The sequence below is a fragment of the Anticarsia gemmatalis genome, chromosome 15, assembly GCF_050436995.1.
Source record: "Anticarsia gemmatalis isolate Benzon Research Colony breed Stoneville strain chromosome 15, ilAntGemm2 primary, whole genome shotgun sequence".
Classification (NCBI taxonomy): Eukaryota; Metazoa; Arthropoda; class Insecta; order Lepidoptera; family Erebidae; genus Anticarsia; species Anticarsia gemmatalis.
In genome coordinates, this window is record NC_134759.1 from 6,450,030 (window position 1) to 6,594,208 (window position 144,179).

The 144,179-nt window shown below is 34.1% G+C and overlaps 4 protein-coding genes across 4 annotated transcripts in view; 1 reads left to right on the forward strand and 3 right to left on the reverse strand.

Annotated features, from left to right (window-relative positions):
- Nucleotides 1-26,768: 26,768 nt before the first annotated feature.
- Nucleotides 26,769-108,866, reverse strand: LOC142978791 (lachesin-like). Its single transcript, XM_076123362.1, has 11 exons — nt 108,676-108,866; nt 83,858-84,196; nt 61,133-61,305; nt 48,485-48,692; nt 39,406-39,576; nt 36,035-36,163; nt 34,614-34,752; nt 31,483-31,634; nt 31,051-31,146; nt 30,609-30,671; nt 26,769-30,509 (listed from the first exon to the last, which is right to left on the reverse strand). The coding sequence occupies exons 2-11, from the start codon at nt 83,964-83,966 to the stop codon at nt 30,298-30,300; spliced, it is 1,452 nt and encodes a 483-aa protein (XP_075979477.1). The 5' UTR covers nt 83,967-84,196; nt 108,676-108,866; the 3' UTR covers nt 26,769-30,297.
- Nucleotides 108,867-135,786: 26,920 nt separating this feature from the next.
- Nucleotides 135,787-137,117, reverse strand: LOC142979057 (peritrophin-1-like). The gene is made up of 2 exons (XM_076123817.1): nt 137,111-137,117; nt 135,787-136,427 (listed from the first exon to the last, which is right to left on the reverse strand). Exons 1-2 carry the CDS (start codon nt 137,115-137,117, stop codon nt 135,787-135,789), a joined length of 648 nt encoding a protein of 215 aa, XP_075979932.1.
- Nucleotides 137,118-137,519: 402 nt separating this feature from the next.
- The window catches only part of LOC142979058 (uncharacterized), a 17,979-nt gene continuing 11,319 nt past the window's right edge, over nt 137,520-144,179 (forward strand). The window contains exons 1-2 of the mRNA XM_076123818.1: nt 137,520-137,564; nt 138,228-138,866. Of these exons, the coding sequence (XP_075979933.1) occupies nt 137,558-137,564; nt 138,228-138,866 (646 nt within the window). The 5' untranslated portion in view covers nt 137,520-137,557. The remainder of the gene's footprint in view (nt 137,565-138,227; nt 138,867-144,179) is intronic.
- On the reverse strand, nt 140,619-141,896 carry LOC142978702 (peritrophin-1-like). Its single transcript, XM_076123233.1, has 2 exons — nt 141,841-141,896; nt 140,619-141,372 (listed from the first exon to the last, which is right to left on the reverse strand). The coding sequence occupies exons 1-2, from the start codon at nt 141,845-141,847 to the stop codon at nt 140,732-140,734; spliced, it is 648 nt and encodes a 215-aa protein (XP_075979348.1). The 5' UTR covers nt 141,848-141,896; the 3' UTR covers nt 140,619-140,731.

Consider the following 144,179-nt stretch of genomic DNA (forward strand, 5'->3'; position numbering starts at 1 on the left):
TGAATGATGGACAATTACGATTTAATTAAACTTCCAAAATAGCAACAAATAAATTTGAACTCGGTTCATTATGCCTAATATTTGTTTATGCTTTTAGGTCACTAGATGACATCAATACATTTATGGAAGGAGATGAACAGGTAGGTTCAATCAGATATTTGGTAGGGTGTTTCCTGAATATAAGCACTGTGGCATTTTTACAGTCGTTCTGAAAAAATATACCTGCTATACTTACCTGGATCTTCCATTTTACTTAAGACGACAACTCAAAATACAGAAGAAGGCTACTAAGCAAAGGCTAAAATGCAAGTGTTTTCACGGCAGAATAAACTGTAAAGGCCACGAAATAATAATTTCCCAATACACTAAGCGGCGTTGTTTGTAATAGATTGTTTTGTCTGTAGCAAGCCAGTTAGCATGGATGTAGTGCGCCGGCTCGGTGCCGCAAAAGCTAATGAATAATTTCTTGTACCAAAGAGTTTCTGCTTTGACTGTGAAGCGTACAAAGAACGCCGTAGGCATTTAAACTTTGTGGTCTTCAGACACCGCTATGACTACGGAACGTAATAATTAAAAAGATATTCTAAAGAGCGCTACAAGTTATTTGATTGAAATGGACGAGTTGCAACATTTTGTAATATTTCTTTAAAGTTCTGCTTATAATTCGTCACCATAAGATTACAGTACAAATTGCTGATATTAAAATTGCTGCTTTGTTAATCATAGTGATTTGTATGCTGACATAAATCTTCGTTTATGACGATAAATCAAACTCAAATCAAATTTTGATTTTTTATCTGTAGCGACTGTGATATTCTGTACAAAAATATTTCGCTTGTTGTATTTAACGCTCATTTCCAAATACCAGTTAAATCATTTCGTCAATTTGATCTTTGTCGCAGCAATAAAATTTGAGAAGATCGGCGTTCATTTCTTCCTTCCTTCCTCAGACATAATAAACAGCATCGAGGGAGACGCTAATTTTAAACGGGAAAATTAATCGCAATTTCGAAAGTGCCTTAATAATTTTGGAAACACGACGCTATTTTCGCTTTCAAATTAAAAGACAATAACATAATATTTATTCTTGTTGCTCTATACAAAGTAAACATAATTATAACTGTAAATTGGTAGCAAGTTTCCCATGAGTGGCGAGTTTTAATTACAAACGCGAAACTTATCTGCGTCCAAAACTACAAACTAAAGTTGTTAGCACCGTTGCCGAACGGCCGCCTATTAATTAGAATTTTCTTTTGTTAGCAAACAATTATTGCGAGTGAAACAATTGTATGCAGACGTTAATGTTCCGTGGAGTACCCGAGACAAAAGTACGGAACACACCAGTGTTTTACAAGTCTCAACAAAGAAGTTTTGTCTTGAAATTCGATTAGAGCACCGCAAGCCTTCTACCAGTAGTTTCGAGGAAAAGTGCATCACACACACCTGCTATACACTTTGGCGTCTGATTGTTTACTGTTAACACATCTATTTCATCCAGCTAAACTATGTACCGTCTGGAAAGTGGATATTACGTAGTCTACCTCTTAAAATGCATCCGCCAAATAAAACGCAAGGAACTTTTATCCCTACTTTAGTTAATCTAGTTATGCATGCTCTACCGTGCTTATAACGTTGCTGAAAATTGCTTGTATTAATCTAATTTGCCTGTTACGAGGTCCTATTCAAAGTTGCGGTAGTAGCGCGGCGTACGAATACATAATCGTACATCAGTACACTTATATTACATTAGTGTTGGGAACAATATTAAGATGATTAGAAGTGCAACTGTAGCCGGTGGCCCGTGGTCGGGCGCATCGCCAAAACCCACTACTTTATTATTTGCGTTCACAAATTCGCACCGTTCTAGTGCTTGGGACAATTTCCGAACAGCCTTCTCACATTATGTACACTGCCGGGAACATTTAGTGATACACATTCCAGATCCTGTTTTCTGGAACGGTATAGTAAGTATTCTCTTCTGTTTTAGTGTACGTAGCTTTAGTTAAAAGGAGGATGCTTTCGAACAAAATAATTTCTCAATAGTTGTTTTATGATGGTATTTTTTATCACTCAATTAACGGTATGATATCATGCAGTGAATACGGGGTTTTCAGTTACAAACAGAATCATCCGATCTTAATACACTAGAAAACTTGTATTCAATGAATTCCTGATTACAATTATATATATTTTTTAAATTTTCCAAGGATATGTGGATACATAATTTGCTCGAAAGTGTAGCTTTAGCTTTTCAAGCGGCGCTTTACTGAATTCTATTGTGCGGGAAATTCAAGACCCATTCTTTTGTACACTTAAGTTTATGAAGTCTACATTCGCGAAATAGAGAGTGGAAGATGATCTACCGACTGTAACTTTAGTGTAGCGACTCGTGTATAGCTTTATTATGAAGTTTGATATCGTTGAGTAGTTGCGGTAGTTGGGCGTCAATTTTCGGAAGATGATTCGCCTTGAACAATTGATGTAGTTTTTAATTTAAGAACTAACGAATGATGAATAAGTACATAATAAAGTTTCAGAATCAAGTAGGGTTACGATGATTACCACTATTAAAAAACTTTTAAATACGTTCATTGTCTAAGGTTTAAGTTTAAAGCACTCTTGGTTGACTAAATTGTGTAAAACCGCTAAAATACTTCTTTCCGCAAACGTAAAAAACATTAAATTTCATGATCACCAAAGTGATTTTAATAAATAAGGGACATTTTTTTACCTTGAATGTATAATTGATGCAGAGCGAGTTAAATCCGGATTAAGGTAAAATCCCTTTCAAAAATGGGAACATTTGGCAATGGAGCAATTAAAGTGGTGCCGTGAGCCGCCAGGATGTTATGGGAGGCCGGAAAAAAGGTCAAACCCGTATTTTCTATGGTAAATTACAAGGGACTCCTATAGACGACCCTAAGCCGTTTAAAATAAAAAAGTATTTTTTTGTTTCAGTGACATCTTATGTTAAGTATGATGAGTTTAGGTAGGTTGTAGGAGTGTAGGTATACATCAGCAATCGTTTAAAGCTTTTTCATTAATCGCGTGATCATTTCATTTTACTTTAAAATCATTAGGCATTTAGTATGTATAGTATTATTATGCAGTAACTACAGTGTCACGACCAAGAGAATCCTGTTTGGTACGAGGTTTATGTTTAATCATAGCATTGAGAGCAAAACCTGTTTTATTTCGTTATATTACCAGCGTTAAAAGATTTATCTTCGAAATCAATATTCTGTAAAGCAAACGTGTTGTTTCAACAGCGAACAAAGAACTAAAGGACTAGAACACACTATACCTACACACAACTGTTATTTAGGATTTATCGCTTTACAGAAAGCGGTTCAACTGTGAACTCCGTACATTCGGATACTCGGCTCAAATAATTTAGTATGATGGATCCAGCTCTGTCATTCGGAGCCGCATCAAAGCTATCGTGAAAGCACACGTTTGATAGTGTGATTTGTACTTTAGTATATTACCTACTAGACTAGTGTTATTTAATGCCATATTTTAAATCTAATTTACTAGTAACAGATTAAATTTCTTCATTCATCGTATGGTTAGTCGTGAACCTAGTGTTAAAACTGTTCAAGCCTCCCGAACGCCTTTGACATGGCTTAACGACTGTTGTCTTTATTAACAACAACCGGGATCGACTTTTAGCGCGCCTTCCTGGGACGGTCAACTCAAATACCACGATGCGGTGATACTTCCGTACACTCTAGCCGTCTCTGCCTTGAAAGTCTGACAACCAGTCTCACCGAAGAGTATCGTGTTGTGACCCAGGTAACTGGGTTGGAGCGGTCCGATAGTAGTCGCTCCTTGTAATAATACTGATATCCAGCTGCATTCGGTGAGACTGGAAGCCGACTTCAACGTAGTAGAAAGAAAGGCTATTCAAATGATGACTCTAATTGTCTCTGTTGTACGAAAAACCTGTTCAATTATCAACTAGATTTTATATTTTAACAAACATTAAAAATCTTACGTTGCATGTTTCTATTATTACATGCTAATTGAACGACACGTGCTCTAACGACTAAGTGGAATTAGAATTCTCACCTGCATATATTAATTATCAGAAATGCAAATAACTACCCGTACAAGAGGAGAGACCACGGCCTTATTCGCTCTCATTCCGAGAAAAGGCTTGTTCTCGATAGTTAAGTAGTCGATTTGACGATGCGCATGACGCAGTGGTTCAGATAGTTACTGCATTTATTTAATTTATACACGGAACGATTCGCAAAATCTATGATGAGTAAATTCGTCTCTGAATATGTTTTGTTTTTGTAGTATATTCAGACACACGAAATTTAATGTGTCATTGTATTTTAAGGTCTATCGGTAGTAGTCTAAAATTTTACTTGAATACGAATGATAATAATCAATGTCTGGGCCGCAAAACCTTTAATTTTAAGGCGCCAATCATAAAAACTACTCGATCAAGCGAGTAAAACCAAGGACTTGATTTACTCAAACTGTGCGAGTATGAAATCCTGTAAAGTCTTATTCTACCTAGATTCTTCTTTTGTTTGTTCTCAATATCCATAGTACACAGAAGTACTGTTGATAATGTTCCCATATTATATCTAAGTAAGTAATTAGTTGGCGCTGACGACTCCTCCGGGAAGTAATGGCTAGTTTGTTCGCAGTAGAGATATTGCACGAGCATTGTTCTATGCATTCCAGTTATATACTTAAAGAGAGAAAATATTATCTCCTTCACTACCACTTACTTTAAAGATTCCTATTTATTTGATCGAGTGTGTTATTTGTACAAAGTAATTCTGAAACATTCTGTAGAAGAAAATGGCTGGATACATTTTCTAATTTATTTATCATTTCTTAGTATCAATCAATCTGCTTATTGCACAATCCATTATTCACACTATTATTTCGATGAAGCACAATACATTTATCTACTCGAATACTTACCTTTACCTCTCACCGAATCGCTCATCTAAACAAACACACACATACCCAATAGGTAACAAATCAAAACAAAATATAATGTCATGTAGCATAAATAACAAGGAGGACACCGGTTGAAGTGCTCTCTCGGTAGAATTTCACTAGCCCGTAAAAATCCGGTTTGTGAAAAATCGAGGGCACTTGAAGCATTGCAGAAGGGTGTCCTAATGGGAAGTGCGCTGGAGTACCGACCCGCTGAAGACTGTCTGTCCACTTCTAACGTCTTAATCGGCTCGAGGGCTTAAAATGATTCCTGTTTAGAAACAACGGATAGATTATATCGGTGCGGTTAAATATTGATTATAAGTTTCTTACCTTCCTTTTCCTTTTTAACATCTACCTGGCAGGAGATTAGAAAAGAAACGAATGGAAAAGTTTATAGAACACTTTTGCTTACCATTGGGACCACAAATTGTGGTGCAGTTTTTAAATTTCTAGATTAATACTGTTTTATGCATGATCGTTTATGTAGCTAAATAACACGTGTCATGTTTAACATCACGTATCACCATGAGTATGATTTCTGTTTCGTAAACGTCAGAGGACTTTGTAGCAAAATTATATATCTTAAGAGGAAATTGACCCTAGTATCCATAGTTATTTATACTTTAGTTATTAGATAAATTAGTTATTAGTTATATAATATTTATTTATTATTATTAATAATAATATTTATTTATTCAAGTGACCAGAGACTCATTTTTGTTAGTATAGATTACTCTAAATAAAAGTTACACATGCCTCGTTTTTTTGTACATTAAAAGTTTTAAGTAAACCGATGAGAAATATTTTAGATACCCAAACAATATACCAAAATTAACAATAAACTTCTTAAATATTACCACAAAACCCTTATGAAATTGAAATAGCTGAAATAATTTATTAAACTTTATAACTAACCCTTCCTCGCGTATGTGAATTCTTCTTGTTTCAAACAATTATGAGCTTAATGGGGAAATCTCGGTGAACTTTTGATTAAGCAGCATTCAACAAATCATTGCACAAAATAATTATTATATTTAAAATTATTTTCCATCCCTGATTTTAAATAGTTACAGTTATGCATCAGTAATTAAACTTTACGCTTAATACCGATCGACCACAAGTTTTATGTTTTTAATTTGTTAATAGCCTGTTATCCCTCCCCCCCTACATACCTACATGACGTCATACAGTAAACTTGACCTGGATAAATTGTAGGTAACGCATTCAGAGCAACTGAACACAATACACGTAGCTGTATGTTCGTGTATGTGTAGTATTGTTCACAACAATGACTCCGGCATAATCACGCCGGAACTTTTGATTAAAGAGGTAAAACACTCCAAAATGGACGACGAAAAACAACAGAGGCTGAAAAAAGGAACGCACAAACGCTTTGGGAAAAACAGAAATGATTTATTTGACGAAGTGTTTCAGTATTTGCGTAGGCACAGGATTAGGGTCCGGAAAGATTTTTCCACGTTATTTAATATGCATATTTTTTTGGATATGAATAATTATAATCAAAGCGAGCCCGCCTGGGTATACCGATTACGACCATCAATTATATGGATTACTGTAAGCGCTTAATCGCTCACGGACGGAAAAGAATGGGATTAAAATAGATTTTAATTTGTTTGAATTCGCTTTTATAGATTTATTTTTGTTTTTTATCGGTTGGATTGTTGTTGATTAATAGTTTATTGTGTGGTTGTATTTATTTTCGTTTATAGGAATAGCTCGATGTATAATAAACAAACAAAATTGCGTGTGATAGTAAATTTAAACGAAAAAAATGGCAAAGGACAGGATTTACAGATTTAAACAAAAATCGATAAGTATTTTTTAAATTCACAGGTGAATGATGAATTGTAATAAAATTTTTTTGTTTGTATCAATAAAATGACTAAAAACTTTGGATTATGTACTTAACACTACCTATAAATCTGTTTTGCATAACATGACGATGTGTTTTCGTAGTTGAAAATTGTTGTTCATCTCTGGTACTTTTTCTGTAGCCGTAGTTGTTAAGAGTTCACTTTCCTCCTTCTGTATGAGCGAACAGTACCTTCGTATGTGTTCGAAACGAGCGTTGTGAACAGTTACTAACAAATTACGTCTAACAAGGGTGGGTCAAAAAGTTCCCTCAACGATGAGGGAGTGGGATATCTTCACAAAAATACTTTGAAGGCTGACCACCTCATTACCGCCACTAGTACTAAGTTTTTGTCTAATTATGATATGTAGGTGTCTTATTTTATTCTGCGTATACAATGAATGTAGATTTTGTTAATTGTGAAGGGTTGTAGATGGTGTTTTTGTTAGGGTTTAAGTTAACCGTTCTCTTTTTAACAAAAAAAAACAGTTAATTTATTAGAATTTACATTTGTATTGAATTGAAAAATAAAACGTAAATTGTGTTGTAATGTAGTGTGTGGTCGGGTTTATGTAAAAACGTGTATAGAAAAAAAGGAAGCACAGGTGACCACAATTTCGAATAAAATAGTTTAGAACTATTTTCTACAACTGTTAGTAGAGAAAAATATTCAATACACATGAAAAAACTCTCATTTGCGATAAAATGGTTGGTACACTTAAGTCCATAGCAACTGGGTCCAAACAAGAAGTATTTACTTTTGAGTTTCGGATGTTTCCCTATAAAAGAACGTTAAAAGAAATGTTAATGAAATAAAGAGATAGAACTTCTCAAAGGGAGGTATAAATCTTTTTTGCATAACACAACATTACTTCCATTCATTATAAAGAAAATAACTGGAAAGAAATGCGAAAGAATCAGAGTTTTGTTCGAGTAAAGGTATTTTTTGTTTTTATTTACTTAAAGCTACTTAATGATAAACAAAAGCAGATCTTCCCTTGAGGCTTTCTTGGAAGCGTATTGAATGTTCCTAAATGCAAATATTTGTTATATTGTCGACACGTGTAGATCAGGTTTTATGTGATTAAGTACCATTTTTTCTCACTGAACTTGGTATGGCTATACAGGGCACGATACATAATTATATACAGCTATAGTATTTGTCTAATTGTGGGTGGTTGTTTCTGTTATCAAAATCAAATTTGTACTTTTTATTAATGAGTTTTAAATTTGTCTGTTTAAGAACTATTTATGTACTTATATCTGCTAACAGTTTATCCTTGAAAAGGTCAACGACATCTGCACTGTTAAGACATTGTTCACATAATCAAAGAGCTCACACAGTAAAAACAAAAGGATCTAACATCGCATTCTACTCGAATCGCGACGGACGTGCAAACGTTTCACTTCACCACTAAGTAGCAATGCTGCACATTTGAGCTTAGATAAAGCACCCGGCTACCTGTTTTTGTTTATACAAACCCCATGGAAGGTACAATGAAACATTCTTGCATAAGTAAACGTTTCTGTCGTTACCTCTTTGACGTTTGAAGAGCTTCAACGCGACCCTAATGGGACAAACTGCGGTGTGCGGGGCAAAAAACTTTCTGTTGTTTTTGCTCCCTCTAATATTGGAGTGTGAATGAGTTTCGTGTACTTGCGGATTAAATCCCTCAGGCTGTTGTCGCGTTTATGGGATTCTAACACTTATGTTTAAGGGTAACGGCGTATTGTGCTCAGAAAATGCTAACAGTATGAATATTGTAATATTTGTTATCAAAAGCGACCTTTGAAACATAGAAGTTAAATATTTACGTGTCGGAAACGGAAAATCTTTTCTTGAAGTATTATACCAAATTGAAACATAAGTAAATCAATTAGGAGCTTAATTTCTTACTGCATATTTTGTTTTCAAGAAAAAAATATTAAAAACTATGGCGTAGTTGCAAGAAAATCGCACCGCTAGGCGCCTCTAGGTAATACAAAGATCATTAGAGTGAAGCTATAAATACCAGCTTGCGCTAACCGCCAAGTAAACCGCTTAAGGCTAACGTGAAATTAACCCGAAACTGCTGCTGCAACACTGATACCTTGGAGGAAAGTTCCAAGAAATAAATAACCCATTTGTGAATCATTATGTAGAAATGTTCCGAACACCGTATTAGATAGACTTGGAACGAGGTGGTTTGATGCATAAATAAATGTATCTGAATGGTATATTTGATGATGGTTGAATTTATGTACATAATAAATAAGTTCGTTATGTTACTACTTCATAGACGATAGAGCTGCTTGGCTCGTGTTTATGTCAATACTCCCACGGGCAGGACAGGATGCGATCACACAATTTGTTGAATGCTACTGCAGTATTTAAGTGGCTAGACGGTGTCTGCAATTTCGTACAATCTCTTTATTTTATTGGTTCACTGACAATTATTGATATCATGCATGATTGATGTGGTTAATTAATATATTGATGAGTGAGCTCGTAAATAAGGATAAATTACAAAAAAATCATTTGTTAAAACATTTATAAAAATATTATACTACTAATTTTCTTGATAATAGGTAGTTAATAATTGATAATAGGTAACGAGGCGCCCGTAGCCAGTTGTGCTCACCGGTCGGTAAACGATCTGTGGGTTAAGCAAACCTTGGCGCGGTTATTCCATAGATGGGTGACCGCATAGTGGTATTTGAACTGGACGTCTCCGTGCTTCGGAGGGCACGTAAAAAGTCGGTCCCGGTTGTTGTCAATAAAGATAACAATCGTTAAGCCACGTCAAAGGCCTTTCGGGCGGCTTGAACAACTTTGGCACTAGGTTGACCACTAACCATACGATTAGTAGTAGTAGTTAAATAACTATATAAAATATTATGTGTGTGTAAAGTACATACTCAGTAAGTACCTAGAAGTCTTATAATGAGTTCGCGTCGAAGCACTTAAGTAAACTTTTCCCTGAGTCGACTTCTACAATTCGCTCTTGATTATAGTAAGCAGACGGTATTGTTTTGTCTTTCACTCTGGGAAATACTTGTTCTCTACGTAATGAGCACTACTTTAGCTAATTATCTGCGTCGTCGATGGACTAAGTATTCCCTTAGTAATATAAGAACTTAGTAAACAAACTACGCTTTTGTTACGGCTAGACAACGGAACGACAAAATACAAATCCAATAAAATTTTAAACACGATACTTACGAAACGTAATAAATATTTTCATTAACAATTTTGTATTTAGAGTCGTCTTTATTCATTTCCTTATATTAAATTCTGGTGAAAAATCATCATGTCTTAAGCACGTTGTAGACATCATTCCGCCAACATATTAAATCGCGGGCCAAATTAAAATGTAAAACTCAACCGAGTCACGCCCTTGTGTAAAGTGAATAAGATAAATGAACGCGGCCCACTGAAATGTTCGTTTCACGTATCACACAAATAAATTAACCACACGAAGCTCGCGTTTCATTTAAAACGGAATCGATAAAAGTACACGTTCTATGGATTCGACTAGAAATTAGATGAGTCTTGTATAGGTTAATTAACTACGTTGATAGCGATGTGTGTGAAAACTGTAGTAGAAATTAGGGATACGTCGTTATAATACGATATTTTAGTAAAATAAATTTGCTGGAATATTACAAATAGTACTGTTAAATTAAGACCCGATTGGTCACATCTATCAATCTAGCATTTTTTTTGTTAGCCTGTACTATTCCACTAGCAATTGCGGAATGAAAAATAAAAATAAAAATGAAAAGTCGCAAAGCAGCAGTCGAGTCGTAAAGTCGTATTGATGAAACCTGACCATAACGCTTGAGCGTGCGACAAATTTCGTGTTGCTGCGAAAAACGCTGTGATTTGTTACAATTTCCATACTAACTCATGACCCCTGGGCCGCTACCTGACCGGAGAGTTGCGGTGGAAACCAATGTCGTAACCGTAAAACATCTATATAAATTCAAATTCGTCGTTTCAGTTATATTTTGGCAAACTTTCTACCGCGCATTTATAAAATGAGGGCACTCTATTTACAGGTTCTAGCAACAAATAATTTTAAAGGACAGTAGATCATAATAATGTTCTCGAAAAGTTCATTTCAGTGTAATATTTCTAGCAAATTGTCACTGCTATCTCGTAGTGATAGGTACATAAAGTAAGACTAAACAGAAATGCTTCATGTAATAATGTTGGTCATTTGTTATACCATCGCACTTACTGTTAGATAAAACTTTTGCAGAGAAGATATTTTCCTAGGCTACATTTTGAAAGGATGTTTTGTTTTTGCGCAACAATATTCTTAGATTTTCTTTTCACCCATTTAAATATTTAATTACATAGAAAGGATGCACAAATAGCTGGTTCTCATGTGCTTATATTATAATTGAAGTTTCTATGCAGAATACATGAAAATATAATATAACATTTTCCCGTTTTCAAGAGAATTCCTTGCTTGTAACCTACAGTATACTTTTGTCTGAAGAAACTAATCTCATTCATACACAAAGAATCCTGGAGATTCTGCAAAAAAACTCTCAGAGACTAGAGGGAACTGTCGTGAGTGTGGGAAAAATTGCAATATCATTTAGTCACCACAATGTAGGGAAGTTTTTTCCCCGTCACAGATGCATGTGATAAACGAGCGAGCGACCTCTTAAGATTCGCCCCGAGATGTCACTTCAATACGCTCACTTCTATTACGTAACTGTGACTTTACTTATAAAAGTCTATTGTGGTTATAATAGATTTTCCCGAATTTTCCTTGACGGCTTCTGGAAAAAATTGTCTTTTATTGTTGGATTATCTAAGCAATTTTTATATTAACGCCTGCTTGTGTGGTAACAATGTTTTTATATGTCTTTAATGTAAAATTTTGTTCTAAACTAACCATAATTCTTAAACAGAAGTAAACATAAAACATCCTTTTTGCCGTCATCCCCATTATAATTATATTAATATAGAAAAAATTACTACTAATTCAACCCATATGACGTGTTTAAAAATGTCGTTGTACTACTTTATAAAATCAATCTTTCCTAACAAACTTTACGACTATGCAATCTTCGTTTTCTTACACGGAAGCTAGGCGCCTTCGAGCAGTTTTCCAACGTACGCCAGCGAAACCTTTGTTGTCCTGAAAATGACGTACAACAGAACTGTGATGTATGAGTCAGCACGGTCCATATTGTGCCGAACCCAACGGTCCACAGACAATGGTGCCTGGACAAATGTGAGGACATGACGTATTCAAACTGCCAGATAACGTTCACGATACCAAATAAAGTAAATTGAAAGAAAGGTGTTTCGGTGAATATTTGAAACATTGCAGCTGGTAATATTTATGAAACTTTGTTAGTTTCTGTATGGCCAGTTTTTGTGTTTGTTATCAACGATTTAATGTTAATTAATACTCAAAGTAGGGCCTAAGGTATAAATAATCACCAGCTTTGATATTTATTTTCGATACTTGTAACTTACCTCTTTTTCATCATTTTCGTGTTTCGTGTGCCCGAAATCATACAATTATGTGAGTAGTAAAAATATTATAAATGTAAAAATATTCGGCATTTCTAATTCTTATAATAAGGCGTCACTAAATACGACTAATTTTCACTCCAGTCGTCTTCATTTCTAATTTAATCTTGATGAAAACATTTCTCAGGATTCTATTTCTACTTACTACGTTCTGGAGCATCTAATAAGTTTACCTTTTGTCGCGTCGAAATCATACCATAAGCTCTCAAGAAATATGATAGCAGACTTAATGAAAAAAAATATTAAGATTCACGTTCCCAAACAATATTAATACCCATAAGTATTTTCTTTGTTTTTCGCGAAAAATCGTTTAATTAAAATGTACTCGCATCTTGTTTTACCCTGTCAAACAGTGGCATAATATTACAATGGAATTAGAGTTAACATACGACGAAATTTAGAACTGAATATTATTTGACGTATTTTGAATTAACCGTAGTGAGTAGATAATAAAATATGATTATAATTAAATTCTTGTGTCAAATACACGTAATACACTAATCTTTCAATCTTTGGACACTTAACCTGACAGCATTTCTATTAGAAAAGTAGAAAATGTAGTATTGTGAGTAATAAGAAAGCATGGTGAGACAATTAATAACAATTTTAATTCTTACCAAGATGCTTAACTTGTCACGTCATAATAAAGTTGCAATTTTAATACTTTAGTACAAAAATAACTAAAAAAAATATTTTCATATTTCAATTATGATAAGACTAGAATAAATATTTTGAACTAAACATTTATTTAGTACGTACTTACTCTATTTATCTAACTTAGTTTATAAACTAAGTACACAAACTTCTGTTCTCTTAAGATCTTTCTAAGAAATACTACAATTAAGTATGTATTGATTGTAATAGAGTGGGAATTGTCTCAAGCGTTTATTAACAAGTTATTAAAGTAATGGACTGTTTTCATATTATTACTCAGAACTTTACTACTATTTGAGTTGTGCTTGAAATAGTTTATTAGTACTTATCTGTCTGAGTATCGCGATTTTGGTGCACATATAAACGTTTATTTCGTTTGCTGGTATTCATAGTTCTACATACATACATAATGTATATTATGATTATTCGATTAGGTGTTAAGGTTTTAACTTTTTAGTCCCATGTCATCGAGAGCAAGCCCATTGCCATTTACCTTTTACATTGACATACATTACTTTACTTTACATTGACTACTGTTGAGAATAATTAATTTATAATGAATAATCTTATAATGTCTATATCAGAAAAATACCAATAGCACTTTGTCCGACACGTGTTTAGCAGTCGGATACACTAACGTCCGCGCCACAGTGGCTATCACAGAGTTAAGTGAGCATACAATTTTGGTTTCTAAATAAATATTAATACCTAATTATCTTGTTTTATAATTTCTCCTTGAACCGTTTCACTCACAGGTCACAGTTCTATCGTCAATATGACAGGCTGATAGAAAAGATGAAATAGAAAAACAAAAATAGGAAAATATTTCTCAAGATTCTAAACCTTTCTAAGGTCCGAAAATACACTTTAATTTATACAAAAAGGGCTTTACAAAAAATAAACATCCTTAAGTCCGTTTAAAAGATATTTAAAGCGTCAAAGGGTACACTTATAAAAGCTACGTTAACGAAAATCTTCTCAGTTCTTATAAAACAATATAGGGTAACAAAGGTCGTAGCTACTCCGATATTAAAAGGCACCTTTAAAATCAGATTGTATTTAATACCTGTAGCACAATAATATAAGACTGAAACGTGATAATGAGAAAATTACGTCCAAAATTATTTGTCGTAATTCAGTCAATGTTCAAAATAACTAAGACTGTTTATTTCTTGAATTTAATGAAAGACTACGCCAGGGTAGATACCTACTGACTGCGGTAGTCTTAAGGCTTCGTGTTACTTAACAAGTTACGCTAAAGAGAAAATGTTTCTATTAATTTGCTTGCTCGTAATTTATTATCATTAAGAATAATTACCCGCAAATATTAATGTGCATCCATAATTTATTATTAAACATTTTTCCTTGACATTGTAATTATTATTTCAATATTAAGTTTAAAAAGAACACAAAAGTCCGAGAATTCCTTCACTTATTCGTACAAAGTTCAAATTTCCATTTGAACAATTTTGTTCTGAATCGGCATTTAGAATTACGCTGTCGAGAACAGAAATGTTATTCTTATTTTAAGACAAACTTGAAACTGAGTGGTGGAGTGGTTAATAAAAAGTGGTAAGTAGTGAGTTTAAAAGGAATGTCTTTTCTAATAAAGCTGAAGGTAAATCTCTTAAAGCTTGGCTAGCGCTGGGCCGGGTTTACTTATGCACCGCGTTTAGAACAATCTAGGACGTCTAGACACTTGTAAATTGCGATGTTCGTAGTCAACTTGCTTTATGTGAAACGCTATCTCGTTCTCCTGCGCTTAATATTTAATACCTTGAAATATCTTCGAAAGTGTCGCAAAATCCTTTTACAATATGTACTAAGCTTTATTTAGTTCAGTTTTGTTTCTTTAGTGTTCATAATGAATATGATTTTACGGTTGTCGGTCAAGGACCAAATTATACAGTACTATTGACGCTGGTGAGTTTATGAATAAAGTTGCTACGGGAACTGAATAATTTAGCATTTTTCTCGTCGTTGCTTCGAGAAGGTTCTAGTTATTGATACAAGTGGCGAATACTAAAACTTAATTTATAAACAGAAACTATGTTTTTCAATAATAGTGACGATTAAACTGTATAAATTGAGAAAAATGGACGAAGGAACATGTTCAAATGTTGTATTCACCTAAAATTCCAAACTACAATATGAATGAATCGTTGATACTCAGATCAAAATCTGTGCTATTATAGATATCTTGAAATCACGAGTGACCTTTACCAGATGTTAAAAAACCATTACGAGATAGACAATCACAGAAAAGGGCCGCTGAGTGTTTGCAGAACAATTACACGTACATATCCTGCTCCACAATCTTTGTGTCATATAGCCTCCGCACGCAACTTTCGCATCCTCATTAGTGGTATTTTGCTTTCCCTCGGTTTTTCCTCATTCTCAGTTTTGCACGTGAACAGTAACTGTCTGCGTGTACCAAACTATTGTAATGTTGTTGTATTTGTTTTCCTTTTCTTATCTTGTACAAAACCTATGCGTAATCTTGTCAGGAGAAAATGGGGGAAAGTTTTCTTGCGTGTTATTTTTATATGTATATTTTTATGAGGATAGTCCCTAGGGGTTTGTAGGACTTGAAATAGTTTGAACAAACGAAAACTAGGTAATGGATAAATGGATTTCGTGCCTAGCTAGTAGTACTACATATTGAATAGAATATTGTCCGAAACATGAATTATATACTTAAATTTTTTGCTCAATAAGTTAGTATAAGTATCAATTCACTGTGTGTTGTAAAGGCTAAATAAAATTTCGTAAACAATTTTCCGATGCGTGTCGTTGACACTCAATCCTTTTATAAAAAAGCAATTAGTAAATTTCCCAAAAATGCAAACGACAGTTTAATAGATTTCTATATTTATACCCCTAATACAATTACGCGGGCGTTCAGTTGCATTAGGCGGTGACGGGTCGCCGTCACATTTTGCCTTTTAAATAAATAACCATTAAGGGTCACCACCGACCCTCTTCAACTCGAAACAAATAGAATAATTAACAATCTTTTGCGGTGGACGCGTATTATTATTGAGCAGGGAAGGTGACTGTTTGTGCCCCGTGTGCCGGTGTCATTGTAATGGACTAAATATTTAGAACACAAGTTTAATTTGACTTGAAAGGGTTGAGCTTTTGATCCGACTACAACAAACAGAAACTGGAGGATCTAAAAATACTAACATATTTATTTAGGACTAATTTTTTTGGCTTAACTTTAAAACTCTTGTTACATTTTCTATTTTTTCAAATTTTGTTGGATACTGAAATCATTTTTTGTCTTATTTTGAAAATAACACACATGGTACTGAATTTGTACCAAGTATTTTTTGTGATAAAATATTAACACCAAGTGTGGTCGTGTTGATGATATATGATGATAATTATAATCTATGAACCTACTTAGACTCTCAGCCTCTAATTATTAGAACCATTTCCAGCTGGTCCACCGTACTCGTAGTGCAGCCAGCAATAATCTCGCGCTTAAAGCCTCGCTGTCCATCAAGGCTGTCATTCAGACCGACGCGCCGCCTAAATCCAATGAATAACCTACGTATATCCCTCACATAAACTCACAAAAAACGTACAAAAGTTAATACCTCGCACTGTACAGATATATTTTGAAGCTATTGTTTCGCTAATTATACGTTCTGTTAAAGAAAGTTAAAGGTTACAGGTGTTTTTTGAAAGTTCCGTTAAAACAAAGACAAGGAAAGGTCAAAGAGAACTCAGAAATTGTTTTGAAAATTATTTCAATGAAGTTCGTGGTTAATACAATCTATTGAATTGAGTCCATTATGCTCAAGAGAAAATAACAGATTTAATTTTAAGTTTTGTCGAAAACCACAGCACTCTTGGTTACAGCCCTATTCTACAAAACATTTTTTGCGGCCTTGTGCTGAATACTGAACGTTCAAATGGCTTACAAAATGTTGAATATTGTTAAATATTTACCAGGAAAGTAAAGCGCTACTTAATAAAATAGTCATTATTAAATTAAACACAATGACGTAGCTGGTAGGCAATTTTATGTTCATCCGAGTAGAAATCTTCTCGAGGGCCCCTTGTTATTACTAGCTACAAATTCCTTATAACACTAATTCAATATTCCTAGTGCAAAAAATGGTCTGGTTTCAGTAATTTATGACAGAATTGAAAGGTAAAATTTCTAAAAGCTTTACGAATTATAATTGAGGCCGGTGAAAAAAACGGGTTGATTCAAAGCCACAAGATTAATTCTTTGCGTGACTTTTCAAAACTTTGTAGAACAAAAGTTGTTTGGTTTTGGTAAGTTTTCATTGAATATTGTTGAGATTTAGAAAATTGGCCCGCTTCGGTAAGTCGGATTAGGAGCCTAGAGCTATGTACATCTGGCTTTACCCGAGTGATATTAATATTATTCGTGAAACAAGCCCCAGTTCAAAACGTTATTCTTAATATTTTAAAATATAAGTGGGTCGGAATTTAGAATTACTTAGTGAGGATTACCTGAATGTTTCTTGGAGTGCCTCCGTGAAATTTGAATTTTGGCTGTAATAAGGAAAGTTATCAAAATTTTATGCAGTGTAAACAATCTGCTTTAAGTAATTATGTCAGTAGCATATTTATATACTACTTGTGCAGCTAATACAACGGAATTCAAGCTTTATAATGTAAATCAAGTAAATCTAGTAGCGTCTCTTCACATCGAAGATTCCTGACGAATACCGAGAGGTGTGTGCGATAAGATCCCGACTTTGTTCTTGTCGCGACTATGCGTTATTCGGCCCGAGATAAATGTACACGGCTCGTGATTTGAATATATACCTTTACGTATTACTTCATTTGTCTACACTATTAAGGTAAATAGATATGACGGCTCATTTTAGCTTTTGGATTGCGCTCGAAATGTTTGTGTCTAAAGACGAGGATGACTTTTTTATGTGATTATAATATCGTAGTGTTAGTAAATTAAATTTAATAAAAGTCATTTTGTGTTTTCTGTGATATTTATCTGGTATTTTATAACATTATTACGTAGGTATTTACTGAATTTAATGTTTCTGGCAAACAACAAGCTGTTTTGAAAAATATTAATAAAATGTTTGGTAAATAAATAACATTTATAATCATTTATATGAAAATGTATCATACAGTTGCGTGCCAAATATAAAAATAAAAATTATTTTCAAAAACCATTTTGTCCAAACTTATCACAAAACAAATGTCCAGTAAGCCTCTGTAAGAGATACTTAAGCAAGAAGTTTAGTATTCTTTCTCTCAACATAAAAGTTTGAGATATAAACAGACAACAAATAGGCTATATCTTTCATATCATTTCTTTTGTTCAATTTGTTAGAAGTTTTATATAAGTCCTTATAACAAAGGCCGAACTCACAAACACTTGGCCATATGGCACGCACACTTTTCACAACAAATATTATTTTTGGGAAATTATTTTGAGATTTGAACCAACCTTTTTTGATATAATTTATAATGTTTTTTTTTTCGTGGGTAGACTATTATTTAACAACATAAAATATCTATAGGATGCCATGTATTAGGAACCACCTCTACTTTTTTCCTATTCTATAATTTTAATAATATAATTTTGCCCTAGCGTCTAGCGATGAAGAATCTAGAAAGCACCGGCTTACTAATTTTTACTACAAAAAATAACAATATGCTCTAAAGAAAAATTACAAAAGGTGGCCATAATGACTTAGCAATGAAATTGCCTTTCTTACTTGAAACATAATTAGCAAATTGTGGGAGTAATAAAACATTTCCTTATAATAATTTAAGAAAAACAAACAATTGTTTACCTGTGAGTCCTCCTTCATATCCTAACCACTCATGCAAATAAGCTTTAATCTATCATTATACCTCTGTAAGCGATGTCAATAAGTAGAGTTGTGGTAGATAATATAAAAAAGAAGTACACTATGTGCCCAAAATATTCGACAAGAAACTAAAGCTACTTCACTTTAGGGATAAAATGCTCAACACCGTAAAGAACTATATTCTTTAAACATGCCCCGCGTGCATCAGCTATGCTATGCAAATGAGATGGTTACGATGGATTCTTGGGTCATCTAGTGCGGCTACGGTTTTCTAAAACTGTTCTATTTTTAGCAGCCAGTATTTGATATAGTAGGTATAGGGAAGATAAATATGAAAGGCATTTTATTTAATTTAATAACATTAAGACATTTTTTGTTATATTTTTTATTGTGCGTGGGTACCAAACTGTGTTATAATACAGACACCTACGCGTTTTTATTTCATAATTGTTGCTATACTTTTTCAATATTTTCTTCTCTTTCATCATGATGAGAGACAAAGACAGAAAATACTGCAACAAAATGAAAAAATATTTTTCTTCATTCAACAAAACGAGCAGAAAATATTTCACGTTGTTGCGGTCTCCTACATTTTAATATCGCTACATGTTTAGATAAAAAGACGTCTACTTAATTTTCTGTAGGTAAATAAATTAACATTTAAATTGTTTTGTCCTATCATTTGCATTATAAAGCGTCTTGGTGAACGACGGGGCCGGCTACGCGATAAATAAGGACGGGTCAACTAAAACTTGGAATTTACTACATATTCTCATTTAATTTTGCTTAATTTAAGTAGTACTATATGAGTTTAGTAGTTTAATGTTTGAATCGTGCATAGTTTCTAAGGGGTAATTCCTACTACTATCAACATTATAGGCAAATTTTGTACGAAGATCTGACCAGTGCCTCTAATGGTCGCCGTAGGAAAAAAAAGTAGTACATTTCAAATGTCAACTCTCTTTAAAACAAAGCAACTCACAACTTGTCATCGTCTTTGTCAAATAAATGGTTCAAACAGAAACGGGTCCTTTGGTTATTTTCGGGTTTCTCGGAAAGGACAGCAGAACTGTATTAAATCTTGTCCTTCCAGGGAAAACCGAGACAATGTTACTTAATAATAATTAACAGTTTCTATTGTGTACTTCTTGCAGCCAGTTAATCTTGAATCTGAGGTAAATCTGATTGTCAATGGCTCTTAGCCATTAGGCTTACAGCTGATTCGGTGAATTGATTCTATTCTTATCTTACAGGTTACCTTTTATCATGAAATTTTAAAATAGCAGAATATAACGATGAAAGTTACCTAAAAGTAAACACAAAATTAACTCAGTTCCCAATGGTATAGTTTTCAAAGGGATATTGCTTGTAGCAGGTGTGCTACGAAATGCTACGGCGTAGACCTTTGCATATTTTCACTATCTTTAGTCTGTAGGGCACATTGTAATAAAATAGTAGTTATTACATGGTAATATTGGAAATTGTACGGCTTGTGTGGGATTAATATTGGTGTGATCATTTTATCGGGATTATACTCATAAAAAAGGTGATGCTTTTGCCCGAGCTGCTTACTTGGAGTTATTTTTTTTATTTGTGTGTCTTGAAAGTTCTTATATCTTAAAGATATATGATTTTCATAGTTTTTACTGATCATTATTTCCCAATCATTTTGATGGTTGACTCTCAACTTAAATTAGTTACTAATAAAATTAATACCCAATATAAAGCATGAAAGTTTATATTTTTATTTAATGCAAAACTAAAATTATTTGCCGCAGAGAACACGTTGTTAATATATTACTTTTCTGCTGTTTGTTTACTCATGTTTTATTAGCTTGTAACTAACAACTAAAGCGTCAATACAAACTCAAATTACCGTACGTATGACGTAACACTCGGCGTGTGGGTGTTCATTTAGCCTTTGCCTTGTTCGGTCAAATATAGTCTCGTAATGAATAGTTCAATCACACTGAAATACCTGTGATTAGTTAGATTACATCTACCGACTGCCCACGTTTATCTCTTATTTAAGTTAATAGATTAGATACTTTTTGCAAGAACATCTAGTTTATTAAAAGTTCAGTTTAACTATCATTTTCTTACAGTCGACGTTTTTTACTCTTTAGTCCGAGTAGGTGGTTAGTGGATTTTTAAAGTTTCCTTATAAAATAAAGTACATAATTTAGACCACCAAAATATTTTTTTTCGTATTATAAAACCTATTTTACAAACCTTTATTCTGGTCATGTAAGTATATTCAAGCTCGGCCTATGCACGGCTCCAAATTGAGTATAAAATAAGCTATAACCTCCTTATTATATCGTTCAAGTGCTAACAGCGCACTTATTCTTTTATAAACATATACAAAAAAAAACACCGGTAAATCTTATAACCTAAATAAATATTCAGGTAGAACTAGTTTTGAAACACTAGGTATTACAGGCATTGTCGTATCTCACCACGCTCATGTTTAGTCTGCTTCTCATTAGCCCGGGTTGGTAACCGGGTCGAGCACGAACACCTTAATACCTTAATGTGTCTTGTAATCAATATGAAATAGAAACATTCTTATAACATTTTATATTTATTAATATTTCTATTCTCTTTTATTCTAATTTTATTATTATTTTATTCTAATTTTTCAATACATATACGAAAAACACCGGTAAATCTTATACCCTAAATAAATATTCAGGTAGAACTAGTCTCCAAACACTAGGTATTACGGGCATTGTCATATCTCACCACTCTCATGTTAAGTCTGCTTCTCATTAGCCCGGGTTGGTAACCAGGTCGGGCACGAACACCTTAATACCTTAATGTGTCTTATAATCAATATGGCACCCAGGAAATGTACTCCATCGTGTAAGGTATTACTGATAGTTTATATTCTACTGTCTTTGGAGTATAGTGCAGTTGTATTAGGTATTAACTTGATACTATTTATGTGGACACTTAATTTGAATATCTGTTCGAGATCCGAAATGTAGAGGCAATTATGGCTCGCTAACAAATAGTAAGTACTAAATTTTAATGAGTGGGTAATTGGGTATATCTTCGTTCTTCTATCTTCTTCGTAAAATTATGTATATATTGTCACATTTTCCAAAGCAATTTCATCAATTAAAATAATATATGTAAAAGAAAAAAAAATCTGCTTACTAACTTCAGAGTAACTGGAGCAGTGATAGCCGAGTGGTTTAAGGTGGCTCCTCCCACGCCAGTGGTCGCAGGTTCGAATCCGAGGCAACACACCAATGACTTTTCGAAGTTATGTGTGTATTATAAATAATTATCACTTGCTCTAACGGTGAAGGAAAACATCGTGAGGAAACCTTGCATGCCTAAAATTTGTTTAATACATTTATTGAGGGCATGCAAAGTCCCCAACCCGCACTTGGCCAGACTCATATGGGTTATTAAAAAAAAAAAAAAAAAAACTTCAGAGTAATTTTACAATACTGTGTATTTTTTGTCAACGAATAGCAATAATTAAATCGACACTTTCATACAAAAAACTACGATTGTATTGTTACTGTTTCTTAACAAATCATTGCCTTTCTTTTCTAATGAGGCTCTATATACCAATCTGAACTGATATATTTAATGATAGTAATAACTATCACAATATGCGTTGGACCTAAGCAAGTTTATTAGATTTATACTTACGATTTTTATTCTGTTAATCTTTTCTGCATAAAAGATGCAACCTTTAAGATATTTGAATCAAAAAGGTTAAGCTGGATAAAAGTATAGTTTCGTCAATAAAAGAGAGCATTTAGTACTAACAATCAAGATAATTTAGTAAACGAGTTGTTAGACTATATAAACTAAATAATTTAATTATTAATCTATTTGTAATTTAATATTAAGAGCTCTGGCGTCTGCACGTTTGCCATTAATGAATCATCATAGTTAAGCTCACTTCAAAACGAAATTGGGCTACGAGTGCAGTGCCTCTAAGAGGTGCTTCAGGTATAAATTGTGTTATGTTTACATCAATTTATATTAATTTAGAAACTGTTCGTCACTTTGTGAATAGAAACATTGTTTGAGTAGTTTTACTCATGCGATAAGCTCAAATCTAGCATTATATATCTCTTTAAGCGATGTCGGTAAGTGGAGTTGCAGTAGATAATATAAAAAAGAAGTACACTATGTGCCCAAAATATTCGACAAGAAACTAAAGCTACCTACTTCACTTTGGGGATAAAATGTTCAACACCGTAAAGAACTATATTCTTTAAACATGCCGCGCGTGCATCAGCTATGCATGCAAATAAGATGGTTACGATGGATTCTTGGGTCATCTAGTGCGGCTACGGTTCTATAAAACTGTTCTATTTTTAGCAGCAAGTATTTGATATAGTGTAGGGAAGATAAATGTGAAAGACGTTTTATTTAATTTAATAAAATTAAGACATTTTTTGTGATAATTTTACTTTGCGTAGGTACCAAACTGTGTTCAAATATAGACACCTACGCGTTTTTTATTTCATAAATGTTGCTATACTTTTTCAATATTTTCTTCTCTTTCATCATAATGAGAGACAAAGACAGAAAATTCTGCAACAAAATGAAAAAAATATTTTTCTTCATTCAACAAAACGGGCAGAAAATATTTCACGTTGTTGCGGTCTCCTACATTTTAATATCGCTACATGTTTAGATAAAAAGACGTCTACTTAATTTTCTGTAGGTAAATAAATTAACATTTAAATTGTTTTGTCCTATCATTTGCATTATAAAGCGTCTTGGTGAACGACGGGGCCGGCTACGCGATAAATAAGGACGGGTCAACTAAAACTCGGAATTTACTACATATTCTCATTTAATTTTGCTTAATTTAAGTGATATATGAGTTTAGTAGTTTAATGTTTGTACATACATGCATAGTTTCTGAGAGGTAATTTTTTACTACTATCAACTGCCAGCTAGCTATCGTCAATTTTTGTATAAAAATCTGATCAGCGCCTCTATTGGTTGCCGTAAGAAATATTTTTTTAGTACAACAGTAGTTGAAATGTCAACTCTCTTTAAAACAAAGCAACTCACAACTTGTCATCGTCTTTGTCAAATAAATGGTTCAAACAGAAACGGGTTCTTTGGTTATTTTCGGGTTTCTCGGAAAGGACAGCAGGACTGAATTAAATCTTGTCCTTCCAGGGAAAACCGAGACAATGTTACTTAATAATAATTAACAGTTTCTATTGTGTACTTCTTGCAGCCAGTTAATCTTGAATATAAGGTAAGTCTGATTGTCAATGGCTCTTAGCCATTAGGCTTACAGCTGATTCGGTGAATTGATTCTATTCTTATCTTACAGGTTACCTTATACCATGAAATTTTAAAATAGCAGAATATAACGATGAAACTAACCTAAAAGTAAATACAAAATTAACTTAGTTCCCAATGGTATAGTTTTCAAAGGGATATTGCTTGTAGCAGGTGTGCTACGAAATGCTACGGCGTAGACCTTTGCATATTTTCACTATCTTTAGTCTGTAGGGCACATTGTAATAAAATAGTAGTTATTACATGGTAATATTGGAAATTGTACGGCTTGTGTGGGATTAATATTGGTGTGATCATTTTATCGGGATTATACTCATAAAAAAGATGAAACTTTTGCCCAAGCTGCTATCTTAGAGTTATTTTTTTATTTGTTTGTTTTGAAGGTTCTTATATCTTCATGAAGATATATGATTTTCATAGATTTTACTGATCATTATTTCGCAATCATTTTGATGGTTGACTCTCAACTTAAATTAGTTACTAATAAAATTAATACCCAATATAAAGCATGAAAGTTTATATTTTTATTTGATGCGAAATTAAAATTATTTGCCGCAGAGAACACGTTGTTAATATATTACTTTTCTGCTGTTTGTTTACTCATGTTTTATTAGCTTGTAACTAACAACTAAAGCGTCAATACAAAATCAAATAACCGTATGACGTAACACTCGGCGTGTGGGTGTTCATTTAGCCTTTGCCTTGTTCGGTCAAATATAGACTCGTAATGAATAGTTCAATCACACTGAAATACCTGCGATTAGTTAGATTACATCTACCGACTGCCCACGTTTATCTCTTATTTAAGTTAATAGATTAGATACTTTTTGCAAGAACATCTAGTTTATTAAAAGTTCAGTTTAACTATCATTTTCTTACAGTCGACGTTTTTTACTCTTTAGTTAGTGAAGGTGGTTAGTGGATTTTTAAAGTTTCCTTATAAAATAAAGTACCTGTCATAGGTTTTTCAAATAGACACATATATATAATTTAATTTGTATAATAAAACCTATTTTACAAACCTTTATTCTGGTCATGTAAGTATATTCAAGCTCAGCCTATGCACGGCTCAAAATTCAGTATAAAATAGCCTTACCTTCTTATTATATCTTTCAAAATCTAACAGCGCACTCATCTTTTTGAAACATATGCGAAAAAACACCGGTAGATCTTATAACCTAAATACATATTCAGGTAGAACTAGTCTCCAAACACTAGGTATTACTGGCATTGTCATATCTCACCACATTCATGTTAAGTCTGCTTCTCATTAGCCCTGGTTGGTAACCGGGTCGGGCACGAACACCTTAATACCTTAATGTGTCTTGTAATCAATATGGCACCCAGGAAATGTACTCCATCGTGTAAGGCTTTAGTGATAGTTTATATTCTACTGTCTTTGGAGTATAGTCCAGTTGTATTAGCTATTAATTTGATACTATTTATGTGGACACTTAATTTGAACATCTGTTCGAGATTCGAAATGTAGAGGCAATTATGGTTCGCTAACAAATAGTAGCAAATTTTTATGAGTAGGTATAACTTCCTCAAATATATCCTCGTGTATATATTGTCTCATTTTCCAAAGCAATTTCATCAATTAAAATTAGTAAAAAAAATATTTCTGCTTACTATCTTCAAAGTAATTTTACAATACTGTGTATTTTTTGTCAATGAATAGCAATAGTTAAATCGACACTTTCATACATAAAACCACAATTGTATTATGACTGTTTCTAAACAAATCATTGCCTTTCTTTTCTAATAAGGCTCTAAATACCAAACTGATCATATATATTTAATGATTGTAATAACTATCACAATATGCGTTGGACCTGAGCAAGTTTATTAGATTTTTACTTACGATTTTTATTCTGTTAATCTTTTCTGCATAAAAGATAAAACCTTTAAGATATTTGAATCAAAAAGGTTAAGCTGGATAAAACTATAGATTCATTAATAAAAGAAAGCATTTAGTACTAACAATCAAGATAATTTAGTAAACGAGTTGTTAGACTATATAAACTAAATAATTTAATTATTAATCTATTTGTAATTCAATATTAAGAGCTCTGGAGTCTGCACGTTTGCCATTAATGAATCATCATAGTTAAGCTCACTTCAAAACGAAATTGGGCTACGAGTGCAGTGCTTCTAAGAGGTGCTTCAGGTATAAATTGTGTTATGTTTACTTCAATTTATATTAATTTAGAAACTGTTCGTCAGTTTGTGAATAGAAACATTGTTTTAGTGTTTAAAGTTTGTTAGTATTACAGTGTTGACTTGAGCATTTATGAAATTCTAATTTGCAAATCGAAATCATTTAAGTTGTTGTTGACGATTGCATTTGAAACTTTGAAATAAGATAAGTGATTTGGGTTTTATCTGTAGACGTTAAAATATTTATTCTAACGTTCAACAAAGGGACAGACAAAATATTTCACTAATAAGTAGTGTTTTGAAATTTTGAGCAAGAGGTATAGTAACGCGTGTAAGCATTATATAACATAAAATATGTTATACGAAATTGTTGTGTTTTATAATGTCAACACATAGTCAGTCGTGGGTAATAATAATAGGATTTTCGTAAATGAAACTGCACATATCGTATTATTTATAAATTGTTCGTTTAATGATATCCCTTAGTATTTACATCATAGCGATTACAATTATATTACCAGCAATATGTACATAACATTCTCTCTAAAACTAAATAACGCTTACATAATTTAGCAGTTACTAATTATATTTCAATTAATAACTTAAAACCTTTTTACAAACCAATACAAAAATAATAAATACAAAAATGGCTTGCTTTGGTTATAAATGAACGGATTTTTAGGGTTGACAACTATTGAGTAATGAGAAAAAGACAACTGTTTATTCTATTCGTAGTTTTCTTAGTCTTGTTTGTGGATAGATAATATACTCAATTATTTATATTATGTCATCAAAATAATCTTCTATTGCAAGGTTTTATCAAAGTAATATGTGAACGCATCTTACGAATACATTTTGCAAAACAACAGCACATAAATCTTTCTTAGTTTGACATATTCAAGATATGAAACATACGTAGTTATTACAAGTTCTGCAACAGTTGGCAACCCTATATTTTTTACAGTAAAGTAACATCAAAAATACATTAATGTGATATCGTGCGTAGTATTTACTTTTGAAAACAAATAAAATGTATTTTACACAAAGCCTTTTATTTTGCTTTTTCCGGAAAATAAACATAAACCCAGGTCTATAGCTAGATCTCTGTTGAAAATATTGTCATTAAATCAACATTTCAGAGTCGCAGATTACTATAAAAGAGATAGACTGAGTTTCACAACCTATGGATAAGTATAAAACAGCTTATTTGATAGATAAAGTGGTAAAAACCTTATAAATATAATGTGGTGGGTCTTAAACGTGATTGCAAATTGTTTTAATCGCGTTTAAGTTTGATTATATTAAGGGTATATATAACGCAATTCTCTATTGTCGGTACTGTCGAGTATCGCATTTGAACTGTACTGCTAAAGTAGTTAGGTACTACGGAGCCCGCTAGAGGAGCTAATCAGATTTTTGTGCAAAATATCTCGATAGCTAGCCGGTTGTCGGTAGTCGATAGTGGTAGAGAATCGAACTACTAATTGCAATAGTTTAAAATCGTTAACGTTAGAAAACGTCGGCTATCAAAATTTCACACTGCTAAGCTAATCAATTCTTATTTATAAGTTGTGAAACTGGCTGTTAGTATTTGCATTATCCAATGTTGAATCTCGATACGATGTCTGTTTGTTGTCTGTAGTAATTACTGTAATCTATTAACACTGGTTAATTTACATGATTAGCGCTACACACTGAGATCTATGACGTGTAAACAATCATCATATTAATATTATTGTTTGCGATGTTGCATGCTTCATTTCGTGGCTTTGTGCTGTGACAGCTGTTTATATAGAATTACGACCTTTGATCTGTGTTCAGGTAGTATTTAAGAGTCGGCTTATTCCATTGACTAAGTTTATTTACTGCTGAATCTAGGCTTGTATATAAAATCTCATAAAAAAAACTGTAATTAGAATATGTATTGTATCGTTTATGTAGTTCGTTATCCGGTATGTGTTTAGAGTATGATAACAACGTTTCTGGCTTTTCTTGTAATATTCTTGTTGCTTTGGTTAGGCTTCAGGAAGTTTTACTTAATACCGCGTTTATTGCTAGTGCAGTATTATTTTGTGGCAATCTTTCTTCGCAAACGTCCACCACATTGAATTCCTTATAAAAATTCACAGAAAACGCCTACGTTCAGCAGTAAACATAGCACAAAATAAGTTGAAACTTTGTCAGTATTTTACTTTTACCAGCAACGAAACTATTTAATAAACGGCTCAAAGCGAAGATAACAGCTTCTCTCGGAACTTAAATGATTTAAAAACAATTTCGGAGACAGCTGCCGTGCAAACTGGCAAACTTTTAGTGAAACTTCGTTTGCTTACTAGTTATTGTTATATCTAATAATATTTACAATTATTTTACATCTTTGATATGCTTTCGTATGATTATTACATTGTTATAATGAGAGATGGCGGCAAACCATTACCTTAGGCCCGTAAATATAATGTTGGGAACTGAGTGAGTCTAGCGTAAAATGAACACGTTGTACAAATAATAAACGTTATTTCTACATGAGATCTGTTCCTTTCTCTGGTTCCTTGTTACTAAGACGTAAGGAAATTGAAAATTAATATAGCATATATGTCACATTGTACGGTAAAAAATTACAAAATGAATAAAGTAGTTGCATGAGAAATTGTTAATGTGATTTATCTCTAAAGAAGTACTCCATATGTTAATTAATTAAGTTGAGCAAAATGAACTCAGTTTTGGTACTTAATTATGATGACGAGTTCATTTTACGCTAGACTCAAACATTCTCTTAGTAATAAAAATACTCACTAAATTTATCAGTCTGCTATCCTTAAGAATTGATTATTGAGTTTTTCTTAAGGTACCATTCGATCCAACTTTTTTACTTTTACCCTCCGCAAATATACGAGTCACTGTTTTTATAAAACCCAGTGCCTTGTATACTTGTAACCTTAAATTACCTATTCGAATACAAGCTGCTTTTGTGACAACCTCTAACAAACAAACCAACAAATCATTTTTTATTATAAGTAAGTATCATTGTAGTCCGACCTAAAATACTTCGTTATAAATAATTCATGTGATACAAAAAATATACCGCAACAAAAGTTTTATAAAAACTAAATGAGAATTTCGACGAAAGGTAACTTGTTCTGCGATGTGAAAAATGTTCGCAAACTTCGACCATCAGTTGTTCGATACAAAACACTGTTTTGTTCCAACTAATTTATTGTATTCGTATATTTCGGACTAACCACGTCGAAAATATACTTACGTGAGCACCCAGTACCAATAATTCTTAGTTTAGCAACTGAAAGTTATTGATAACTTTTCGAAATATCCACAAAGTTTAGATTGCCGGCGGGCTATGGGTTACTAGTTCTATTGAAAACATTCTGTTAGAATATTTCGAACCATGTCAAAGTTTGGATGTGAGATATTCGCAAAAACTTTGAATGAAGTAAAACATTTACAAACATGCTTCCACACACTATAACATTATTTGTGAGTTTGGAAAATTAATTTTCCGTCGACTTTACACATAATTACACTATACCTTACTTACAAATCCATCACAATAATTCCGAAACACTAATAAACCCCGTAACTATTTACAATCAACGTTTTTACATCGCCTTACACATAAATTTACCTATGGAGTATTTTCATAGTTTCAGCTAGATAAGTATAAGGATAAAGTAATAAATAAATGTTCATGTAAGTATTTCGAGAATTCAGTTAAAATCCATTTACAAAGCTCCAACACAAACATTCGAGAAACCAATATCGATATAAAAATTATCTCCCTCTGGCCTATGTTGGATTCCTTTGGGACCCTGTAAATGGATCTCAAATTGCCTGCAATAGTACCACTATTCAATTCACTTTGATCGTATAGAAAATTCCAAGCAAACTAATGTCTAACTGCTGAATGTAGCAAGCAAAACTCTATACATTAAATTGACACTGATTCTCCGTTCACGCAAAATAACTTATCATCTTGCACCATGTTCTAAAATTTCAAAATTGCTAGTTGTAAAAACGAGTGAATTAAAACTATTGATTAAAATGTTTTTTAGATATGGCAACACTAGGATTACTGCGAGTGACGTCAGCGATAGTGCTTGATGCATGGACCCCGCGGAGTCGACAGTCGGCATCCAGTTGTTGTCGAGAACTGACTGTTCGATCACGTTCTGCATTGTATCTATAACAATTAATTTCGTGTTAATGTTTGTTTTAATTGAACATTTCACAGGTTTCCAAAACATAGATTACTCTATATCTATAAATGTAAGATTCTTACCATATGTTGTAACATCTGGTGTGTAAAATTTCTGCTCAGCAGGTTGTAATGGAACGATAAATCCTAAAAACAAAATGCCATCGTTAAGTAAAGTCTTATGCATGAAAAATATAGACCATTTCCTTCAGGAGCAGTGTCAGTGCCGCGATATTATATTCGAAAGAATGCATAACATGAGTCGAGGCGATATCATACAATTTTAAAGAAAATAAGCAAGAATATTTAAAATTATTTGCTTGGCTTTAACAGACGTCTGATAACAATTATTGGGAATATGAAGTATTCGACACACTACAAAAAAGTACTATTTTAAATATTGAAGATAGATTATTAACACTGATGGGAGAAAAAATCATAATTTATTTTTATCCAGGTTTATGTGAGGATTTATTAACATCCTGACTACATTTCTTTATGATTTATCGTGAATATGTGCACTCACGTTCCGTTGTGGTTGGCGCTGGTGTGGTTGTGGTGGTCGTTGTTGTTGTTGTGGTCGTCGTAGTCGTCGTTGTTGTTGTTGTTGTGATTTTTATTTCTGTTTAAAAAACAATCATAAGAATTATTGCGAAGCCATTTAAAATATTGGCTTTGAAAAGAACCGAGTAATTCTGAACGATTTCATTGTATGCGTAATATGACTAAAAGTGGGTGTGTTTATATTCTCATTGCACGGCAAAACAGCTGCATCGATTTGGATTCATTTTGAAGGGCTATAGATTACATTAATAAGGATGATAGGCTGCTTTAGTACCAAATTATGATATACATATAATGCTTAATGATTAGGTCATTTTATTTTTAAAGTAAAAAAGATAGGTGTTTAAACTCTTAGTAATATCATTGCGAGTAAATTAAAATTCATATACTTTACCATATAACCGCAGAGTGCCTTCTGCTTTCCCTAGAGTGTTTGTGGCCACACAGGTATACGTGCCCACATCCTCGGCTTCGAACTGCGATATCACTAGAATGGTTCGCAGTTGATATACTGAAATTCTTTCTTCTGATATTTCATGTTTACCCCTAAAACAAAAGAGAAAATTTTCATTTGAATCCAATAATTACACTTCTCAATTCATCTTTCTATTAACATCTTAAGCCATAACAGAATCTGTGCCTATATTGATCTACTATTAGGGATTTCCCTAATAGTAGGGCAATATAGGCACAGATTACTATATAAAGTACTACGGATTTCCATAGTACTTTATATTATAACATTATTTATCGTCTGCTTTCTATAGTAACACATTTCTTCACAAACGTAAAATGTAATTTTAAAAGTATCAATTAGCCACAAAGACCGACTTATTTGCAGTATATTTAGTAACCAATATTGAAAAGCAAATATATTTTAAACCAAAAAAGCCATATATATTTAATTTAGTTCTTAGTTCCCTAGTTCCAATAGCTTAAAGTTTATCTGTAACCCGCCATGGCTTAAACGAATTACGGTAATGGAAGTAAACTCGGAAGTTAACCTTAATAAAAAAATCCAATTTATCTTTTACATGTTATCTTGCTGCAATGTCTTAGTGAATAGTACATAAATAAATAACAATAAGAAAACACTTCAACAGTAATAAAGTTAATGGAGTGATCGTCTTTGCAGCGGCGGCTTTCACAATTTAATGCGTCGTAAACTTTCAATGACCCACTGATTATGACGTAAAATAATTAACTCATTATTTTAATTACTTCTTAAGGTATATTTTTAGGTACATTGTTCGTCTACAGATCAAATAAACGAAAAATTATTATGGACTCATTAATGTGATCTCCGTTTCGATGTTCGCTGTTTCGATTTCATATATCAGAAATTCGATTAATTTTCTATACTTGATTACAAACTCAATTAACAAAACCAAGTTCAAAATCAACTTACGGGAATAATTTATTTCGTAAGGCCGACGTAAACCGACGCAATATCCTGATATTGCTTTCACACTAAGCTCTAGACTTGAATATATCCCCAAAAGCCTTCCCCGTAAATATGTATGACGAGACAGCTATGTCTAACTTAGTCTGAAGACTCCATATTTCCCGACTCAGTTCGATTAACTACCGTCTACATAATCCTACTTTAAGTAGTTGCATAAGAAAGTAAATAATAAGCTTTAAGCTGTTATAATGACCAATAAAAGGTCGAAGATGAGGCACTTTACTGCGTTACGGAGCAAAAACAGACAGATGGATAAGGGGAAAGTAGTGGCCGTAAGATGTTTTCGGTAGTTGGCATTCGTTAATACTTTTAACGACACTTTTATGGACTTGAATGGCCGAAGCTACTTCGACAACGCTTTAACGGGAGAGAGCATCTTGATTTACGTGTATAATAATATGGTTGTATTCACAGATACTTTGGCACAAGTACATTTTATTACATTTATTATGGCAAATAAATGCTATTACGGTTCCTAACCCAAACGCGATTTGCTACTCTCGGAACTACATTATTGGTTTCGTATCGTATAATTGATATTTTATTTCAAAAACCAAGTAAAATGTTTTGAGTCTCTGATCTGAAGAGTCGAAACTTCTTCCATACAATCTTGGGCTGAACATGTAATAAGATGACTGCGGTGGCAATAGATAGCTAACATTCTGCTTGTATTTAATAAGTTTTAAATATAGCTTGGCAATAATAGAAAATAGTCTCTCAATTCAAGATCATAAATAAATAAATCATAACACAATACGTTAAACACGAGAATAGAAACAAAATATCAGTGAAAGACAGCAGTAATGTTTGGATATCGTTTACGTAGAACGAACCAACACCGCGGTTGAGAGCTGACACCCAATACGGGAGTGTCAATACAACGTGCATTTGACAATCGTTTTGTATTAGTTCTTGCAATCGTTTCGGTTTACCTATCGACGGCAAAAACCTCAGCGCTAAACGTTATTTAGAATTGTTTGTGCCTCAAACTGTTATTGGATTTCGGCTTCGAGTTTTGTGATGTTGAATGTTGTAGAAGTCTCTTTTGATGTCGTAATTGAGTTTTCTAATTAAGTGAGTGTATGCTACAGTGTTAGGTTAGGCTTTAAGGGGTTCGTTTCTTGTATATCTTCAATATGAGAATCGTATTTAAAAAACATCAATTTATTAAAATGAACTAAGTAGTTACTTTTATCAATTGCTGCTTGATATCACAAAAACTACGTTAATACTATGTTAGTAGAATTAATCACATAAGTACTTGTATCAAAACTCTTAAATTCTGCAGTATATAAAAGAAACTTCACAAAATTCGCTGTCTACTGCAATATCGAAACCCAACATTTTTTGTTGATTTTGGAATTGAATTCGTCCACTGACTTTCGTAACAGCCTGTACATTTACAACACGCGGTAACCCAAGCTGACACCACGCAATGAAAATCTATAGTGTACCAACATAGTCCATAGCGGAACCATGTTACAGTGCCAAGTCCGTGCTAGTTACGTAGCTTTATGACGAGAATCCATACTAATATTATAAATGTGAAAGTAACTCTGTCTGTCTGTCTGTCTGTATGTCTGTTACTCAATCACGCCTAAACTACTGAACCATTTTGCATGGGTATGAAGATATTTTGATACCCAAGAAAGGACATTGGCTTCTTTTTACCCCAAGAAAATGACGCATAATGGGAAAATTAAGGTGGCGGACGAAGTCGTGGGAAAGGCTTATAAATACATATAATAAAATTAATTAATATTGTGGGACAACTCACACACGGTCATCTGATTCCAAACTAAACAGAGCTTGTACTATGGAAATCAGACAACTGATAAACATACTTATATACCTACTAGCTGACCCGGCAAACGTTACTTTGCCATATAAAGAAAAAAAATGTGTTACTTAGGTGTATGAAAAATAGATGTTGGCCGATTCTCAGACCTAGTCAATATGCTCATAAAATTTCATGAGCATCAGTCAAGCCGTTTCGGAGGAGTAGGCAACAAAAACTGTGTCGCGAGAATTTTATATATTAGATAGAATAAAATGCTTACCCTGAAAGTATCATCTCCTCTCCACTTTTGAGCCAATAGTGTATGGCCTGAGGGTACGCTTCCACGAAGCATTCCATCCTCGCTTGCGAGCCTGTGGGCACGCCGATCACTTTTGTCGCCACCAGTGTTGATGGGGGAACTGTGAAATAACACTTTATTTTAGATTTCTTTAACAGCCAACAAAGCATTGTGAAGAAATCATTTTCTATTGAGATGTGACATAAACGAACACGTATTGTTTGATTAATATAATAAGCTGTGACATAAACGGACACACATAGGTCTTAGTAACCAAAATCCTTAATCTATGTATATTGGTGTTAAAAACAGCCCAAATAATTTAATACCTAAAAAGGTAGTAAAGCGGAACCATCGCTTAGTTAGTCCAAAAATAAGGCGTTGGACGTTGTAAATTTAATTACGGAAATCAATGAATCCTTCAAGCTACAGCAAAATTTAATGCTTGTTTAGTCGTAATTCAAAAAACGACCGAAATGACCTAGTTGTAGTAATTTCCCGAATATTTGGCGCAAAGCTGTGCTCCCAGTTGAAAGTTTTCCCATCGCTCTTAATGACATGCATTGCATAGCATCAGACTTTACCCAAGCATACCAATTAAAAGCACGTTCGATTCATTAAGAATTAAAGGGGATATTCAATTACTGCGCGGCTCGGAGGGTTAATAAATAAAACTACTCCGTTCGTGTAGTATTTGTAAAACGGATATTAAGCCGATGGGATCACAGGATTTAAAAAAATCTTTGAACGTAGTGCTTTGCTCTAGTGAATATCCTTTTTCTTTCTGCTTTTAGCTGATACTTGCCAGTATTTTTAAAAGATACCATTTTTGAATATTCGGACTGGCCTGTAGTTTTGAATTTCAAATATTTCAACCAAGGTAACTCTCACAAAAGGCTAGTCTTGCTCGAAATCGAGATTAGTTGTACCGTGTACGTATAATTGAAATGGACGGTTTTAGTGGTTTTGTGGCTCAGACAGGTACCGATACTAATCAGAAACTTTGCCTGTAAGGCTTCATTTTAGTAGTTTAATAACGTTATCGTTGGAGTACTTCAGTCAAAATTCGATACCAGTATAAGTTACATGGACCTGCCTTCAATTTATCTTTGTGTAAATGTCTATTTTTTAATAATATAGGTATGTTCTGTATTTTAGGGATATTATTGTTCTTAAACTGTCTATCAGGATCGCCAGGAAGCTAAACAGAAAACTGACTATCAAAAGGTAGTAACGACTATGTCAGCATCTAGACATGCATTACAAGTGTTTGGTTTTATGATCCTTCTCGTTCATGTAGGCTTGATATCAATAAATGAGGTATTATTGATATTTTACAGAAAATTTATTATTTCTACTACTTATTAACGTTAAGAAATGGTGTATATTTGAGGTTAACTTACAAGTGACGCTGAGCAGGATTCTCTTGCTGACGGACGGCGGCACATCGTTGGACGCGATGCAGAGGTACGCACCCATCTGCCGTCGTTCCACCTTCGACAGGTTCAGGCTTGGACCCATGAACATGTCCACTGTTGACAAAAAGGTTTGTTTAAAATAATATACCGCTAAGGAATGGTTATTTGTTGACAATGTCCATAAAGTGTGACTGGCCGGTTTTGAGTTAAATTTTCTTAACACAATGCCTGTAAATATGAGCATAATAAAAGTAAATATATGTTTTTATATGAAAAAAATATATTTAAAACGGTTATTTCATATGTACATATATGTTTGAAGCCTTTATTCTTAGTAAATATTAATGTGTAATAAATACAAAATAAATGTTTCAACACAATTTACTTCTCGTTATAAACACAAAGAAATATCAAAACATAGCAGAAAGATTGCAAAATTCTCGAGAACAAAATACAGACTCGTTGCATTGAAAACAAATACATTTTAGCGAGTATGACAGAGAATAATAGAGAATGAACAAAAAACACACACGAGAGGAAATGAAAGGCGACCACGGATTGACAAAGAGAAATTAAAGTAATAGCTGGCAACAAAGACTGCAGTTCCCTTGTAACCGCAAATCGAAATGACGACTCAATGATTTCTGTTTGTTTCCGCACAATAATGGATACTTAAATCGTGTTAGTGTTATATTCTCCGTTAAACGATATTTTAATAGCGCTCTGGGAATTTCTTTTGTATACTGTAGAGTTTGTCTAATCGAGATGTAAAGTACAGTTCCTTCGTTTTTAATTTTGACATGACCTATTTATTTTTGCTATTACAATGATATTTACAAGATGATTAGCTACAACAAAAAAAAGGACAAATAATGTAAGAATATGATCTGCGAAAGCATTTTTTTTAGATGCAGATCATGATAATAAAAATCTGAGTATTTTATTAATAGTACCGTCAGTTCCAAAGAACGCTAGCAGAATCAAAAATTACAACATATCTGTGCGCAGTCGCGATTAAGAAACAAAATAGCTTTTACACCAGAAATGAACACCGCTTTACCGACATTCGGAACTGACGGTACGTCAGATTTTCATCTACTTCTCTCATCACACGTCTGTCTCATCTCACAATTAATAATACAGTGCTCAGTACGCAGGTGTGACTCCCTGTACATTTTGATGGTAGTCATTTCCATTTAATCACCACGCTCTACCGGCCAATCTAAGACAGGCGTCGTAAATTTGCGCCATCAGGACCTTGGGCCCTGATTTATATTGTTAGTGATATATAGAGAGTGGTTTCGTGTCCTGAATATTTAAAATACGAATTTCGTTCTGTTTTAGTTATTTTTTCCGTTTTAAATGTATTTGGGATTAGTGCCTTCATATTCCAACACGCTGATAGAGATATGAAGTCATGTTTACATGCTAGTGATTATTTCTATTGTAGAGGTTAAATAGTTAAGGACCGTTTTCCGGAACATGTCATCGTCCAAGACAGGTTACGGGAATGGAGGGGAAAGGTTGAACGTGCTTTAGATGGAGTTTAACATAAAGGCTTTTGAAAAGTATCATCGTCTACTAATCGAACGTTCGGAAATGTCTGGCATATACAGTAGACACTTAATTATTATGTAGGTACCTACGTTTTATACTTCGTAAATGCTTCTCGTCAATCCCTTTAGTGTTCAAATTTGATAAAAGCAGATATCACTTAACGTAACACACGTTACATTAAGCTGTTATTTCCTGACAAGAATAGCTCAATACATTATTCAGTTTCGCCATTATAAATAGAATAATGTGTGGGAGGTACCAAGAGATTACATTTGCGAAGTAATCCAGGAATAAAGGTTAAAGTGTAACATCTATTGTGTTAAATTAGGATACAAAAGAACATACAATTGTTAGTTGTAATCAGACATCGTATGGTATAGACTTATTTTATTTATATGGTCGAAAACATATTTTATATTTAAAATGCCCAAGCTAGGAGGCTTTCCACTGTTATGCAAATATTGTATATGCGAAAGTCGGTTACGCTTTCGCGGCTTGGCTGTTGAACCGATTTAGATGAAAATATATTGCCTTTGTTCTATCTAAATTCCACCATAGAAAAAATGGTTCGTGTTTGGATGTCGTGCTTTGGTCAATTAATTAGGTATAATCTTGCTTGGTAAAAAAATCTGTGATAACCGCGTAGTAACAGTAGCACGATTCTTTACTACAAAACTACTACTACTAAAATATAATCAGCGCCTCCAGCGGGTGCCGTAAAAAGTTCTTTGCAGCACATTTTCCATGTCAAACTTTCGATACTCGACAGTACTGACTGCAGATAATAATACCTGCAGCTTCAGACAATTAATCAGATGTTGTAATATTGCTGGTATAAACTCACTAAACGTTAAGGATATCAGCGGCAGACTATACTAAAATTGTCGCATAGTAACTAAATTGTAGCAGGAATATGTCGAAACATAGCAATTCTTTTATGAAAAATGAGAGATAAATTCTTACTGCAATCAATCATCTTAATCCACTCCCGCAGTTTATCCGAACACAAAGGCCGATCCTTTCGCTACACTCGGAATTAAAAACTAGGGCAGCAATTTCAATTTTAACTTTCAAAAAGATTTTAAGGCATAAAGAGAGAGATGTAGCAGAACGTATTTACAAATTAATAATTGAAATGGTAATGATGACATAAATAGGCAAAAAATTTCTCTGAAAATTAAGTAGTTTTTCACGACTTTTTTTTCGTCTATACCGAGTCATAATAGAATCCAGGTTAGGCAAAATACTGGATTATAATGAGGTTTTGATCCAACGAGCACATCAGCTGAACTCGTTAAAAAATATCGTACAAAAAAATGGGTCGCACATTACTGACTGTTATTTATGATTTTGCTACAAAATAAATATCCATTTCGGGATTAACTCACAAATATATTCGAAAATATCAATTTATATTCAATACTTTACAGTAATGGTAGCAGAGAAAAGTAAAATATTCATCACAATATGGTTACTTCTTTGTCCTTTCATGTCAAACGACTGAACTGATTTTAATAAAATCTTACTAATGTTATAAATACAAATGTTTGACTGGATGTTTTTTATTCAATTACGCCTATCCGCTGAATGGATTTTGATGAAATGTTGACTACAGATAGTTTAAAACTTGGTTTAACCTAGGATACTTTTTAACCAGAGAAAATGTTTACACGGGCGAGCACAGAAATATATTAAAAGGAAGGACTTTTACTTGTAATAATAAACCTACGCGGTCGCGCCGCTATTAAAACTACAACATTATTACAATTGTCTATTAACTTTTATATTCTTAATCATACCTTTTCGAAGCTCCCCGGCTTCGTTCCTTAGTTGTATGTTAGTACCATCTTCCCTCCTCCATAGTATCCTAGGAAGGGGCCTGCCTTCAGCCCTGCAGGACAAGCTGACGTCTTGGCCCTCTCGCGACACCAAGTCGCCACTTGTTCCCTCGTCTACTATGTTAGGAGGCACTGTAGAAGAAAAGGCAAATTAATTTCGGTATTAATAAGTTCAGTAACAAGGAATTATTATCCCATTGCCGTGTAAGGGTATATTATAATAGCAGGGGTTTTGTGCTTGAATGTATGTAAAATCAGACTTGAAGATTTGAAAATCTAGGCTAATTTAACACATAATGCCATAATCAGGAGTAATATTATTATACTCCTGAGTAAAAGGAAAATAGTATTAACATTTTTATTTTATAAAAATAACATTAGAATTAACAAACTGATCTCTATTTAACATTAAAATAATAAACGAAAAGTATGAAGAGTACTTTGTGTTCTGTGCATAAATGTCTCCAAAACAGCTTTGCGGTTAAATTAAAAACGCAATGTAGGTTGAAGTTAGCTCTTGCGAGAATCCTAGGCATCTCGTTTGTCTAAATTGCGTCATTAGTTTATATGCAAAGCGGAAACGTTGATGACTGCAGAACAACATGGCGGAAATTATAATATAACTTTGTTTTATACAAGTTGTGTTACTAATTACCCGTTTTTTTATTTATAACACCACACCTACAATACCCGGAGGTGTAGTCAGAGATGTATGAAAATAAAGATATATAGTGCCATGTGATATGAGGAGAGCTTATTGCCACAAACACCTGCAATCGGGGCCACAATTACCATTATTCCAATGTCAATAAGAAAATACCGATAGCATTTGCTCGACCGGGGATATAAACCATGAACTTAAAATCAACAGTCGTTTACACAATCACCCAAATTGACAGAGAACTATTATGATTTTATGAAATTGTCTTTTTATAGGTATAGGAAACCTGCGTAAAGCCTAACCGATCCACAGGTTGCTTATCTCACCGATTGTTACCTTTGGGCTTTGAGCATTCTCTGATAATAATAATGATATTGATGTAAGTGAAATCTTTCATAATTTTCCAGATAATGAGCTAGTAACGAAAAACGTTGGATCGCAGTCAATGACTTACATACATACAAATAATAATCCATTTTTCCATTATGCCAAGACCTTAAAACGTACATACAAAATATCCCGCCTTTTTCTCAACGTCGTAGGAGACCAAAGAACTTGTTACGTTACAAACTTTGAAAATAAAATAAAAATCAAATATTTTTAAAACCACAAATTCTACATACTATTAAAAATAATATCAGCATTAAAAATACGTAACATGTTCTACAAATCGTGTAGTTTAAAGTCCTAATAAAACATAACCAGGTGAATTTATAGTGATATGAAAAGGAACCTCTGAAATTGCAGTGCCTTCGAAGTCGACACATAAAGCAACTGAACTGGAAGAAGATAAGGAAGGAGTCCCATCATTACTTGCAAGAAGAAAGAGAGGTGTAACCAAATGTATGAATGGGAAGGCTTTGAGGAAATTTAAGCAATCTTGCCGTGACATACGCTTTTGGGTTATGCTTTGTGTCACGGTTCTTCTGCCACGTTTGGTTTTCAATATTAAAGGTAGGTATGTCATGCTAAACAAAACGTTTTATGTTTAATTTTAATAGACAACTCCCGTACTAAGTATTGCTTTTATGTCGCGGAGACTATTACCAACATATAAACAACGGATACAATGTACAACCAGACGGAACAATTATTAGTGGATCGCTCAAATAATTGTTCCGTGTGGAAATCGAACTGACGACTTCCCGACGCAATGGTAGCGGCGCGGTGTGGCGACTTAAACCAATGCGCCACGGAAGCAGTCAGTCATATTTAGATACTGCATTCTTTATCAGTACAGTAGCTTTCTCCTTTTATAGTTGTGAACTAATTGCTGCCATTTTTCACAACAACTGCCAAACTCATCATGACCTGTCGTATTTTCTATACAAAAATAGATAAAAACAATAGCAAATATCATACAAAAATATATCATACGTTAACATTTTGTTTATACTTAGGTACTTTCTTTGTAGTAAGATTGTTAATTTTCATAACAAGCCTTAAAATGGATGTAAGAGTAGTAAGAGAGTTATTTTCATTACAATTACTTATCTAAAAGAGCGTAGGACGTAAAATCTTCTTACGAAATGGTTTTATTCCAAAATAAAAGCAATTGTTTATCGCTTTCACAAAATACGGTTATTAAGTTTATTGATTATGTTTTGTGAACCGTAAAATATTACGTGATAGAATTAAGTTGCGTAAATAATTTTTGAGTATATAGAGCTTACGTTGCTTATACGAATTCATAAAACAACTAGCTTCTGCCCGCGACTTCGTCCGCGTGAAAAAAATTCCCGGCGTAGAAAGTACCTATCCCATATGTTAATCAAAGTTATATTATATCAGTGTACATAATTTCATTAAAATCTGTCCAGTACTTTTTGGTGAAAAGGTAATAAACATACAATTCATCCATACTGAAAAAAAATCGTATATGCATATAATATTAATAGGATTAATAATGCTATATATTTCAGCGACTGTGAAATTATTTCTTAAATTTAATTTTCATAGTCTGTTAAAGCGAAGAATAAATGAATCCAAAAGCCGTCAAATTTAGCCGCCATTACGCATTATTTATTGCAGCTTCAGACAAATACCGCAATTACAAATAAAGTATTTGCGAAAAGATATTAATTAATTAATTTCATTGTGCACGAATACTCGTAAAGAGCTTTCAGCTGCCATTCGAAACATTCGCGTGCCTTTTTGTATTAAAATCGCTATGATTAAAATGTAAAACATTATTGGCAATAATTTCATATTCAGTGTTACATCCATGATTAAAGCAATAATTAGGGTTTATTATTGTTGGTAATTGCCAATAACAAGAGACAATTTCATATATGTATACTTTGAAAGAGGAGCTCGTGGCTTATTTAACGACAGCCGCGCGGATCGATCTCTGAGGTTAAGCCACGCTTGCCGAGGTTGTTCTGTGGATGGGTGACCAGCTTATACATATAGAGTTCCTCCATGTTTCGGAAGGCACGTAAAATTGTGGGTCCCGGCTGACATTTTCGAAGATCTCTGACAGTCGTTAACAGTAGTCAGAAGCTTGAAAGTCGGACAACCGGTCTTACCGGAGGGTACTGTGTTATATCCCAGGTAACTGGGTTGCGGAAGTCAGGCAGGGTTAGGCAGTCGCTCCGTGTAAAACACTGGTATTTAGCTGCATCCGCTGAGACTGGAAGCCTAAGCTAAAAGGCTAAGCTGATATAAATAACACACTATGAAAGTGATTTGATGATTTTCGATAGTCACCTACGAGCTTAATACTTTTGTTTCGTTTACTTGAGATATCCCATGTCAACTCCTTAGCTTACGCATATGTCGTACTCAAGGCTGTATTCGATTAATCCCTAGGTATCACGAAACATAGATTCTATTACACACACAATCTTGGAGACTAATAACACAACAATCAACTTCGGATGTATTGTCTGACTATAGAGTATTAAATTTAACACCGAAGCAAGACCAAGTAACGAGACTCCAGATGTTTACACAATATACTAAAGCCACGGCACAGAACTTTCGCAAAACTAGTTTTAGTCATAACAAATGCTTCCTTACCAAGTTATTAACTAAACAAACGTACGGTAATACTTTCCGATTCGGCGTTCCAAGACTTACTGTTTGGCGGGTTGGCTAAGTACACAGCTATACTTAACTTTACGAAGTCACGTTCCCCACTATCGTCTTTATGAACACAACATTCATATTATAGCTCTTACATAGCCACTATGCGACTCTGATAGAGGATTATTGAGCATAATTTTGCGTGGTAAGTCGGCAACAAGCGGGAAACTTCGCGGTATTAAAGAGCGCAGTAAACAACTTCTGATAATAGAATGCCGTTCGTTCTGTAGCGAAAGAAAATACGGTGCGGTTGTCTGAATGTTTGATAAGCACATAAATATATTTTAAGAGCGGTCGTAGCCGTAGTAAACTAGGTAGAATTGCAAAGAAAATGAACAAGAGGTGAATTGGCACTTAAAAGCCACATAAGTAGTTAAAATTTTATGGCAGCGGTTAAGCCGGGACCACTACGTCAGTGCCGGGCGTTTAATGGGAGGCGACTAGGGAGTTATACCTGGTGAATAGGTACAACATCCGCTATGTTGGTACTAATTAAAATCTTACCGCAACCGCCAATTAGACGGCTTGACAATATCCGGAGATGGATAGTAGTTTGTAAGATAATCTGGTGTAAGCTCTGAAAGGGACTGTTTTGATTTGATCGATTTTGTGTAACGTAATTGGAAGTATGCTTGGTGTACCTGTCAACTTTACCATGATTCATGGGGTTACATTAATCTCTTTAGATAGCTATTTATAGTAATTAAAGTATTTTAAAAGAATTTAATATAAAAAGTAGGAAAAGACTAAGGAAAAAATCCCACGGTTCGATAGTGTTTCTGCCTTAGCTTGAAATATTATACCAGTCGAAACGATTTCATTAATGTTCGATATCGTAAATAAGATTTTACTAAAGAATTTCATTAAAACTCTTCTGATCTCTATTTTAGTACCTTGAATCACTATTCAAGTATTTTAATCTTAAAAGGAAACAGCATTGAAGAATTTTCATAATATTTATTCTTCATCGCCAAAATGAAAAAAGATCTGTAATAAAGTGTGCCGTATTACGGACTTCGATACGATTATTAAATAAAGCCATGGAATTTAACTTTTAACTGACTTTCAGAAACATAAAAAAAAACAGTACAACCAGACCCGAAATAACTGTGGATCATACGAATTATTGTACCGTGTGGGAAATGTAACCCACGACACAACGCACTGGTAGAGTGGCATAGCTATCCTAACCACAAAAAAAAATACCTACTTAAAAATATAGAATATCAGCAATTTTTTTGAAGAATATTTCTTTATAGTGTTCAGAAGAACGATCAATAATGAACAAATCGCAAAATTCTATAAAACTCAACAAGCTGTTACTCCACAAAAGTGGTCAAAACAGAATTATTCAAAGTTCAAATAACAATCGCAGATAACAGGAGACCGGGACACGTAGCAACAATTCTGGTCGAAATTTGGGGCAAACAACGAAACCGTCGATCAACCTGTAGAAACTGGCCGGCTCACGGACAAAATGTGCGGACGGTAAATCACTAGATTCAGGAACAGAGTGCAGTACAGACGTGAGAGCACGCCACTATTAAACTACGTGCTGGTATAACTTTAGATTTGACGACACGGTAGCGATACGATATTGTTTATAGATATTTAAGATACAAGATGTATGGATGCGAATGAAGCGAGGGAAGTTTGTAAGATCGTACCGAATGGCGTTCGTTAGTGTCTGCCTACCCTTATGGGAAAAATTTGTGATTATAATATGTACATATGTACATATATATCAAATAAATACGCTAGATTTGATTGACTATATTAACCCAGATTTGTTTCTCAAAACTAAAAACCTAGACCAATAATTTAGTAGAACCATATTGTAAAATAAGAGAAAACTGCATAAAACAAATTAATCATTCTTTGAGGACAAACAAAATAATAACAAATGAGTGTCGTCCATAGATACTTAATTCAAGATAGGTACTTAATTCAAGTCATTATATATTTGACCTCGTCTAGATAATTTCTATCAAAGTACTACATACACATAAGAATGAAACATCTGTAATATTTTGAGTCATCGTCATGTCGATATCGTCCCGTTAGATTTAAAAACCCCTTCAGCGACATTGACAATTCTCAGGAGGCTCTCAAGCGTCTCGTTTCCACTATCCGTTTTTACAAACTACTTATTCGTTTGATTTTCTCAGAAAATGTACGTATTCTCTAATTCTACTTAAAGTTTTAAACTCAAATGTAATTACTTTTCTTTCAGAAGTTCGGTAGTTTGTTTTTGTTGAAAGTTAATGTGGAAAAATGTATTCAGAATAAGAATGTGAGTAATTAAAATTTAAATCAAATATTGCTTTGTTTCATTTACATTATAATTAAAGTTACTTCGCAGAAGTTGTATTATGGAAAAAGTAAAGCAGGCTTTTGTTCGCTTTTGTTTACCTTTGTGCCTTTATACTATTAACAACAACATTTTATAGATTCTTATTGGAAGTGCAGTTTTTTATTTTGAAGTTACTGAAATGAATGTATTTATACAACATCCTTGCGAATTTTGTATTTTCAATAAATACTGTCGGTAATTTTACCTAGTCCGTATTATACTCGTAGTAATAAACCACAAAGTCCATAATATTCGAAAGATGAGCACTCTCTCTCGTTACTTTGAGCGCAGCTTTTGCCTTTGAATACAATAGATTTTACTACATAGAGACAAGCTAACCCCTACACAGTCAGTACTTCATGCTTCTACTTTACATATAAAAATCATAAACAAAGTTGCTCGAAAGAATACTTCTATTATTTTTCATTCAGATGGTGTTGATCATAAATAAAAAATCTTGGTATAAAAAGTACCGAATACGAAAATATGTGGCCAACAGCAGGAGACCTCGAAAACAAACCGATCCATCACCGAAACTTGAGGACATACGACAGTTACGATAATTATTATTGCTTATAGAGAAAACCTTATCATGAAGCCTTTTTGTCTCGACGCTTTTTATGTTAGGGCCACGAAATACACGAAAAACAGGCGTACAACAAACGATGACAAGCGGAAAGCAACGCAATAGAAAACAAAAACAATTTAAGAACGCGACGACGCAGCATAATTCGTTCTTACCGCACTTTGTGGGAGATAGCACTAAGTTTAATTTTAAAATAGCTTCCAAGGTACAATTTTGCCGTTGTGTCCTCATGAAAAGTGAGCTTCTCTACGCTTTATATTCTGTAGACTAATGAGTTTTACTTGTTGTGTTATGGTGATTATATTCTGTACCAGTACTAACTTGCGGAGAAGTTTTGATTATGATGTCTGTGGTAAGTTTACAATGACACGGTACAGTACTCACTACTCGGGGAATTAAGTTTCAATCTGATACGTATAATCAAAAATAAAGTCGTTTAAGAAAAATGTGTGTATATCACGGAAGGTCTAAGTTACTTTGTTAAGTTGATTACGAAATGCTTGCACGAGTTCGTCCGAAACACAAGCGTGTCCCAAGATACCGTCAGTTTACAGCTCTATAATAAGTTCCATCTGAGGCTCCATAATTTGCAACATTGTAACTTCTTGTCATACACGCTATCTGCGAGCGTCTGTTCCGAAGTTTCGGTTTACTGTTATCGCTTGTCTCGTGGCCTTTCGGTTCAAGCGTTTCTGCAAACCGTATTGATGTTATGTTATAACGGACGGCAAGTAACGACTGACCAAACGCCATTCCGTGATCCCATTCCGTCCATGTTGTTTTCCTTCAGGAAAAAGATCCCAAATTCTGAGCGTTACGAAAACAGATAAAAAGCACAAGTGGTCGGAAAAACAGATATGTCATATCATATTTTGCGGAATAAGTTTGGCGTAGAGTTTTACTACAGGTTAAGGAATTGGGTCGTATCGGTACTTATAACAAGTTCTTGTTACTATTATAGGATAAAGTGCTATATGAAACTGAATCACAGCTACGTGGTAGATTGTTAAAGTTTGAAATATAAATAAAATATTTAAAATTATAATAAATTTTCATATTTACAAACGTTATTTTCATTTATTGCACCGTGGGATAAACATTTATTTTTCACTAGGGAACACACACCGAACATCATATTTTATGTTTCCACAGCGTTTTATATTGAAGTCTAGTTTATTACGGTACTAATATTATTATTTATGGCCTGATATGAAATAAAGAAGACAGGTTTTCTAGCATAACATTAGTATATAAAACTAAATAAAGAGAAAAGTTTAAGAAGTATACAAACTTCATTATTTACATAATATATATAGTTCATACCAATATCTATGCTTATATTATGAAGCTGAAAAGTCTGTTTGTTTGTTTAAACGCGCTAATCTCAGAAACTACAGGATCGAATTGAAAAAATATTTTTGCGTTGAATAATCCATTTATCGAGGAAGGCTTTACGCTTTATAACACCACGCTACGGCCATTAGGAGCGGAGTAACAACGAAAAATGTTTAAAAAACGGGGAAAATTATGACTCATTCTCTCTTATGACGCAAGCGAAGTTGCGTGGGTCAGCAAGTTGAATATAAAATATCAAGAAATATGTTTATTACACTTCATTTAAATTTATAGATTTTAATACATTACTTTATATGCACGACTTGTTGCTGAGGTGAATTTAATTTTCTAACTAATATGTTATCACAGGAAATTGCGACATCAATCCTCTATAATGGCAATTCGAATGGTCATTGTGAAGATCATACTGAGCTCAAAGCCTATCAGACTAAATTCGAAAATTCCTAAAATCATTTGTACTGATTTATGTCATAGTCATACTAATACTGTAGAGTATCGACTAATCAAATAATAATAATCACAATTTTAGACGGATTTACAAATTATTAGATAATTCTATCTTCGTAATTATAATTTACGTTTAAGGCATATATTAATTTGTTTTCACATAGATTAGGATTAAGCACGAATTTCGGGGCAAATTTCTATAACTATTAACTATTAAAAGTCGAGTAACTAGAAATAAATTTTATATTGATCTAAGCCCTTCGCGTGTTACACAAAACAATATATTACAGAAAACAGTCGCTTATCGATAGTAATAACTGCAAGGTGCAAATGGTGCTGCTACTTCGTAGATCCTATACTATGTTATATGATTTGTAGCACAAATTATTAAATCTACTAAAAAATAGTTGCCGCGACGCCCGCTAGGGGTGCTAATTAGGTTTTTAACTAAATTTGTCGATATCTGGTCAGTCTCCGACAGTCTATAGTTGAAAAAATCACCCCTTTATTGTGCCACCGTTATTTGATTTATAATACTACTGTCACTTACCTAATACATCAACACATCCTATCTGCTTCTTCATAGTGCTGGTGTTGATCTGGCACATATAGCACCCTCGGTCTTCGACCTTCAGTGGTCTGATGTGCAGTTGCCAGGATCGAGGGGAATCATTGGTGACGGCATACCGCGAAGAGTGAGTTACGAGGCGAGTGTGAAGAGTTAGGATAGTTTGATCGTCGGCTCTGATCCACGCCACCTGGTAGGCAAGAAACAAAACATGTAGATATGGCATAAATACGATGCAATGTAAAAGTCCATTTTAACTTTTTACTTTATATGTTCCAGTTTATTTAGATGATGATTTCTTGAAAATTCGGATAAAGATTTAATCCAAATAGTACGAATAAAGATAGGTACGTAAGTTAGCTATAGAGGATAACTCCGGGTATGACAGGCGTGAAAGTATGTATGGAATATTAGGTCGGGGAAAAAGTCTTTTCGCATTATAATATGTATGAACTTGTAATAAAATCTTTTCTCTACACAAAAAAGCTCGATATTTGGGTACCTTACGAGCTCACTGAAAGAAACCTAATGAACTGTGTACTCATTTGTCATTCTTGAAGCCAAAGAGATTTTATTACAAGTTCATACATACTATAATGCGAAAAGACTTTTTCCCGACCTAATATGTAAGTTAGTCATGTGAGTCATATGTTATTCTGTATGTTAGATGCTATTATCTAATATCAATCAATGAGAGCAGATCAGTACACTCAAACAGTGACACCGACCTGTCTCAAACAGCAAAATAAATCAATCCCCAAGTCCATTTACAACCCACAAAATGGTACCGAACATAAAATTATAAGCCCACAACACAAGGAACTGTATAATTTACGGAACAATGATCCAAAATGGCGCATGTTCTCGGGCCTCTAAAGATAATGGACATTACTTTTACTCCGCCGCACTAGTCAGGATAATCCTTTTGTATCATACATAATTTATAGATTTCTGTATTTCATTTCGGGATTATAATGGATGAAACGTCGTGGGATTTATAAATGAAGTGAACTCCCATATCTAATAAGGATAAATGCTACTTTAGCTTTTATATAGATTGCTGTTTACTTTTTGCCGGAAATATGACGGCTGTTTCTATATACTTTTTCTTAGAAATGTTTTATCAAAAATGTGATGTTTTTTCGCTAGAAAAAGAGCAGAAATAAGAACTCTTTTGGTTATAATCACTAAATATTTACTTAATAAGTACTTAATTACAAAAAAATGGTTACTTAAAACTGTAACTTTTTCATCAAATTTATGAAACAATCAAATCAATTACAAAACTCTCTCCTATCGCTTAACAAACAATTACATTTTGTTATGATCAAAAGAAGTAGCGTATTCAAAACATTACCAGAGTGTTGTACCAAGTGAGTTTCTTAAAGTAGGTTAGAAATCAAGTAAAATTACATTACGTTAAACACAAATGTTCTGTAACAGACAAGAACGGTAACAAAAGGGAAATCATTTTACTGAAGCACTTTCAACTTGTTCGGCACATTTTAATCCTATATTACCAACAGGGTTACCGGATTTGGATATGCATTTAAATTATTTAATACTAGTTTCTGTCTGCGACTTCGTTTGCGTGGAAAAGTTTTCATGTTGAAATTGAAGTGTTAATTCTAAGTCTTAAGCTATCTGCCTACCAATTTTTATTAAAATTATATAGATAGTTTTGGATAAAATTCATCTAAATATCCCGTCGAAATTTTCGCATTTATAATATTAGTAAGAAGTCAAATGTTCATCACTCAACATTAACTAAAGTTGCAATAATAAATGTTTACTTTTTTTATATGTAATAGAAAATGGGTATACTGTTATTAATTAGCTCTTTAGCGATTCGACTGAGCTATCTGCGACATGACTTCAAGGAATGTATGAATGTAAGGGAACATTAATGCTTAGCCCATCTTATTTTGTGTTGCATTTTTAATTAATTTCAAAGCATTAACCACACGCATATACAGACTGTAGGAAAAACGTTCTGACTATAATATCTTCTTTTGTTCTGTGTATAAATAAATCTGATACTAATTTCCTATTTATATTTAAATGCGAATATAAATTTTGCCAGCCCTACTCATAGGCCGATGTTCGTTTTAATGAATGAGGACGCTTTAGATAACTAATCTTTATAGATCTAAATCCTCTTCGAGTTCTCAAAGTCATCAATGAAGTTTCTATGACAAAGATTAGTATGATTAAAGTTTACAAGTTCGCAGTTAATAAAATTATAAGTTGGGAGTTGGGAGTTTTAACGACTCTAGATACTCTGTTAAGATGTGAACTAGTTTAATGCCTGTCTCTTCCTGAAATGATTGATAACGAAATCCTTTGTTATATTTTTGACCGTCTTTAAAAGAAGAATTAGATTTTCTAATCTTGAGTAAAAAGGACTTTACATTTTTTGAGGTGTCAGTTCAGTCTATTAAGTTTGTTAATATTTTTTTACCTTTTCAGGCCGAAATGGTCGGTTCAAAAAACAATGTCCGAAATGTATCTTTTCTAAATAGAAAAATATTCAGTCACATAGCCTAGTTTCATTAAAATACGATCGACTTCTTAGGTTTTTTACTTTGAAAGTTAGTGCTCAAGACAAGTGCGCGTCCTATGACGTCACGAAAAAGTTTTTGGTCTGACTCGCGATCTAAAACTGAGCACTCAGCGCGACAGTCGCATGCAATGTTATTGCATCGCAGCCGTAGTTTCTACAGACCTATAGTTCAAATATTTAAAACATTTTCTTGGAATTATTCATCACATATTTCAATATTTATTAACATATTATTCATACAAAAATATACACAACATGCATTTTTTAAACTATACAAAATTATACAAATAAAATAAAGGATGAGGAAGTGCGCTGTGTCGTAGTGCTTTTTGACATCGCTGTCAGCCGATAAAGTTCAAGTTAAAATACGAATCGATGGTGACAAAATAATATGTCTATCAGACTTTTATTTTATGCTGAATATAAAGCAACACTTAACAATATGACTTGTAGAGAAAAATGCCGTTGTTTTTTTCGGTTTATCTCGAATACACTGGAGATATGGTTCGACGAACGTGCACTGTTTTTTCACGATTCCGTCATGATTGTGAAAGTGCCTGCGGCGGAATATTCAATTTGTAAATTCGCAGAAGGTATTCGTTGCATTTTAAGAGCTAACCCGATTATTTTTTTTGTTTGATTGCGTTCATTTGAAAGTTTAAGAACTTCGAAGTAAAATAAGAGTAATTACTTTAATTGAAGATTAGGGTTACGTGGCATCTAACTGAACGATAATTTATCATACTATTCTTACTCCTGGTTAATTTTTTATAAATATTGTTTCAAAATGTACATAATTCCGAAGTATTTATTGTAATATAATTACGTTACTTATTTAATAAAAGTTATTTAGACACAATGTTATTAATTTAGCGCCTCATCCTCCAAAGTTTCGTCACCGAAAAGCTAAAATATTTAAAAAACATCGGCATAAGTTCACTAACTTTATTTACTTGTATTTACGAAGCGTATTTCCTCAAAGTATCTGAATTGAAAGCATATATAGAAGGTTACGATTCTAGCAACTTTTTACGAAGCAAAAGGAATTCTGTACAAATAAAAAATGTCTACGCAAGATGGTGATATGATTTATTTGTTTACCTATTGATTTCACGCTTGCTTGAAGTAATAAATAACAGGTACGAGAGGATGTGTTGACACTTGCTGTGAAAAGTATGAACGTTCGCATAATGTCACATTTCCTTAGAATTTTGATTTCGGCTGAGGTAAAGTATTTTCTTACGGATTCGTAATAAATGACGAACAGTTTTACCTTTTCTTCATAGTTAATAATTAATTATTTAAACGAATAGTAGAATCTTCTACACCAAAACATATTCTTGCACTACACTCAAACCCGTAAAAGGAATATTCATATATTTGGTTTGTTTTGTAGTGTTGAAAATCTTCATAAACATTCATTATACATACCCATTACCACGCTTGTTGTAGTGTAGAAAAAGTAATGTTAAGTTTCACCATTAATAATGTAAGTACTATGTTTTAGGGGGCGAGCCTATTGCCATATACCAATCACGGTACCAATTGCACTTTGTCTAACCTGGAAATCAAATTTGGAACCTAGTGGTCAGCAGTCGGATACACTACCGCGTTACAGCGGCATTTATTATTGTTTTATAAATATAATGCAATAAACAAGTTATTCAAATTCAAAATGATAATTCAAAGTGTATAACGATAAATATGTACAATTGTACACAATACAGGCAGTTGTCAATGATCAATCATCAACACAATTCCATCACAAACTGAATTCCACGTATCTATCCTTTGTTTCACTGTGATCGATGATTAGCAAATACGCATTGTACCGAATATATAATATTAATTAGATATTAATCTAGAAAGCATTATTAACTCTAATAAATAGATAACAAATAGCCATTGTAATGAAATAGTGGTGAAAATGTTAGCGATGTTTGTCACTAATTCAAATAATAGAATTATCAACACACCAATAAATATTATTGGAGTGCGTCTGCGGTCTAAGCGATAATATGCATGACTGCTGGTCACGTGGTCCCCAGTTCGGGCTCAAAATTGGGCTGGTTTTTTTTATTTATCTTTGAATATTTCTCAATCAATAAGTAGAAGCCCGGAGATTTGTAACGTGCCCGGTATACGTATGGCAATTGGCTTGCCCTCTATTACACGAAACTAACATTCTTGCTGACAAAAAGTAATGTTTTCAGACATAAACTTATGCCTACATTTTCGGGTATAATTGATTAAATAGATATAAATACTTCTATGTGGTTCTACAATTAGATGTTATAATTATAGTCATGGTGTATGTCAATATAAATACAGTCTATTATGTGGTTTTTGCAATTTGATATAATGTCTACCTTTAAAATTGTTTAGATAAGCACTATACGTGGAAAACTTTAACAATTTTCTGCTAGCTCCCAACGGATAGAGAGAGCAACGTTTTGGTTAAGCTCAATGCTTGCCTTTATGTCTACAGAATTTGTTCTAGTCTAGCGATCACAAAACACTTGCAACACGTGTATCGTATCGCCATCAACAGTTTTTTTTTTGTTAGAAAATCATTCATATGTACTCTCGTTGTGTTTTTACCAACATAAAATAATAATATATTTTTTGTACTTTCCATATGATTATTAGTAGCCACTCGAAAAAATTAGGATATGATAATATCAATTTGTTTTTTTTCTGTTGGCAACCAAATCGTGTTGCCATACGTGAAAATTATATTTTCCAATATTTTATAAGCCTGTAATCTTCGAAGTTTAGTAGATTATTGAAAATAATCTTCATATTATTTATAACATAATAATATAAGCTTTTTTTCCTCGTTTTCTTCAATAGCTTAGAGGCCAGATTGTGTTAAAGTGTATAATGCTTCTGGGAATAAAGTTGGGTAAGAACAGGAAACTAATAAGAAAAAGTATATAAACGACTCAAAGCTCCAAAGGGTACTTTGAAGTGTTAGAAAGAGATGCAATATAATATATCGCTCGATTATTGGAAATCACATCGTAATAAATATTATAGAGACTTTGAATAGTTCATTGTTATGGAACAAGGTTTAAGTCTCAGCTGGACAAAATATTTTTTGTAAGAAAAGGTTCACAGACAAGTTTCTAGAATTTGTCGCTTTCAGGAACTGCTGTTTTATGTATAACTAGCTGACCCGCGCAACTTCGTTTGCGTCCCATATGAGAGAATGGGTCAAAATTTTATTTTATTGCTACTCTGCTCCTATTGGTTGTAGCGTGATGATGTATCTCTTCGATAAATGGACTATCTAACACTGAAAGAATTTTTCAAATCTGACCAGTAGTTCCTGAGAGTAACGCGTTCAAATAAACAAACAAACAAACTGTTCAGCTTTATAATACTAGTATAGATATGAAATGTAACTACTAGTTTATATGTACGTTCATTGTCCACTATTCTATTTTGACTATTCCATGAAAGTTCTTTAAAAGAGCAAAGCAAGCTGCTTCAATTCTAGGAAGACTCGTGTATCTATTGTGCTGTTAGAGCAACCATTGAAATTTTAACAAAATAGAACGTCGGCAGCACAATTCTTGCTTAGTTCCTAGAGATAAAATTACGTAGTAAATAAAAATCTATCCATAAAATATCTAAATGATTGGTCTTCTACTGATTTAGACAATGAAAATAATAATTATTTTACACAAAAAGACTTCACGGACCTATAATTTTGTCAAAATGACTAAAAACAATAATTCCACAAGATCACAAGCTAACCCAAACTCGCAAGTATTTCCAGCCAAGTTCATCGCAAGTAACTTGTAAGTTATAGACGTTTAATGTCGTAGGTAGAGGCTGAATGTAGACACGGATTTAAATCATGATGAGTCGGCTTTTAGCTAGCTCATGGGAGAAATTGCAGACGTAGCCGATCTCTTTGTAAGGCAAAATGGCTGATCCCGCTACCTCAGTATGCGGATTTATTGATTCCTTTAGGTTTTATGAAATTTGACTTCTTTATTACGAGAAAGCTATTTAAGTGGGATTTAGTAGACTCTTAAATTTTTAGGCGATGTACTTTGATATTTTTTTTATGGTTGTATTATGTATGTTTATGCTACAAACATTTTGAAATCATTTTATTCATTTTAAAGCGTAAGTAATATTCATGTTCTAATTAAATTGTACTATGAAGTGGGAATTGACGAAGTAGTACCATTGAGTGATGATGATACGAGTTTCTTCGAAACTAAATATATAGGTATACCGCTATAGTAAATGAATGATAAATGGTAATGATAGAACACACGCAAAATCCTATTAAACACAGTGGCAATTGATTAAAACACATTGCCTTTCCACGTAAAGCGACTCATATGTGTATGAGTCTGTATGACCATCCACGTGAGGTGTATTGAGACTAAAATGGTATAATAACAGCATCAAAATGGTCGCATTACCGCGATCAGTGTCTATTTGACTCGGGACTACAGTGGATACACAGTTAAATATCGTGAGTCAAATTCCAATTACATTTGAATAAATCAACAGGGATGACAGAGTGAGCTATGAGCTTCCACTGGTCGAAATGAATGGGAAAATTATGTGGCTATCGCCGTAATCAACACATTCATCAAACTGATTAGCGACCACAGAGCAATAACTGGGTATTGCGTAACTCTTCATAATTATACAAATGCGATATAACTTTTCGAGTATGTATTTATAATTAAGTGTGCTTCATATTTAATGATATTTAAAAATATAAATATAGTAAGTATTTACAAAATTTTGTTTTATGCTCTAAACAAATTCATTAACTAAAATATATTTTTCACCAGCTACTTTTTTCTTCATAATACAATAAATAACAATATAATAATGACTAACTCCGTGGCGCAGTGGTTAAGGTTACCATGCCGCCAGTTCGATTCCCACACGGAACAATTATATGTGCTATCCACAAAATATAATTGTTTCAGGTCTGGTTTTGCTTTGTGTTCGTTGTTTGTATGTTGGTAAAAGTCCCCGCGACACAAGAGCAGTTTTTAGTGCATGCGTTATCTTAAAAAAAGTGATGTCTATTGAAGAAATGAAAATTTGAAAGCACTATGGCACTATGATTGAGCCAGCCAATTTAATAAAGTGATACCTTCCAATATCACAAGTCAAGTATCGCTGTATAAGAGTCGTTCAAAAGCCACGGCCGCATTGTATTCTTAATCAAACGACAGAAATAGCCACAATAGAATCCATTGACGCACCGATACGACCTCTCTTGTGGGCGACTCGAATGAACAGAGCAACCGAACAGGATATTGCTAGTAGTAATCCGTCCGTCAAAGGTGGAGATTAGTGCTTTTGAGTGAGAGGCTAATGACGTCTGCCATAAATTAATTAGCAAACAGATGGACGCTTAATGCCTCTGTCATGATCAGTTGATCACATTATGTAATTAGCTTTAGTTCTGGTCAATAACTATAATATGATTATAGTGGTTTATTTTGAGGCTGTAGGAGACATACTTTGATCAACATTTTCTCAAAAAGTTCTTCCCAAATTAACATTACTAATTAAAAAAAATTATTTTCTTTAGTTGTCGCTACATTGAGTATAAATTGCTTATAAGAAGAAGTAGAATATGCGTTATACATGTAATGGGTAAGTCCCAGATGTGAAAGTCTAAGACAATTCGTTCATGTAACTGGCGGTTGAGATAAGTACGATATGTCGAGAGGTTTCGAGAGCCGCGAGACCCACGAGGATTTACACGAGATCAAAAAGCTTTGCGCATTTCCTACTCTTACTTCTATCTAAAGCATTAAATTGAACATTTTATTTTCAAACAACCAACTTTATTATTTAACGAATGAATTTACCAAAGATTTTGGTTTACATGAATTATGAAATAATCTGTGAATAACATCACAAAGAGCCTTTCTTGTTAATAAAGCTTTGAAAACACCGACAAGTCCCGAAGCTAACAATGGCTACAAGAATTTCTTAAGTAAGTATAACAACCGTCAAGTCACATCAATTTCTCAAATGCACTGTGTTGTGAACGACTTATGAATTATTACTCAGTTGTGAAGGAAGAGAAATCAGCAAATCGTAATGAGATAACGCCTCGGTGAAATGCAAATGAATTTGACGGTTGGATGGGCACGATCGCAGGCCCGGGACTTTGGGACCGGGATTGGGAACAAATTGGGGCAGACGCCAGAATTTGCACGCTCATTTACGAAAATACATCCCCGCCTGATTTACAATTACCGTTTTACTTACAGTTATTACTTCGCCTCACTAAAGCTGGAAAGTTCCTTGTAGCGCTGGACCCTCGGAAATTAAATACGCCTTATATTCTATTAGATTTGTAAAACTGTCACGGAAACACGACGCAGAGAAAGGTAGGGGAGGGATTTTTATTGCAGTACTGGATACCTGGAAATACATAGATTTTGCGCCAACGAAGTTAAAAGGCTACTGGCGTGTTTACAACGCGATCAAAGCTTTTTTCAGTTTGTTAGCTCACTTTTACATGACAGAATATTTTTTGGTCTCATGTTTGTCACCTACACTTTGAAAAATAATGTTCATTTCTAATTAAGTTACAGGAATCGAAACAGAAAATAATTCGTTTCAGATACAACACGTATCTGAAACGAATTATTTTCTGTTTAACATTTACAGTTTACAATTTGGATCACAATAAAGTAGTAAGGATCGGATACTGATTTCCCTCAGGATTTAATAGAATCTGTTTATCATTTTCCATATAGTCACTAGTCACTACTTATGGTTTAGGCTTTAGATAATCCCATATTAAGTTTTATACTTTGATGAAAACAGGAAACCAGTAACGAATTTAAAGATGCAATAAATGGCCGACTTGACTTGACTTTTCTTCAAAACAATGTCCTTACAAATAAATACAGCAAGTAAGAGTACAAAAATAGCCGTCGACAGGGGACAATATATTTCTCTACCTCATATTATTATCGTGAAATACTTGACTTCTAATATACTTTCCTGAAGGTGTTTCATTCTGAACCAGTGATCTGGATGAAAGGTTTCGAACTAACGCGAATGGCATCGAAGAGAATATGACAAAACTTAGATAATACATCACTCTGTGAGATTAAAAAACCGGTCAGACGAAACTAGAGCGGCAATGGTTACGGTTAGTGGCCAGAATTCTTTTGTTCCCGTGAAATATGACGCAGTAAATTTCAAATACACCTATTTATTACCTTTAATTGCAAATTTTGAGAGCATTTCACTATTTTTGCCCACTTCTAAATAAACGTTCCGGTTTAAGGCTGCAGTGGGTATTGATTAATCAGATAATTGGGTTTTATAATTAGTTTAGCTGTATGTAGACTATGTATACTAGGTACTGGTTAAACATTTAGTAAATCTAACCGAAGTCAATTTTAGAACGTAATGCCAAGTAATATATCGCCTGAACTATTTTGATAGGAATCACAAATTACGTTTCTAAAAATATAAACTCTGCCTATAATTACAACTGCCTATACATACAAAATAAGGGAGTGACTATTTATATCTAAGCCTGAAGAAGTGTTTTGACACATTTGTAATAACCAAAGATAGAAACATAAACGAAGTGGGTAAACAATATCGAAGAGCTATCTCAAGGAGACATCAGTTGAAGTTTATCCGGAAATTCTCAAGGATCATACATTCGACAATGTTTAAATGTCGTTACAGATGATCGATAGTCGCTAAAAGGAAAGAAGCTCGTTTGTCATGAGCGAGGACACTAAATGGATCCTCGATAAACGAGGGTTATTTACGGACCACTCCACTTCGCCGACAAAAAACACATGAATGGTGAATTCAAACAGATAAATGTTTCAAAGTGTTTCGGATTGAAAGATCATTAATTTCCCTTTTGTACAAACCGAGATTGGCCATTTATTTCCCAGATTTATCTATACGTCATAACTCCGACTCAACTATGCACCAAAATGTTTATTACTTACATTTTTGGAGATGGAAAACTTTGGAAGTAACTGAAACAACGACGCCCTGTACCGAAGAATTTAATTTCATAAGTTACGAAACTACCACCTTCGTCGTTTAAATTTCAAGTGAGCATATTTCATTAAAGTTTTAAGAGAGCAAGTTCAGTATAAACCTCTTAAAGTATAATCAGAGTGACCTTAAAGTTGACTGTTCGCAGAGTAAGCTCTGGTTGCCAAGTAGCGCCTGATAACGTTTCAGAATCACGCTCTTAAGGAAGACAAACTTTGCTAAGCTTCTCAAAGGTATCTTATTATTTTGGACAGGGAATATAAAACACACAAGCTGAAATTCTTTTGTGCGCTTATGCTAAGGTTTGTTCAACCTAATTTTGCAGCAAAGACTTGGCTTATAATACAATCTGGATGTTAAATTCACTGCATTAGCAGAAATAAAAATTAAGCTCAGAGTAAAAAAAGGAATGAAAGTACAATGTTCTAACAGAAAATTATACCTGTTTTCTTGAATAAAGAAAGTTATTCAAGCCTTTGATAAAACGTTCACTCATAAAACACCTTTTATTTTAATATAGAAAAGTATATTTTTTAGACCACATAGTTTTATTTCACCTCGAGGAATAGTATTCGTTATAATAAAAGAGAGTGTTTCATTTTTAAGAATATTTATGCAACTATATGAATGGAAAAATGTGAGTTTTCCAATGATATTATATATTATTGTATAACAATTAACATAGTTAAACTTCACTTTAATTCCAGTGCTATGATAAATTGACTGCATAGTTTGATAATGTACAGAGTAAAGGCTTTTCTTAGAGTCTCATAACTGGAGAGATTAATGAAATTATACCTTTGTCTATCTCAAGGGACCGAAATGCCCACTGAAGTAGTACAAAGTACCTATTACCTGAATATCTTAGTGCAAAGAAGAGCATATCGGTGTTTTCTAAAAGGTCGTCTGAGAGCCGATATTAATACTTATTAATGGAAGCTTTTACTGCTACTATTGCGTGAAATGTTCTACTAACAAAGAGTTACGTTACAGTTGAATTAAAGTATAGACCTTTTTCGAAATGAAGGCGAAAATGTAGATTAAATAATTGCGAGATTGTATATAAGTTTTGTATATGTTGTAAGTTGTTAGCTTATGATCTTATAATAATCTTGTAATGTATTCAACGGAATATTCGAGGCGCCCATAGCCAGTTGCGCTCACCGGTCGGTAAACGATCTGTGGGTTAAGCAACCATTGGCGCGGTCATTCCATAGATGGGTGACCGCATAGTGGTATTTGAACTGGGCGTCTCCGTGCTTCGGAGGGCACGTTAAAAGTCGGTCCCGGTTGTTGTCTACTAAGATAACAGTCGTTAAGCCACGTCAAAGGCCTCTCGGGCGGCTTGAACAACTTTGACACTAGGTTGACCACTAACCATACGACAAACAAACAAACGGAATATTTGTGTATAACAAAACAAATATTATCATGTTTAATAAATGAGTTGTTGTTGTTGATGTATTAATAACAACTAATTAATTTATTAAACAAAATAATATTTGTTTTGTTATATACAAGTATTCCGTTGATTATATTATAAGATTACTATAAAATCATACAACATCTAAATACATAACTTACATATAGTCTCGCAAATTATTTAATCTACATTTTCGTCTTCTATTTCGAGTAATAATATAAGTAATAGTAGTAATATTGTTATTACTCATTGTCTAATAACACGAGTTCGTTATTAACACAAGTACTACTAAACATATAACCTAATTAAAAATTTTAATTATAGTGTGGAAGGGTAGTTTGTAAGACCCACTAATATTATAAATGCGAAAGTTTGTGTTTATGTTTGTTACTCTTTTACGAAATTACTACGGGACAGATATGGATGAAATTATGTACACAGTTTATAACCTGAATGAACACACAAGACTTTGTACTATAACCTTTTTACGGGGATAAAGTCGCGTGTAAAATCTAGTTTTTGACTCACGGAATCAATTGTGATGTCACAAAATCATTATACTTCCTCTACAATTTTATCTATATTGCTATGTATATTTTACCTTATAGTCTCCAAGATCTGATACAGAGCAAGTAAGCACGGCCTCTCTGCCGAGTGCCACGGTCACGTTCTCGATGGGCCCCACGAAGTCCGGCTCGGCGTCGCGCAAGGACACCGTGGGCCCCACTCTGCTGAGCGGTGATGTCGTCTGGTGACGTAGACTGCTCTTCACCACTACACACAAAAAATAAAAGTGAGATATTTGGAATCAAGTCTAATGTAAAGAAATAGCTTTTTTGTATATCAAGTCGGGGAAAAAGTCTTTTCGCATTAAACTGTGTATGAACTTGCAATAAAATCTTTTCTCTCTGTCACAAAAAAGCTCAATATTTGGGTACCTCACGAGCTCACTAAAAGAAACCTAATGATCCATGTACCTACACATTTGTGATTCTTGTAGCCAAAGAGATTTTATTACAAGTTCATACATACTATAATGCGAAAAGACTTTTTCCCCGACCTAATACATCGTCAAAGAGTTGTGAGATAAAACAAAAATATTCTTTAATCTGAAGTATTCCTATGAAAACTATGTTTGATGTGATAATTTTTTTTTTCGTTGTTGCTGACAAACCATTAGGCAAATGAATATGATTGTTCTATTTTATCGTCTACTTTGGCATATTTTTCTACGTTTCTAATATTAAATTATAATCTGAAAATTATGTAGAAAGGAAGGAATACAATTATGTAATAATATAACTGTACGTCAAGCTATACATATAACATATACAGCTGCCGTTTTGTGAAGTCCCTGCTTAAACTCACATTTTGAAAGCTTTATTTGCCCGTGGACCGTAGATACTGTGGCCGGACACATAAAATAGTAATTTACGTGACATTGTCGACCCGCAATCAAGTGTGAGAGGCCTGACCCTCTGAGCCTATTCAAATTAGACCAGCTATGTATGCTTCCACTCAAATTCGCTCCCAAGCGCTATTTCATAACTTCAAATGTGATTTCGGACGCACGATTAACCAAAATAATATGAAAGAAATCTATAAGGCCCCGGTCCGAGCTTGTAATCCTCAAAGATGTGGGTGCCTACGAACCTATGTATACGATAGCCCTCTCGTCGCCACTTGCTTTCGTGATAGGGTAACGCCTTATCACTATTTACTGAGAGTTGTATAAATTTAATGGACCAGGGCTATATGTAAATTTTTGAATATCTCGTTATCAATAGTAGAGAAGAGATTCGAGTGGGTAATATAAGAGTAACTACTATAGTTTAAAAACATTTTCACTACTATAGCTTAACTAGGTACGATTAATTGTGGTAAGTATCTACCCCAAGGTAGACTGGCATAAAATGCTTTTGGCATTAAGTCCTACTTTATACAATTTTCTATAAGAAGATTAAATAAATAAATAAATAATCTTTTTAGTAGACCTGACGAGGCAGTTGATAAACCGTCACATCACAAAAACCTCAGCAACATATACAAAAACAAAACAAAACTCGTAAGATAAAGCGGCGGTTCCGTCAATGCTACATTTGATATCTCTGAAGCGACTTAAGTTACCAGAAGTCTTGCTCGTTTTTTTCTTTCAAACATTATACTGGCCATTTGCCAAAACCACACTGTTTTACGAAGTATTTTGTACTAAAAAAGAATACACTGGCACAGTATTTTTCTTAGCAAGCTAAAAATTTTAAGATTCTGCATTTGTTTTTAATGGGCTCTTGTTTAAGCCGCGATCTTTGTGTCGACTTTCATTATTTTATGCTTGCAGTTGCTTGTACTGTTTCACTTGAGTAGAACTGGTTTATTTATTTTAAGTATAATATACTCCGTAAACTCCGGCGTATAAGCTCTCATTAGTTATACAATGTTTTGTCACTTAGTTTACATTCAATTTTGAAATTGTTTAAGACTTATAAAGACGAAATACTGTATCAGTGATGGCTTATACGGCGGTTATAAGTAAGACAGTGAGCATATAACCTTCAGCTTACGTTACCTGCTACATCATTAGTTAATCAACTTCTCGGAACAGTTTTTATATTCATTCTTATAAAAAAAAAACAGTTTTTTCTGGTTAGGAACGCGAAGTGACATTTTCATCCGGTGTTCTTTAAACGACTAAGCACTTTTAACGAAGCTCCTTATTTTTAAATACGACGCTTAAGAAAATTTAAAGACGAGCAAATATTTTGATTGCTATTCGGACGTTAACCTGAATTATCTTAGCTTAAGAGGACTCTAATTATCTTGATAGATTAAAAACTTGGCTCAGAACAGATAGATACTTGTGCTCAACACACAAATATTTGTCCCGGATGGGGTTCGAACCTACCACACGTGGCAGTACAGCTATTGCGGCGAGGTGACCACGTCAACCACTGCACCAAACGTGAAATTAAATAACTCGGTAACGGACGAGGAAGAAGTCGCAGGCAGAAGCTGGTTATAATATAATTAATACAGTACGTCATAGTTATTATATAACTTGCTACTATTTTCACAGCTGGACAAGCGTCTACGGGTAAAGGAACTCAGTATTGTCTACGAGCAAGTTCGGCTTGGCATAGTTGGCACCCCTTCAAAAACTGTTTAAAGTACATTTAGGCAGATTCCTACACTATGTTTTCCCTCATTACTAAAGAAAGTTACTATCTTTTTTAATTTACTTGCAGCAGTTATAAAAACATTCACTTCAATCATTTACTTCGGGTCGCAGTTCATTTTGCATCATTTTTGATCCCGGGCTTAACGTCGGATTTGCTTCTAAATATCCTGTTGATAATATACCAGCCCTCATTAGTATACTACATGTATGTTACTTAGTAATTATTTAGTAAACAGTTTCCGGTCGATGTGAACGGCCCCGAACTCTGTTAATCCAAGAAATCCTTTAGAAAAGCGAGGGCTTGCCCTTTCCTAAGCTCGACACTGGCCGAGTAATAACGTGTTTTCGTGACAAATGTGTATTTACTACGTCATTAATTACGGATGAACAATGTTGTAAGTATGTCGTATAAGTTTCTACGCTAGTGTGAGTCGAGGACAAAGTCTTAAGATGTATTTACTGGCTCACCGAAGAAGTGGAATTCATTTGTACCCAGACTTTTCTAGATAACTTTGTTACCTTATACAAAAATAGTTTATCCGCCTTTGTTCGCGAGGGAAGATTTACTGAGATCCTCTGATTACTTGCTGTGATAAAAATGTTTTTCAGGTTTTATGTTAATCAGGAAATTATTTATAAAATCTTTTTAGTAGATTTGGATATTATTTCTTTTGCTTTTTTTACAGATTTGAAATCTCTGCGGGAACAAATATTGGGCTATATTGGCACGAACTCCAATAATCCGAGAAACATGTTTTCCTTATACATTAGTATGATAAGTGCGTATGTGTTTTGACTCTCTTTTGAGAGAATAAGAATACAAGCGGAGAGGTGGTGATATGGCTTTTAGCCACGTACGGGAATAGTGTGCGAGGCTCTAAGGTAATAATAGCTTGTTCCCCCGTGACTGCGAACGTTGAAAAGTGCTGGTTCCTCGCGAAATATAAAGAATTTTCTGAAGCGGATTATGTATTACAAAATAAGAGTTCGTGACGTAATTAAGTTGTTTAAATCACGTTGTTGGAAAACTGTTTTTTTATTGTTTTAAAATGTAATAAAAATATTTACTAGCTTTCGATTAATTGCCCAGGTAAATTTTTGGTTGCGTGACTACTATTTGTATTTGGTTGTGTTTTATTTCATACAATACATACGAATGTTTTTTTTGCCTGAATATTCGTAATACTAGTATACTATAAAACAGCGCTAGGCGACAATGAGATTCCTACCTACCTAATAGGGCGGATCGTACAAACAAAATTAGGTTATTATTCAACCTGACCCTTCAGGGAAATACAGCCACGATGTTACGTTAAATAATTTAATATATTCAGGCTTTAAGCAATTTTATTCAGCCAACTATTTTCTAAGCTTAACCAAGTTTGTACCCGTAGTTGGAATAAAATTGAGTCGGGCTTAAAAACTAGATAATAAGTTAATTGCTCCCTGTCACTTTTATTGACGCTCGCAAAAATAAATGTTGGAATACTGAGTTATTGTGGCCGCTAAAATATGGTAATTAGTAAGCTCAGCAAAACTCTGAGGCCATCGTAAAAATAGAGATATGGAAACAAATTAATTAAGCTGACCGCTTCATTTGAGGTTTTAAGCGAAATTTTAAAGTGTTCAAGTATGTTGGCCAAAAATTACCAAATAGAAAATATTATTTTGTAGGAAGTTTATAATATATTAAGTTGTACGTATTTGATGGCTAACTAACAAAAGGCAATACAGACAGGTTAAAGTTTGAATCCTTTATTAATATGGCCATGTTATATATTTCACTTTTATGTCTAACGACAGCAAGCGACATTTTGATTATATTTCAGGTTCATTAAAAATATTCAAACATTCACTTCAAAATATCTAACCGTATTTCGTACGAAATAGTTTTTACACGAGGATTCTACACCGTCCCCGATGCGACATCGTTTAGAAACAGCCGCACGAACTTGCAATAATTGGCTCAATCGCTTTTCTGCACGACGATAGACTCCAATTGATAGACGGAACTTTTGCTGACACATGTGACACTACATGTCTACTAAGTATCAATGTGTCAAAATAATGATTAATGGCTGTTTCCCGTCAGAATTTTGGTAAAAAACGTTTGGAATACGCGTTGATAAACTGATTTTTTGGCAGAAAAGGACTGGTTTGTTAGTCAAATGTAGGCAAAAATAAAATAAGTGCTGCATTACTTATTAAGATCGGAACTTTGTATCCAAGATCGGAAAGTTTCTACAAATAAATTTATTTAGCACGAATTGATTCTTATTTAGCAAAATCGAAGCCAGAGGCGTCCGTTAATCTCTTATTAGCTTAGCAACAAAACGTTATTTTATACATGTATGATACGTACTTAGTTGTTAATGTTACTGAGAAATTAAACATAGTTTTATGAAACCGCAAAAGCAGTGTTAGCCGAGTGGTATAAGTTGACACCTCCCACTCAAGTGATCGCAGGTTCGAACCCGAGGCAACACACCAATGACTTTTCGAAGTTATGTGTGTATTAGAAATAATTATCACATGCTCCAACGGTGAAGGGAAACATCGTGAGGAAACCTTGCATGTCTAAAATTTGTTTAAAACATTTATTGAGGGCATGCAAAGTCCCCAACCCGCACTTGGCCAGCGTGGTGGACTCAAGGCTTAAACCCTGCCTCATTACGGGAGGAGACCCTTGCCCAGCAGTGGGACAGTAATGGGTTAAATTTATTTATTTATGAAACCATTCAAAAGTTCATAATAATTAAGGAGAAAATACAACATGAAACAGAATGTGTTTGGTTCCCACACCGATTGGGGGCGGTCTATTTCATTAATTTTCTTCTTGGTAAAGCATAGTATATAATATACTAAAGACAAACGAAAAGTTCCTAAAATCTGGTAACTTTGTACATTCTCATGTAGGCGGCATTTTAAAAGGAAATACAATGTATTTCTTTTATATTTTTAAGAGATTGCTCGAAACGCCCACTCAGTATTCATGAAGTCGTAGACCTCCGTACGTTTTACGTATAGATTAGACTGTTCATAAACTTTTTTTTTATTGTTGGCATAAAACGGTTCTGTATTCGTCAGTATTTTTAAATAGTGAATAAGCAATTGGCAATCTATCGTTCTCTAAAAATTGAAAAGAAGTTTCTCAAAGAAAATTTTAGGGCGCTTTTTAATAGACTAGCTGACCCGCGCAACTTCGCTTGCGTCACATAAGAGAATCATAACTTTCCCCGTTTTTGTAAAATTTTTCACTGGTTTTCTGCTCCTATTGGTCATAGCGTGATGATATATAGCCTTCCTCGATAAATGGGCTACCTAACACTGAAATGTTTTTTCAAATCGGACCAGTAGTTCCCGAGATTAGCGCGTTCAAACAAACAAACAAATATACAATCAAACTCTTCAGCTTTATAATATTAGTATAGATTTGTTAGTACATCATATACCTACAATGTAATCCATATGATTGAACATAATGCCTAAGTCATTTTATACTCGGCAGCCCTTGTTGGGGAATAGGCGCTTGAGATAAAATAGTAGGATATAATAAAAAGTAATAACGTTTTATAAGGTTAGGTCAACGGGATGTCTGTGGGTTTTAGATAACCAATCAAAACTACTTTTCCCGACAGACATTTTCCGATTTCCTAACACGTCCTAATATTTTATTTTCTCACCAAGCCTCTGTAAATAAATAATACCGCCAAACACGGACAGCAAGAGACAAAGTAATTCGGCAAACTCCGAAATTCAGTCAGGAGGGTAATTTCCAAGTTGTTGCGCGTATATGAACACTTATCAATTGAGAATTTATCTTTAATAGCTTACGTCGGGCCTCTTATAAACTTGTTTTTCGTTCAATTTGCTCAAAATGATTTCTAACTTTGTTTGCGCGATAAGGCTCGTTGGCTAGTTACATGAAACATTAAGTACCGTCGTAAATTGTTGAATAAGTCACTATGATGTATGTAATGATTTATAGATTCAGGGCAGACTGGACATTCAATGTGTTTGTATAGAAGCTTAGTAGGTTTTTAATGAATAGAATTTACAAGAAACAAAAATCAAAGAGAAATTCGATCAAAATAAATTTAGCTCCTCTTTTTACCTAAAATATCTGCATAGACAAAATCAAGCCTAAAAATTAAGATAAATAAAGAAAGATTTTAAGAACAGTAAACAATATTTGCTGAAAAGCGCTGGCACCTATTTCGAAACAACATCACCCCATTAAACTCATTCCAGCCGTAATCATTCCGTAATAAGTTTCACAAAGACGGACGACTTGGATACGACAAACTCAAAATATTTATCCAATCAGAAATACACTAAGAAGTTTACACCGAAAATGGTATTAACCAAAGGCGCATGGCGGAAATAATTCGTATAGACATCAACACAATAAGCTTTAAATTTCTGCCGATCGGTTCAACGAGACAGGTAGATACGATTATCAAAATGTACCTGAAAGTACCAAGTTTTGAAACTTTATACCAATATTACTATAAAAACTACTACCTACTTAATACTTAAGTTCGTATGTTTTTCTACTATCGAAAATATGGTTTACGTCATTTTCGAATCACAATGTGTACTTTAGTATCTTTATAAATAAAAATAAATCATTGTTTATGTACAACATGCGCGTAAATTTTGAAAAACTATACTTACCAAATTGAAAATAATATTTTTTTAATATATTTGTAACTATCAGGACGAGGTGTGTGTGGGATTGCCGGGATCGAAATTTCCACTATGATAAAATCGTACTTTACCCGGACAAAGTGGGGTCAGTTCGCTAGTTTGTAAGAAAATGGAGACTAAAACACCAAGCACGGTCAGTCACGTCAAGTTACGGCTGTATTAAAAATCACAGTCAAAACTCTTCATAAAAGTGTCAAAATGTTTGCTAATTAGGGACATTTTAAGTACCTAGATAACAGATAGTGTCATCTGACTATACTAGTCTATCCTCATTAAAACCTTTCTCTTGAATCAAAACTCAGAATCTCACATTAACTACGCCTTCCATTACGCCCTTAATAAGACATTCATGTTAAACACCAGGCCTTATTTAACATCTAATTTTAGATTCCTGGGATTAGAAGTATATTTTAAGCTTTCACTTTCGTATCATATACGTGGGCTCGAGTAATGTTAATATTTTTAAGGCTTAAAATGTTAAGCTCGAGTTTTGTTGAGATTACTTCGTTGTATGCATGCTGTATTAATGAAAAGTCACAAATTTTAGTTTTAGCCGACATCTCCTAATGGTGTATGGAACAACTTACTGCCAGATTTTTTGCTGTAATTGTACCATTCTTACGGTTTGTTTGGTTACTGTATCGTTGGGTGCACCAGTATTTTGAATATAGCGTGTAAAATAAAAGTCTGAAATATTGAGAATGGGTATAATGGAAACGATATAATATATTATTATTTCATTTTTTGCAATAAAAAACGAGCGTTGTTATAGACGTAACACTAACGAGCATCGTCGTAAAATAAAAATAGTCCTGACTTATTTCACAAAAAATCATTCGAGCAAATTTTGGAAAATCATTGGGTACGGATTTTGCATTTCAATTCTTGCTTTTCATCGTTAACTGTGCTTTGATTTCGCTTTGGCGCGGTGAATACACCCGCGTCGATGTTTCTGAAACGAGATCTAATCAGAAGTCTGATTGCTGACCGTTTCTCACTATTTTTACGACTCCGTGCCCCTATTCTAGTGTGTTAAATTGTAGACTCTCGTTAAACCTTACCTATTATTCGGCAACCTACTTGAATTAAAGGGTTTTATTAAATTTATAAGGGTTCGGCTACCTGAGATTCTGAATGTATCGCCGTTAAGGGAAATTGTTTAATTTGGTTTATCGCCGGATTGTATAATTATATACCTACCTACTTGGTAGCCCACATGTTCATAATATTAGATTTGAGATATATTATTTAGCATTATCGAAATAAAAATACATAATTTAAGGTATTTTCAGCTGTTAAAAGCTATTAAGTAAAAATTTAGTCTTTTTTAAGAAATGTACAAGATATTTACGAAATATTTTGTTTGTTTGCAATTAGTAGGCTAGTCTTATCACTGCAATTGTATCTCTAATTGTCTGTTTTGAAAAAAAAATTGCATTCGCACAATATTTATTCTGCAAAAATAGATTTCGATGTTTAAATCCTACTTAATACATAAATAATACATTCCAGTAGCTCGATTCTCTGCTACTATCGACTACCGACAACCGAACTGTCATCGAGAAATGTATGAAAATCAGATCAGCGCCTCTGACGGGTGTCGTAAGAAACATTTTGGCAGTACATTCTAACTGTCAAATGTCGATAGCTAGCCGGTTGTCGGTAGTCGATAGTGGTAGAGAATCGAGGTACAGAACAGCTTATTTTCGTCGCTCCATTTTCGACATCAACGTACACGTTAACATACCCAACTACATATCCATGAATAAACAGAAACCAACAAAACTATCATTCATTTTAAATTCAAAACACAAAGTAACTTTTGATACCGATATAAATTACTCAACATTCGACCAGTCGCTCGTGACCACTGAAGCACTAGCCAAATGGATACCAATATTGATATCTAAATAAAATTGTTGTGACAGTTGCGTGCAGAATCTGTTAGCACATCATTTATTACGAGAGACACTTCCGAAAACATCGGCGAAATATTTAATGGTACGGCCACGAATGAATGGTTGGTCGTACCGATACCTCTCGACAAACACGGTCATCAATCAGAAAACTCACTTTTCACTTCTATTCACGCTCCCCTCCTGTTAGTAATAAAAGTGTAGATTAATCATACGTGTTTAAAAAGTGGCCAGATATCCTCTTATAAGTAAAGTTTTATTCCAGCCATCAATGGCTGTTGTTCTTCGTTTATTGCTCGAGTTTTCGTGGCATATTTGTCACAGTTTGTTATTGTTGATGCACGGTTCATGTGACGTACTGTTTTTTCGTCACTCCCTAAAGAAAAACTGTATGATTTCTAATTTAAAGATTTTTTTTGCAAGAAATCCGATGAATCCGTTTAAAATGCTGCCAATTTCATCTTTATTGCAAGATCAAACAGCAAGATATACTATTTTTTATGGTACTAGCAGTTTCTGAGAGTTTATGAAAAATCAATATTATGGAAGGTAAGTATAAGTCTAAGAAACCTTTCCTGTAAACCGCAAAATTGTAAACAAACAATAAACGTTATCGTAAAAATACATTTCTTGAAATAATGTCAAAGAAAACGTAGTGTATTTGACAAGTTTGTTTGACTACAAAATAAAAATGCTATATCGGTAGTTTACTTAGGGAACTCTGAAAAAATCGTGTTCATTTTTCAACCCCTGCCAAATATTTGGTGTAGGTAAATCCACAGGTGATTAAGCTTTGATATCGATGGAGTTGACCTCTATAGAAATAACTAGTATGTGTTATTGATTATAGTGTTTCCAAGAGTTTTTCTTAATCAATAATATCTTATTATAGAATAGCTTCGACCCTTGATTCTAAGTAAAGATAATTTCTAGCATGAGCAGTATTCTATGTGTAAATAAAGATAAAAAATATTTATGAAACATCAAATACTTTTAATTTGTAGTTTTGGCAATGAGAAATGAACAACCAAGTTCCCACATGTATAATATTAGTAGGAAAATGATAGTATATGGAGTATTTTTCAAGATATCATTAAGGAAACAGTGAAAGTGAACACATAGTAATTATATAAATCGTGTACCGTAATCCTCTATTAAATGTTAACCAATCTCTATTAAAGCTGAATTTCAAAAGGGAGTGTTAATAGCATCTACAATTTACTAAACCGCAGCAACCACAAACACGAGGTGAGCTTGTGGTAAGATATACATATTTTACAAGACTATCAACATAAATTAAGACTTTTAACAGTGTTCAAAGAGAGAGCATTGCACTTTTAATTTTAATATTATAATGCAACGGGTGTGAAGCGCGATTGAAAATTAAAGGTTACGATTCCTTATTTGTTTAACAAACGCGATGTCATGAACGAGTTGCACCAATCATGGTCCGGGATGTCTGTGATTAAAATTGGTAACCTGCCTCTTTCTATAGGTAAAAAAAATGACCCTCTGTAGGTAAAAAAAATGTCGTTGTGCGCCTGGTCTATTTTAAGGGTGGTATAAAGATTAATACATAGTGCATTTTGTTTAAGGAGTCCATATACGCACATTTACTCCATCCTTTAATGATCAAAACAATATCAGTTACAGCAACCCTCGATCTGTCGATTCGTCCCGTAATTAGGTATAGTGGACTACCAAAGGTAAATGGTTTCCAAAGTAGCTTGAATGGACCATTATTCGCGTTGAACAGGTCATCTATCACGTAGCGGGAGCTTTCAGCGGCCATAATGAACGGGTACCTCCAACCGACGCGGCGTAAATATCTGCTAAAATGTTCCCTAAAAAAGAACTTTCGATTTATACACTACCTTTTCTGTTGTACCCGCAACGAGTGCATACTGCATTATTCGGATTATACACTCAATTTACATTTTAAAACCTCTTTTGTACTACATACTTTATTAGTATTCGCAATTGTTGAATAAAATACTCTGGTTGTTCTACATAATGGTAAGTACCCAGTGAACGGTCAATGGAATACATTGGAGTTTAATTACAAAAGCGTTCGGCCTCGAGAAGTGGGGTGCCGAGGTCAGATTGTTTCAAAGGTAAGGACCCAGTTATAATAGCAACTAGTATAACATCATAAACGTCCGATTGCTTCAAATTCGGTCTCTGGTATTTCCAATAACATTTAAACTCAGGAACAAATATTAACGAAATTATATTAGGTACATTATCTCAGAAAGGAATCGCTTAAGCGCCTAGCAATATAATTATTCCAAATGGGACTTAAATAATTAGTGGCTATCACAATTACGAGCCAAGATCCTAATTGTGATAGTCAATTTAAAACTGTGCTCAGGAAATGCGATTAGATTGGCGCGCGGTTGTAAAACTTATTTTGTATGTGGCCGCGATCAATAGTGCCGACCTAACGTTTATCCTTTGTGTTTTCAATGAGATTCTCTATTTCGATATCGTTTACTTGGTATAAATTTATTCAAATCGTTTGCCCTAACCCAGATTTTAATCAAAAGATAAATTTAGATAGTATGCATAAAAAAACATAAACAAACAAAATATGGTTTGCGGTAAATTGTGATGAAAATATTTTATCTTTGGGGAAAAATCCCGAAAACACACTTCCGGGTTGCTATTAACTTTGTATCAAACGACTTGGAGATTGTAACAAATGTTGTAGCGAAATCCGTTATCGCTTGTCACCGGGTCCATTTATCACCCAACACAACTTGTGTTTTAAAAATATTATCTGTCATTGTGCGAAGTTTTTCGCAAAACAAAAGGCGATTCCCAAAAGACTTCCACCCTTCTAGAAAATCAATACCGTACATCAGGCCGCGAGGCAAAAGAAAATCGCATTCAATCCCCTGCAACGTTCAAATAGCTCGATGATCCAACCCTAGGACAGAGGGGACGAAAGATGAGGAATTGGAATAATTGCTTCGGTTTATTTATTGCAACAAAATGACGCTTTAACTTTTTATGATGCCAGTAAGAGAGAAACATTAACATTTATTGAAAGGCTTAATCTCCAGTGAGTTATTGATTAAATAACGTTGAATGTCGGTCTTCATTAATTCTTTGTTCGCGTCAGCGGTGCGCATTGCGCTAATGCCGCCAGCTGCACCTGTATTTACGGGAACGTCCTGATTTACAAAGCCCCAACGTTTCGCAAACGCTGACAAATAACTTCTTCAAGATAAAGATCTTAAGAACTTATTCGTTAAGAGGTTTTGTTCGTTTGCTATTTCGGTATCTTGAATAATAGGTTCTGAAATATGCCTATAGATACTATTCCAATTTTGTTTACTCGTTTTAAGCGCTGTACACTTACGTAAGCGCAACATCATTAAATACAACAATATAATTCTTCAATTCTCTTAGAAAATTTAATTAATCTTTTATTAGAATTTGAAAGAAAAATATTTACCTTATTGTAATAAAAGAAGAAAAAGCTTTCAAAGTAATTATTGAAAATTTCAAAACAAACAATCTTAAGGTGGGTTGATTCACGGGATAAAATATGAATAAAAATCCGTTTTTGAGCAATGTTTTGCTTGCTTGTCATAAAATGACAAAACTAAACGTGAATATTTTTTTACCCTTGAAACCTATTCAAGAGCACTTCTTAAAGAAAGTTTTCATCGTTACGAGCTCTCTAGGACCAACATGACAAAGAAAAAACTGCCGAGCCGACATTTAATAGACATGTCACAGTAAAGAAACGCCAATTCAGGCCGAAATCCCGCCTGCCATATTAAAGCTGGCATCCCTAGCCCGGATGTATGAGGTCAGTAAAGCGGACCGTTAGCCAGAATGGACTGTTGTTAGTTCGCGACAATGAGAGCTATATATCAGCTTGTGGGCTCCATACTCGTTGTAATGAACGCACGATCGTCGCTGAACCGAGACAGATGAAATGTCTACCATCACACGTTAATTTCCTCATCAGCAGTAATGGGTATTTTGCTAAGTGAAAAGCACACTTGAGTGTTTTCGTGACTACCTGCATTATCTGCCGCAATTCTCTACTGTCCGTACTGTCGAGTATCGAGAGTTTGACATTTAAAATGTACTGTCAAAATAGTTCCTACGACACCCGTTAGAGGCGCTGATCAGTGGTGCGATACATTACAATTGGAACCATAGAATATAGAGAGTTTGACAATTAAAATGTATTGCCAAAATAGTTTCTCATACGTCCGCTAGAGGCGCTGAACCAAGTGTCATACAACATTTTTCGATAGCTAGCCGGTTGTCGATAGTGGTAGAGTATTGAGCTGATGTTTACTTTGTGCTACCACTACCATTTTATTTTGTAGTTATTTAAAGGTACACTTAAAAGTGCAAATTGTTTTGTATTTGGACTCTGACCAGCTGTTCGGCAATAACAAAGAAACGGGCAAACAAAAATGATGAGGCGTTTTATTTCTTGCAAAACAAACAAGTAATGTCTTGGGCCATTAGGGTGGTTGATGTTTAGGAAACCAATGGCAGGTCTGACCACGGCTTTTATTTCTTTTGCAGGTATTTAGCCGTATTTGAAGTTTGATCTTTTCTAGTTTATTTTATAGTATTTCTCAACGGTATTCCGGAGTTCGGTAACGTGGCAAAATTGAATAGAGAAACGTGGGTGTATTTCACACGCCTACACTTTTGGCTATAACAGGTGTGATACTATGTACATATCGTTTGACATTCTAAACCGTAAGGTCACAGAACCATCAAAATCGACCTTTTAATTTACGTTTGTACATTTAATTTGGATTTGCAATCTCGCGTAAAAAGCTAATCAATATTTATTTTAATACGAAAACGTTTTTGTTGGAACTAATTATTTACAATTCAGTTATGCTAATTGTAACAGAGTAAATGAATTTACCAATTATAATTACTTTTGAATTAAATATGATCTGATATTTAGATATCAAATAATATCATTGATATTTTAATTAATATTTAAAAGCAAAAAGTAAATGGTTTTGTAGTCATCAATAATTATTTCTGTAATGTTATATCAATGTCTATTATAGCACATATATAATGAATATTATAGCACAAACAAAACGAGACTGCGGTGGTCTAGACCGTAGTATAATAATATACAATTGCTGATCACTAGGTACCGGGTTCGGTCTACAGGTTGAAAATAGTGCTAAAGTATTTTCCAATTGACAATAGAATATTCTCAATATTAGCTCGGAGGTAACGTGTCCCGTACAAGGCAACGGGCAACAATGGACTTATAGTGTTAGGTAATGTCGAAAGATGGGTGTATTTTACACACCACTGTCTAACCCATCTAACCTTCGAGTGAAACTGACATAATATTATGTATGTAATTACAGACACTCAATTGCACACATATGACTTGCAGTACTGAAACGTACAGGACTTATGATACAGCAGTAAAAAGCTTGTCACGTCCAAGGGGCGACCATATTCCATTTGTTACCATGTCATCAAAGTTGCTGTAGGCAATTTTATATGTAACTGTTCAATTCATCTCAATTCAACGCTTTTAAAAATACACAATTCCAACGGTAGTCAAAACATTATAGTATCAAAAGTTCGTCGTGGTTTATTTGTTTTATTTTTTATACGGCTATTGCCATTTCGAATAACAATAGCTTTGTGGGAATCTTTTGAAATAACTTTATTTTTAACCCTTTAGCATTTTACAGTTACGCAGGTGACGTGATAGTATAAATAGCGAAATCCTGAATCACTATCAACTATGGACAACTGACTAGCAATCGACAAATTTGGTTTGAAATCATGTAACTAACTATTCATTCATAACTATTTTTGCAGAACATTTTAAATGTCAAACTCTCAATACTCAATAGTACATACTGTATATAATTGCGCTATTTATTGATTTATATAGAATTACTGTGAAAAATTAACTTAATAACGTAAGTTGTAGTACTGAGCACAACTCCAAATTAATTCTCTGCGTAGACCGTGGTAAAGTTTTCACTAAACAAGGAAAAGAGAAAATTCTTACATTGAATTTTAAGTAAAGGCCTTTGAGATTAAGTTTTTCTTAAAGCAACGAGCTTACAATTGTAATATCCTAGTTGGAATTAAAAGCTGGAGGTGTAAGCCTTTAATGTTGCTTTTTAACTTTCGGTCCTTTGTAAACCCGGTGGGAGGGCAATGGGGGGGATCTCGTTATTGTTGGAAAGTTAGTGTTGAAATAGTTGTTTCATTAATTTTGGTCTTTTTATAATTCAGTATGCATGTAATGTAGTGCATTCAAGATTTGATTTAAGAGGTTTAATAGAAATTAGTGTCCGATTTATTAACCAAGTATACTCAGTTCTTGTGAATGTTTTATTTCAGAATGTGATGATATGATATGTATGATATTTCAGAATGTGTGTGTTTTTCTGACGAAGAATGACTGAATTGGTTTGTTCGTCAAATGGAAATAATATGAATGAACGAAAATTTTGTATTAATAAATTGAAAAAAGTTAAACCAAAATGTTCATGAAATACATTAAGTAAATAAAAGCCAAGCATTGAATTTCTTTAAATTAATAACGTCTATAAACAAAGAGAATTCCATCAATACTCCACAACAATCCTTCCCAACTTTAAAATTAAATATTATAATCCAATTTCTTTCTGCATCTTTGAACAAACGGCTTAGAAGTTCCGGCCGAGTATTATGAAATGTTAACAAACTCGTAAACAGCTTCACAAACTCTCTGTACTGTTATTCATTACGACAGCTGAGAGAGCAAGCCGACTGTTCGCTAAACGTATTGCACCGTTGAGACTGCCTTCTTGTTGTACATTATACTGTACAAAATAATAAGGAACATTGCAATTTTTTGCTTAAACGTGCTGAAATAAATTAAGTAGATATGTGAATGGGAATAAAAGTTATCGTGCATTTATTCACTATGTTTGTTTATTCTACTCTTGGGAGAATTAGTCAAAATAATTTAAATTAAGTTGCTTCATTTTTGATTGAACAATTAAGTAGCGAATAAGTGTTGTCTTATGGTTACCGCAATAAATATGAAATTATATTAAGACTTTGTATTTTGAAAAATTCTCAGTAAGCCTGCATGCGAATCAACTGAGTAAAGTCAATTAAGATACACATCTCAGTTGAGAGCTAGTGTCAATTTGATAACCAATATGCAGTACATTGCAGCATTATCGAGATATTGCTCACCATATAATCTACAGAATAGTTGCTATCAAACGGTTATCAATTAGGATACACAATATCCCCCCTCCCTCCTATTGTGGCTATTATATAAGAAGTTTCACAACTGGGGAGACACCCTACATCATGAAAAAAGAAACAGAGATCAATCAGAAGAACACATGGCCTACAATAAACTGATGACGTCATTGTCATAAGAAAAGAGTTTGATTATTCAACATATTCATCTGCCATTAGCATACACAACAATAGCAACTAATTATTTTTAACAAAGCTCTCACCCTCAACGATTTCATAAATAATATTGTGACGTATTTCATTAACAGTATCGATGACATTACAACAATGGCGCCCTGAGAATGACGTAATCAAATTGTCTTGCCCCTGCACATTCGCGAACCGAACAAGGGGTAGAACGCACGAATACCCCTGATAATAGGTTCGATACAGTGTTCCCCGGTGATTTATTACACGTTAAACGGATTGCCTGTTGAGTTGAAGATTCCCTATATCGGTGCTCTAATTGCGAAGCTCTTTATACGGGTCTGTTTTGGATCATTCATGGTGGCAAATACGACAAATATATTTTTATTTCACTGAAAATTCCATACATTCTTCGAAACGTTATTTTATTTGTAACGTTTTTATTTTTTGAAATATCTATTAAAAATGCTGGGAGCGAAAAATTAATTAAATCGCAATATAATTCAATCTGCCACTACAGCGTGACATTATTTAAAAATCTCATTCGTTGTTTCAATAAAATTCAATTTTAGTAAAAAAAAGAAACTTGAAAAATATAAAATTTCTGAATAAATTCGGTTATCGATAAATTTTCATCTAGACACTCGACAAAGCTTGATCTAAATCAATTGAATCAATTTGAAGTTTATTTTATTTTAGAAGTTTTAATTTGTTCAAATAAAAATATCTGGGATCCGTCAAACAGAATAGAAAATTAGTAAATCAACGTGATATTTAATGGATAGGTTGAACATTACATGAAATATTCTAAATTTTATTAAAGCAATTGTTTATTTCACTTGTGGTTTTTATGTACCTATTTGTATACGCACTTCGATACATTTTGTCGTTAAAATATTGTAGGTTTTAGAATAAAGCCTGTTTATAATTAATCAAAGCACTCTTTTTACCGAGACTACAAACAACTACAAATAAAATACAATCTCTGCCAATTTTCGTGACACATCTTTTGTGTTTTATGGTGTCCATTACTTTAGCGCCATCAAGAATTCCACGCGGGCGTCAGCCAGAGTAATCTAAGGCAATTTTCTATGGGACTCTCGTGGCGGGGTTGTAAAAAATGGCCCATACCCACTTGGGGCAACGATGGTGATTTAGGGACACAATAGAGACATATAGGGGAGCTTATAGATCGACAATGTGCAGCTAACGATAGGATGGAGAGTAAATTTGATCATTTATTTTGGTGTTTGAATAGCGTGTATTGGGAAATTACTCCTTACTTCTGAGTAATACTATTAAGATATCCTCTTTGATGTGTAAAGAGCAATGATTTTATTTTAATTAGGTTTAATGATATTAGCTGATGATGATAGCTTAATTGATACACAAAACATAGTGTGCCAAATATGTATTGTGTATCAATTAAAGTTTTTATAAATTTTTCACTTTAAAAATCCGTTTGTAATTACGATGCTAGTTCTATATTTCCAACATAGTCTACTTCCAAAGTTCTGATAAAGCGACATTGAAAGCGAGCAGCGTAAGCCAAAGAGACGACAGCTTTAAAACATTATCTCCTCCATTTTGAGTTACTTAATACTAATAACGAGCGTGTTAACAAGACCTAAAAGAATTCACTTTAAAACAGATTTTAATTTAATAACTTTGCAAATGATAGTAAGCTTAAAGTTTGAAAACTCGTGTGAATTTTTAACGTTGAAAAAGGTAAAAAAGTGAAAGAGGTGTTTTTGTGAACACAAATTACGGGATACATTATAAAATGAACGTTAAAACTACGACTTAAAATAACGATAATATCGCGTTTTCTACGTAGAAGGTAGAAAAGAATTACTGTGCTCACATTTAGCTAACATGTAATAGGCGGCAAGCCTATTGCCATTTATCGGGCCCATTAAGTAGCTCGGAGCAGTTACGGAGAGTGTTCTAACAGAAAAAAGTTTATAGCACTACCATCTGCCTAAAGATCAGGCACGAAACTGATGTCTATGCTTACAATCTTGAGACCATGTTGAGCAGTAGTCCTTACTATAGCTTGGACTACATTTATAACTTCAAATAATTCAATATTTCGGCAAGACTTTGTGATGGTAATCTGTGTCAAACACAGTCGATATTTTTTTGTTTCTCCCCTCACTATAGCACCATTGGCAGTCGCGCGCGGGCCGCAGGGAGAGGCGAAATGTGCAAACAATTAGAACGAGTTCTTTTTGCGCCCTAGTGGGGTGGCACAATAGCACTTTATGTCAACGACAGCTCGCCTCTATTTAAATGCGGCTGAACTTATCTTGCACTAGACATCTGCTACTTTCACACCGACTATAAATTACGTTGTAATAACCGTCGAATAGAAGAATATAATCGGATTAAAATTTTGTTATGGATTTTTCTTTATCCTATAATGGCAGGAACAAAAAAGTTTTATTATTTGCATTGTTAATTTGTTAATGTGGTTTAGTATAATTTGTAGTTAAGATTATCATAAGAGATATGAAACACTGATTTTATATTATCGTATTATTGCTATGCAGAATTAAAATAGTCAAAATGGGTTTTTCAATGAGTAATTCTGTTTGACTGATTGCAATTTTATCAACATTTGCTTCCGAATTAAATGTTCAATACTGTAAAGTATTTACTGCAGGAAATATCACAGCAGGTAAGACTAATTTATTCTTCGGAACTTGGACAAAGTTGCCCCGTAGGTAAGTATCGTAAGCGACAATAAGAGTTGTTTAACTAATAAAACTTTGCCTAAAAACATAAAGTAGGTAACATCAAAGATAAAAGTTTGGCACCGTTCAAGAATTAATGACATCTATCGATTCTAACAATATTGTTGAAGTGTGCACAAAGGAAGGGTGACACATTCGCCCAGCGTATGTAAATCTATTCAAAAGATTCTTTTGATAACGGTCTTTTGTAAAAGCTGAAGTACGACCTAAAGTCCCATTTTTCTCCTAAATACATAAGCACTGGCAATCGGAAAACTCGACGCGGGATCCACTCTGCGTGAACCTATTCGATCTCATGCATTTAAATTCAGAATTAGTGGAAAGCCTTGCCACAGACCGACTTTTTACCGAAGGTGAGCAAGCTATTCCTCGGATTTCTTTCTAATACCGCTTTCATTGAAAACGTGATTGATTTAATGGCCTTTTATATACAATAAAAAAAGTTTGAACGCTCGGTTCGTTTTAATGAATATCAAACAATTTGAGTCGGGTGTTGGAGATTTGTTTGTTGCCCTGGGAATAATGATCACACCTTTCGAGTTCAGAAGGGTCGTGGTGTGACATCATAAATAATCTATCCGAAGACAAGCTCGTGTCTGGTTGGCAGAAAAATGTATCTGGGACATAAAAGGATGGTGGGAGGTCGGTTCGTTACGTTTTGTCGGTCCCTGGGGCGTGCCTCGCGCGGTGGGCTACTAGCTTGTGTTGCTACATGAATGTTTTATGCTTGCGTCACAATTCAGATTTGTATCTACTAGTCGAGTCAGTTTATGACCGGCTGTTGTCCCACGTCGGGCAATAAAGGGGCGTGTTTATTGTTTTTCGTATTGCGAGTTCAAGGTTTCCGACACTTCGGACCTATTTTACGATCGCTGAATTACGCTATAAAGTAATGTTATGATTAAGTATTGTTACTGGTTTCAACTATAGTGATTGAAGAAAATCACGAGCGTCCATTTTGATATATTATAGATTATGGCCTCGTTTATGGTCTCTATTTGTCATTCGCCAAGACAAACTATATTATACAAGACACTCGTCACGAATCTGCGACATACAAGCAATAGAAAAAACAGAGAAAAGACAGTCGCGAATTCGCGATTGAAACAATCGGTAAACGTAAAGATAAGATTTATCTATTTTTTATACCGAATAGTTACAACTAATTCTAGTAACTTTAATACGAAAATATTGAATCTTCTTTGAAACCTATTTCGTACAATAGGATTACTTAAGCTTAAGATTTTATCGACACGAATATACGTCATCTTACTCTGCCATATAACATAGACGTAAAACAAGCTCCAAATTCTAGTATCTCGTAAATACTGCCCCACTAAAATACAAATTTAAATTCTATAACACAACGACTAATTATCTCCACAAACTCGAGGAATATAATAACACGTTAATAATTTTCATTCTTGTTCTAATTAATCCACCAAGTAAGGTTTCTGAAGCAGTTTACATATTATTAAAGGGCAACACGTATATGAGCAAATAATCTTACGGAACGTTTGTCTGCTTCAATTTCAGGTTAAACTTCATTAAGCCTTTGACTTCGGCAGTACATCTCTATTGTAACTCCTAAACAATGTATATCTATACTTCGCTATCTAGCATCTGAGTGTATTAGATACAGCTACGAGCCTAATTTATGACATTTTATATACAGTCTAAAATATGTATCCACAATTTCGACTATTTGAAAATTTCTTTGAAGTTAAAAAGTATGCATTTGTTGGATATCGGTAGCTTGATACTCTATTACTATTGTCTACCGACAACCGGCTAGTAGTCGTGAAATTTTTTGTATGAAAATCTGATCAGCGCCTCTGATGGGCGTCGTAGAAACTAAACTATTTTGGCAGTACATTCTAACTGTCAAAAGTTTGAAACACGAAGGTACCGACTGTACAGAATCGCGCTACAGTTCTTAATTTGTCAGCGAGCTAAATTTTGTCAAAATCGATTCACCAGTTTAGTAATGAAAGAATAACAGACAGACATTCGTAGTTTTTAATTCAGTAAATATTTTGGTAAACGTTGCTCAATTATTGAGTCTAAATTGGTTTTATTTGTGATTATTGTTAACCATATAAAATTAATTAGGTCGGTTTTAAAATTGATGCAAACGAAGTACTGCATTAATGCGTACAATAAAATTACCACAGAACCCAAACATAGATTATTGATTATTTGATTTTGATTTTATTTTAATTTTTTGTTCAAATTCGCTTTTGCGTTGCGTTGCATGCTTAGTTGAGTCTTCAGTAAAATAAAATATATTAACGATGTCTGAAGTTTAAATAAATAAATTAAAAATTAAGTTAAGAGGACGTTTACAAACATAAACACAACGGACATAAAGTATGGTGAGGAAAATATTTTTTATTTATAAAAAGTCTAAGTAGAGCTATTTATAGCTCTAGAAGGCAATAAAGGTCGAAATAACCTAAAGTTCCTAGGGATACAAAAGTAAATTCGACTCATGTAACCCCTTCATCTAATAACATAAGTAAACAAGCAAAATTTTCATATGAAAGAGGGTCCAAAAATTACTGCGCCTCCGCGTGAGTGTGTTCTCGACCCAGGGCTGGCCACAAAATATGACATTTCCCCTTTATTTGACCGCGACGTACATAAAGCGAGCAAGTATAAATAACAGATAGGAACTTTTTGCGGTTGAGCGACATTCGCAATATGAAGGACGGCACCTTCTGCCTGCATTATGTTTTTACCGGGGACCTACATGTTACACACTGGGATATTACGGAGTATGCTCATACGTGAGTAAGTGTCGTATTATGGCACCTCCAGCCTGGTTATGTGTGCCTGGTATCGCGATCGTTAAGCATATTATATGAAACAATGTACCCATGCTCAATTTGGCTAAAAGGATCTTTTGGAAATATTTTTGTTTAAACTTAGCTCACGATGAGAATAAAGATAGTGTGCAACGTTAATTGACTAACAACTATCTCAATTAGCTCGAAGTTTACAAGAAAATGTATAACAAAGAAATGTTAAAGTTTTCTTGGAATTAAACGCTTGTAAGTATAATAAATAGAAGCTAGTTGTAGACCGTAGAACCGGTAGATAAACTGCCTTCCGATTCACTAATAGACTGAGCTCACTTCAAAGTTCTTTTCACAAAACAAAGCCGGCACAGTTTGAAAACCAATTATCTCCGCTTCAACCTTAACCTATCGAATCGAAATAAAATGTAAAAAGCACCAACCGGATGATTGGCTATTACTTCGCCACAAACCTACCGACTTTCTAAATTGAAGCCGTAATAACTTTTGGATTCGATATAAACAGTGACATTGAATATGGGCTATTACCTTTGGTGCTCTCGACGCCGCTGTCTATCCTCCAGAGAAGCAACGACATGTAGAGAGTAAGAAGCATCTTGCCGCCGCGGGAGTAAAATAACTCACTTTTATGGCGCATCTTCGTACACAGCTAAATTTTCGGCAATGCCGCCCTTTATAGGCGAAAGTCGCAACATCACAGATACACTTTGTCGCTCGAAACAAAAGTCGCTTCCGACACTGAACGTTATGCGACAGTTACGGCCGACACTTTTGCTGCGAATTTATACCGTACGACAGAAGTAATTTGTGTACTATACGATGCATCGACACCGACGACTTCCCCTTTATTATTCTTTGTTGTTTTACCTGAAACAAAAAATAAAGTTATAGCTTGTATTGTTCGGGATCGAATATCAATACACTGCGGGATAATGTTCTTGTTGGTAACATAATTGAAGTACCATAATGGAGAAAAGTATTAGGTATAATTTTTGTATTTTTAAAATTAGTATTTCATATTAGATGTACTCAAACTTAGTATCTTTATATTCTATCATTTTATGTAAATTTAAGTGACGTTAGAGCTTCCGCTGCTTATTATTCATAAGTTTAAGAATTACGTTTTTGTTGCTTTAGTTTTTGAAATAAGATCCTATTAACAAAGATAAAAATAACTTATTTCTCTAACCGAGTTGACCAAACTCAGGTTGTTGGAAGTACTTCAAATAATGTGGTAGATGAATCTCAGTGGGATTGCGTAGAAGTCAGAATTAATCTCTACGCGTTCAAATAGATCGATTTTGACAGCTAGAGCTTTGATTTGATTCTCATGCTGAGAAAATTATAATGTTTTGGTATTTTGCTAAATACAATTAGATTATTATTTAAATAAGACAGATGTTATACCTATAACAGCGAATAAATTTATGAGTTTAAATACTTGTAACGATAGAGAAATAAGAAACGTAAGAAATAGATTTTGAATTCAAAGTGACGACATTAAACAGTGTAGTGTGCATGTTACGATACGTAGTCACAACCGAAGCCCATGGGAACCGGTGTACTGTTTTATATGTACGAACAGACTAAATTAGTAAAGATAGTTTAGCTTCACAAATAAAAAAGGCAGTCCCCAAGAGAAATCACAGTTTTACGAGGGTGAAAACCACGAACCCAGTTGTAATAGTCATTTTAAATAAATTATTTATTTTTAATCCGATAAACAGTTTTATGTTCTAGTTCCCACCTCACAAATCTTGATTTTTAATAATATGTCAAAATTAACAAGCTGCGCAGTAATTTATTGTGACAATAAATCTATTTCTCCCTGTTTTAATTCGGTTACCCTCTTCTCTTTTGTCGTTTTAACATAATGAAAGTTCGTGTGATATTCTCGCAATTTGGTTCCTATGGAAATTGGTATTAAATAAATATTTTTAGATCGACGTTACTGTTACTACGGCGGAGAATAACCTTCTTTACCTAGCTTTTTTTGGTTTTCGCATTATTAATTAATGAAAAATTTATCGATTTAGTTAGTTTAGACATTTAGTACATTCATTTTTGGATTATAAAAAAGTGTAATAAGTTACCTTAACGTACAAAAATAACTTAATAAATAAAAATATGAATTATTATTTGCTTCATACGGCTTAACCAATGTCGATAATTGCAAATCGTTTTTCTCTATATGAACATCAATCCAATCACGTAAAAAACATCCAATCTAAAGGAAACAAAAAGGTGCTCTCACACAAAACAGTTTATTTTCAGCCTCAATGTTTGTGCCATTTATTTTGTTTTGCCATTTCCTAATGTATTATTGTTTTCTTTGACTGATAAGAATTTATTCTACAACAAAATTGTGTTGTACCAAAACATCTTACTGTAAATAAAAGAAAATTCTATCTTGGCCTTCTGTTTTCCCAGTTCAAGCCCTATTTAACTTTATTGGGCGTATCTAATAAGAACATAAATCCTATTTAAATAAATCCTAGTCGGAGACAGATGTTTCGGGATTTCCTTTATAAATTATCCCTGATTACTTATTTGAATGAAAATATATTTTGAGGTGATAAGAATTACGAAATTTCTAAAGTGTATTTAAATGTTTGTGTACTGTGGGTATACTGGTTATATTCAATTTTGGCATCTAATACGTTTTAATAGTTTCATAGTCCGTGTTACAATTACTTACTATTTCATGGTGATACTAACTAATATCTTGCACTAAATCTTTATAGAGTCAGTTATATCATAAACTCAACAATGAATCATGTATTGTTCAAGCCTTAAGGCTACTGATAATTGAAATATTTAAGGTTTAAAAGAAGAAGAGATTCCGACTGCGTATCTACAAAGTGAAGCAACATCATAAACATCAACTGCTTGCCGAGGAAATAAAATTCATTCGCGTCGCACGTAAGGGTTAAAGATTTTATAGGCGAATTATTGCACTCATAAAAACGTTTTCTTTTAGTCTTGGTACTCGAGGTGGTAGGAATCTCGACATCCAGCCGTCATTCACTGAAGGAATCCCATTACTGAAATTGCGCTACTTGCGTGAGCAGTTTTATTTTATGCCCTACCACCATCCCCATGTTTATTGCCTCCTGCTATTTACCCCTTAATGTTATGTTTAGGATTAGCTTTCTACGACCTAATTTTGTCTTCACCTTTATAACTTTAAACGAGCTTTATTCAAGTCGAGACAAGAGACGAGAAAATTTCACGCTTCTGTTACTCCTAAAATAAAATTTACAACCTACGCCCATAATAGGCTTTAGTTACACATGACCTGAATCTAAAATATTTTCATTCATGTCTTATTTTGATGACGTTATTCTTTTAAAATACAAGCTTTTCTAGGAAAATTTATCAGACAATTGCAAATCAATCCCTGTGTGAATAAAACGCAAATCATTTAGCTGTAAAAAAGTAAGTGAAATATTCCTTAAATTTTGAATTTATTGTATTGATTCGTTGAATTTCTAATACAATAGATTGAATAATATTAGTAATCATTTCGTCATCATAGTCTTTCGACAATGTTTCACTGTCTGAGACTTGCTAGTCAAACGAGAACGATGGTATTCGGCTCGGCCTGTCACAGGAGACGTGCGTCAGATTTGCACGACTGGACAATAACACACCTGTGCCTCAGGGGAGCGTGTCAGTCACGGTCCAACGTTTATGCCGAGTGTATGGAGTGGTGTTTTGTATAATAATATTAACCAAAATTGCAAACCGTCATTTAATCATTATGATCTCTTTAAATATATTAGGTCGGGGAATAGTCTTTTCGCATTATAGTATGTATGAACTTACAAGCACAAGAAAACAAAAATATTTAGAACGTGTTTCTTCTAAATTCAACGTAACGTTTTATATTTCCCAGCAAGTAAATCGACACGTGAAAGTCATTCAATTAAGGAAATTACACTGTTACGTATGAAACGTAGTAATTACAAAACTACGTAACACTTAATTTGTGAAACTAATAAGCAAAACTCCACATTTACGAACTGAAACAGTCGAAAATTACCTGCTACGCTAACTTTAAGTACTTAACTATTATGAAATGGTACTTTAATTAGTTTTTTGCGTTAAACAATTAAAATATAAACAAAATAATTATAGAATTTTGCAAACAAAGCGGTTTTTGTTTTAAAGAAACTTTGTAGGCTCGGATTTGATTAAGATTTTAATTTGTAGCCGTTTCGTTTTTGTTCTCTGTTTTAAAACGTCTACATCGTGAGTTTATTCATCACGTAAACTCATATTAATTTTATTATATCGCGCTACGCGAGTCATAGCGATCATTCTTTTATTTAGGACAGCCATTTTCTGGGTTCCGCACCCAAAGGGTAAAAACGGGACCCCATTACCAAAATTTTGCTATCTGTTTGTCACCAGGCATTGTACCTCATGAACTATGATAGTTAGATAGTTAATTTTTTACAGATGATGTATCGTTGCCACTATAACATTCTAAAAAACAGAATAATATTAAGGGGGCTCCCATGCAACAAAAGTTATTAATTTTTGTGAATATTGGTATGGAACCCTTCACACAGGGTCAATTTCACACTTGGCTGGTTATTTATCTTCAGCACAACATTCCGAAATACAAACATTCGTATAGTATTTGCATCAATCGTGGGGTGCAGAGATGCCTGTCTAGATTCTAGATCGATCGGAAACGCTTGAGTGATTAATCAGTTCATGCATGTCTCTCCATCGTTCTACCAGGTATATATAGAAACAAATATAGTCAATTGAGCCTATTCATATGTCAATGCTAGCGCAATTCTCTACAGTCGGTACTGTCGAGTATCGAGAGTTGACGTTTAAAATGTACTGTCAAAATAGTTCTTGCGACACAAACTAGAGGCGCTGATTGTATTTTCGTGCGAATTTTCTCGATAGGATAGCCGGTCAAATCACAGCTATTTGTTCCGTGTTGTAATCGAACCCTCCACTTCTTGAAGCTCTAGTCGTGGTGACCATCTTTTAAACTACTGAGCCACGAAGATTGTCGAAATCGACTGTGTTAAATATTTTTTTCATAATGATCAAGTTGCGAGTTTATTTGTATAGTGTAGTTCAACCAAGTGTAATCTATACTAATATTATAAAGCTGAAGAGTTTGTTTGTTTGTTTGTTTGTTTGAACGCGCTAATCTCAGGAACTACTGGTCCGATTTGAAAAATTCTTTCAGTGTTAGATAGTCCATTTATCGAGGAAGGTTATAGGCTATATATCATCACGCTACTACCACTAGGAGCAGAGTAGCAATAAAAAATGTTACAAAAACGGGGAAAATTTTGACCCAATCTCTCCTAGGTGACGCAAGCGAAGTTGCGCGGGTCAGCTAGTTAATTAGAAGATTCTATTTACCTATAAAAAACTTTGAGTTAATCTTACACGATTCTGTTTGACTTATCACTTTATAAATAACTTAAATTAATTCGTTTATTAAGTGCTTTTATAACTTATTTAACTTTGCTTTAGAGTTATGGAATATCATAAAGTTTTGATTGTTATAGTTTGAATAGATTATGAAATAATCTGTTTAAAATAATTAGCATTATTAATTAATTTGAACTTGATATAAAGCGCTAGAGTTATAAACAGATTTTCATAACAAGTCGTCAGTATCTTTTTTATAAAAAAAGAACTTATTTTTACAATTAAACTAACATTTTCTTGATCATAGTCAATTGAACACAAATAATAATCAATTGACAGAACAATAACTTAATGATCAAACGTTGTTCAAATGATTGGTTCTAATTTTAATCATGTCTATGCAGGTTGTGACTTTAAAATAATATACTAGTTACTTTTTTTGTCTATTGTTATCCTATCATAATAATATTAATGCGAAAGTTTGTGAGGATTGGTATGTATGTATGTTTGTTACACTTTCACACAACAAATGCAAAACGGTGTACATGAAATTCGGTATAAGTAAACATAGTTTATGGAAAATCTTTTAACACAGACGAAGACAAGAGCAAAAGCTAATATAAGATATAAGATTTCAAAAAAACAAATAAAACACGTAAATTACAAAACAACAGCTGTTATATTGTGAGAAATATCATAAATACCGCATACACAAATTGTCACGGCGAGTGACAAATGAACCAACTTGGAGTATTTTATACACAAACACTTTATTAAGCGTTTGTCACTCACTCACGCCGGAAGCCGACACTGCGAGTACGACGATGTTGATATTTCAATAATAAGCTGTCACTTCGCCAAATAGAGTGCTGTTATTTGCTTATTTATTCCGTTTTCGTGGATATTAAATTTTGTGAATAGTTCCCCCAATTATTGTTATTGCTATTTGGGTCAATATTTAGTTGCGAGAAATGTATGTGAAAAGAAATTAATTTATAGAATACAGATAATCTAGAATGTGCGTTTGAAATTGAATGACATAATCAACCGGTGCTGCAACCGAAGCTAAAATGGGTTTCAAAAATTGTAAAATATTTTCATAAGATTGTAGTAAGTTGCAAACTGCACTTCAACGATTGTAGCATAGATTATTAATTGATATAAGGAAACGTTTCACAGACTGTTTTCAATCAATTAAATTAAATGAATATTAAACGAACGACAGTATTGAAATACATTAGTTATAATACACCAATCAGCGTACATTAACTTGAAAGTAAAATAAATAGTACATCACATTTCCAGTTAAGTAAAACATCAATATATTTTTATTTAAAAAGGCAATGCGGACAACGTAATGTATCGCACGCAACGCGATGCGGTACTCGGAAATACAAAATCAACTTCATTCAAGTGGACATCACTATAGCGATGGCCAGTTTTCATTTGCTTGTTTCGATTTTATTCGTAACACTATATAAGCCTTGTTTTATCGTCTATGTGATGGCACTCTCTTTTAGAGATAGTTTAGTTGATCTTCGATTTTTGATAGAATGATCGGCACGCTAGTTTTAATACCATTTTTGATAATGACGGACAAAATTGATATCGGTAGAAAACTGGCAGATTAATTCATACATTTGCTGACACTATAACGTTACGCAATATTATCCAGTATTTACAAAGACGACTCCCACGCTATGAATTGCTCTTGTGTCGCAGGGACTTTTGCAAACACACAAAGAACGGACGCAAAGTACAACCAGACCCGAAACAACTATGTGGTTGCACAAATATTTATTTTATTCCATGAGGGATCAAGTCCACGTCTTCTCTATGCAATAGTTGTAGCGTTGTGATCACCTTGGCCACTGCGTCACGGAGCCCGACATCTCTTGAATCTTAGAATTATCTAGAATTTTTCTTCTTGAATTTAATTAATTTATTTCGTTTATCAAATAACTAAGATCCACAGATTAAAGCAAATGTGACAGATAAAATTATTTACGACGTAGCACTAATTAAATCAGAACCACTTAAAACATATTTACGAGTACTCATAACTAACAAATAACGCGTCCATTAAAAATGCACTAAATTCTAATCACTATTTAAGGTTTCACTTCAAGTATCTGAAGCGGCTCGACTGTTTCAAATATATTAAGTTTCAATGTAACTTAGTAGGAGTAAAAAGTGACAAGTGCAAGTTCCCAAGGGATCTATTTCCGTGAGACGAGGGACGTTATTCTTAGATGATAATTAACTCTTTATGGCTAGCGACATCTGTTTACCGAGCTCCCGTACTCGTATTTATAGCTACCAAGCTACGTGAATACTAATCATGTGTGTTACACTATATTTACTATGAAATGTTGGTTTTAAACATCAGAACATGAAATCTTTTAAAGTTATTTTTGTATTTGTATATTATAACATCGAGTCGTTTGCTTTGAATAATATCACAATGGTTGACTGCATCTCCATCTAAGTCCAATGTTACAAGCCGTGGACTATTTAACAACTAATGATCTTTTTTAGTGTTATAAGAATGCCTAGAAAAAACGTTTTAAAACACCTATCATCGATGGTAAATATGTATGTTTGCAATTTATAAAGCTCATGGAAAGGATCACGCTTGAAGTAGTTAATGCGTATCGAACTAGACGTACAGTAATATATTATGCAACTACTTTACTAGAAACTTAGTACTTACTATCCCACTTATTTATTCACATACCTAATGGCATCCATCCATTTTCCTTTGTGACTTTGTGATAGATAAATAAAAAATATACGGAGTTCGAGCAACTAGTATTTAATTTAACGAGGACCCGATACCATTACAAAAGTAATTAGAATCGGACGCAAAAGGTCCCAAACTGATAAATATTGCACACGTTAACTCGCGGGATAATGGAACTTATACGTTTCGTTAATCCTCTTTTAAGATACATACATTGTATACATAAATGTATTAAAAAAACAAGGAGATTCAACTTTTTAAGTAAGTAAGTCATTGTCAAGGGGGAGGCCTTTGCCCGGCAGTGGGACACTCAAACAAGCTCAGAAAAAAAATGTCATTGGTGTCCAAAATAATAATGTAATATTAGTGTGTACCTGCAAACACTGGTTCTATTTTGTTTGTTACTATATTATAGCTTACAGCAACCAAAAAGCAAGTAAGGTGTTATTTGCAAAAACTATTATTTATTCCGAGTGCATGATCGCGCCTTGAAAACTTAGTTCGGAAACGCAGAACCTAGGCTAACTACACAATGGTACTCTGAAACACTACACAACACATCCAACCTCTAGCTCCAGACACCAATAACTCGACATTTATTGATAAACCCCTGTTGCGTGAAACAAAATATTGGACACCAATCTTCTCTATATACTCCAGCAACCATATTAAACTATGAAGATGGAAGATAGCTTAGATTAAGTTATATTAATGGAATAGCAAACGATCCCCTTCCAGGCATTGTTTACTGCCGGCTGCTGTCTAGTGACAATGGAGTGCGATCATTTTACTGCAAGTAACTGCGGCCACAGATCGTGTTTGACTCGTAAAAGCATTGCGGGATTGTTTACCGCTGTCTGGGAGTGCCTTTGATAGAGCGTGGTCAGTTGAATTCACCAGTCGGTAACTGATCAGTGCGTGGCACCCATTGGCACTGTAAAATCTATCTACGTATTCATTTTTGGTACATTTTATATCAAAGATATATCAAACTACTTTGAACAGAGCAAAGTTAGTTATATATTAAATATATTGATATTAATCAGCCAGCTATATCAACAAGCAAGTTGTATGTAAATACCAATAATTATTTTGCACGCAAATACTGAAATCAACATTTGACCTAAACATTACAAATAATAGCGAATATATTTATTTTTAGCCGCGTTTAGGTACAATTCGCAGCGGCACGGACGTGTCCAGGCCACGGAACCCACCGCAATCGATAGGGTACTTGTACAGCCAGTTAACAATTGTGAATTCGCGTTATTTACAAATGTACCCTCGTTTACATAACCTATATAAATACACAGGCACCGTAAACGGCCCATGAATTTCCATACCAATACTAAACATAAATTGAGGATCAAAATTGAACACAAAGGTATATTGTAGCTATTATTTTCCGATATCAGAGTCATGTAACAGAAACAATTCAAAAGGGTTGGGACGACAAAAAAGGTATGACGACCGCCGCTTAATATTCATCGTGGTTGCAAATATACGTGTATGTGTAACGTTTTTATTTTCATTTTGCGGAAAAGGGATATAAGCTGCTTTTCATCCCACACAAGATTCATGGAAGAAACGGGACGCAACGGTATGTCATTACCGTCCAAAATGCTGTCCGGAAGAGATCACGAGCGGCTTAACAGATTGTTTTGTTCTTTATCATTACAATGATTGCAGAGCGGTACGTATATTTAGGTCATGTCCTTTAGATATCATTCCATTCAATACGAAAAAGAATTAAAAAAGGATGGCTTCTAAATTGGAACATTAAACTCAATGTTCATCCTATGATTTACATTATAATCCTTGCACATGTTGTTATGTAGACTTATTTTTTTTGTTTTTATTTAAATTTTAAATTTGATTGCAAAGCTGCGTGTAATCGCGTTTTCGCTACTATAAACACTATACTAAAAACTCATTAACTCATAAAATAGAAATATGGCTTTATAGTTCATGAAAGGTTATTGTATAAAAATTATTTATTTAAACTTTTGGTCTTATCTATTAAAATCCGAAGATAGAAAAAAGTTTTGTTAAAAAAATATTGTTCCGCAAAGCTAAAAAAAATTGTAATACAAACCTAAAAAAAGCAATGAATATTTTTTTTCTCAACTCATTTCTTCTTTCAACCCTCTTTTTAACCAGATACCTTTCCCGGAAAGCTTTTAATTATAAGAGCCGATATCCGATTTCTAGTTTATCGTTTGACTTTGAAACTTGAGAAATATTTTTTGCCACGTTTATTTCATTTTGTCTGTCATTTTCATCCCGGCCCGTATTCCGGACCCCAAGTAATTTTATTTGAACGTCAAAAGAACGGGCCGAGGGGACAATTACATCGGAATCCACATAACTGTGAATATGTAGAAAACTTTATCTTTGTGGGATAACGAATAAGTTTCGCGTTCTTTTACATATTTCTTAGAAGACTTTGACGATAGAATATTTATGGTGTGAGTATGTTTGGATCGTAAATTATTTTGTCACCGAGAATTTGCGTTTCTAGATCGAAGACTGTTATGAAAAGGTTTATGAGTTAGTATCATTTATATATTTTCCCAATCGATAGTAGCACATAGCTAGACTATTTATTATCATGAGGTAGAAAACTAGGTAGTTATTTACAAGACAATAACTAAATCTCTCTCCTAAAAAAAGAAAATTATGCCTTCAGCTTGGGATATAATAACAGTTGCAATTTAACGAAAATATTTTTTTTCTTGAAATTTACTTGGAGAGCCTTTACCGTAATCAATTTATCAGTATACTGGCTGCATAGAGCGTCATGACCACGACACACCTCGAATACAACACTGTGTGATTGTTTGATGTCCATGGTCAGGCCACAAGGCGTGCGGTCACTCCTTCAATGGATGACCGCTTGTTATCTTGAGACGCTATCGAGTTTCAAGACACTGCCCAACTAGCACACAAGCTGCTTATACAGTCGTTATACAGCCTGATAGTTGCATAAGAGTCGTTCAAATGCTGTACAATTCTCTATAAGTTGTATACTAGCTATTTAAAAAACCCTTTAACAGCTAGGCGGGACAGCAGCCGTTTAGTAGGAAACTAATGACTTATAGTGATATATGAGCATGTAATTGCATCGCTAGACAGCCTAGGGAAGTATAACTGAGTTAATGGAATCTTCTATAACACCGTTAACTGTATAAGGGGACTTTAGGAGATAAAGGAGTTTAAACGGAGTTATGCGTTGCGCTTATAGCGCTCAAGAGCGTAAATAAGCTTTTTGTAATGCCTTAGGTTCTATAACAGATTTTTTTAGGGCTAGTGTATTACTCATCTATAAAAGAGTTGCGTAGGTCTTTAATAGCGCCTTGAGCGTTATATCAGATATTTATATGGCTTCTGTACGGCAAATAGATGTATAAGGTATCATTCGAAACATTTTTACAGCCATGGGGATTACAGAATTATGTTAAGCACCTAAAGCGCTATAACCGAGTAATATACCTTTATACTAAAGCTTAAAATTATTATCATAATATATTTACATAGGTGCAGTGGTGGTTCAGTCTGTCAACTGTTTTTAAAGAAAAATAAATAAAATAAATAAAATAAATAAAATAAATAAAATAAATAAAATAAATAAAATAAATAAAATAAATAAAATAAATAAAATAAATAAAATAAATAAAATAAATAAAATAAATAAAATAAATAAAATAAATAAAATAAATAAAATAAATAAAATAAATAAAATAAATAAAATAAATAAAATAAATAAAATAAATAAAATAAATAAAATAAATAAAATAATGCTGGTGTGCGACCAAAACAGTTATATTGAAGCACTCCTATGCCACAACTGCAAAACCTTGAGGTCTACAACAGCAAACACTAGAGCCTTTATACAGCTTAAGGCGCTAGAGCAGATGTAACCAACTCTGAGAGCTGCTTGATCGAGACGCCATTATAGCATTTGGTAAACATATTTTTGAGGTTATTACGATCTTTTGAAGATCATATAAATCTATAGCCTGGTAACGTTAACATAATTAAAATCATTTTTTATTCACCTATAACCCTAATTAAATTATCTGTAACCCTCAAAGTCTTATTTATGTTCAAAATACAATTTCCAAATCCACATATCTATATAATTTTTGCATTTAAAACTGAATATTTTGAGGGCGCATGAAAATATTGACGATAATATACATATATATTGACAGCAAACTGGCACTCGCACTTTCATATCACGTACACAAAGAAATAAAAGCGATAGACTACTTGTTATTTTAATAATCCAATCCGTAAAAATAAAATGTCTCCTCATTTGTCACTGATGATTCATTTTAAAAAAATATATTTAGTTTACACCATAATAAACCGACCATATTACTAATTTAGAGCGTTAGCATTTATAACCGTTACACAGTAGCGCTAAAATAAGGTAAAGGTGGTATAATCGCGCTGCAAGAGCTTTTTCGAACGCTCGTGGCGCTAACCACCTCTGTACAACAGCTGGTAAGCGCCACGAAGCTGCGAAAAAGCTCTTGTAGCGCGATTATACCACCTTCATCTTATTTTAGCGCTCCTGTATTACTACTATACTACGTATTATTATAATTACTATTTACGACCACTGTAGATCCAATGTCGAGCTATAAGCTGGACAGTATGGGCCTATTTGACGCTACAAGAGATCTGTAGCCGCTTATAGAACCACTATACTTCTTACTAAGGAGCCTAAGGCGTTATAAAAATCCTTTAACCGGCCATTGTGCAGCTTGTTATAGCGCTTGTGTGCTAGTTGGGTGTTGTTGTAAGATATCTTGAACAATTTCATGTATGTACAGATTTTACCGAGTGGAAAGATTTCAAGTTATGTTGGTATTGGTGGCCAGTGATAGGCAATAATAATATGAAATGCTATTTTTGTATACTTATATTCATACGTTTAAGTAAGAAAAACGTATAAACTAATGGGTTGCTATTATTATTGAAATTTTGAGGATTTATACTCCAAAAGCAATATACTATAGAAACTAAATGCAATCCCGCTGCTAGACCAAAAAAAATATTCTGCTATCAATAGTCGTCGTAGTTGAGTAATAAAATTAAGAAAAATAATTTAATACTGTTTACTACCCCGTCATACAGTTTATATAGTCAGTACTCCGTCAGAGATTGGTACTGAATAGTTTTAGCATTTATGTATCTACCAAAGTCCTAGTAGGTACAGAAAGTTTTGCGTACCGCTTCAATTCATTCAACGACTCACTTCCACTTTATTGACAGAAAGTTCACTGTTTCGATTCATCGATTTGTCGTTTGAGTCGATTGCTCAAACAGTTTCACGGTACGACCAGTCAAGTGGTTATACAATGCTCATTCACTTTACAAAACCATGGAAGATTTTATTGGAATTGCATTATAAACCAGCGATGTATAGCGTGGTCGTAAATGTATGAAATTTATACTTCACAATATAGGTACCCAGGTTATTTCATATACGGTATGTTTTCATTATTTTGGATTAGCGACAGTATATTTCCTGTTGTATTTGAATCCAATAGTAACACTGCACAGAGTACCCTAGAAATCGCGTAGTTGCATCCAGATGACAGTCGTTTCGGATAAATATGGACTATCAACTGCATCGGGTCAAGCGGAGCTAAATATTGTCGAGCTCTCGATGCCAGAACCAAATATTGTGAACAAAATTACTAGAAATTGTTTTTGGTATTACCAAAGTATTCTCACAAATGGACGCTTACCTATTGGTAATGTTTCGTTGTTACTCGTTTAGTTTCTTTCCGTCTAATTAAATTTTGCATAATAGTGAATATTATCTATAAAAAAATTATCGATAATATTTTATTTGTATTTGGTTATTAAAATTTGTCGTAAATAACCAAAAAATGTGCTTCCGCAAATCACCACCGGAATTAACACCAGCAGTAATCATAGAGAACAACTCCAACAAAATAAACATCAAATCAAAATGTTAATGTAAACAATCAAACGCAATCAAATTTCTGTAATTAACAAAATGATTCGACAATTTGATTACGCGCTCGAAGCTGCCGTACCTCGGGGCAGGCTGCTACCAATTTTATGGTTCTTTATCACCGCTTTATCGATGAACACTTGTGGGACTTGTAATAAAATTAAATTGATGTAATTTACAATATAATTATAAAGTAATCTAGTTGTGATTTGCGGCAGGATCTGCGCGGGTTTCCTAAAACGCTTAAGCTTTGATTACGTCGCGTATCTTGCCTTTTACAAAACACTTACACAGTGATTGATTTTCTTTCCTTGTTCTATTTTTAAGATTTAATTTAAAAGAATTATACCTATCTAAGAGGGTAGGTATTTTTTATACAAATTTCAGTATTAGTTGTCCAGTGCCTACAGATATGTACTTTATTAATTATATGTAAATATATACAATATCCCTATTGCAATTATGTGAACTCTTTTTCTGGAGGTATTTATTTGAAATTTTTTGAGTAAGTAAAAACACAATGTACTACTATACTTTAATCAACTACTTCATTTTAAATCGAATTACATATAAATTAGAGAGAACCCGTATTACTTCCGCAATATATTTTATTTCAGTACCTACAACAATACGGTCGCTTTGTTTCGAAATTCAGCAGTAGGATTACGAGGAATTGAGGTTAATCTACTCTTTTCGTGTGCAAAGAACGAATTAAGTACGTCTTGTCTTAACCACGAACAAACAGGATCAACGTTCTTGACCATTAAAAAATAAATGTAATCTTCCAGACTTTGGTTTTAAGATGTTGGTAGTTATTTTGACATCTGTTTGAAAATACTGGCCAATTAATGGGTGAGAAATTGTTTTCGAAATTCAAACTGTCTTTGACGATTAAATAACTCAAGTGTGAAATGTATTTCAGCTAGAGATATAAAGAATTCCGTTTCTTATTTTTATTGTGAATGTTATTTTTGGTTGAATGAAATTTTTCACATATCCAGAGCATAAAATAGGCGTAGGATGGTGCACTCAGTAGAAAGTTATTATGCTATATCATATTAATTCAATCACGCAAAAGATCTTCGTTCAAGAAAAAAGTTTGCTATTTCAATGAGCAGGGCTTTTAAATAGAAAAATAAATAATGTTCAATTAAAAATCTGTTGTTTTTGGAACTCAAGATGATTCTTCATATTCAATTTATTTTATTAAATTTAAAATAATATAATAAAACATTTATTTTCTGCAATGATGGCAAAATAAAGTTTTACTCTCACAATATTTTTTTAAATCAACGTAACCATTAAAATATTTAGAACATAAGCCATGAAAATTATATATATAACAGGAAATCGTATGCATACCTATAAGCTTCTATTGCACAGATTGAACCGTACAAAGTTGACGAGCAGAATTCCTATCGTCTTTTCGTTACCTAATAATAAGAATTTTTGTAATAAATATATTATTAATATTTTCATTTCCTTTGAACAGGCCTTATGTACACTTGTGTGTTCGGGCGCTTCAGAGGTTAATAGCATTTGGATTCCCAAACATAGCTGCTTATAAGTGGGTCAAAGAAGAGAATAATTGTATTACTGTTTCCTGCTATGTTATTGTTAGTTTGTATTACAATTTGGTCGTCCTGTGAGGGTAAAACTAATGTTTATATGGGAGAATAACGATGTTACTTTCAGGTGATTATACTTGTATAAGGAAGTTAAAGAGTTGGATGACAACGTTGTTTAGTTCTGCAAATCATGAAGAAAATATATTAGTCTCATTTATGTTTTAGTTCAAAGACTAGATTTCTTTTTAAATAAATGTGTCGAGAGTTTTTCTTACTAAGATTTAGGATTAAATTTTGGGCACGATATATATGGAATTTTCATTTAATAAAATAAATATTTTCAATAAAAAATGTAATAAATTATTATAAAAGTAGGACTTACGTAAACATAAATAAGTTAGCCTTTGATACTTTAATTCTAGTTTTGATTTGAATCAGAATAAGAAAAGCGTAGAAGAACCTTATTCGGAGTACCTCTTGTTGGATTGAAGTGGCATTATAATCCAGGGAACCGTTAACAGTTAGGGAGGAAACGATGTTGAGTGGTGACCCTCGCCCGGGAAATGCAATGTGGGATGGAACAAGGACCCTTTCCTCTGTTTGATAGATAGACAAAGTTAAAATGATCACAAACTATTTGATGCAGGCGTAAAAAGGTCGTGAATTTCGAATCTATCATCAAGTATTTGTAATTTTATGTACCTATAATTTGGACCACAGTAAATTTTTCTTGCAAAAAATATGATTTAATTACGGAATATAAATGGAATACTATGTTTTATTTTATCGAAAGTTCAAGAGCTCTACAGTGGAGGTCATTTGACTGAGAGTAATATGTTTATGGAAATCATATTCAGTAACCAACGAATAACTACGACAAGTACGAAGAAAATGGATGACGCAAAATGAGTGTAGGAGTCCTGTTTCCGTAATACCTATTAGTTTCAATGGCAAAGACGTCATTGATTATGTAGATAATATGTGCATATAAAGTAAACGACACAATTCTTGTGGGCAGTTGCGACCATGTAATTAACGTAAATATTAACTAACATCGTTGTGGACAGATAGTACCCGCACTTCAAATAATAGACACAGTTTATTCTAATCTAATCACCCGATGTACAGTTTGGCTCATTTGCATAATGCTTTTAACGCTCGTTACGGCTCATGCAAGCGGCTCTCGACTGCGGAAAACCCACAAATGTAAATTCTTAGTCGTTTTTCCGAAGTAACTCCAAACGATTTCTGTATTCTGTAGCTTGTAGTACACTGCGGTTACTGCGCTATTTCGGTCTCAATTAAACGGGAACGACACAAATATTGAGCTAAATTTCCCAGTTTCGGACCTTTGTAACTTTGTTTTCAATAAAGAACTGAATTGGAGTACAATATAATGTAAATGAGCTTCTAATATTAACAACCTTGTACCGAATAGACCGCTTGTTTTGTATTGCTCGGACCCAAAAAATCAAATAAACAATATCTAATACATTCATGGAAGAAATAACAGATTTCTATCTACCCGCAAGGTAAATTGGATTCAGCTTTTTATGTCTAACTTAACAAAATCCGTACACGATCGGAATAGTAACACGATATGAGATTGTTTTCGTTCGTTGCAACAAAGGTACCTAGGTTTCCATGTTACAATTTATGAAATATGTAATATTTTGTAATGTAAGTATGGGTTGTACCTACAACTATATTCGAAGGATAACACGAAAGGCTACTCTGATAATCTGATTTCACTTTAGTTTTTGCGTAAAACGAAAAGTTTATTCGATTACGTATTCTGGACAAATATTACTTGGAACTTTTTTTGTTTCTAGTTCAACCTAATAGATTAGTAGTAGGCCAGACTAGAAAAAGTTTTATAGATTATGTGTTTAACAAACAAAATTCGTACAATAACCATAAAACTTATATTAATAAAACAAAGAAACTAAAAAGTTTATGCTCTGTCCTAGAAATAATAATCATTTATTTCTTTTAATGTACAAACTTCGCTAGTTATTCATGACAAAAGCCCCAAAATACGGCAAAATATTAAAAAGCACTTATTGCTGTTAAGATAATTAGACGGAGGCTCATAGATTCAATGTCTAATTTTACGTCTTTACCAATACGCCTAGTTTCACTTTATTTTTGTTCGTTTGAACATCGCTACATTTAGTTATTTTTTACAAGTCACCGGCTATTTTTCAAACTATTTAGAGCTGTCGCCCGTCAGTGTATCAAGTAACAGCATGCACTATTTGTAACTAAAATTAACTTCACGACTCGTACAAAGTGGCCCTTCGAATTCCTTCCGAGAGTATCAGACGCTTAAGGTTAACAATTTATAGGCGAAATGAAACATGGCTCTGTATCTGTCTACCCATGTTCCATTCTTAGGAACGAATTCCACTGATATTAAATGAAGTAATGTCGAGATCGAGAGTTTAGTGGCGATTCTGAGACATAGTTTGTGTTCCAGATGACTTCAAAGTGACTAGAGGTGTTTATTAACACCATTATAGCCAAAGAAGTATTTACCGCTTACTAAAATGTAGATTTTCCATTAAATAAATAAAGTTAAGTAGGATCCTACGAAGGAATGCTGTTAGTGGAAATTCCTTGATTGTATATGTAAATTACGGTCGACAGGTCGGTCGTAGCAGACCTAAATTCTCGTTTCGAAATAAGTTTATTTGATTGTTACATCTTCATATACATCTTGCGTCATTAGACTTTTATAATAACGAGTGGAATCAAAGGAAAGTATTTGGGAAAAGTCACAAACTAGGGCAGTGGACGTTACAAAAGTGCAACAGCGGTAAAAATATTATCACTTCATTATTCTTAGATAAAAATAGTCGTATCCACAAAAGTTATAAGCCATAAATACGTCATTTATTTTAGTCAGAGTTGCACAAAAGCCGTGTTTTATAATAAAGCCAGTAATTTATTATAAGAAATACTTGAACGTAAATCTTTTGAACAGCGAATGAATAAAAGCGGTCCCTATTGACAGATATTGTATTTAACTTTATGGAATAAAACATAAGTACAATTGTGAATAATGATTATTAACGAAAAAAAAATAAGCTGTCACGGTGAAGATTTGCTTTGAAGAATAGAAAATAAATCGATGATATTTTAAGGCCATCGACTTATCATTTGAAATCTGCTTTAAATTTTGTAAGTCTTTTTACTATATTTTTACCTTGATAATGTAAGAACAAAGTTTTGTACATTACCCTGAACTCAACTGTAGCCTGATTCTTTACTACTATCGAGTATCGACAACCGATTAGCTATCGAATAATTTTGTATGAAAATCTGATCAGCGCCTCTATGGACATCATAGAAACCATTTTTGCAGTACATTTTCAATAGCAAATTGTCGATACTTGATGGTCACGATTGTCGAGAATCACGCTATTCTATGTTGCTATCGATATTATCGAGTATCGATAGCAGTAGAGCTATAGAATCGCGGTACTGAACTTGACGTGAACATAAGCATTAAAGAGGCTCTATCGCTGTTGCCAACATTGTTTCCAAGCGGAAAAAATCCAAAGTTAATTAATAACGATTATAGTTCCTTCAGTTACTTAGCAAATTCCTTATCAAAATATCTTAAGTAATATATATAAAGACTTCAATCTTAATTAAGATTCAGCAACTGTTAACTTTCCGTGGGTGTCAAATTAAGTTATTAAATCATGATAATTAGGTACTATTTAATAAAGTCCTAACTGTCTTTACGGACAGCTGTTGGAGAGATAATAGGGTGTTTCAAATTAAGATAAATTCCTTGATTCCAAGACATAATATTTTAGTAAAATCTGTTTGAACTCTCAGAATTTCCTTTTCAAGATCATTTTCCTGAAAGCTAAGTAGCTCTGTCTAAATTAATTAATTATTTATGTTTGTTCTAACGACTATAATTAATAGTGTTGTCAATAGCTATTAGCTATACAATAAAGTCAGTCTGCTTTTAAACATATTAATAAAAGAAAAATAAAAAAAAAACAAATAATTCGAAAACAAAAGTTTTATTTAACCAAACAAATGAAAATTTAACTGGGATCAATAAAATAGTTGATTTGGGAACTTACAGTTTCTCTTGAAACATGACTATCGAGGCAACTACTTACCTAATTCCTTCCAAATATATTTAATATCTACCAAATAAATAGCCTAAGGGTCCATAATCTTATATAGTTGAGTTTTACAAACTTCTGATGAGGGGAAAAGTTTGTTAGGTTCGTAAGAGCCCTCATCAACTTGCATATAATAAATATATTTGTACAAAGTACGTGTTATCTCGCCAACATAATTGAAAAAGTTCTGACATGGGTTAAACTGATACGACCGCGAGTTAACGTTCATATGTTATACGGAAAATTCTTAACGAATTAATGTTGTCGGTCGGTATTTAATTTTCTCCCCGTATCAAATTCACTTCTATATGTATTAGTAATATTGCCTGATTAGTATCAGGTATCTGAATTAATTAGTAAAACCATAATGGGCTTTAATTAGGTTAGACTTGCTTTGAATTCCGTTGCTATAGAATGTTGTGGGATAGTGGTAATATTATACTCCTAACTTTTAACACATCGCAATGTTGAAAATCCAGCACTAGGATTACTGTAGTTCACATATGATCAAATTGTTAACAACTACATGTTTTATTAAAACTTATCTTTGTAATCATGTGGTAGAAAAAGTATTAAATAAAAAAACCACAAAAAGACAATATCGACAATGAAACCAGACTGCCAGTAAGCAGACTCAACCAAAAAACGAAGCTCTAGTAATAAGTGAGTGCGTAATTTAAATATAGCGAGAGGCACAGGTGTATAGCCTCATATTCTAGAAAAGCTAGAGCAATATGCAACAACCGGCTAGTCCCAGTGCACAGATGGAGCGACGACGAACTCTGTAAGCGGAAAATTGGATTTCCCTTTTTACAAACTCAGGTTGTAGGTATGATATACTAAAACAACAAGCCGCGCTTAGAATAAATAAGGTTGTGTTCGCAATAGGCTGCGGGGTTGATGTAAAATGTAACCATGATCCGATTTGGTTATGCTTGCAAAGGAAATGGCGGGCCTGTTATAAACGGGATAAACACTCGAAATATAACGTGTACCGGAAGGTTTTAGGTGTTCGTGTAACTTTTAAAACATGAAACAGTGTGTTCGAAGTGTTTGTGGTGTAAACAAACGATTAATTTTGCGTAAACTTTGCGTGTGTGCGTTGAATGGCGTTGATATTTTTATAGGTATTTTTGTCATTGGTAGCATCACCGTTTAGTAAATAGGAAATATTTGTATTTCTTTATCGATTTTTGATCTGCAGCCCGTATAACTAAGTTAGATTCAATAAAATTTGGGTTAGTAAGTCACAAACTAAACATATGTGTTTTAAAAACGTTAATTAGGTATGTACCTCTTAAAAAGTGAATTATTTATATCTAGCAAAAGCTATAGAAAGGTCCTACTCACGCAGCCACCCAGCCGGCGAACGATCAATCACAAATTGTTTGTTTTCTACAAAAGTGTCCTAGCAATGTCTGTTTTTTTACTAATCTGTAATTCTGTAATTTGACTGCCTCCGTGGCGCAGTGCTTTAGGTCGCCACGCCGAAACCACTGCAACGGGAGGTCGTGGGTTCGATTCCCACACGGGACAATTATTTGTGCGATCCACAAATAATTGTTTCGGGTCTGGTTGTGCTTTGTGTCCGTTGTTTGTATGTTTGTAAAAGTCCCCGCGACACAAGAGCAATTCTTAGTGCGGGAGTTGTCTTTTTTTTTTTTTTTTTTTAAATGTTTGGACGTCTTAAAATTTTACGTGATTTGAATACGGGCTTTGGGTCACAGTCACGTTTGCCGCCGATATCCATCCTCCGGAAAATGCCCTCTTTTTGTCCAAAACACGTTTTTCCGAAACTGATTTACGATAGAGCAATTTTCTGGAATACAATTGAATATATCTAATAAAATAGCAAGTAGGATATTTGTTTAGGAACAATTTGAATTCGGAGTGAATGCCTCTCAATTTTATTTGTTATAGAAATTATTCAATGTGGTAGGCACTAGTAGATTTATTACATTCAAAGAGTAGACATAGTTTTGTCTTTATCATGCTTAATTATTGAACAGTAAACTCAAAAATCAACAATTGTAGCCATATAATAGTTTTAAATCAGCTTCTTTAAATAAAAATACCCATTTTAATTACACCTATCGTAGCGCAAATTCCTCCTACTATCGACTTTCGACGATCGGCTAGCAGAGAATCGGCTAGTAGTAGAGAATCTCGCTACTGAACTATTTTCAACAACTATTAACTAAACTAGTAACTCGTACTAATTGTCTTATTAATACGTATCAGTGAATTTCAGTTCTACAAACACTAAAATTCAGTCACAGGAAATAATATTTAGTAACATGTGCGTCTCAGACTAATTAAGAGCTGTCTCCAAAGATAATATCAGGCGAACGCAACTGTGAGAGAATATTTGTGTTCCCAGACAGCCCAAGTTATTCAACAATACCGACAACTGACTTCGGCGAAGTAGAAAAAGAAAATAATTGTATGGAAAATAACTGTACAATATTTTTTGCTCCTAAGACTTAAATCTCCTTAAGAATTGTAGGTCGTTTTATCTCTAAGATGGATAGTTCATTGTTACATAAGTCCTAATGATTGATGAAGGGTTGGAGAGAAAAAATCTAATATTTACATTTTCGTAAGCCACGTATTTTTAAGTTATTGTTTTGCGGTAGTTTATCTTTATTTGTGAATTAATGTAATTCTGTTATGAATATAAATTTGGCCGTTCTCGAATAACATAACCCATATTTAATTTGGTACAATAAATTATTAAATTGATGATTTTCGTGGGTCTAAGAGTTTTGGTTATATTTACATTCATACATAATATCACGTGTATGGGCAGAGCCCAAAGAACGCCATTTGAAACAATCCTTCTAACTACAAACTTCCTTTGCTTCATTCACATCCTTACATCGTAGTCATATTTTATGTTCTCAATTGTTTACTCAAATGAAAATTCATCAATTTTAGTTTATAAATTTAATTTCGACTTAAGCCCAAATAACCATTAGTATTGCTGATCATAGGCAATAAATAAATCAATCACACTTCATTTGCTTTATCAGTAACTACTCGTCGTTATCACAGTCGTTCAACAGCCTAGAGCAAGATTTACAAAATCGATTTGAACAGACGCCTAGTTAGAATTAGCTGTCACGTGCTATCTAATGCCTTAATAGAATATGTACTCTAAAGCCTAACAATGCGAGTGGACTATAACTATATTTTGTGTCCACAACATACGGATACAATATGTATGGATTCTCAAGCTTATTCTGTTACTATTCTATAAGATGTACTGAAGATGCGAGTACAGGATTATTGAGCTAATTTTAGTTAGGTCTTCGTGTTCGATTTTGAGGGTTTTTTGCTTAGGTCTTTTTTGTTCTTGGTACAATATTTTTGTCTCAAAAATATGCTGTGTAGGATATTTGACCATTTTTTGGAACCAAGATGTGTTACTTAGTAAACCTAGTGTTAACTGGCTAAATGATCAATAACGCTGAACCTGGCTATTCATATTTAGACATGCATAACCTATCACACAGCAAAAATAACTCAAATAACAAAATTAAAATGCAAAACGTCTATTTATGGACAGAGAGAATCGTACTCGTAATATTCACAGTCCAACTTTATGTCGCAGAAAATCAAAATTTCCTAGAATGTCACACCGAATTGTATAAACAAGGAAATCTTGTTTAAACAACTAGAAACATACAAGAACAGGGTAATTAAATTGGGTTCTCGGTACACGTACTACTTAGTCAGTACAATTACAGCACACAGCGAAATACTTCCAATGAATCGTGCGCTCAGGTAGTAAACGGAATATACTGTTACTGTATTTCCTAATCCGATTCCAGATGCTGTTCTCCAGTGTAATTACTATGTACTAAACAATCTGTCTGTACTGTAAGCCCCTTGAGATGGTACTATACAGTTTGATTACAAAAAGGGTTGGTAACAAAACTCCCGCAGAAACCGATAAAATTATCCTTCCCAAAAAAATAACATGTTTTTTTATTCACAAAGGTATTTCTCAGAAAAATCTTTCTCATTTGGCGAGGAAATCCATGCCTTAATCTGGGACAGTTATATTAATATTTACGGTGTAGCCGTAATCATAATTAAAATATCATATATCACTAAGTTTAATCGCGATGAAATTAGAAAATTAATAGGTTAAGCTCGTAAAATAGCAGTTTTGATAGATATCGTTGGACTTACGGTGTTACATAAATCAACTCGTAATCACCTTGTAGACTAATTCTTTTGATCTGTTTTCATATTTATTTGATAGCATCCGTTATATGGCGATGTAAAAACGACCTAATGGTATGTCTATATACTTTTCAAGCACGACATTAGTAATCAAATACCCAAATTCCTGTAGCTCGATTCTCTACTACTATCGACTAACGACAACCGGCTAGCTATCGAGAAATTTACACGAAAATCTGTTGAACGCCTCTACCGGGCCCGGTTAGAACTATTTTGGCAGCATTTTAAATGTCAAACTCTCGTCGACAGTAGCGATTGCAGAATTACGCTTCTGTTTCAAAGTTTAAAAACATACGGTAATGGTAGAAAAAATCCTTTGAATTCTTAACCAAGTACAGCTTTTTTGACTGTCTAACCCCCGGTTGCTAAAGTACATTAAAAGAGTAGTTTATCTATTCAATAGCGTTAAAACCCATATAAAAATAAACGCTATTCAATAGGTAAACTACCGCTAAATGTACTCAGAATTTTTTTAAAGAATTACCCCCAAAAGCGTGAGCAAAATCATAGTAATCCGTAATCTACGCTATTCACAGTCTCAGCAGTGGGAGGAGAGTGGGCATAACACTGCATACGTAACGTAAGTAAGGTGTGTAATGTTTTCAGTTAGTATGACTCCACCCCACTCGTACCTGTGCATGAATATAACATGGTATTTACATCTACGTAATTGGCAATTTTCAACAACAATGGCACCCATTTCCTCTTCATAATTGGTTTATAATTATTCCACTAATTGCTACCTACATTGTTAATTATTCATTTTATTTTTATCCCTAATTATTCAAATTGAATCCGCTTTTGTAAAAGGGCCTTCCTTTAAGATCCTGAAGAACTTTTAAATTGAGGCTTATGTATCGGTTGTATAATTTTAATGGCATAATTTAACGAGACATAATGTCGCTATTTTTTTTTATCTCCGCTTACAAAAAAACTATTACTCATTTATGTATTATGTTTGTTGTAGAGAAAAATAGACAGTTAATTTAAAATAGACATATTGTTATTTTAAAGACGACTAATAATATTATTTATTTTGCGTTGATTTCAAATTACAAATCCACCAACTCAAAAGACCAGAATCAGCTCTATTATTTTACAAAGCATAATTCAATACCGAAGATTAAGTAATCAGAATTTCGATCAAACAACAAACTCCTTAAACTTGAGAAGTAACAGTAAGAAATAAAACAATAGATTAAAATTGAATAAAGATAATGACTTACAGTCACTCCTTTAAACAAGACACTCCAAAACTTTGTTCCACAAACTAGACGAACCATCCATCACAGAACAAAACACTTGGTAATTAAGATATTTTTGTCACCACTCAGTTGTCTAAACCGCAAGCGAGGGTAGATTCGAGCCGCGTAACAATATTCAAAGCGAGCCCGCGCGTAAGCGATACGTCCCAGCCTCCACGCGATCCGGACACATCTAAAAAATCCGAGTCCTGGAAGCTTATTGCCGTACACTCTCCCGTTAGAACTTCGCTTGGGAATGTAATCCTTCAACTCATTTTAGACTCTACATTGTAGAAAATAGAGTTGAAATTCAATAACTACTTTACATCGTTTCGGCCGAAAAGCAAATGGAGATAGGGACAGAGGCACAGATGCTGCGCGCATGCGATTTCTGATGGCACACACACGTGTACGCGTTGGTGTTTGTATGTGTATGTGAATGGAAGACAAACGTTACATTGTTTGAGTCGGTGGCGGACACTATTGTTGTGGATTTTCGGAGTCGGGCGTGATAGCCGTCCGCTTACAATCAACCATGATTAATATACGGGATCATATAGCAATTTGTGATGTCATCGCGAAAAATCATGAAGTTATTAAAAGCTTCACGTTATATCGTTAACGAAAAAACAGAGGGTTTACTTGAACAATTTTATCATCACCATCATCTGATCCTTATTGCCTATTTCGGGGCCGAGTTCCCTATAGCCCCATTACAATTAATGGAATTAGTGTGTACGCCTGTAATCACCGAGTAAGCGATGATAATGAACGTAGTTTGATGTTAGGGGCTTCGAGCCTAAGATCCTCTTGTTCTTGAGCAATCACTTAGTAGTCTTTTACTGCACCTTCGGTAATAAGGGATTTGTTGGTAGCAAACAGGATATACGAATTAATTTGTTCATCTTTTATTCATTCTGTCTGGTTTTATGCTCATTTAGCTTAAATATTTTCGGCTGTTCCTTATGAATTGTAACTATTTTTTTTTATGTTATTTTATTTACTGGGCAAGGAAAACCTAACCTAAAAAATACCATAAATGAATCCAACTTGTTAAGCTTCGTTGCTTGAAATCTGATTCAGGCAATCTAGCAGATTCACAACGGGAGCAAAATTGAAATTCAATACAGAAAAATATGAAAGTAATTCACGGAATCCATAATTCGCATAATTCTCAAATCTTTGCTTTCAAACTCCGGTCATTGGAACGCAATAACGTTTCTAAGATTTAGAAGCAGTCCTTCAAAGGTAAATTAAGAGGAATAGTTTCAATTTTAGTTTATTAAGTACCTATTCGAAACAAGTAGAGTACCTTACTTGAAACTAATCTTACCTATCATCAAAGTTGTACAATTAATCTTCTATTGGTAGATAAGTCTATCTGTATAAGCATAATTCTCGGGCTGATTTTGATTACTTAATAACATAATCTGCACCCAGTAAAATATTAATTACGTGTCATCGCTTGTTCAAAACACCAGCCTGCTGTCCAAAATAAATTGACAATACCTAGTTTTTGACGTTTGCGCGATAGACCTCGATACCATCGCATCATGTCGATCAAGTGTCATACATACATATTCTCTAACCTGTATACGAACACAAAACCGAATTGATCATCGCAAAACTGACACCACAACGCATAAAAAAATAACGTTGCAACCGCTATTAATTCGGACAGCTGTGTACAAAGCTCTTAAAAATGTTATACCTCATTCAACACTCAGTAGTGTTTTGTGTACAACGTATGAAGAGCTTCACTTGTCGCTTTAGATTTTACCGCAGTACCACTGAGCTGGCCTTTTATATTTAAGTGCACTTTGCCGGTTATTCTCAGCTTAAACGGTTTAACTATTAAGGTGCAGAATTTTATAGAATTAGAGATGTTAGTAAGAGAGACGCGTCGTAATAGTCGTTTCTACTTAAACGAACAGCGATTTTAGGACGGCCTCTGTCACGTAGTGGTAAAAGTAATCACTACGCCACTGTCGGTACCTCAGGAAGTCGTAGGTTCGATTCTTACTAATACTTACATTTGGGCGATGTTCAAGTTATTGTTTTGGATCAGAATTTGCTTTTGTTTCGTGGTTCGTAAAAGTTGTTTGTTTAAGGTAATTATCAATTAAAATTGAAAGTGACTAAGTAAGTACTCAGTATTTGAAAAATAAAAAAAAAATATATTTTTTATACAAAATTAAGGTTTAATATTTTATGCCTGTAAGTAAACAATATTATACAAAAAGGGTTCGTATAATAAAATAAAGCAGAGTAATATGACAAAGCGCTCATTTGAACCGATATTAAACTCGAAACAAACTTGTAATTGGATGTTAAAATTAAATCCATTACGTTAATAACAAAAGACGTTTGGCAAATAAGCCAAATGTGTCGTCAACTTAATGACAGGCATCACTTTACATTGATAAGATACCCTCTTTACCCCGTTATGTGATGTTATGAAATCATGCATGTGTCGATAAAACTTTGTTAATAACTACAATGTTTATTTATTAGGGAACGATTCAACATAAAAAAACATATCATGGGGAGAAAATGTGAAAATGAGTAGTTCATGTTCAAAACGACTGTTTCGTTGACAAAATGTTGACTCTCATTATTGACTTTGTGTACTTACTACTGTAACAAGTCGTTGTTATTGATCTAACTAGCATGTTTGTCATTCGTGTAGGTCGTGCGTAAGCAAACTCTCACGCTGCAGCTAGTCAAGAATAAACCCCATCCCTAATATCGTCCCCGTAGAGCGAAAAATCACTAACTAACACCTAAGTGATTTTGAGATACGAGGTGTTTTATGTCTTAAATGACAAAAAAAAATATAACTTTTTTCGGAGATTAGTTATCGATGTATGAAAGGTTTATTTTTGAAGATATATAAATTAAGTATATGTTATATGTATTAAACCACGAAAATAGTATATAAATTATTAACTGTAAAGGATAATTTGTTTTACCCCAAGTTTTACCTATTTATCTGTCACTTAGTTACTTTTCACATGTAGTTAGTTAGTTTTCGCATCAGCATTTAAATATTACACTAGTAACTAAAATCAGTTAGTTATTTTAGGAGTAAAACATATTTTACATAACTATGTCTAAATAAAATACCCAACTAAATAGACTTTGCTTATTTATTAATTTATTGCCTAATTTAAAACTAGTGTCCTATCAGTTGAAAAGTTTATAAGTAAAACAACATTCTTAGTCTTTAAGTATAGAAAACCTAATTAAAACATAATGAACAAGAACACGTTACAAAATCATCAATAGAACAGCATTAATGATGTAGCCACATCATTTTCCTCTTCTTCCTCGAGCTAAGTGACGTCAGGCTCACATAGCCTATCCACCACATCGTTACTAACAGGTAAAGATTCATACCAAGGATAAAGTTCGCTTGGTATGACACCTTTGACACAAAGATTTAACAAATCTTTCCTTGCAGGGGTGTATTTACCCTAGGGCTAGAAGGGCTATAGCCCGGGCCGGTTTCCTCTCTTGGGTCTGCATCTTGTCGTGGTGAGGGGGCTTAGTAGAATTGAAAGTTTGGGGAAACAGTGATCGCGAGTAACAAAAAATTACTGTGCGTGTCCCTCTGTTTGCAGAGGACACAGGTGCGGGACAGGTGAGCCGTCAGTGGGAGGACGGGCTCAGTAGGCACTCACACTGCCCCGAGCTGACGAAGAGCCAGGCCGCTGCCGCCCTCGTCAACCGTCGGTTATCGTAAATCCGTCCATCCTTGACCGAGGGCCTTGCCTTAACCGGCTGGGTCGCGAGGAGACCACCTCTGTGAAAATCCCGAGTAACTCCAGCAGTGGCGCCCCCTTTAGGTGCCTTGCGTGGTCAGAGTTCATTCGCTTTGCGGGGACCCCCGCGCCAGAAAAACCAGACGCAAGCGGCCACTGGGGCACCTCCCGCCCTCCAGTAGTATAAGGGTCACCGGATTATGGGGCCTCTACCTCGGTGGAAAGATACTTGCCACCACACTCGCGGGAACCGTTTGGATAATATAAATTTGAAAACTAACCCAAATGATGTAAGTGGGAGAGGCGAGAAGCTCAAACCCGAGGAGATCGGGAGCAAGAAGCCCAGCCGTATTGACTGCATAGCATAGTTGCGGAGGGTCGGAGCACGCCCAGTTTTGCGCGACCCTCGTCGGTGAGGACGAGGTCGAAGGTCGCTCGGGAATCTGGTGTCGAATCCAACACTGGCTTCGACATGAGCGTAGTTTCGAATGCAACTCATCTATCCGAGAGTGGCCGCCTTTGGCGGTAGAGACGACTGCGCCCCGAGTCCGAGGAGTCGGAAGGGTCGGGGAAGAAAAGAAAGCGCCGGGGAAGCAAGTGTCAGACAATGACCCTAAGGACAAATTCACCATCCAGCTGGCGGACACCATCCTCACTCACCACCAGGCAGTGGTGGAGGTGGCCGACAAATCCGGTCACCTCAAGGATGACCTTTATAAAGTCCCTCAAAGACGCTGCCAGGAACATCAAACTGGCAGTGTCGGAGTCGAGCAGGCAGTATGCCAGGAAGGAGAATTTGGCGCGTCAGGCCCAGAATTATCGCTTGCAAGAGGAGGTCGATCACATGTCACAGGCAACGGCATCAACCCCCGCGCCAGAAAAACTAGGGGCAGCGTCCTCAGCTGTACCTGCTAACGCATTCGCCACGCCACCGCCACCGCACCGCAGCTCACAGGTCTCCGGACCAAGGAGAAGCAGGGTAAACAGCCGCGTCTTACAGTGCAGTGGCTTCCAAACCGCCGTTCACTAAACCGACGGCTGCCAAAGAGGAGCAGTTCGTCGAGAAAAATAGCAAGGCGCCCAAGGCTACGGAAGCCGACAAAAAGGGCAAGAAAATCAAAATCAAAATCAAATCATTTACTCATTTAGGTCAAATATTGACACTTATGATAGTCGTTACAATTACTGAATCTACCACTAGCTCGAAAAAGGGGTGGAGCCTTATGAGAAGAGCTAGCAAGAAACTCACGGCCACTCTTTTCAATCGCCAAAAGTTTTACAATGTGGTTAATACAATAATTGATCATGCGAGGAGTTGCCAACAATCAGCGATATAGACTAAACGTCAATTAAGGAAAGTGAATATAGTTAGGTTATTTATTAGTCTCTGATCATACCGTATGTTGGGAGCAACTTCTAGCATGTGATAATAAGAATATGGGCAGCAAGTGAGCACATTGGTTGTGAACAATATAAAAGAAAAAAAGTGACAGTTTTATGATTAACATCAAATTGTATGTAACATCACCTATTTGAACATTTAGACCTACTGCTACTGAGTTTATACAATTTATGGCAAAGTTCCCTAATTTCAAAGAATCCTAATCAAGCGAGCGACTAATCCCAAGAGCTATTGTCGTTTAGATACACATCAATTCTGTAATAAAAGAAGAAGGAAGAAGAAGGCGCCCAATCTTCGGGCTCCAGCTGCAGCTGAAGGCGGCAAAAAGCGGTGCGACATATAGAGACGTTATTAGGGACGCAAAAGACAAAATAAACCAAGCCGGCAATGAAATAGTCCGCTTCGGGGTTGCGGCTACGGGAGCTCGAATGTTGAGCTCCCAGGGGTCAGGGACCGGAAAAGCGGATGCCCTGGTCACTAAATTGAGGGAAGTAATCGGGGAGGACACCTTCCGAGTGTCCAGGCCCACAAAGACCGCGGAACTGAGCATTACAGATCTGGACGACTCAGCCTGCCCAGAGGAGGTGAAGGTCGATTAAAGCCGATTTAATAAATAAAATTGATCAGGACAATGTAAAAAACTAATTTGTTAAAAATGAAAATAAAGTTTAGTTTTTTCATTCCTTGATAGGGCGGAAAGCTAGCGGAGGCCAGGGCGCGCCATCTTAAAATACGCCTCTGCGAATGACTGCAATAATGCGCGGGCGCGGCGAGGGTCCTAAGGTCAAAGGGCGTAATCTCACTAAGTAGCATCGTATCACGGGACATAGTTACCAACCTTTCATCTAGTAGTGTTTTTGCTGAGTGAAAAGTAGCCAAAACATTTTAATTATAATACTCTAATGTGTTATGCCATCTACAGTCAGGGAAAATATTAACCAGAACACTATAGTTAGTTGTCGTTTTTTCTTTTAAACGTCTGGTCTTAAATAATATAGCTCGAAAAATAATTAATGGTAGTTAGTTACTTTTCGCACAAAATATCACATACAATAAAATTACTAAGTCACTTTGATGAGTTTTCGCATTACTATTTTTTAAGACATGCCTATAGGGAGTAATGCGGAAAAAGTAGATAAGGAACTTTAATGCGTAAGTATCTTTTTCAACAAAGAAGAGAAAAAGTAATCAGGTGACTTAGTTACTTGTAACTCAACTATCACAAATCAAATAATGTACTTAATTAAGTCTCGCGATTTACATTTTCCTAAATAATTACGTTATGAATACGAGAGTAAGACAGAAATATGGAGAAAAAATTACTGATTTTATTGGTATTTATAAGTCGATTTTGAACATTTTGTTACTTAATGACTTTTCGTTCTACGGGGACGATATACTTTCGAAGTTCTAAACATAAATTCACAGGAGCGCACAACATTTCTAAAAGTTTGACATAACCAGAATCCCATTTACGAAACATCTGTCAATTTCTAATACTTCATAAAAATTCTATCAAATACTTTGCGAGCGTAGTTCGCGAACGCGAGTCCCGGTGTCAGGATCATACCTCTCAGCGTGCAATAGTATTGTCGGACTGTCAAGCCCCTTTTAGAGTCCGATTCCACTCTCAGGTGTATTCAACAGCTTCGATTATCCGTTTACAAAAGTCCCGAGCTCAATTCTCACCAAACTTGTTTAATTAAAGTTTTCGCACTCTTTTTCCCTTTAGGCGGGAAAATAATCCCTTGTTAGGCACAGAAAATGGTGTAGAGTCGCAACGTAGTTTTACAAACTTTTGTAAATATTTTGGTAACGTATCATGGAGCCCACGCTTGCTATTTTCTAAATATAGCAGGTATTAAAAGGCATATATTTTAATTAAAAATTCTATACACTTTAAGTACTGATACGTTGAGGTAGGTATATCGATAAGAAATCAACAAACAATAATAATAAATCCGATTTAAGATAAGAATGATAAAAGTAATTCCATTTAGATCTATTAAATCATTATACGTGATTTATTTGCTAATTAAGATATGTTCACACTCGCGAACTGATAACAAAATTAAAGAATTAAAATTGAAAACATTAATTGTTTCTATCTGCGTATTTCCTTTGAAAAAGTACTTCAAAAAGAAATTTGATGATGTGTAATAATTATAATCATTATAATTTAATGTAATCAAGTTGCTTAATGAAACTATCTTTACACAAGGGCTGAAAATGGGACTGAACACAGACTAAAAGTTACAAAAAGCTTACGTATAATTAAGAATATAACTACCAATTATTTTTTATTTCTTAAATATATACCCCTTATACAGTCACTAAAACTGGTCTATAATTCAAATAAAAATAAAAATAAACCTCGTGCCCATTATTACGTATGGACAATGTAATATAAGGTAGTGTATACGTAATATATGTAAAAAGTCTTTTCGCATTATAGTATGTATGTACTTGTAATAAAATCTCTTTGGCTCCAAGAATCCAAGAATCACAAATGAGTACACGGTTCATTAGGTTTCTTTCAGTGAGCTTATGAGGTGCCCAAATATCGAGCTTTTTTGTGTAGAGAAAAGATTTTATTACAAGTTTATGCATACTATAATGCGAAAATACTTTTTCCCCGATCTAATACAATGTGTGACATTTATAATCACGTGTGGAATAATTGGCTCAGATAAGAAAAATACTGTGAAGAAAAAAATTAAGGTAATCAATGACGTGCAAACACTTCTTTAACTGCATGACGATATATATACCACTACGTGCAAAGATATTAAAATAATCAGTAATTACTCATGTTATCGATTAAGTCCGAGCTTGTGGGTAATAATGACTGACACCACAGTAGGTGGTATAAATAAATTCTAAATTTAATCGGATTAATATCCACTGCTGGGCAAGGTTTACCTTTCAGAATGAGAGAGGGGTTAGGCCTCGAGTCCGCCACGCTGGCCAATTGCGAGATGGGGACTTTGCATACCTTAAAGAACTGTTTCAAAGATCGCTCAGGCATGCAAGGTTGTTTTCCTTCACCGTTGGAACTATTCTAAAGAACTCTCAGGGATGGTTGCTTCACGATGTTTTCTTTCGCCGTTGGAACAAATGATAACTTCGTAAAGTCATTGATGTGCTTCTACGGATACAAACCCTCGACCAATTGCGTTACTGTTCGTAGGGGGTACCTCTCTCTCTCTCTCTCTCTCTCTCTCTCTCTCTTCCATGCTATGAATCGCATATGGTAGTGGGGTCAGCCTTCCTGGTCTTCGCTCTGTCTTGGGTATGTATATTATTGCAAAATAACTGAATTCCGCGAAAGTCTTTTCTTTATCTTTCTTTTTTGGTTTTAAACGTCTAGATGAACAGAGAAGATAATTTTTAGCCTTTAATTCACTGCACACCAAACAATTGATTTCCTGCCTAAAACGGATATTGAGGAAAATGTTAGCAATTATTTCTTTTGTATCAGAAAGTGACCACACAGGAAGCATAAGCCGATTTAAAATAATATTTCCAACTAAATGTTTAGTAATAATCTCTCGATACGATAACTAATCGATAGTATAGGATATTGATCCAAAAATAGCATTTTCCTTGATGCAATATATTTAGGTACTTTCATTATTTTATTCAGATTTTATACTCAAAAAAATACTAGAGAGTCGTTTATGCAAGGTTCGCGGTTGGCGGAGTTATACAACATTCAGAATGAAGAACATCTATGACCGTATTAAAGCTTATGACGCTAATGGTTTCCTGTTTGTTACAGCTACTTTGGAAAAACACAGAATTGTTGATTATCATCTTGATAACGCGTAATTGAAGATCTCTATTAAGATGTCGGGTTTCATTATATAGAACTATAAGGAAATAAAAGTAATAATAAATACAGATAAAATTTTCTTCATAATGAATTTATAAAGTTTCATTTGGATTATAAATCATATACAAACCTGTATGTTTAATGCTCCATATAATCCTTATGACTCGGTAATAGGCACATGTAAATGAATTAATTTCAATAATCTAATTCAGGTAGCATTAGCAATATTACCAGTAATTAAATTATAATTATTCTGAGCCTAACTATCACGACCGTAAATTAGTGTTAATTTCTAATTTCGATACACTCAAACGGTTTATTTATTTAATCCAATATTTCAATCAGGTTTATCGAATATTAATATGTTTTTACCCTCTTATTCATAAAAATATATGAAGTTATGAAAGACTTTTATAGAGTTTTGTTTCTATCACTCTTTAGCGAAATGAAAAAGAGAAAACATATTTTAGTAGTATTTTAACTAAAATAGGTTTATAATGTGTTTATGAATAAGAGGGTTAAAGTTTAACAGTAATAATGTAATCTTTAATAGTTTCATAAAACTGAGGTAATTGTTAGAATTTATTTGAACGTGCTCTAAAGAACTTCTAGTCCGATTTATGAAATTATTTCACACACAGAAATATTTTATACCCAAGTAATAATAATACAGCAATTATGTACAATGATACAAAGCTTATGAATAATGACAACAACAAAACAAAAAAAAATATGCGCTGAATAAATTTTATAGTAAATGTCGACTCTACACCTTTCCCTATCCGGAATACATAGTCCAAGTTTTTGTAGGCACTCAGTATTTGCTTTCGGGTTTCGAGTTGAACTTCCAATATGGTGGAAAGTATTCATGCAATCGCATGTCGGCGTGTTAGAACATCCACGAATAAGTTTTACTGCGATCAGATTGTAAACTTCTCCGTTGGGACCGAGCCCATTCAGATGCTAAATGAGAGACGTATATGTAGCAATGTGAGTTATATCTTTACTTACAATTCAACGCAGCTTCGAACATCTTTGCAATATTTTACATGCACTATTTTTAAGCCCCGCAATGTTACGCTAGGAGTTTAGTCAGATGTTTAGGAGTTTCCAGCTTGAAAACTACAAATTGAAAAGCGTCTTTAAACAAATATTGTTACATATCGTTTCAATATCGAGAAGTCAACATCATTAAATAAAAAGCTACAAAAATCTTCTAAAATATTTGCTGAATCGAAATCACAGCTTACTTTATGTAGAAACTTCAACGAAATACAATATTCATACAATAGTAGTTATTTCTATCAAAACTATACAATAAAATAAAGCGTACTTCATTTCAACAAGCATATGTATTTCGCGCTCTATTCGGACACTAACTGGCTTCCACGTTGTATTCAGCTGACTTAACAATAAAATATTAAACACAACACCTGTTGTTCCCTGTTTATATACGGGGATGTTCTCACAATAATTGGCCTAGTAGCTCCGAGAACAGGATCAATAAGGACTGAATGCACTTCACAAGCTTTTGTATGAAATTGCTGACGAAATTCATTTTGGTAATACTGCTTACACGGCAACACGGCATTTTCTTATATTTTGTGTGTCGAACACCTTCTTTTACAAAGTGAGGGAAACATGCAAGCGCAGATATGAGTTGATATGCACTTTTTGTGAACAAAGTGTCACCTGAATTTAGAAAATTTCGACCCTATGCAAGAACACGGATACTCACAATAGCTTCTTAAATAACTACAATCCTAAAAAACCCTAATCGACTTTTCTAGACAGCTTTTTTCAAACTTAATTAAGTTAATAACATTTTTTTTTATAAAATATACAAAAAGTATTTAGTGGCCCAACGTCGCCAAGTCGAAAATAATCTTGCGTTGAAATTTAAAACACCACTGAGCATATTTCTATAAATAAATAACCGTGATAAAAACAGCAAAAATCCATATAAAAATGTGGTGCAGTTGTCTGATATTGCAAGCTTATTGAATAAAAATAGTATTTTTATTTTTAATGAACGCGTCATCAAAACACGTGCATTCCGATTGTAATCTCACATCACGCGTATAGCTATGTCATTATCGTTGCACGGTATTGTAGGTCCAAATTCCATATGGCACAGATATTCGTAATCTAGATATGGATGGACATTTAGGATCTAATTGTCCCACATTTGTTTTTTCATTAAGTCACAAGTGTGATATTCATCTAACTTAAAAAAACCGACGAAGGTAACGTTTTCTTTGTAGTCGGCTACAAAGAACAATTATTGAATCATTTGAAACGATTTGCAACTTTTGAACTTTCACGTTGCATGTTTATTATATAAAAGGATACAGGAATAACTCACAGTTAGCCTGCGACCATAGCCAGAACGTCAGGCATTCTTAAGCAAAATGCGTGTTAGCGACAATTCCCGTATTCTATTATATAAGTTTTAAATCATATTGTATCCTTTCTAAAAACTAAAGTTTTCCACAGCAATATCACAATTTCTAAGTAGCTATAGCACGTATACTAAACTTTCACAAGAGAAGCTCCCGAGCGAGAATATAAAATACTAATGCCTAAGCCTTAAGAGACTTTCAACTACATTATCCCAAGTGATCTCCATAACAAAGCTATTTCAACGCTGCATACATTGATTGACAGTACTTATTTCTATGATAAACAGTTGGCAAAGTAAGTTTAACATTATTAAAGTTTCGAGAAGTGTTTTAGAGAATATTCTACGAAGCTCGGTGACAGCGTCGTGAGAAACTTTCCACGCAGAAGCCTTTATCAAACTTACAATCTAAATACGTATTTTGTTTTGATATCCTATTTTATAAATCCATGATGATATAAACTTGTTGTTTGGTATTTGACTGAAAATTATGATTTTTAATTGCGTTTACGTACAATGTGTAAAGAAAGTATGCATACGCTATCCGTTAATATAAGAGCACTCTATGTTTTAAAGTATGAATACTACAAATCTATGGAACTATTGAAAGATTTAATTGAACGGACTACAAGTTATTATGGTTAGGATTGGAATACCTAATCTGTTACTTCGTATTCTACAAAAGCCAGTAGTTCAGTCACTTATTTCCACAATAAAAACGCAAATATTATTGTAATCCATTCAACAACCGCCATAAAATATATTAAAATGTTCATTTAAATGCGGAAAAAGGACTGTCTCCTGTGTCTCTTATTCAAATGGGCATTAAGTAAGTAGATTTGCAATCTGCGGTACGTAAGTAAGCTTCGGTACTCCAGTTCTTTACAATTGTACACCACAGAGGTTACATAAGCTGTGCTATTAAACAAACTGTCGCCTTTCAAGCTATTTTCGTTGCCAACTTAAGATAAAGTGCCTCCTTGGGGATGACGATTTCGATTCCCTTTTGTTGTCTTCCAGATACGTCGAACAAGTAATGTACCTATATTTTATTGATCTGTTAAATGCAGTACACAATGTACCGCTTTTATTTCCATTGTTTTTGTATTGACTTGGGACTTAAGAACTGAAGGAACGTCTTTTATAACACGAATTGATATCATTTCTTAGCTATTTTTGAAATTCAAAGATCCGGTTTCTGTTAATTGCAAGTGATTAAGTTAACGTGACAATATCAAGCAAATAGTATTATTTTGAATACTTATTTTTATCTACAAAATCTGATCGTAAGGATATTGCAGTAATACGTTTTAATCAGCTTTTAACATTAATAAAAACTTGTTATTTAGTTATTATTGTGATGGTATCCACCGGAAACGGTACATAAAAATATAATGGATGTATTTCAGAGATACAGCTACATGATAGCACAAAAATAGATTATCTACTTATAATGTACCCTGTATATGATAAATAATTGTGTGTTTTTACGAACTTTTATTTAAATTTGAACAATCGTGTTGTACTACACCCATTCATTACTTCATCTTAAAGTCCCTTCAGATTTAAAACACGGGAAGCCGAATAAAAAAAATCACTTTATGCCGCAAATCCTGTAATTGGATCTTCGCCAAAACTCGGCTCTCATGAAAATGAGTCGTAAAGTTTAGAAAATTTTCGCTTGATGGGTAATATATTTTTACGTTCTATCCTTATTAGAGAATCTCGGGGCATGTCTTCATATCGGTCTGTCAGGAATGTTTGTCATTTCCCCTCGTTGGAATCACTGAACCAAAAAATAAGGAATAATTCAATGTTCGCAACCATTGGTGAGATATTGTTTTTATATAATCCGGGTTTATTTATAAATACGAGGTTTAAGTACCGGGAAGTCAATGTATTGATACTGTTGTTTTGTGTTGTTTGTTAAACGTACGTAGGTCTATCACAATTTGGTTTGTAAATTCATGAGTCTTGGGACGTTTGTTATTGTTTCAATTGCAATGTTTGCAAACACTCAACTTATTTTCAGTCACTGTGCATTAAAAATTAAATTTTAAATAACCGTCACGCAAATATTTCCTGGGATACATAGCACTTGAAGATAATAACACTCTGCTTGGAGGTAATTAAATCCTTGTAAGTTGCACATACTGTCTCTATATAAGTTTGTTGACACGCTTCGACTTGCAAACTCCAAGTGAACAACATGAAGTGCATTGTTACTAGTTCCCACGAACAAAATGTTCTAACTTTCGTAATTTTTGCGATTTTATTCTCCTGCAGTAACTCTGTGAGAAAATAAAATTGTGAAAATTGCACAACTTTGTACTGAAAGCGGCGACTGTGCTAACTATTGAATCTCATTTCAGTAATTCATATAAGATTGACTGCTAGATTGCGGTCGTAAAATAGCGTGTTTGTTGTATGATGTATTGTTGTCTACGATTCTCGTATAGTAATTGAGTTTGACTTGGAATAATGTATTGTTATTATCGTATAAGTAACGTAAAAAGTAAACACTTGAATGTTTTTTTTTCATATTTCCACAGTTATAGCGCAACGTCATAAACTTGCAAAACGGCAAATGTCAAAAATACCGTTTCCCAGAAATCTAAAAGTACAACTATGTTTATTGGAAACGGTCAATTTAAAAATATATTTTTAGATAAATCTAAGGCCAAAATACTTTAGGAATATCAGATCCACGTGTATACTTAACACAACTTCTATCTACTTATCATAACAGTTCTAAAAGAAACCTTTTGAGAATCAAAACTCCAAATATGAAATTTTCCTACTCTATTTTTGGGGACGACATAAAATTTTGCTTTGTTACCTCCCGGGGAGTTTGTCAATACATTATTTGCGACATCCCCGTCATAGCTCGAAACAAGTTTCTTAGTAAATCAATAACGAATTCGGTAACACTGACTAGGGCGTACGGGCATGGGTGGGAATACATTTTATGTCGACTATAACTTGCGGGCGTATCGGTCGTACACCTGAGTCTCTACATACATCATAATAACATTATAATATACGTTCGTTACCGTAATACTGGTTGGTATAAATCATGTTTCTGAGGCTGCAGATAAATTTTAGAGCCTACTTCCCTTTCCATCAACGCGTGTATCAATTCTTAAGTTTCCGTACCTTCGGAGGGATGCGTGTGATGATCAAGCAGTTATGGCTTTTGAATTTCTAACAAGGTTGGGTTGATAAGATGGAAGTTAAAACTAATAGCCAGTTATGAAAGGGAATTTAAATTATAAAACCATTTTTTGGAAACTTACTTCGGAAACGATAAAAAAATTAATTCCAGAATGAAACAGTAGGACTTGTCACATCGGTATCTAATTGCTGTATTAAATGAGTTTGCCGCTTTTGTTCAAATTATTTCGATACTTGAACTTGAATTTGAACTTTCTATCAATAAAATATATTTCAGCTTACAACTAAATACAGACATATACACATTCTACATCGTGCAGGTAACAATCAATACGTGGTGTATATCAGCAAACGTGTAGTGTTGGATACGCCACTACAAAGAGTGACTCTGTGGGAATTTAGGGGCAGCGATACGTGTGCGAAACAAAGGCCGAGATTATTTGTTGCGAACTACAACGAACAAATATTCATGCATACACTCTCATGTTCATAATACCTTTTCAGTGTGAAATAATAGTACCTTTTTAAATTGAAACCCATATTAAGGGTGTTTAAACAAAGTGATTCTTTTGACCGAAAAACAACCACTCTGAAATGAACGCTATAAAGTACATATATGGAACGGAGAAAAACTGGATCCTGAGGCTCAAATTTACTAGAATGCGTAGACTAATCAATTTCAGTACGGAAATCTACCACCAGCTTGGAAGTGTTCATCTCTTATTAAATGCCTGGTGAAGATTTTTTTAAAGAACCATACCAACACGATGAAACTGAGGATATCTGAGTCGATTAACAATTAAACATTGCAACTGCGATTGATCCCACTTTACTTCGGTTGACATTTTCAGGACAGAAAACAGAAGCCACGTTTTACGACTTTAAATACTTTTGGTGTTTCAAAGATATTAAAGTAATAAAGCAAGGAACTTCTTGACTTTGCGTAAAATGGCCGAAATTTAACAAGAGCTTCAGTAGCAGGTCTGATAAGGTGATGAAGTTTTATAACGTCCATTGAAAATGTTTATTGTTTCTAAACTATATATATATATAACTATATATTCATATAACAGCTGAACAAGGTGATTTAAGACTTCTGATTTAAATTGAATAGTTTTTACATTTATTGGCTATAGCGGGTTTTAAGAAGTTAAAAATTTCTTTACCTTTTAGTAAAAAATAAATCAAAGAGGCTATTTTCACCCACTATTGAAACAATAATAATATAATTAAGCTACCATTGAGTTAATTTCATTTTAAAAGTTTGCGACTTGATAGTTCCGAGTAGACTTGTAGAATATGATACAATAGAATTAAACGTTTACACTACTTTTTTGAATGAACGATATACAAAATATTTTTAAATAGATTTTGCGAACAACAAATATGGAGTTGAAAAATTTTAAATTATTAGTTCCACAGTTTTTACATTTCCAAGGGGATATATTTTTGAGAATGCGTTCAAGAACTTCTGTTTGTCTTTTTTAAAACGTCAAATCAATCTCCTTATGGTCGATTAATAAATGCCATGACCAGGCAGTAAGCTGGAGGCGGCAGACATGAATCAATGACTATTTTCGTAGCCAGTAACTCGGCACAAATGACTAAGCAACGTGTCAAAATAAAATACGAGACACTCTCGTGTCTAGACAGCTCATACAAATAACTATAAGTACAACATGATTGTAGGATGTAGTCTAAATATAAATAATCAAGTTACTTATTGTCATCTATACTAATATTATATAGCTAAAGAGTTTATTTGTTTGTTTGAACGCGCTAATCTCAGGAACTACTGGTCCGATTTGAAAAATTACTTCAGTGTTAGATAGCCCATTTATCGAAGAAGGCTATATCATCACGCTACGACCAATAGAAGCAGAGTACCAGTAAAAATCTCTCTTATGTGACGCTAGCGAAGTTGCGAGGGTGATCTTGTGTTCGATAAAGATCATGAGCAAAATAAAGCGGAATTAGTACACTATCGTACTAATTCCGTCTTTAAATGTGTTTGATAATGAGTTGTTCCAAAATTACCTTCCGCTTATGCCTTTTTTCCTTATTCTTTAAATAAAGCAGGATGTATGTATTAGAATGATTGATTCGTTCATGTTTGACAAAACGTTCGTGTGAAAAAATGCGCTCGAAGTAAAAGTAAAGCAAAGTAAATACTGTATTGATCGAAACGATAGTTTAGTATAGTTCTATGAAAACTTAATCGACGTTATTCTCGAAAAAAATTTAAAACGATAATCTAATATATAAAATTCTCGCGTCACAGTTTTCGTTGCCATACTCCTCCGAAACGGCTGGACCGATTCTCATGAAATTTTATCATCATATTGTGTAGGTCTGAGAATCGGCCAGCATATTCTATTTTTCATACTCTGAAGTGACACAATTTTTTTTACATTTATATGGCAAAACAACGTTTGCCGGGTCAGCTAGTATATAATAGTTCTAGTTAATCGCAATCAACGGTAGTTGCAAAACATATTTACGCGAACTTGTACCGAATATATGAAAGCTACAACATAAAATACACTTCACAAACCGCACGCTATTATGTTAATCGAAATCATAACTTTGTGCAACTATCAACATTATCTGGAATATTGGAGGCGTGTACCGATTAACCCAACTTACTCTAAATACAAACGCAAAATTGATAGAACTTGTCGGCGCACCACAGCATCAGTTTTGGACTAAGTTAGATTAGATATTGGGAGCTCAACACGTCCGAACTCGGTTCGGTGAAAACGCTAATGGGGTACACCATATCACTACCCACCTTATTGAGGTGAAGTTAGCTGTCATTCTCTAGTCTAGTTTAATATCTGGAAGGTTATTAAATCTGTCCTCAAAATAGTTAGTCTATCACTTGCTTGGCTTATTTATAGGCTATTGATGATTTCATCTTATGAGAATATGATAGATAGATAGATGTACATATATAATGTGCAATCATAGCAATATTAATTGGATTTTAACTGCCTCTGTGGCGCGGTCGGTAGTATATGCGACTGCGGTGCGAGAGGTCTCGGGTTCGAATCCTGGGTCGAGCCAAAAACTCTTTTCTGAGATTTTCTGTTAAGAATTTCTTAGAGATTGCCCGGAGTTAGGAAGTTGAGGTCGAAGACCTCCGTGCCTCGGAGAGCACGTAAAGCCGTCGGTCCTGTGCCTGACCTCTCACTGGTCGTGTCGGTTATCTGTCCCACCAAACTATGAGAGTGATGGAATAGAGAGTGTACCTGTGTATTGTGCACACACTTGGACACTATAAACAAAATACTGCACAGATGGCAAGTTTCAATGAAACTGACCGCCGTAGCCGTATATCGGCTAGGAGGACATTATTAATTGGATTTGCCGACTACGCTCCGTTGCAATATAGACAATGACTAAAATAATTGCAAGAAACGGATAATGCATGCATAAAGAATAGCGGTAAAGGAGCTACTCCTTACTTTGTTTTATTTCTGGGAAGTCCTTTACCTAAAAATATCACTATCACGTATCAAAAATGTACAACCAATAGTGAAGTGCGTGGGCAGTGATTGTTCAAGGCCCCAAGTATAGGTTCTTGAATAGCAACTGCCCAAATATTGTGTATCGGAAACCCTTTGTATATCCGCAGAATATTTACAAAAGGTATTCAATAAATAAACAAGAAAAAGGGTTTTCACATTTCACGTCAATAATGCCTTCAATCCATCAGTATAAGGCAGTATTATAAGTTACTTTAGCTCTATCATAAGCCTATTTTTAATGCGACGTCTGTGTAGGCAGTCTACGATTTTTACTTTAGCAGGATAAAACAACTACAATAGAAAATTTTCTTTTGCAAGTCTGAAATATAGATTAGAAACAGAAACAATATTTGTTCTACAAAAAAGCTTGAAAAAAAATTAGCTTGACCACCTCAGTAACTGTGTAGGTAAACCTGAAATAATAAGCGTAATTTCTCGAAAATGATTATCGTCATTTACCGATTAAGGAAATATTTGTATAAAAACATTACCGCTAAACCTAAAATTTAGAGAAGTTACAGTTTACAAAATGTTGTTAAAAATAGAGAATATTTACTGTAATAAAACGTAATGAATCTTTCAAGCATCATTCAATAGATTTAAATCAGTGAACCGATTAAAATTGCAATAAAGTGTTGTCAAGTGAAGACATGCAATAACTTGAACTGTTGGATGTCTTGCAAGGGATATTCAGATACTGATCGTATTATCGCAGGAGCCTCTATTGCAAGGAGCACTTGGAAACTCCGACGTTTCTAATACAAACTACCAATAAACTGATCCCCGGAGTACATTTACCGCACTGTGATAGAAGGACTATATTGTTATTAAATATTAGGTCGGGGAAAAAGTCTTTTCGCATTATTGTATTATTAACTGCCTCTGTGGCGCGGTCGGTAGTATATGCGGCTGCCGTGCGAGAGGTCTCGGGTTCGAATCCTGGGTCGGGCCAAAAAGTCTTTTCTGAGATTTTCTGTTAAGAATTTCTTAGAGATTGCCCGGAGTTGGGAAAGTAAGTAAAGCCGTTGGTCCTGCGCCTGACCTCTCACTGGTCGTGTCGGTTATCCGTCCTACCAGACTATGAGAGTGATAGAATAGAGAGTGTACCTGTGTATTGTGCACACACTTGGACACTATAAACAAAGTCTTGCACAGGTGGTCAGTTTCAATGAAACTGACCGCTGTAGCCGTATATCGCCTAGGAGGACATTATGTATGAACTTGTAATAAAAACTCGTTGGCTTTCAAGAATCACAAATGAGTACACGGTTCATCAGGTTTTTTTCAGTGAGCTCGTGAAGTAGCCGTAAATCGAGTTTTTTTGTGTAGAGCAAAGATTTTATTACAAGTTCATACACACTCTAATGTGAAAAGACTTTTCCCCCGACCTAATATTAGTTCGGTATTACATGCGGAAGATGCAAGTAAGACTTGTGTTTAGGTGGTTAATGTAAATTAAACAAATAAAAATTAACGAAATCTTTCGTAGCGGACTTATGTACAGTTTCATAGTTTATGAACTCAGTATCGGTTAAACGACGCATAAAGATGAGATTAACAATGTAAGGAAAAATATAATGTCAAAATTCCACCTGGTAAGTAATATATATTTACCAATTCAAAAGAAATGCAAACGGATATTATTGTTAACGTTAAAGAGTATTGAGTACAACTAGTGCCTTAGAATTAGAATATCGTATTGTCTTCATTGAATGCATATTTTTATCCATCACTTTTTTTTAAATACCCATAGACTAAGACTTATACAGTAAATACATTATGTTTCACCATAATATATTTAAAGTATAAGTTAGGTACAAAGGTATTTCGCAATGCTGCGATGTTTATTTTTAAACTAGTAACTAGATTACAAACAGCATATATTATGATTTAATTATTTTCTATTGGAGTTCAACGGTTATTAACCGTTATCAATATTATTGATATCTATATCTTTACAAATCACGCCAATTGTATTATGATTAGTTTCTAATAGGTAATTAGAAGCATGATAAATGATAATATTACAGACAGCAAGTCTATAAATGTTTCAATTTAATAATAATAGTGAAGATTTTCGATGATTTACGATGATTCTGGCAAGTACAACGGAGTATTTTCCCCTAGTTTCTGAGGTACATTTAGCGGTAGTTTATCTATTCAATAGCGTTTACTACTACTAAATGGACTCAGAAACCGGGGGTTAGACGCGTAAACAAGAAAATAACAAACTTTCATGAATTGGTTGACAATTATGCAATCTATACTTAAAAACTCAAATCTATCAAATTTTGTGATATGCACAAACTACTACTGAAAGTACCTCAATCTGTTTTCGCTATAGAGCAACACTACTTAAGCAGAAAGGCGTAAGAAAGTTCAAGAATTATTCAAACTTCTCAATTATTTACTCCTTTAACTGCATATAAAATAAATAAAAGAATATTTTTATGTATAACGCATGTTCAATTTTGCATTTATCGTAGAAAATAACAATATAATTATATATTACGCATGTCAACCAAATAGTTTGGCTTATCTGTTCCACAATAAATCAATTTTAAACACATAAATTTATTTCCGTGGACAGGAGTATTGCATTCAAAATATTATCTATAAGCCTATTATATACACGTGAGGATAATAAAGATATAACGATACAGTTTGTGAAATTCTCAGAAATTAAATAATGATTATGATATCAAGCAGTTCGACGACAATGTTAAATAAATAATTAATAACCGCGAAATATTTAAAAGCGGTAACACGGTTTATTATTTTTAATGTATAACAAAATCCATACGAAAAGTATCATAATAACTAGCTGACCCGCGCAACTTCGCTTGCGTCACATAAGAGAGAATGGGTCATAATTTTCAACATTTTTTACCGGTACTCTGCTTCTATTGGTCGTAGCGTGATGATATATAGCCTATAGCCTTCCTCGATAAATGGGCTATCTGACAGTGAAAGAATTTTTCAAATCGGACCAGTCGTTCCTGAGATTAGCGTGTTCAAACAAACAAACAAACAATCAAACAAACAAACTCTTCAGCTTTATAATATTATAGTATAGAAGTATAGATGATACTTGTATAATACGTATCACTTATCTCAGTTGTCAACTAGTGCACGTCAAGTTGACAGTCACTATCCAGTACATTGCTGCTTTGACGTAACGTGTTAGTCAATATATTCTAAGGGAGTAAACAATGGACGGCATAGTGGCTTTAAAATAGTTGTAAACTGATATACGTGGTAACCCCCATAGAGTCTATTGCGTATATCAGTTGATAACTATACTAGAGCTAACTGGATAGTATAGTAGCTCAATTCTCTACTACTATCGACTACCGACGACCGACCTGGCATCGAGAAATTTTGTATGAAGATCTGATCAGCGCCTCTGACGGACGTCGTAGAAACTTTTTTGGCAGTACATTCTAAATGTCAGAATTTCGATAGCTAGCCTGTTGTCGGTAGTCGGTAGTAATAGAGAATCGAACTACTGATTTTCATACAAAACTCGATGACAAGCCGGTTGTCGGTAGTCAATAGTAGTAGAGAATCGAGGTACAGTAATGTAAGTATCATACGGTTCCGCAGTTTACTACCACTATCGACTAACGACAAACGGTGTCGTAGAAACTATTTTGGCCGGACATTTTAAATGTCAACCTTTTGATATGCGATGGTTCAAATTGGAGAGACACGTGCTACAGAAATAAAAATTAGTACGCGAACGAAATATTTTAAAATAAATTCTACAAGGAAGAACGTTTCCAATCGCTAACACGGTTTTCTTATCAATTGTCTAACAAAATCTAATAAAATTAATCAAAGATTCATACGGTGATAATTTTTGTATTTAATTATGATATAATGTTATTTAAGATTGTTCTGATAAGTTTTGTTTTTTACTATAAAAGTACTTTTAGAGTGTTTTGACATTGTTTGTAATCAAATGTACTATTAATTGATAGTGTAATAGAATTAGGATATTGATAACACTTAGTAAAAATAATAAAATAATGGAAGAAGGTTATCTGATCAAATTTTTCTACGAGATGGTCAATAAATAAGCGACTAACTGCGTTCCAGTTATTTTACAGACATACATACAAAATTAGATAAATGATTGATAGTAACTGTTTTATTTCACGAAAGACCCAAAATGTTATTTGGTTTTCAGAAATATTAAAAACAATAAGCCTACCATATAAATTCGGTATCTTTTTCGATAATACATTAGATTTTAAATTTTATAATAAAAGTTAATGGAATCGGTAGTGACGTTTGCAACTAAAAATATTTATTGGCTATTGAATTTTAATTTCTTATTTTATAATTAATCATTATGGATATGTAATAATAAACTGCCCTTTAACGCCATTTTCTACCGCTATCAACAACTGGCTAGCTATCTACCAATTTTGATCAAATACCAAATCAACGTCCAGTAGTGCCTATGGCTAGCTGAAGCTAGTTTCACTACATTTTACATGTCAAATTCTCGATACTCAATAGTGTGAACAATCGCGCCAGTGATTTGTATCTTATGGCGCTTAGTATAATAAAATACTGATAATCATAGTTATTTCCTAGAAAACTCTGATTTACAATGCCTAATTACAATTCCTTTTAATATTAATAATTTCTGAGTATTAATGTTGTTGATTCATAAAGTACTTACTGCTTATTTAGGTAAATACGCAAGTACAATGCCGCTATCTCTAAGGCAATCTGATATTTGATATCGGGTAGATATCGATCGTTTGTACGAATACGGAGAGAATTTATAATATTACTTGACACTAGGCACTTAGGAATGTCTGAAATTGGTTCTGAAATAAGCACTATATTGATATTAGGCGGCGCTTTATCGTCATGGAAATTAGAAGAGGGAATGTAATCAAATAAGGCCGGATACAAGGATCAAACGTTTTATTGTCTTTTGATGATTTCCAGGTACAGCCACTACTTACTTCTTTAATTTGTTGGCACTGTTGATGGGAGAGCTCACTTGATTGGAACATGAGATGGTTGGATTTTAACGTAAATGGTTTGTATCTATAAGGATAACAATATTTAAAATAAAAATCCTTGCGTTGGGTAAGTATTGTTACTGAAAAATGCATCGCGCAGACCCTCATACCACACAGGCTTAGACAAAATTATGTAAATCGACAACTCCCAACAACACTCCGTCGATCACAGTTAATACAGACGAAAGACAGGTGAACCATCACGAGTTATATATTTTAATTTTATACATAGCTGGAGTACTGAACAGTTCCCTTATCGGCTAAAATTTGCATAATACCTACATGGCTGCAAACGCTTTTGATATTGCGCCGCAGATTATCGTGGTATAAGCCGACGTCTTTGCTACACTCAATGAGATTCCGAGGCCGGCGACGGCGTAAAATAATCTCTCCACTAGTGGATATTATTATGGGACACTTTTGTATGAGACTCGAAATTAAGTTTGGTTTCATTTCTTTATGCTATGAGCTGCCTTTATTATGTTTTGTAGTTCTATGGCTTGAATGTAGTCGATGCAAGCCCGTTTTAATCTGTATTATGCTGCCTGAAGTTTTGCATCACCATTGTTAACGCTAGAAAGTTTCCTTATCGTTATATTCCAGGGAACTAGATTACGCAGTTATTACATTATTATACGACATCAATGTGCAAAGCTTAAGTAGGTAGGTACAACTAATAAGATAAGAATTCAATTTTATAGCAATACTTTTGCGGTTCTGTCGTTTCTAAAAACTTATTTGTTTCTAGGTCAAATTAGAAAAGCTTTTGAAAACTAATCGAAAAATAATTACTTTTATATGGAACTGTGCCAAAAAAGGTTACCAACCATATTATATAATGCAGAATGTATTTAATTTTTTTCTTCTGTCACGAGACTGAAAGAAAATTAACGAACACGTGACGCTCACACAAGCAACAAAATGAGTAGCAATTAAGTGTTTTTAACATTATCGTTTGATTGCTTTTGACGACAGGAATAGATGAAAAGATATGATTTCAATCAAGATCTGATTAAATGCAAGGCTTCCGAGTAATGCATTGATTGTGATCTTTTCAAATCGTTTCAGTTTTTCGGCATTTCTGTGACTTGCATGTTATTCCGCTGAATTTGTTTTGCAAATAATAATTAGTATAATAATATTATCTTATTCATTCAACACCTTTCTTCACGGTTGTTTTTTAAAACCGATGACTTTTCCAGTTCCACTGCTGGGCAAGGGTCTCTTCCCAAACGGCGAAGGGTATGGCCTTCAATGCACTACTTTCCATGTGTGAATTAAGACTATGTTGCATGCCCTCAAGAAATGTGTTCAACAACTTTCAGTAACGCAAGGCTCCATCACAATGTTTTCCTTCACCATTAAAGCAAGTTGTTTTTTAGTACGAATCAGAAATATTTTAACCTATGTTTTTAATGCGATAGGACTCAATAAAACAATTATCACAAAAACATGTTGTGTGTTTACCAGCGGAATTGGTTGAAACTTTACCTAGCAAAATACAGCATAAATCATAACTACGAAATACAACTAATTAACTCTCTGTATGATAGAATTAAACTAACGCTCCCATATTTTTTATCTAGAAACATACATTACTTTTGAAAACAAGAAAATTCATTTAAAAATGCATGTTGGACAAATCTTTGCATTTTTTCAAGCTGTCACACCGTTTTTACTAATTCACTGTTTAATTCTGAAGTAAAACAATTATAAGCTCGTGTACAACACTTAATCTCATTGTTTGATGAGCAGCGTTTGCAGTGAAAATAGTTTTTGCCTTTGTTTGCAACTATTTCAATTTTCCACTGTGTTTACTTACGATTTGTAAACATAAAGAAAGATAGAAAACATTTGCTTTGATAACAAATGTGTGCAGTCAAACGATTAGAAAACAGATATGTCGTCGTATATAAATGTATCTAATCTATACTAATATTATAAAGCTGAAGAGCTTGTTTGTTTGTTTGAAAGCGCTTATCTCAGAAAGTACTGGTTCAAATTGTTTTTTTTTCTAGGTATATAACATCACGCTACGACCATTAGGAGCGGAGTAGCAACGAGAAATGTTTAAAAAATGAGGAAAATTCTGACCCGTTCTCTCTTATGTGACGCAAGCGAAGTTGTGCAGGCCAGCTAGTAGTAAATATGGCCATATAGTAGTTTGATTTTATTATACGCACATACCTACATAAAATCACGCCTTCTTCTTATAGGGGTAGATAAAGACCAGAGAACACTACTTGGTACTATTCTTACAAACTTCCTTTGAGTCATTCGCATCCATACATCTTGTCATACAGGCCCGACGATTACAAGTACTATGCACCCGTTATTATTTCACATTTTAATTGTAAGTATATATATTTTGTTTATAAAGATTTTTTAATCAATCTAGTATATTGTTGTCTCACTGCTAGGTAAGGTTCTCGTCCTCAAATGAAGGATAGATAGAGCCTTACAAGCCTTACCGTGACAAAATCAAGGTCCTCCTAATATTGGTGGTATTTAATTTATCAATACAAAAACCCCTACTGAATTATAAGCAACATATTTTATTCTTACCTAAAAGTTATGTAAATATAGTATAGTTTTTTAAACGAAAATGTTACACCTCTAGGTTCATTTGATACGTATTCTTTTTATGAGCATTATCAGTAGCGCGATTCTGTACAGACGGTACCACCAAGTATCGAAAGTTCAATATTTATTACTAGCTGACCCGCGAAACTTCGCTTGCGTCACATAAGAGTGAATGGGTCAATTATTTCCCCGTTTTTGTAACATTTTTTACTGGCACTCTGCTCCTATTGGTCGTAGCGTGATGATATATAATCTAAGGCCTTCCTCGATAATCAGGCTATCTAACACTGAAATATTTTTTCAAATTGGACCAGTAGTTCCTGAGATTAGCGCGTTCAAACAAACAAACATACAATCTCTTCAGCTTTACCATATTAGTATAGATTAGTATGTACTGTCAAAACAGTTCCTGCGACTCCCACCAGCGAGGCTGATAAGATTTTCAAACAAAAGTTATCGATAGCTAACCGGTAGAAAATCTAGCTACAGATATATTATCTTAATTGAAATTTCTTATAGTTATAAATTTAATATAATAATACAAAAATATACGTCACGCAGCATTAAAATGATCGATCGAAACGGATTTTTTCCTGTGCAAAAATATATTTTGTAATTGACAGGAAATCGTCATATATCTTAATGTATAAATAAATTATCTTGAATAAAATCGACATTTTAGGTATTTATCACCAGCACTTAGTTACAAATCTCTGATAATTTTGCTACTTAATCACAAATATTGAAAACAAACCATTGGAATATGAATCATATATATTTTAAACTCTTTATTTAATGTATCTTATGACTAAGTGGAAGAGATAGCAGTAAATTGCGTATGATAGTTAAAAAATGTGTATGTACTAATTAAAAAATAGAATAAGTAAGTACTGGAGAGTGTCTTGAACAAATTGTAATCTGCGACATAATAACAAACCCCAATAAACGTATGTGTACTACAGTATGATAAATACAATGACATACAAGATGAGATAATCTAATAAAATTCAGGAAACGCAAATTCGAAACAGAGTATGGATGCCAATAACGCAATGGTAGTATGTTGTAGGTATAGTAGCAAGTGACGTTCTTTAGCGTGCGTGCATTAGATAATTCCCATAGCGTAGAAAGGTGTGGTTTTATGTTACGATAATTGTTCGTATGTATACTCATTTCTTGATTTTTATTTTTTTCATTTGGTCCATTCAAAAAAATATAAGTTTTAATTTGCAATAATCATTTAATTTTTCGAAGTTTACGGGTATTTAATTACAATTATCCAGCCATTAACATATGTTACATTGTAGATAGTAGTTGTATTACGTTGATTTTGAAAACAATTTTTTTCTGAGTCAATGCTTAAACAACTCTGTTGCCACAGTCGACGTTTTGTGCGAAGTCGCAAGCCGCCTTTGTCGGATTGAACAAAGTGTTTGGTGCGCACGTGAAGACCATTGGATGGCCTGACATACAAATGTAGAAGTTACTGCAGATTTCGTGAGCAATAAAAGTGGCATCAGATCCTTCAGCGGCGCAAATAGCAGCGGCCTGGCTGTCGTAATCGTTGTTAGCTCCAGGGATCACTCTGTCTCCACAGGTTACTGTATCACTAAATCCGCACGTGTTCGTAGTAGGATCGAACAAGAGATCAGCAGGGCACATTCGTGCAATTGGAACACCAGATGAGCATACATAGAACTGGTTGCAGTTTTCGTGCGCCACCAATTCACCATCAGAGCCAGCAGTTGCACAAATTTGCTTCGGGGCGTTGTGGCAATTGGCTGCAGACGGGAAGTCACACACGCTGTTTTCAGCGCTAAAGTGAAGTCCAGGAGGACAGCTCATTTCCAGGGGTATTCCATTTACGCACTGGTAAAACCGAGCACAATTCTCATGTGGCAGGAGCATATGAATGCCGCCGTCTACGGGGCATCCATGTTGGTTGAGTACCACTGATGCACGAGTGAGTGCAACAGCACAGAGCATAACGATCATTGAACCTGAAATAAAAAGAAATGGCTGTTATCACAATACATAAGGATTTGTAGTGTTCCGATCGGGAAAAGTGTTATTCGAAATGAGTATTTGCAATAAGGACCCGGCGAATTATTAAATAGTCCGTAATTCTCATTCACTGGCAAGAGAAGTACCGTTGAATAAAATGTGTCGAATGAGTCCAAGAGATCGAGTCATCAAGAGAGTATAATACAGACGTAACTTTTAAACTCTCGCGTTGCATGTTTAATGTATAATAGAATACGGGAATTAACGCGAACACGCATTTTACCTTAAAATGCCTAACGTTTCGGCGCAGGTTGCACTCGCCGTGGTCCCAGGCTGACATAGCCAGGCAGTCGCCTGCTGAGTCAGCCTGGGACCACGTTAATTCCCGTATTCTATTATACATATAATACAGACGGCTGAAGAGACAATTGATCATGCATTGTCAAACGCAAAACTTAAAAAAAAAAGAAAAAAGTCTATGGATAATCTTGAATAAAAAAAAAAACAAATTTTTAAATTTTTAAGCTACGTTGAAATTAGACATTTAAAATGAACTTCAAAATTAGTTTTTACGGCGTGAGAGGCGGTGATCAGATTTTTATATAAGATTAGTGGATAGCTAGCCGGTTGTCGATAGTCGATATATGTATACAATTGTCCCACAGATAACTATGCTTACCTTTCATATTTCAGTAGTGTTTTTACGGTGCTGTGTTTAGGTAAACAAGACTTTTTTTTGAAAGCTGCACTAACACTGATTGAGTATCGTCAATTGTAGAGAATTTATACAATTATTGTTCAGAATTCACACGAAATAATATTCACTGGTAAACTATGACAAGATATCTATAGGTCAGCAAATAAAGTAGACAGTTTATAACGGAAGTATTAGCCTACCTTATTTGTTGATCTGATGCTTATCATTTCATAATTGACCGGTGAAATATCTAAATAATCAAAACTAAGCCAATAACCAATCAATATCATCAATCAATCATGCGGAATAATCACCGTGTGAATTCGAGACAATAGCTTTGTATAAATTCTGTCCAATTGACCATAATCAATCATTGTTAGTGCAACTTTCAACGAAAAGTATTGCATACCTAAACGCACCGTGGTAAAAATGAAAGGTAAGGATAATTACTTTTGGAGTAATTGTATTCATACATATTATTATATTGACCATCGAGAACCAGCTGGATAAATAAAAAAATAAAAAATAATTATTTACTATTTATTTAGATATCGACAAAACTTATATAAAATCTCATCTCAACCTTTAGCGCCGTAGAAACTTATTTTGAAGTTCATTTTACTGTACTCGGCAATATGTTCTGTAGAAAATCGCGCTACCATTTTATTCTATACGCAGCTACTTATTGTATAGTGCAACACTAGCAGTTATAATTTTGCTACATTAATTTGTATTATTAGTTAGTTTATAGGAACATTTGTTATTTTTTTGTATTCAGGCTTATAAAGTTCTTTTTTTAATATTCCTGAGTCTGACAGTGATGATCAATTGTCTGTTCTCCCATGTTTATTATATGAGGTGCCTTTACACACACGCGAGCCTGTGTGTAAAGGCACCTATTCTGTTGATGACTCGATCTCTTGGACTCTTTTGACACATTTTATTCAACGGTACTTATTTGGCCAGTGAATGTGAATTGCGGACTTTTTAATAATGCTCCGGGTTCTCATTACAAATTCTCATTTCGAATAACCCTTTCCCGATCGGAAAACTACAAATCCTTTTGTATTATGGTAACAGCCATTTCTTTTTATTTCAGGCTCAATGATCGTTATGCTCTGTGCTTTTGCACTCACTCGTGCATCAGTGGTACTCAACCAACATGGATGCCCCGTAGACGGCGGCATTCATATGCTCCTGCCACATGAGAATTGTGCTCGTTTTTACCAGTGCGTAAATGGAATACCGCTGGAAATGAGCTGTCCTCCTGGACTTCACTTTAGCGCAGAATACAACGTGTGTGCCTTCCCGTCTGCAGCCAATTGCCAAAACACCCCGAAGCAACAAGCTCCCGAAATTTGTTCATCTGCTGGCTCTGATGGTGCATTGGTGGCGCACGAAAACTGCAACCAGTTCTATGTATGCTCATCTGGTCGTCCAGTTGCACATAATATGTGCCCTGCTGGTCTCTTGTTCGATCCTACTACGAGCACGTGCGGATTTAGTGATACAGTAACCTGTGGAGACAGAGTGATCCCTGGAGCTAACAACGATTACGACAGCCAGGCCGCTGCTATTTGCGCCGCTGAAGGATCTGATGCCACTTTTATTGCTCACGAAATCTGCAGTAACTTCTACATTTGTATGTCAGGCCATCCAATGGTCTTCACGTGCGCACCAAACACTTTGTTCAATCCGACAAAAGCGATTTGCGACTTCCCGCAACACGTCGACTGTGGCAACAGAGTTGTTTAAGTGATTGACTCAGAATATATTTTGTTTCAAAAAATCAATTGTTAACGCGGTACTAAATACAGTGTAACATATATTTATGACTTAATTGTTGTAATTTAATACCTGTAACATTCGAAAAATTAAACTGATTATTGCAAATTAAAAGCTCTCTTTTATTGAGTGGATTCCATTGCACGCAGCTAAGAAATAAGAATACATACATAATTATAATCCCATATATTCCCCATATTGTAAGGCAAGAGCCAAAGAACGCGACGTACAGTGATTCTTAAAAACTGCCTCTACCTCATTCACATACATACATCTTCACGTAAAGGACTGCCGTTGCACGATTTTCTACAGTGGGTACAATCGAGTATTAAAAGCTTGATATTTAAAATGTTCTGCAAAAATAGTTTCAATGGCGCCCATTAGAGGCGCTATACACATTTTTGTACAAGATTTATCGATAGCTAAAGCTTAGCCGGATGACAAAACTTGATAATGGGACAGAATTGTACTACAGACTACAGGTACTAACTAGACCCCCACCTTTTTGCAAGGCTTCACCGATATTCAACTTATTAACTGCATTCCTTCTCCTTTCCACACACCATATACATTTCTTGTGAGAATACTGTGAAAATACTGATATCTCTCTCTCTCTCTCTTTTGTGTCGGATGACGATCGGGTAAAGTTCTAAATAATTCTTAATAGTAGCTCGAAGTTTGGTAAAGTGCTCGGTAAATGGCAATAGACTCGCAGGTATTACATGCAAGTAGCACTATGCGCGATCTTGGTATCGTACCTACCCGAAACCTCTTGAGCTGGTGACTTGCTGCCGTCGGGACTAATTTAAAATACTGTTATACTATGAAAAAGAAATGTTACGTATGTGATGACGGTGGAGGGGATCTATCGCCTGTAAAAAAAGACTTGCGAGCTCAGTCTGAACTCACTAGCTAAGTGTAACATCAGCGCGATTCTCTACAGTCGCTATCATAGGGTATCGAGGGTTTGCTATTAAAAATGTACGGCAAAATTTGTTACTACGACGCCCGCTAAAGGCACTAATCTATCATTCATACAACATTTTTCGATAGCCGGTTGCCGATGTTCGATAGTGGTTGAGAATTGAGCTACTGTATCTTTCTCACTATTTATATTTTGCCTTTTTTTAAATCATTTATTCAAATTTAGTTAGTATTTCAGTTTTATGGTTACAGAACTTGTCATTTCGCATAAGATTTGTGATAAATAAATAGTAAATGCGTTTAATATGATCGGTATTGTTTAGTATTTGCTTCAAATTCTGGTTTCCTGAAAATTGGTTATCAATGAAATGGTCGGACATTCTTTGATAGTAATATGATTGGGCTACAATACTTGATTATGAGAAAAATAATTGATGTTTAATTTCTTTTTTTTAAAGAACGAATGAGAATATTTACTTACCGAGCACGTAAATATTCCCATTTGTTTTTTTATCGTAGTGTTTTTTAACGAGATATGCTAAGATGCAGATGAAAAAAACGGGTAATAATGAGAATATTAGTCATATTTTGCAAAACAGTCAGATGTAAAGCACACGCAACCGGCGGTCCTCTAAGAAAATATGTTTGGATGTGTATGAAACAAACAGTTTGTAAGTGTTTATGTCTGCATGTATCTACAGTTATTTCTTAGCTGCGCACAATTGGTTTCCCTCAATAAAAGAAAGGTATTAATTTGCAATAATCATTTAATTTTTCGAAGGTTACGGGTATTTAATGAAAATAATTTAGTCCTAAATATGTGTTACATTGTGTGTAGTATTGTATAACGTTAACAATTGATTTTCGAAAACAATTTTTATCTGAGTCAATAGCTTAAACAACTCTGTTGCCACAGTCGACGTTTTGTGCGAAGTCGCAAGCCGCCTTTGTCGGATTGAACAAAGTGTTTGGTGCGCACGTGAAGACCATTGGATGGCCTGACATACAAATGTAGAAGTTACTGCAGATTTCGTGAGCAATAAAAGTGGCATCAGATCCTTCAGCGGCGCAAATAGCAGCGGCCTGGCTGTCGTAATCGTTGTTAGCTCCAGGGATCACTCTGTCTCCACAGGTTACTGTATCACTAAATCCGCACGTGCTCGTAGTAGGATCGAACAAGAGTTCAGCAGGGCACATTCGTGCAATTGGAACACCGGATGAGCATACATAGAACTGGTTGCAGTTTTCGTGCGCCACCATTTCACCATCAGAGCCAGCAGTTGCACAAATTTGCTTCGGGGAGTTGTGGCAATTGGCTGCAGACGGGAAGTCACACACGCTGTTTTGAGCGCTAAAGTGAAGTCCAGGAGGACAGCTCATTTCCAGGGGTATTCCATTTATGCACTTGTAAAAACGAGCACAATTCTCATGTGGCAGGAGCATATTAATACCGGTGTCTGCGGGGCATCCATGTTGGTTGAGTACCACAGCTGCACGAGTGAGTGCAACAGCACAGAGCATAGTAATCACTGAGCCTGAAAGGAAAAGTTACGGTTTTTATCATAATCAGAATCGCGCTACGGGAAAAGGGTAATTTGAAATTAGAATTTTTAATGAGAGCCCGCAGTATTTATAAATAGTCCGTAGTTCACATTCACTGGCAAAATAAGTACGGTTGAATAAAATGTGTCAAATGAGTACAAGAGATCGAGCCATCAAGAAAGTATAATAAATAAGTAAGTAAAGTAGAATAAAAACCACCTCATTGTGTAATATTATTACAATAAACAGTAAATTAATTAATCAGCGTCTCTAGTAGACTTCGTAGAAACCATTTTTGCAGCACATTTTGAATGTCAATTTGTCGATACTCGATGGTCCCGATGGTAGAGAATAGCGCCACTGGTTTTCCTTGGTACAAGATTTGTCATTGGAGCAGCCAGTTGTCGATAGTCGATATATATATTTATGTATACAATTTCCCCACAGATAACTATTCTTACCTTTCATATTTCAGCAGTATTTTTTCTGTGCTGTGTTTAGGTATCCAATACTTTCTGTTGAAAGTTGCACTAACAATGATTGAGTATGGTCAATTGGACAGAATTTATACTAAGCTACTGTTTCGAATTCACACAGAGATTGATCCGTGTTATTTATTGATAATATTAATACTCAGGCTTAGTATCAATTATTTCTGGGGGCACGGAAGTGCCCCCGCAAGTCGAGCAAAAAAAAAAGCGGCACGGCCGTAACATAACATCCTTTTCTCGAAGCAATTCGGGCTATTTTTGACCCCCCCATAATTTCTTTGTGGATAAAACAAGAAGCCTGGATTTTCAGCAACTAATCAGTCATTGTCTAAACACGGTATATTTAAAATTTCAGTCAATTCGAACCAGTAGTTTAAGAATGACAACTTGTTAAAATTTTGAATTTTGTCACTCACTGATTCACTGACTCACTGACTCACCGATCATCAAAAGTCTAAGGTACTTCTAGCAAACTTAGAAGCTTAAAATTTAGAATACAAATAGGGTTTAGTGTCTTAATCATGGGAAAAATTCAATATTTTCTAATTTCGGTCCAGTTTTCTAAATACACCAACTGCAGCAATAACTTTGTAATCCTATATAAATGTATAAGATTACAAGGTTACATTTGCAGTTAATGAATTATTATTACTGTAGAAAATAAAATAAAAATAAATAGGTGTAAATAGGTACCTACTATATGAGGCATAACGGGAGGGGGTATAGGGTGGGTAAGGGTGTTTAGCCCATGAAACTGAACAACATTCCCATAGGAAAATATGTTGAATTATGAAAAAAAAAAACGTCTTTCCATACAAATTGGACTTATGTTCGCTCTACAAAAAGAAGTGTGATGCCACCAAAAACATTCTGTAAAAAACCTCAAGTCTCGCCGTAAAAAGTTGTGAGATCTATATAATACCAAGTCGATTAATCTATTTAGTCTCTACTTAAAGGACCTTCTGTCTTAAGTTATTACGTATGTTAATATCATGCCAATTTAAAAAAAAATACCTTTAAAACAAATAGATCGACTTGGTCATCGCAAGAAAACACAAATTCGCTATTAACATTTCAGGAGCATTAACTTCTCGTCGTGCTGTGTAGTGTGATACATACTAATAATCAAATCATGCGATGGCCAGGTCGGTCTATTTGTTTTAGAGGTATTTTTTTAAAAATTGGCATGATAATAACATACGTAATAACTTAAGACAGAAGGTCCTTTAAGTAGAGACTAAATAGATTAATCGACTTGGTATTATATAGATCTCACAACTTTTTACGGCGAGACTTGAGGTTTTTTACAGAATGTTTTTGGTGGCATAGAAATTATACAGGAAAGCTATGAAATGATAAGTATCAAATCAACAAATAAATTTGATAATAACTATTTATGATACTACTAGCTGACCCGCGCAACTTCGCTTGCGTCACATATTACGCCATATTTTTGTAACACTTTTTACTGTTACCTACTCTGCTCCTATTGGTCGAAGCGTGATGATATAAAATATCCTTTTTTTTCACGAAAAATATTCTCAAAATTATTTATATCTCTTATATAACGAATTCGCGCTAAGACATATCCGCCATTAAAACAGTTGCCATGGCAACGTAATTTTGTTAATTCAATGTCATTATAATATTGATATTTCGCGACTTCGTTGAATTTTCTGAATTTTCCCGGGAAATGCGTCATTTCCCCGGGGTAAAAAGTAGCCTATGTCCTTTCTCGGGTATCAAAATATCTCCATACCAAATTTCATGCAAATTGGTTCAGTAGTTTAGACGTGATTGAGTAGCAGACAGACAGACAGACAGACAGACAGACAGACAGAGTTACTTTCGCATTTATAATATTAGTATGGATATTTCACAGCTTACAACGGAAGTATTAGTTTTCCTTATTTATAGATCTGATGTTTATCGTTTCATAGCTGAACCGTGAAATTACCAAATAATCAATCAATATTATCAATACATAATGCGTAATAATCACCGTGTGAATTCGAGACAAAAGCTTAGTATAAATTCGGTCCAATTGACTGTACCCAATCAGTGTTAGTGTAACTTCCAACGAAAAGTACCGGATATCATAACACAGTCCAGAAAAAAATACTACTGAAATATGAAAGGTAAGGATAGTAATCTGTGGAGTAATTCTATACATATATCGACTATCGACAACTAGCTAGCAACGACAAATCTCGCATGAAATTTTGAGCACCGCCTCTAGCGCCGTAGAAATGTTCGTTGTTCAATGCTACTGACCGTTTTTATTGTATAGTGCGACACTAGCAGTCATA

Bases quoted from the DNA above. Each gene is read 5' to 3' on its own strand.
- LOC142978791 (XM_076123362.1), bottom strand. From the start codon at position 83,966: ATGCGCCATAAAAGTGAGTTATTTTACTCCCGCGGCGGCAAGATGCTT. The intron at 34,753-36,034 runs GTAAGTTAACCT...GTTATTTCACAG, and splicing joins AATCCTGCTCAGCGTCACTT to TTCCCCCATCAACACTGGTG. The intron at 30,672-31,050 runs GTGAGTGCACAT...TTTTGTTTTTAG, and splicing joins AGCGCCAACCACAACGGAAC to GATTTATCGTTCCATTACAA.